Here is a 127,058-nt window from a genome sequence, read left to right on the forward strand (position 1 = left end):
CTTGCCCTGAGGGCTGCGGGTGGTGTCATTATGAAAGACCTAATTTCCAGAACTTCCTACTACTTTGAACAAAATGGCTATCTGCAAATTTTGATTGGATGTGTTTGGGGGAATGGTGGGCGTGAGAGGGGGGTTAGTTACCCTCCAATCACTTTTGACTATTAAAAAAGGCACTAACCCTCTCAATTTCCAATTGAATGAGCCCCTTTTGAAGTTTTACGACAGCTCAATCTGTAAAAACCTTATATGCCCTCAGGACATAACTTACAACCTTTGCCCTTGGGGCTCTGGGGGGTTTCTCATCCTTAAATACATAATTTCCAGAACTTTCATCTACGTTGATCAAAATGGCTATCTCTAAACTTTGATTGAATATGTTTGGGGAAATGGTGGGCGTGAGAGGGGGTTAACTATTCTCCACTCACTTTCGAATATTAAAAAGGGCGCCCCTTTTGGGCAATTTCCAATCAAATGCGCCCCTTTTGAAATTTCTACAATTTCTAAATTTCTACATATGAAATATGAAATGAAATTCAATAATATGAAATTCTAAATATGAAATTTCTAAAATAACTTTCTATATAAACTTTATATGCCCCCAGGGCTTAACTCACAATCCTTGAATTGAGGGTTCTGAGGGGGTTATCATCCTAAAAGATATAATTTCAAGAACTTTCAACTACGTTGAACAAAATGGATATCTCAAAATTTTGATTGGATGTGTTTGGGGAAATGGTGGGCGTGAGAGAAGCGTTAGTCGCTCTCCAATCACTTTCAACAATTAAAAAATGCACTAGCCCTTTCACTTTTCAATGGAATGAGCCCTTTTGAAGCCTTTGCGGCAATGCTTTCAATAAAAACCTTATATGCCCCAAGGGCATAACTTACAACCCTTGCCTTGAGGGCTGTGAGGGGGGGGGAGGGGTTGTCATCCTTAAAGACCTAATTTCCAAAACTTTCAACTACGTTGAACAAAACAGTTATCTAAAAATTTTGATTGGATGTGCTTAGGGAAAAGGTGGGTGTGAGAGGGGGGTCAGTTACACTCCACTCACTTTCGACTATTAAAAAGGGCAATTTCAATTTCCAAAATTTTTACAACAACTTTCTATATAAACCTTATGCCCCAGGGCATAACTTACAACCCTTGCACTGAGGGCTTTAGGGGGGTTATCATCCTAAAAGACCTAATTTCCAGAACTTTCGATTACGTTGAACAAAATGGGTATCTCAAAATTTTGCGTGGATGTGTTTGGGGAAATGGGAGGCGTGAGAGAGGGGTTAGTTGCCCTTCAATCATTTTCAAATATTGAAAGAACACTTGATCTTTAGATTTTCAATTGAATGAGCGCTTTTTGAAGTTTGTACAACATTGCTTTCTATAAAAACCTTACATGCTCCCGGGGCATAACTTACAACCCTTGCCCCAAGGGTTGTGGGAGGGATGGGTTGTCATCCTTAAAGACCTAATTTCCAAAACGTTCAACTACGTTGAATAAAACGGCTATCTAAAAATTTTGATTGGATGTGTTCGGGGAAAAGGTGGGCGTGAGAGGGGGGTCAGTTGCACGAAAATCACTTTTGGTTATTAAAAAGGACACTAGCCCTTTGAATTTCCAATCGAATGAGCCCTTTTTCAAGTTTTTACGACAAAGATTTCAATAAAAACCTTATATGCCCCTAGGGCATAACTAATAACCCTTGCCCTGAAGACTGTGGGGGGAGTGTCCTGCTCAAAGGTATAATTTCATAAACTTTAAACTGCGTTGAACAAAATGGCTATGTCAAAATTTTGATTGGATATATTTGGGGAAATGGGCGGCGTGGAAGGGGTGTTAGTTGCCCTCCAATCACTTTCGACTTTTAAAATGGGCACTGGCCATTTAAATTTACAATCGAATTAGCCCTTCTTGAAGTTTCTACGACAACGCGTTCTATAAAAACCTTATATGCCCCAGGGCATAACTTACAACCCTTGCCCTGAGGGCTGTGGGGGAGTGTCCTCCTCAAAAACATAATTTCTATCTGGAAATCAACAACGCTGAACAAAATGGCTATCTAAAAAATTTGATTAGATGTGTTTGGGGAGAAAGTGGGCGTGAGGAGGGGGTTAGTTGCCCTCAAATCACTTTCGACTATTAAAAAGGGCACTAGACCTTTGAATTTCCAATCGAATGAGCCCTTCTTCAAGTTTCTACGGCAAAGGTTTCAATAAAAACTTATATGCCCCCAGGGAGTAACTTATAACCCTTGCCCTGAAGACTGTGGGGGGAGTATCGTGCTCAAGTGTATAATTTTCTGAACTTTAAACTGCGTGTAACAAAATGGCTATATCAAATTTTCAATTAAATAGGTTTTGGGATATGGTTGGCATGGAAGGTATATTAGTAGCCCTCCAATCGCTTTCGACAAATCAAAAGAACACTATCCCTTTTAGCGTCTAATCGATTGATCCCTTTTTGAGTTTTCTTGACTACTTGTTTTATAAAAACGTAAGCGGCCCCAGAGAATAGCGTGCAGACCTTGCTCCGTGGGCTTAGGGAGGATGGTAACACCGTAAGGCCTAATTTACATAAATAAAAACTATTTTCAAAAAAATGGCTATGTTAAAACTTCGGTTGGATGTGTTTGGGGAAAAGGTGGGTGTGAGAGGGGGGTTAATTGCCCTCCAATCACTTTCAACTATTAAAAAGGGCACTAGCCCTTTGAATTTCCAATCGAATGAGCCTTTTTTGAAGTTTCTACGACAAAGCTTTCTTTAAAAACCTTATATGCCCCCAGGGTATGACTTACAACCCTTGCCGGAAAAACATAATTTCTATCTGGAAATCAACTACGCTGAACAAAATGACTAACTGAAAATTTGGATAGGATTTGTGTTTCTGGAAATGATGGGAGTGGACGGGGATTTAGCTGCCTTCAAATCACTTTCGACCATTAAAAATGGCATAAGCCACTCCAATTTCCAATTGAATGCCCTTTTCGAAGTTTCTACGACAACTTCTTCGATACGAAGTGCCATGCTCTGAAGGAAAAAATAATAAATAATACCGTGTGCCAACATCGTTCTTATATGCCCTCAGGGCATAGCTTAAAACCCTTTTCCAAGAGTTGTGGGGGAGTGTCCTCCTCAAAAACATATTTTCTATCTGGAAATCAACTACGCTGAACAAAATGGCTATCTCAAAATTTTGATTGGATGTGTTTGGGGGAATGATGGGCATTGGGAGGGGGGGGGGGGCTAGTTTCCGTCCAATCACTTTCGACTATTAAAAAGGGCATTAGCCTCTCCAATATCCAATCGAATGAGCCCCTTTCAAAGGTCTACGACAGCTCCTTCGATACGAAGTGCCCGGGTATGGAGAAAAAAAATACATTGTGCCAACATCGTTCTTTACTTAGGCGGCGCTATTGCGCTGCCTATGATAAGTTTCTGTCCGTGTTAAGTATGAATTTTAGTCTGCACTTTTATTTGAGAAATTGGTTTTGGTTGTTTAATCTTTATTAGTTACGATAGAAGGTTTCGGTAAAACGCTGTAATATAGTTTATAACAAACTGACTTTTATTTCTATTGTGCAGTTTTTTTTATTATATATGCACCGTCGTATGCGACTGGTCTTAAGAGACCTCTAATGGACAAAGTGTAGTAGCGAACTAACCTGCTCTGACCATATCATTCGTTTTTAGTTCCGTATTCTGCCGAATCGGGTAGGGGGTATTGGAGAGAAATGAAAAAGAAGAAATTAGAAGAGGAGGAACGCACAAAACACAACATTGATTGCTATGGCGAAGATCTTGCTCAAGTGATTTCTGGAATGGAGATGGCCATGCAGCTGAACTTTCAAAGAAAGTGCCACCAAACTAAACCTGCCTATTGGCCCATTGTACCATTGAATTTTGGGTAATCTTACTCCTTTTTTATTCTGTTTGTGTTATTTTATAGTTACTTGATTTTAAACTTTGTACATAATTATTATATGATTCTTATACTTCAAGGACAATTATTAAAAACGATGGCCAAGTTTCGTATTGTGATTTGTTTTTCTTTTTTTCTCTTTAGAATATTATAGTTGTAGCCACAGGGCTTTCCATGATGCATCTATCTAAAAAATTTAAGGGAATGATACAAGGATTTGATACGAAAATTGTTATTTCTTGGAGCTGAGCCAATTGACGCCACATTTCTTGCTTGTCTGAATCCTTTGGGTTTCAAGAAGGGCCTTGTCCAGGATTTTTTTTTCAGGGGGGGGGAACCAACAAACTTAAAAACATCAAAATTTTTTTAATTAATTTTTATTACGTTTTCACGAGTCGGACAAACATTTCACGGAGAGGGGGAAGGTTCAAACCCCCTACCCGTCTCCCCCCTGGATACGGCCTTGGTTTCAAGGGAAGAAAAAGTGGGCAAATATTTTCTACTTATTTCTGTGGTTGTATATTGTCTTTTAGTTACTTTTATCGTAGAAATTAAGACGTTACGTACGCGTAATGGCAGGTACCTCCAGTTTCTCCAGGTGGTAGTAATAGATATTGAGTGTATAAATGGAAACTTGGGAGGGAGCTCTTCGACGGGAACTGAAATTTGGAGAGCCTTTTTCAAGGGCAGAAAGTTATTGAAGGGAAAACAACCATCGGCTGGTTGTCGCCAGGTTCGTCTTTAACCCCTTATGGCATTGGATAAAAATTAAAAACTTGCGCTCAGAGTAATCGAAAGGATCAATGAATATCCATCGAGGATGGCGTGGCTCACGCAGCCCCAGGAGCAAGGGTCAGAATTATACAAGGTTTCCATTAGCCACGGATATGCTTACAGATAAACATACGGTAATGTTCGAAACAAATGTCGTCTTCAGTAAGGTGCAGATTACACTTGAGCATTTATGAGGTTTTAGGGGGGGGGTAAGGATAAAAAAAGGATAAAGACCGTCTAGAGCCATTTCTGATGCATTTCGAAATTCTGGTGCATTTCGATTCGACGTTTCAGCTGCTGGGTCTTTTTTACAGGGACAAGTAGTAAGCTTATCGCCCAACCTTGCTTCGGCGGGGATCGAACCTTGGGCCCCTTGTTGCCAAGCAGAGCGTCACTTAACTGTGAGGGGGGGTAGCCCTACTCTGAAGTGATTATTCATTTTTGTGTTCATAGTGATTTCTGCTCGTTTAAGGTTTGACTTATTATATGACTTTACTTCTAGTCGTTTTAGATTTTAATATTTGCTCAAAATACAAAAAATACGAACTACCATCGACGGATACTAGCGAACAACTCGCTAGTATCCGAGTTGTTCGCTAGTATCCGTCGATGGCAGTTCATATTTTCTGTATTTTGTTCAAATCGCGAATATTGGCGAATAACTTGCTTTTATGGTTGTTAGGTATTTGGTTTTAATTCTTCTAATTTTTGGCTTTTATTGAATTTTATTCATCTTTTTTAAGTTTTTGGTCTTTTATTTGGTTTTTTGGTTCTTTTCACATTGATTTTCCGCGTTTTTTTTTTCGGCACTTTCCTTGGATACATTATTTAGTTTCGCGCTGAAGAAGAGAGGCGTTTGTCCTCTCGAAATATTCGCTTTGTTTTTTCAGTATTTTCATTTGGCCTATAAAAACCCTATTTTTGCTCGTTTTCTTTCTTTATGAGAAAAGTGGTTTACGTGTGTAGATTTTTATTTCCGCGAAAAATGAAAATAAAATAAATACACCGATTCTATGCACAGTCTTAAAATTTTCGTAGAAAAATACAAAGCAAAGGCCAAATGCCCAGTGATAAACCATAGTGCTAATTCCTTCTTTTTTAAAGTGAGCCGTCGTTAGCTTATTGCTCACTGTCATCTTTCCAATGTGTCATTTCTCAGTGGTTAATTTTCTATCTTAATAAATTTGTTTTCAACTTATACTGTGCTTTAGAAGAAAGAAAAGAGAAAGCAGCTTATGTGTGCCGATTTTTATTTTCCGAAAGATCAAAATAAATAAATACACCGATTTTGTGCAACCAGAAAAACTCCTTTAAGAAAACAAAGCATTCACCGAGTAGAAAATAAATCATAGTGACAACTCCGTCTTTCTAAAATGAGCAGTCATAAGCTTATAGTTTGCAGTCATCTTTCCGTTCTTCGCTGGGCCTGCAATCTCCTGTAAAGTCTGTAAGCAGTCTTGAATGAAGAATTCTTGTAGCGCTGGTGGAATTCGCTGAGTGAAAGGATTCACAGCTCGCACTGCATCTGAAAAATATCGTTTAAATGCAATTGATATAAAACTAAAATCAAAGAAAATTAGAATGGGGACTTAAATTTACACGAATTGATTGATAAAAAGAAAAAAAGGCTTAGAAACTTAAAAATCGAGTTAAAGAAAAAGCAACATTAAAATTTTAGGCACCCATTATGCCCCCTACCCCAAATAAATATCTGCATACATACCCGCCTAAAAATTTTACATGAGTAATAAAAGGGGTTTCAGTTACTACTGGCCCATACCAGGCAGAAGGACAACAGTTCATGAAAGTGTAAGAGGTGTTTAATTAGGTGTAAAAAGGTGTAAGAGGTGTTTAATTAGGATATTAGGTGTTTAATGAAGATGCAAAAAAGGTATTTTTCAAAACCTGGGGGGGGGGTAATTTTGTGTTTTATTCGATTTTCCAATGAAAATATCACAAGAGTGATTTTTTTCAAATCTAATGAGGAATTGTTTCCCTTCTGTTAGCACCCCTACCAAGAAGTTTTCTAGTATTACTTGGTCATGTGAGAAACACTAGCTCCTTGTCTCGATTTGAATATTTTAGGCTTGTCATTCGACTGAGATTGCATCTCAGGTATGAACCCTCGGGTATTATTCACAGTATATCGTCCTCATTTGAACGCATTAAGAGGATTTGATACCATAACAATAATTTTGCTTGCCTCTACGTTGGCTGACCGTCTCAAAGACAAAGGGTCCACCAGCAAATTCTCCCAGGAGACTAGTTATAGTTGAGCCTATTGAGAATTTTAGCTTTGCTCAGGAAATTTGGTTGAAAAGAAAGCGAAATTGCGTTGGCAAGGTTTTCAATCAAAGCAGATTGCGTCACAGGAAACTCCCAAAACTGCTAAAGTGATCAAATGACATTCATTTTGAGCTGATTTTTGGCTTTTTCCTAGCAGGTATGCTAGAAATTATTTAGGAACCGACTTTTCCAGAACTTTAAATAGAACATTCTACTCCGTTTAATCGATAAAACAAAATTCAAACTTTCTAATGATGTAAGTTTGATCAAAACCGAATATCTCTATCTCTAGCACAAAACGATGAAAGCTAAATGGTTTTTCTAAGATTCTTGGAAAAGTGGGTGTGGGCATTTAATTTTCCGTCGTTTATCCGGATCTCCTATCCAGGCTCGTCAAAGTTATTAATTAAAAAAAGATTTTTTCTACAAAACGAGTTTTTCGAGGTAAAGTAAAGAGCTCCACTAAGCCAAAAATGGGCAGAAATAAAGTCAAATAACCTTACAAGCGTAAAACTACCTCAAATCGCCATAAATAAATAAATGAAAATAAAAATGAACAGAAATTACAATAAATAACCGAGTCAAAGTCAAAATGAGCAAAAAATAAGATGAGTAGGACTGACAACCATGTTCTTGGAAATGATTTCGGCTATTAAAATGAGCACTAGCCCTTTCAGTTTCCAATTGAATGGGCCCCTTTCGAAGTTTCTTCGACAACTCTTTCTATACGAAGTGCCACGGTCTAAAAAAAATAATACGTTGTGCCCACATCGCTCTACTTAGGCAGCGCAATAGCGCTGTCCCATGATGGCAAAACCGCCCTATCGATTCTTCATAGTTTGGGCACACTAACTAAACTACTACTACTAACAACTAACAACTCACCGCAGCACCAAGCCGCCTGAGGCCAACACAGCTACGCGCGCTCCTCCTCCACCCCAATTTATTCAAAGTCTCCCGGACGACCTGCTTTCCGTTTAGCCTTAGACGGTTGGTCGGTCGAAAAGAACAATCTTCGGCAATCTGTCATCCTTCATCCGCACGACGTGCCCGAGCTACCTCAACCTTTCTTTCATTATAGCCCTAGATAGCGGTATTGAACCACATTTTTCGTATTGCCTCTTATTTGAAATACGGTCAGTCAGCCCGGTACCCAGAACCATCCTTAAGCAATTTCTCTGGAAAACATCTAGCAAAACTTCATCCGCTTTTCTGAGCGCCCATGCTTCAGAGCCATATTTGACCACTGTCATCACTGTAATAATGGACGAGATAGGGTGACTCTTAAGGTCTTGAATCCCCTTAAAAAGAAACATTGACCTGTTCTGGTGTGCTTAATTTGATGATGGTTTTCTCTTTTTTCTGGAAAAATGTGGAAAATCATTTTTTTGGACTTTCTAAGGTCAAGTAACTTTTCTTTCGATAAAATCGTAGAAATGTTTCAAAAACTACAGATCTATCAGTTAACTCTAAGACTTTTGTTGTCAACGTCACTTTGTCTAGTAATTTTCCATCATTGGATAATTCTTTTTCCATAGCCATTTATTATGAAATAAAATTTTTAGAAACAACTGACACAAATATCATTGATTTGAGGTTTGTTTTTCTGAGTTGATTACTTTCTGGAAAATCTAGTGTAATTTACTGGAAAAGTTAATTTATTGGATTACTTTCTGGAAAAGTAGTGTAATTTACTTAATTAGCGCAAATTTGCGTTAATTAAACGTGCTCCTAACGAAAGTCTATCGTATCAACCTACTTTGCTCCTTAAACGTAAAAAAAATTCCTTGATCCGCCACTGGTCAGTCAACGCCATGACATTTATTGTTGTTGTGACTTCGTAAAATAACTTTTTCCTTTAGCAATTAAGTCTTTCTTTCCGTAGCTCTTTCTATAAAAAATAAATATATTTTTATTGTTATTAAAGTTAAAATTACTATCTGAAAAATCTACATTTCATTTCTTGTTGGTTGAATGTTTTCCTGATTGTTGAAAGAAATGAAAAAAAAAAAATGTTTAAAACGGATCATTCCCTTTTCTAATGAAATTTTTTTAAATGGTTCAGAAATATAGTACTCTGTCAATTAAAATATCAAAGATATTGAAAACGAAATCTGATTGATTGAATTGGTTTGGAAAGTTACACAGCCATTTATATTTTAAAAAATTAGGAATTCAATATTTTCTTTTATTTATTTTAAAAATTAGGAAAATAGGGAATTCAATTTTTTATGAAAAAGAATTATATGCAGGTACGCCGTTTTTGGGAAAAATTATGACATGGGAAATTATGACTTGAAAATTTATTTCTGGCAATTTATCGGTATGAAATTGTAGATATCTATAGATATTGCGGGTATTATAAATATTATTTGCGAGCTCGATTTGACTGAATTGATCCATCTGGATTTCCTGTAACTTGGTTAAATTATTGCATGGTTTTAAACCAATTATTAGGGGTAGGGAAGTCAAGGTTCTACATTTGAAATGGGAGGCAAAGACTTTGTGTGGAAATAGTTTTCTTAGACATACTTTTTACAAGTTTCTGTGAAATTTTTTTTTTATAGATAAATACAGGGCGTGGGTGTTTACCCTCTTTTTTGAAGGAATATATTTGGACAAGGGTTTAATATAGGCGTTGTGGGGGCTGGGAAGCGATAGCTATCCCCACATTACAATATATCAATTATAAAAGGGAAGATTGCAATCGTATACCCATACCTGAAGAGATTGGATCAAACAGTTCGTACTAAAGAATTGTAAGCAAGGAGTGACCCGGATAAATAGTAACCGAAACTCTCTTACTCTAGTAACCGAAAAATTCTTTTTATATCAAGATGCATCAAAAGAATTGGCTTTTCATGCTAATTCCAAATATATAAGACTCAGTAAGGTTAGTATTGCCCATCAAAAGCTGCGAGCCTGAGAAAATTTACCTGATTTTTCAAAGAACCCAAAAAAGCCAAGGAGTCTTAATGAAAATTGCCCCATCAGATTCAGCATATCAGAGAACTTTATTGTAGAGGTTTCAAGCTCCCATCAGCAAAAAAGTGGAATTTTGTATTTTTTGGCTAGAAGAAAGATCGCGGATGCATTTTTTTTCGGGGGTGATCGTATCACACCAAAGGCGCTAGGAGACCGAAATAGGGCGCATTCAAACAGAAATTAAAAGTTCCAGTGCCCTTTTTAGTGACCAAAAAGACTGGATGGCAACTAGCCACCCCTCCGTGCCCCTTTATCCCCAAAGTGGTGCTAAATACTCGGTTAGGACAGCTCTAAAATCTTTGCCCCCCCTACATTTTCTTGAATTAGCGTCCCTGTTAACAAGGGTAATTCTTCTGCAAGAGAGTAGGAAGCAATTGGCCCCTGAGGTCTGAAACTCGACCCAGAGTGCATGGGTCCACCCCGCCATAAAATTTAAATAAAAGGGTGATTCATGAAGAAACATTTTTATGTTTGGAGATAATAGCTGGTCACATTTAAAAAAGAAGCTTTTTCCAGCCACCATAATAAGTTAAAATATTGGATTTGGATAGACGTATTCGTACACTCACTGCGAACATGGTTGATGTTTTCAAACAAGAATGACTTCTCAATAGTTGAACAGCTTATGACATCAAATTTTGATTCCACTGCCATCTGGGCAAAGTAGTCGGCGGGGTTTTTTAAATAGTGGGTTCGCGGCACGAAGTTGGACACATCCTAAATGATGAAATATTTTTAGAAAAAGCTATAGTGATTTTCTATGGCGGGGAAAGAGGGTCGTCTGCAAAAACCGAGGCCGAAGCCCTCGACCGAGTCCGTTGCTTTTGAATTGAAAATCAAGTATTTGGCAGCAGAGTGCATCATGACATGGCTAATTGTAGAAAACAGCCAAGACAGATAGTCTGAGGAATTGAGAGGCAAAAATGTTTAAATGAGACGGGTAAATGGTCCCCTTTGAAAGTAAAAGTGAATTTTTGAAGTCTCCCCCCCTTTCCCTTTGATACATTTTCGGTCACCTTTGATTAAATACATGTCATATTTGATGCAAATGACCGCTTGTGCCTTTACTGTAATCACTACAAGTCCTGAAACGATGATTCATATCCAACTCGTTTTTTTTTAACTTAGTATAGCACAAAACGACAGCTTTTTTTGGTGGATAAACAATTTTGACTGGTTGTGATATTTTCACAATCTATTCTAACTTACAAAACTAAAATGTATTAAGGAAATAATCGTCAAAATCTTGTGATTGGGGGGGGGGGTTCATGGGTACAACTCAAGTCTGAAAATAATTTGAAAAATGTGCAAAATAATGTGAAATTATAATAATGTGAAATAATGAAAAATATTGAAATTATAATTTTGAATAATTATAATAGTGAAATTATAAGTGAATAATGAAAATATTGAAAAATAATGTGAAAAATTGAAAAATAATTTTCAATAATGTGAAAAAACATCAAACAAATTAAATAGAAACAGTGAGAATGTTAAAGGAACAGTCATACAGGTCTGAAAATCAGAGAGGGGATTGAAGGCCCTACGTCCTGTGTACACCCGTGCTTTATGATTATTTGGCAAGTACGACAATTATAAGTGCAAGAAAACTAAAAACTTGGTGCAAAAATTAAATGCAAAACTTCGGCAATAGCCTAAGGCAGGCGAGATCCTGGTATTTACTAACATTCCTAATAAATGGAAAGTCGATGTCCCATCGCCACTGCATTATGTAGTATCATGTAAATCCTTGTACGAATTGTAGATACAGTTCGTACATGAATCTACAATGTACATGTACATATGTATAAAGTAGGAAGTAGAAAGTGAATATGTATAAAGTAGAATCCAAGACATAGGCTTTTTTATCCCATATAAAAGACGGTATGGAAAAAGTCAGCTTCAGGACTAAGGTTAGAATATCGTTAGATCAGGTTGGAATATAGTTAGAATATGTTAGAATATCTAAAGTCGTAGTAATCGCAGTTGTTATAATGCTGGTGACGGTTGAACAGTAGTTGTCACAATCGGATGTTTTGATAGTTGTTGTGCATGACCCTGAAATATTGATGCTTCGGAAAGTTGAGGAAGACATGCTAGATGTTTTCTATGCCAAATTTTAGGGATTGATTGCCAATCCGCATTCTCGCCAATCTGTTGATCGGTTGCCAAAAATTGTGCTTTTTATAGCCGAGTTTAGGCCAAATAAACATTATAACTTAACCGAATGTGTTGGGAAGAGACCACATAAAACGATTTAAAGAAAGCGGGAACTTTATTTGAGGGAGAAAAGAGTGAAATTGTGAATAGAGAAGAGATGAGTAAGATCATGCGCGGCTGTTAAACTCAGATGGCTTAGTGCTAAAATGATTTTTGTCTTTTTTTAGAATATAACCTTTTTATTTAAACACAAGCATTAATATACGAGCTTGTCAGACAGCGCACATGCCTAGTGATATATTTCAGGGCTGCAAATAATACCCAAATGGAGACAAAAGCTGCTTTGAACCAACTCATTTGATAAAAAGAAGAAAAAGAAGCCGAACTACCTTCCTAAATTTTTAGCCCAGTATGACAAACTCTCAAACATGCTCTCGATGCCGGATGATTTTCACGTGTAAATTCTGATCTATGAGGCATCAGGTACTAATGATGATGATAATTAGCTGGGAAACCCCAGCAAAATTCAGCCATACAAATAATCATGGCAAATATTAGAAATATATAGTATTATAAAAAATTTATAATTTTTAAACTGTGCCTTTTTTACTTAGCTTCAAAGACAATGAGTACCTTCATGTATTCTTTCCAGTCAGGCTTATATGACATCAGCTCGTACATTGTGAATATGGGATTTTGTGCAAGAAACACCAGGAAAGTTTCGCCTCCGGGTTTGAGCAAATCGTGTATATTGTCAAGCACTTGTCTGGAAAAATTACAAACTTTTCAGGTATTTTTCTAGTTTGAATTAAAAAATCAAAATTACTGCTCAAACAACAGAAATATTTTTTCAGTTTACATAATAACTTGAGCGATCTGTTTTTCTATGGAAATATAGCACAACGTTATAGATAGATGCACTTTAGGAGTTAATCCAAATAAAGTTTCGTTCCAGGAGACAATTATAACTTTGAACTGAGAGATGAAATAAAATTATCTTTTTTAAAATTTTTGAGAATTATTGTAGTTTCAATTCACAAATCAATTTTTTGTTAAGGCCCTAAAAGAATCACTGAATTTTATAGTACTATATCTACGTGCTTTTTATAATCTTAAAAACACTGTTTATGTCTTCCTATGCAAGATGATGTTATTACCATTTGCTACTACAGTGTTGAACAAAAATGCAGTTTTTCGTAAAAAACCTATTTTATTTTCAAAATATCATTTTTTATTACAAAGGCTTTTTAACCACATCAATTCCCTTTAAAATGAGCCATTAAACAGCTCTCTACGATGTTCCAGTGCCCAGCTATCTGCGAAGCTGGGCAAAAAAAAAGATGCATTATATGCAGAATATTGTGGTTTCATCTACTTTTCTTGATTTTCAAGTCAATATATTTTCCGTGTTGTTCAAACCAAGAGACGGTAAGTTTCCTATATAGCGGGTTTCAGACAATGCGGTTCTAATAGTGTACTTTTGGTTTTAATCTGACTCTATATTTAGGAGTTATGGGTTATTGTAGTTTTTACTATGGGGTATGATCGTCTCTTACTAGGTTGCTAGCTACCGCTGCTGCCCGGATAAAACAAATTGAGCAAACAGTAAAATAATAATAATCAGTAAAAGAGAAACATTATCAAAATAATATTTAGAGTAGATAGTGGTGGTAAATAACATTGTATTTCAGTAATATTAAAAATTTCAAGTATCTGCAATGAAGGCTTTTGAACTGTGGAATAAGAGTAAGTAAAGAGAGAAAAAGAATAATCAGAAATATTAAAAAATAGTACAATAATAATCAGTACCGATATTGACAATAACAATAATGTGTTTCAATAAGCTAGGAAGAAGGCCTTGAATGAAATGTCTGGAATGAAGGCTTTTGAATAGTGGACTAGAATTAGGCAAAGCGATTAAGATAATAATAATAATCAGAAAATTAGAAATAATAGTGAAAATAATAAGAATAATAGTCCAACAATAATCAGAGTGGATATTGACGATAGAAGACTCTAGCTTTTAATAATTTCAAAGAAGACAAATGCTGCAATGAAGGCTTTCAAATAGGGAAATAAAACTAAACCTAGATGAGAAAATAAGAAAAATACTACTACGAAACTTGACATAGGTAACCAAGACATATAGAAAAAGAGACATATATAGAAGAATATAGAAGAAGACACATAGATCGTGGATGCTTCTTTAGTAAGTGGCAAAGTATCTTCAGGACAAACGAGAAAGAAAAGAAAAGAAAAAGCAGCAGGAATCCACAAATAATATTGACTTAAAAAAGGAATCAATAAGACCAAAACCGAAAACATCAAAGGAGTTAAAGAAAGTCCAAAATAAAATCTGAATAACGACGAAAAATTCCTGATAATTTGGATGTATGTTAACAACTTATTTATTGAATGTTTATGTTTTCTGCCTACCTCAAATCCGTGGTCCAATGCAGACAGTAAAAGCTGAAGATCTTATCAAATCCCTCCGGGAAAAGAATTCTAGGCTCGATTGTTCTTTCAATATCCATTTGTTTGAAAACCACATTTGGACCGTCCAAATTTGGGAATGTGCAGAATTTCCTTGCAAACTCTATCATTGTCCAACTAATATCCACTCCTACTATCTCAGAAGCGCTGAAAGTTTGCATAAAAATGTAAGATAAAAATATTAAAACAAGCCTTAAAGAAAGTGACTTATCTCCAAATGCATTAAGACTAAAAAAAAAGTTTTTCTTGAAATAAATAGTTTTGTAAGACTAAAAATGAAAGCTTAGGGTGGTATATGATATAGAAAATTGTCCTTGAATATTATCTCCAAATGTATTAAGACTAAAAAAAGTTTTTTTCTTTAAAAAAGAAAGTGACTTATCTCCAAATGCATTAAGACTAAAAGAAAATTTTTTCTTGAATAAGTAGTTTTGTAAGACTAAAAATGAAAGCTTAGGGTCGTATATGATGCAGAAAATTGTCCTTGAATATTATATCCAAATGGTTTATCTCCAAATGCATTAAGATTAAAAAAGTGTTTTTCTTAAAAAAAAGTTTTGTAAGACTAAAAATGAAAGCTTAGGGTCGTATATGAGTTAGAAAATTGTCTTTGAATATTATCTTCAACTGATTTATCTCCAAATGAATTAAGACTATAAAAAAGTGTTTTTCTTAAAAAAATAGTTTTGTAAGACTAACAATGAAAGCTTAGGGTGGTATATGATGTAGAAAATTGTCCTTGAATATTATCTCCAAATGATTTATCTCCAAATGGATTAAGATTTAAAAAAAGTGTTTTTCTTGAAAAAAATAGTTTTGTAATACTAAAACTGAAAGCTTAGGGTGGTATATGATGTTTAACATTGTCCTTGAATATTATCTCCAAATGTATCAAGACTAAAAAAGTGTTTTTCTTGAAAAAATAGTTTTGTAAGACTAATAATGAAAGCGTAGGGTGGTATATAATGTAGAAAAGTGTCCTTGAATATTTGTGTCATAACAACCTCGCACTTTCATTTTAAACAACAAAAGCACGATTAAAAACAGGGGATTTTTTTGCAAGACAGTGAAGATAATTTGAATGAATATTCCGGCCCTATGTCCAAGGGCCGTCCTCAGCAAGAGAAAAATATATAAAAGAAAAAAGACTCACAACAACATGCGACCAATAAAACCAAAAATTAAAATTTTTTCAAAGGAGTCCTAGCATCCTTACTTCAGCGAAGTTCAACCAGGACTGATAAGAAGTAAGGTAAAACAAGGCGATTCAATGAAATGACAGAAACATAATTTAAAAACACGTTCTTATTGCTAATCCAGCCTTTATGGCAGCTACCCTCAAAGATCTTTTTGTGACCAGTTCTGTGCTATATTGGTTTTTTAAATATTTTGTTAGAGCATTTTTAATTAAATTTGTGTATAGAAAATTTAGTGTATATTCCCCCAAGTCCCTATTTAAGGAAATATTATTATGAATCTGAAGTCTGATTTCAATTGATTCTCGGTCTACCTGTTTTATGCCTAGGTAATTGCTAATAAGGGCAGATTCATCAAAAAGTATATTGTGGCTAGGATTTTCAAAAATATGGCTGCCTAAAGCAGAATCAAATGAAACGGAAGAAATATTAGAATTTAGAGCTTTGATTATATCATCTTTATGCTGTTGTATGCGTTTTTCTAAATTCAGGTGTGTTCTACCTACATAGTATTTGCGACAATCGTATGGTATATTGTTCTTCCTGCTTTTGTCGTTTGTTATGGAAAGGCAGTGTGGTCTTCGTCGCTATTTTTTTTTTTTTACTTTAATTTTACCCTAAAAATTGTAATTTTTTCATTCGGGTATTACGAAAAAATCCTCTCAGTGTATTCGGAAATAAAAGCGTTTTAAAGAAATCTTGAATTTATTTTGCTCTTTAACCAATCTTTTAGGACAGAAAATTAAACACTTCTATATTCGATCCTAACGATTGTTGGATGTACGGCTGCACGGGTTTTTCCATAAAACTGCACCGTCCATAGCTCCGTTTCCAACTTTCCTTCCTAAGACGTCTACTGTTACGTTTTAAACTATTTTCTTAAATTATTCTTATACATCTACTACAATGTCGAATTCTAAAATCTAGAGTTCATAGCTAATTGTTCTTGAAAAGTTTATGGGGTACCAAGTAGATGGAAGAAGACAATTTTTTTTGTAGGTATTTTTATTGAGAAAAAAATCGGAAAACAACAAATTGCATCGCCCTAGTTAAAAAAAAATTTAAATTTTTTTTTTCTCGATATTTTTTTAAAACTCAAATTTTTCTCGATAAAAACTGAAAAGATCCTTCCCTCCTCCCTCTACATTTCTGTGAATTGATGCCCCTGGAAAATTCGTCTCAAATTCTCACCTTGGAGTCTTACCAACGTCACAACAACCTGGAAGGTAGTTATCCTTCCTAATTTTAGGAAGTTTAGGGGGTACCAAGTAGATTGGAGAAGACAATTTTTTTGTAGGTATTTTTATTGAGAAAAAAAAATCGGAAAAACAACAAAGTGCCCCGCCCTAGTTTTTCAAAAAAAACCTTACACTCAAATTTTCCTCCTTTAAACCTGAAAAGATCCTTCCCTCCCCCCTCTACATGTCTGTGAATTGATGCCCCTAGAAAATTCGTCTCAAATTCTCATCCTGGAGTCTTACCAACGTCAGAACAACCTGGAAGGTAGTTATCCTTCCTAATTTCCGCTTTAAATTATTTCTAGACATTAATAGATGTTTATGTTTACTTTCATCATCAGTAATTGCACTCCTATAGAATTATATAATCCCCATATCGTTCCTCCCCATATCGTTCCCCATATAGTTGGATGACAGACCAACTATAGAACCAGGAAAGTTTTATTTGCTATTAGAAGAATAAGAAGATAAATTTAGCAGCTATAAATTGAGCAACATTTCATTTTTATTTATAAGAAAAGACGATTCTACCACCCTTATTCAAAGCATTATTGAAGAATTCAACAGATAACAAATTTTTTAAAGTCAATGGACCGGAAACTTGCTATGACCCGAAAGTGATTATTTTATTTAGTATAAATATAGTTTGTTTTAATTTCAAATACTTTACTGATGGGGATGACTGTCTATGTCATCGAAATATCTAGACATTTTGTATATATTTTTGTTTCACTGTTTAATAAAAGGACCTATCCCCATTTGGAACTCTTATTTGTTTCTTCATAGAAAAGGCAGTGTGGTCTTGGAAAAAAGGTACTGTTGCGCTTAATGGTACACACGAAAGAAGTCAAGTTTGGTTAATGCTAATAACAAAATAGGATGCCTATACAATAGTTTAGAAAAAAAAATTTGGCTATATATTTGCACATTGGGGGGGGGGGGGTAAAGCATAGTATATATTAAATACGTAACATAACCTAGCTACCTCCCCCCTAAACCCCAAACAACAACAGTTTAAATATTGTAAATTCAATGAGAAACCACGCTCTTCGATATATTTAGATAGTAATTACCCGCTTTAAGGGTCTCCATCTCTAGATTCCTTCGACAAACTATAGCGCTGTGTACCATTAAGTGCAACTGTACCAAAAAAAAAAAATACCAACGTAAATAATACTTAACTATAATATATAAACATATATAATATATATAAACTCGTAAGTACCTGTTATTTATGATATATGATATAAGTAAGGATATTCGAATTTTAACTATAATGTAACATTGTGAAGTCCGAATTGGTTTTTAGTTTATCTAATATTTCTGGTATGTGGCCTGTATTTTGATTATCTATAGAGTTTCTGCATTGATTGTGTTTTGCTATTTGTCCTCAATCTTATCAATTTCTATCAAGACCTTAGGCACTAAGCCCGTATACCTGGAAAGCCACTCAGCCAAGAGTCCTCTTGTAATTTCTCCAGTTCCGCAGCCAATATCCAAGATTCTTTCACCAGACTTAATCTCCATTTCCCCAATGAAAGTTGCCATCGCGGCTGATGCATCTCTTTTCTGCATTGCACTAGAGATTGCATAGAGCTCAGCATCTTCCATGGTTTGGAGGGGAGTCGACTAGCCGCAATGCTAGCGTATCTCGCTAAAGAAAAATGTATCAAGTTGAGCTCTTGAAATACGGAGGAGTCAGTATTAAAGGAAATCTAGTAAAGGAAGGTCAAAATTCGTGCTTTCTAGCCACGGTAAAATCCCTGATTATCGATTATAAGCTGTTAAGGGCGCTTATTATGTCTTCAGAATAAAATTGAATTACAAGGATTTATTTTATGGAACTTCAACTAATTGTGGATTCAGAGTCTTTTTTTCAAACTTAACTGTCATGATGAAAAAAACGGTAATTGTTAATTAAACGAAACACACTCAAAAATTACGCTTTGGCTAGATCTCAGAAAACCAGTTTCATAGCCAAAAAGACAGGTGACGGGTGATAGAAGGCATTATACTTGTATAATGTGAGCTATATATTTGCACATTAGGGGGCGTACGGTATAGTTAGGTTAGGTTATGTTAGGGTAGGGGGCGCTGTCCAAATACTTCACCCCCACCCATATCCCCCCTAATGTGCAAATATATAGCCCAAATTATATCATTATATAAACTAAAGGTTTATATGAAGGTTATATTTCATTAGGATTAACCTAACTTCTTTTCTGGGGTGTGTTTCGTTTAATTAACAAGTACCAGAAAAACTAACAGGAGAGAGGGATAGATGTATCATAAAGGGTTAGACAGTTTTAGTAGCAGAAGAAAACCATGAAAAAGGATAGAACGACTTCTTTATTGACACGCAACCAGCACAAGGGTGTACCCTTAGACGGCAACCCGATGTTAAAAACAGACCAAGTCCCAATCTAAAAATGAGCCCTGTACATTTCCAAAGAAGCGAGTATTTGTCTAGGGATGTCATTAGGTAATAAGGTTACTTCTATCAAGATTTTCAGTCAGTTTTTACCCCTTGTCACAAACCACTTGTTAGCTTTGACAAACCAGTTGTCAAAGGCTGAAGTCTTTTAAAGGAACAGAAATTTATAAATTAGACAATCAATTTTAGACTGTCACTTCAACCTCTTTGATGCCTTGTTTTTTTCCTATCCCCCTCTCAAGTTTTTTTTTCTCGCATTTATAGACTTCCGATGCTATGAAGGCGACTGGACATCTGCAGCAATTTTAGGGAAGATTAAAGAAGTATTTATCGCGAGGGAAAAATAAAGAACCATAGTTACTATAGTACTACAACTACTACTACTAATAACTCAACGCAGCACCAAGCCGCCTGAGGCCAACACAGCTATGCACACTTCTCCTCCATCCCAATCTATTCAAAGCCTCCCTCTTAACACCCTCCCAGAAAGTTCCTGTTTCCTTTAAATATTTCTTTATGACATCCTCCCATCCCAGACGAGGACGACCTGATTTCCGTTTAGCCCAAGACGGTTGGTTGAAAAGGACAATCCGCAGAACTTGCCCTAGCCATCTCAACCTTTCTTTCATTATAGCCATAGAAAGCGGGATTGAACAACATTTTTCGTACAGCCTATTGTTTGAAATACGGTCAGTCAGCTGGATACCCAGAACAATCCGTAAGCAATTTCTCTGGAAAACATCTAGTAAATCTTCATCCACTTTTCGGAGCACCCATGCTTCAGAGCCATGTTTTACCACTGTCATCACTGTTGCTTCTAATATTCTAATCTTGGTCTGCAGACTTGTATGGTTTTTGTTTGTTTATAGTTATTTAAGTATATACATATATATATATATATATATATATATATATATATATATATATATATATATATATATATATATATATATATATATATATATATATATATATATATATGTGTGTGTGTGTGTGTGTGTGTATATATATTTGATGAGAGAGATTGATTTTTTGATAGTTATTTTACTTTTTTTTTGTATTTATATACATTTTCTTTAGTTATTTAATTGAACTTATTGACATTAATGGTTGTAGTCGTTCGTCCTCAGATCTTTGTTTCTTCTTGGACGGCAACTTGTTAAATGATTAAATTGTGTGTGTCTCTGTTTTTTTTTTTTTTTTAATAAATTATAATTCAATTCAGTATAATATACACTGCTGGCCATATAAAGTTTTATAGTATTTAAAAATACTTCTCATCCTGACTCAACAGCCCGATTCTTAAAGACTCTCGACAAAAATTCAAACTTTAGTGTAGAGCGGTGGTTTAGGCTGGGGTGGCCCCCCTCTAAATTCTGTTTTAAGTTGTAATGTCGTTCTTGCTTTTATTTGAAAACTTGTATTTTATTGTATTTAATTTTGTTTGTTTTTAATAGCTTACAGGGTTTCTAAAAAGGTAAAGAAGGCTAACCCCCTCTTCAAACCTGACTCTATATGTCGAAATTTAGCTTCTGCGCAGTAATGTTTGGAGAAAAAGAGCTCGTCTAATATGTTTATTTTTCGAACTACAGTACAATTATCCAAAATATACAATCTCCGCATATTGCATGCTTCATGCTATATTCGTATAATGGCTCTTATAATTTTTTAACATGATTGACACCTTTTTCTGGGAGAGTTCAATTGCTATTTCTAAAATCATTTAAGCTTCTTATGTCCCAATGGCAATGATGAGCAACTAAAATTAATAGATTTTGCTGATTTAGAATTAGTATGAATAATTCATTTGTTTTTGTATATATTGTGATCAAAACCTTATTTTTAGGTTTTCGATTAATATTGACAAGGACCGTTCCTCACCTAGAGTTCGGTACTACGAGCTGTTTGGTCCTAGGTTCTCTTAAATGTGAAAGAGGTTACTATTCCCTACTTAACCCCCCGATATTACATTCAAGTTTAATATTCTTATGAATGTCTCGAGATTGATAATCATCCCTTAAGGCGGCTTGTTGAATTACTTAAAATGATACTGTGTGCCTCCTGGTTGTCAAAAGGCATATCTGCGAAATCTCAGAAAGGGCTAAAGGTACCAATTTGAAACTTTTAGGGACTGATGGGGACTTATTGAACTAAATTAAAAGACACTATTTGCATTCAGTAGGGTGCATCTGCAATATATCAAGAACAGTTAAGGGTATTCAGTTTAAACTTTCAGATCATGTTGAGAGGGCCGTGAGACTAAATCAAAGGACATTATTCGCATTTAGGTCTTGAAAATATCATATCTACAATATCTCATAAACAGCTTAGGTCATTTATTTGAGGCTTCCAGGAGATTTTAAAACGGGCGTTGAGCTGTATCAGAAGACACTGTGTATCCGGGCTGTCAAAAAGGGTGCATCTGCAATATCTCTGAAGCAACTAAAGACATTAGGTTTAAATTTACAGGTAAAGTTGAGGAGGGTATTGAACTAAATCAAAAGACTCCAAGTGCATCCAGTCTGTGAAAACAGTTAAGGGTATTCAGTAATTAGGGCGTATTTGCGATATTTCAGGAACGACTAAGGGTATTAACTTGAAGCTTGTAGCGCATGTTGAGGGGGATATTGAAGACGTGCCATCGTGCAGACTGTTTGAAGGGCGCATTTGTAATATCTCTGGAATAGCTAAGGGTGTTGCGTTTGAACTTTCAGGGAATGTCAAGAGGGAAACTGAATTAAATCGTAAGACTCTATATGCATCTGGTTTGTCAAAAAGGTTGAAATCTCCGATTTCACAGGAACAACTAAGGGTATTAGAATGAAACTTTTAGTGCATATTAAGGGGGTAATTGAACTGAATCAAAAAACACTAACTACATCCAGGTTGTCAGAAGGGTGTATCTTTAATTTTTTAGAAATGGCTAAAGACATTAAGTTGAAATGTTCAGAAAATACTCATACATGTGGTCATGACGACTATCTGCAATATCTCAGAAACCGCTAAGTACATCAGTTTGAAACCGTCAGGGGATGTTTAGGAAATGTTGAACTAAATCAAAAGACCCTATGTGAATCTCGGTTGTCAAAAAGGTGAATCTGGAAAATCTCCGGAATGGATTAGGGCATTAAATTGAATCTTTCACCGAAGTTTGAGGTGAATTTTTAACTAAATCAAAATACACAATGTTTATTCATGTTGTCCAAAGATCTGAAATACCTCAGGAACGGCTAAGGGTATTAATTTCAGACTTTCAAGGGATGCTAAGGGGATGTTGAAGACACTGTATGTATCCAAGTAATCAAAAGAGTGCATTTACAACATATCAGAGACGGCTAAGGGTGTTTAGTTGAAAGTTACAGAGTATTTTAAGGAGCGTGTTGAACTAAATCAAAAGACGCTATGGATATTCATGCTTTAAAAAGGACGTATCTACAATATTTTCATGAACGCCTAAGGGCGTTGGAATTTCTAGTATATTTTGATGTAGATCGAAACAATACGTGCTTCCAGGTTGCTAAAAGGAGGTGTCTACAAAATCTCAGGAACGGGCAAGGATACTAAGTTAAAACTTTCGGAATCTTGAGGGGGATGCTGAACCAAATTATAAGATGCTACGTGCATCTAGTTTGTCAAAAGGAAATATATGCAATATAGATGGAGATTTTAGGGGGTTATGGAGGGTTATAATCAACTAAATCAAAGACACTAAGTTCATCAACGTGGTCAAAGTGGTATAATGACAATACCTGAAGAGCAGCTAAGGGTGTTAAGTTGCAATTTTCAGGTAAAGCCGACTGGAATGCCGAATTAAATCAAAATACACTGTGTGCGAATCTCGCGTGCCTTCGTTTCGGTACTAAGACACTGTCTGTTTCCCGATTACATTCCGTCATCCCCGAACCTACCTTCCCGCCCACAACAGACCGTTCCTTGTAAAGTCCCAAAAAGTACCCAAATTGACCACCGTTCCTGCTAAACATTAAAGATATTGCAAGAGTTTGTTCTGAGTTTTATAATAGCCATGAATTATAATAGCCATAATATTATAATAGCCATAAAATTATAGCCATATAATAGCCATTATAATAGCCATATAATAGCCATAAATTTATAATAGCCATAATAGCCAAGAATTTTATAATAGCCATGAAAACTAGTCGTTAATTTAATTTTTTTTTTTTTTTTTTTAACCAAGTTTTGAATGATTTTGTTTATGTATTTTGTACTGAAGTGAAGATCAGCGATGAAAAAATTTTTCGATATGATATATGTGTACTAGTGCTATTAGTGACGCAAAGTTCAAATTCGGCAGCCACGCCGAGAACGAAATTTTTAAATTAAATTTTATTATATGTGCATCTAGGTTGTCAAGATAATATAAATTGTATTTCATAAAAATATAAACGACACAGATAATTAAATAAAGCCAACAGGGAGCTAAACTCGAAAGGAAGGCTAACAATTAAAGTCAAAAAGGCGTATCTACTGTATGTCAGGAATAGCTGAAGTTCAAACTTTCAGGAAATGTCGAGGGGGATATTGAAGCAAATCAATGATGCACTAAATGTATCATTGTTGTCAAAATAGCATATATGCAATAACACAGGAGCAGCTAGGAGTATTAAATTGAAACTTCCAGGGAAAATTCAGGGGGACGTTGAACTAAATTAAAAGACACTCTTTGCATCCGGGTTGCCAAAAGGGTTTATCTGCGCGGATCTCAGGAGCGACAAAGTGCATTATGTTAAAACTTTCAGGGAATATTGAAAGCGGCGAGTAACTAAATTCAAAGGAAATATTTGCATCCCAAGTTTTCAAAATTGCGTATCTGTTATATCTCAGGAACAGTTAAGGGTATTTAGTTGGAACTTTCTAGAAATATTGAAGCGGAAATTCAACTGAATCAAAGACACTATATGCATTTCCTGATTCTTATTGTGAAATATTATTTTCATGTAAAGGGGAACATGCTTGATTCTGTCCAAAAAGGCTAAGGGTTTTAAGAAGAAAATCTTAGGGAATTTTGAGGGGGATGTTGAACTAAATCAAAAGAAATTGTGCATTCAGGTTGTCTAAGGGTATATCTGCAAGATCTCAGGAATTGCTAAATGTATTAAATCAAAATTTAAGGGAATTTTGAGGGAATTTGGAACTAAAATAAAAGGCACTGTGTGCATCTTGGTTGTCAAAAGGATGTATCTGCAAAATCTGAGGAACGGCTAAGGATATTAAGTTGAACTTTCAGGACATGCTGGCAGGGCTGTTGAACTAACTAAAAATATGTTACCTATCCATGTTACCAATAGGGTTTTAACTGTTTAACAGTTTACTGTTTATTTGATTAATTCAACATAACAAAAAACATATACCCCCAACAGATAGAAAAGCTCGTAAAATTGGGTATTAATAATAAAAAAAAAATTAAAAAAAAACAAAAAAAAAAAAAAAATTTTCTCATCATAACAAAAGAGAGAAAGAAAAAAAAAACTGGTTAAAGAAAAAAACAAAAAACATAACAAACATAAAGAAAACAAACGCTGGACAAGTGGGGCACGGAAGGCTATCCCAACATGGGTAACAAATATAAACAAAAAAATAATAATAATAATAATAAAAAAATTTCTATTCCACCATCACAGGTCAATACATAATTTTAATATTTTCTTCCTTAGAACTGATATTTGCCGAAATGACTCAATTTGAATTCTATCTTTCAGCCTATATTTATTTGAAATAAATGGTATTTGGTATCTAATTGAAAATCTAGATCTTTCACAATTAACAAAGGGAATTCGATATGTTCCAGAACACCTAAGAGCCGAAGGAGGGGGCAGAATCAACAGAGATTTTTCATAAAAATAACTACTAGGATCTTGTATTTTAAAATGCCATATTGATATATTAAGTTCTCTTATGTGTTTCAGATCTAATAAATTCAAGAAAAGAAATAATGTTTCATTTTCCGATGCATCTCTAAGTTTTGATGGACGATGTAAAAAATTTCCAAGTATTCTCACTGTTTTATTTTGAAGGATCTGTAGGGGTTTTATATGCGTCCAAAAAGTATTTAAATAAATAATTGTGCAATAATTTAAATAAGGAGCAATCAAAGAATGATAAATTATTTTTAAAATTGAAAATGGAAAAACATGTTGCAAACGATACATAGACCCAATATTTTGCGAAAGTTTCACCCTTAAATGATCAATATGAGTTTGAAATGACAAAAGGGGATCAATAAAAACTCCTAAATAACGATATGATTGAACTCTACGTATTTTATGCTCACCAACTTGAAGCTCCTGACATGACATTTTTTTAGTAGCACGTTTTGAATGACCAAAAACCATAAATTCAGTCTTCTTAAAATTCGGTACTAAATAATTAGAAACAAACCATCGATTAACTGAACTAACAGTTTTAAACAAATTTTGAATTAATGTAGATGAATCCTTCGCTTTAACAGAAACAGCTGTGTCATCTGCAAATAAAATTGCAAGACCATTATTTCCCTGCAAACATCGTGGAAGATCAATAATATACATCAAAAATAAAAGCGGACCTAATACCGATCCTTGTGGGACACCAATATCTTCAAGATCATTTAAACTAGACAAATGTCCATCAACATCTACCATGATTTTACGTCCATAAAGGTATGATCTTATTATATCTAGTCCTTTCCCTCTTATACCGGAATTTTCCATTTTATCAAAAAGAATTTCATGGTTTAAAGTGTCAAATGCTTTTTTAACATCATAAAAAACAGTAGATACATGATAATTACTATCTAAGCAGTCATTTATTTCTAATACAAGAGCTGCAACTGCTTGTTCCGTCGAATGGCCTGCCCTAAATCCAAACTGATATTTGGTAAAAAAATTTATTTTATCTAGATAATTAGTAATCCTTCCTTTTAGAATTTTTTCCAATACTTTAGACAATGGTGATAAAATTGCAATAGGACGATAATTATTTTTATCAGATTTATCTCCTTTTTTATGCAATGGTATTACACGTGCAATTTTCCATCTTTTAGGAAATGTACCTGAGAAAATACATAAATTTAAAATATGAAGCAATGGTTCAAAAATTACACCTGCAATATTTTTTAGCAAATTAGTTGAAAGTTCATCATATCCCAATGAATTACCATTTTTTAAATTCTTAATGACCTTTTGAAATTCTGCAAAAGTAACCGGGGCCATAAATATGCTCGTATCTTCAGTGGGCGGTAGATATTTTTTATGCGACCTTGGGGAAGAAAGGTCAACTTCTCCTGAAACAACAGATGATCCAATACTAGCAAAATATTCACTAAACTTCTTAGCAACAGCTTGTGGTCCTCTAAATTCTTTACCATTAATATCAAATAACACTTCAGGGTGTAACAACTTTTTATTTCTTCCAATTTTAGCTTTAATCAAACTCCAAGTTTTTCTAGGGGAATCTGAATTTCGAAAAGATTTTTCATAATAAAGTCTTTCACTTACTCTAAGGATCCTTACCAGCATATTCTTATAATTTTTAAAACGCGTGATATTTATTTCCGTGGGATATTTTATTCTAATTTTATATAAACGATTTTTCTCATTAATAGATCTCAAAAGTGATTCATTTATCCAAGGTTTTTTTGGGGTAAGTTTCTTTCCTCTCGGGCTCTTATATGGGCAAAAAAGATCAAGCTTTTAATTCATAATATAATAAAATTTATCTAATGATTGATTCGGATCCTTCTCATCAATTACAGGACTCCAATCAACATCACCAAGCCCTTCTTTTAACCTCAACACATTTTTTTGTGAAAAATCTCTACGCTTGGTTTGATTTTTTTATTATGCGGAAAATTTATAAGAAAATCAGACATAATTATACAGTGGTCAGATGAATCATCAGGAATAATAAATGTATTAACAGCACTATAAGGTGAAAAAATATTATCAATAAGTGAAAATGATGTATCAGCTATTCTAGAGGGCACAAAACATACGGGGTTTAGTCCATAAGATAGTGGGCCCTCCAAAAACTGCAAAATATTTCTATCTATTCTATTCTGATCTGCAGATAGGAGTTTCATTAAATCAATATTAAAATCACCCATAACTAAATAAGGAGTATTAAGACTAGCTAATTTATCCAACATAATTTCAAAATGATTTTTAAATTCTATCTGGCTGGATGACGGAGTACGGTAAATAACTGCAATTAAAAACTTCCGATTATTTGGAAAAGAGCATTCAACTACACAAGATTCAAAAATCATTTCAATATTCATTGGCAAAAAATCAATCCTTATACGTGCTGGTATGCAATTCTTAATCAAAACACCTAGACCCCCTTGTTTTTGTCTTTTCCGACCGATGTGAAAAAATTGGTAATCTTTTACATGTATATTTTCAATTGAAAAATCATCTAAAAAAGTTTCACATAGGCCTAATATATCTGTATCTGAATCCGACAAAAAAGTTTCAATCACATCCTGCGCAGTCCTCCAACCCCGGCAATTCCAAAACGACATCCTACTTGTATTTACATTTTTCCTTACCAGCTCATTCATAAATATATATTGATTTTTTGGGATATCAAAATTACTAGAAGTATCTTCATCATCACCAGCTACAATAGTTTGAAAAATTGACTGAAATGAAAGAGAATTCCTCTCAAATTCTTTTAACCTTGATGATGGAGTTTCACGATTATCTCTATCCATTATCAAATATTAATCCCACGTTAAGAGAAACCACACCATGCCCCAAAAGACCAGCAAACCATAATAAAAAATAACAATTAAAAAAAAAAAAAAAAAAATAATCTCCATTCCAAGTCGTTTTCCCTCAGTACGACAAATCTGCGCAACTTTTAATTTAACCTCTATGTGGATCTAAACAAAAAAAAGGAAAAAAAATAATAATAATAATACACCTTATATAAACTAAACATAAAAAAAACACTTTCAATTTAAATGTTTTCATTCATATTACTTGGACACATGAACTATTACTGCAACCCACGACATTACGACATTTGAACATCGACAGGGAATATAACAGGCACTTCCCTTCGGGCGATGGAAACATTTTTATGAAAATCGTCAATCTCCGGTATGGCATCATTGAATGTGTATTTGGTAAACGAGCCGTCTGGTCTTTTCACTAGCAGATTCGGCTGAATCCCCTTCGATATCCAGGCATCACATCCATGATCTTTTCGTAATTTGTCACGTTTCACTAGAAGCAGCTTTCGCACTTGACGGATTTCAGTTTGAACATCATCGCTGATGAACAGGTTGCTGTTGTTTCCAGTGAATGTCTTATCCTTAAGCTTGCTCGCATTCTTCAATATGGCAAACTTATCGTCTTTTTTGTTCAGTGTCACCTTCAAAAATTTACGGTTGCTATCATAATGAGTAACTGTGAAATTTACTTCGGGCATTTCCAGCCCGTGACGAACTACCTCTGTGAATAGAACTTGAGCGTGGTTATTATCCTTACAAGCTGCGTTCCATATGATGACATTATTTTCTAGCTTTGCAGCTTCCATTCTCACAACCCGAAACATATAATCTTCATTTTTCCTTCTTAATTCCATTATTTCATCCGTGCAAGTTTTTATTTGCATTTTGAGGCTAGAGGTTTCATTCTCAATCTTTCCAATTTTCGATTCAGTATTGTTTATCTTATTCGTTTGTAGCGATTGTTCTTTTTCCAATTTATCCACCCTTGCGGTAAGAGTTCCTAATTGATTGTTGATATTGTCCAACTTATTTCCATTTTCTTTCACAACATCAAGAATTTGCTTAAAATCCGCAGCTAGTATCGATATTTCCGGTTTTGAGCTAGAACTGAGTCCTGAGGTGTCAAATGAACTGTCCATGCCTTCTTGCTTAGCATTTTTCCTTTTACGTCCCATCTAATCACAAATATATCAATAATCCTTGATATAATATTGTCACATAAATTCACGCCACACAGAGGTCTTAACTACGTCTTATTCTGACGAGAGCATTAAATGATGAATAATAATCTTTATTATTGCCAAACTGGAATACCTCACTTGGATATCTTATGAAATTAACTCAATTTAACAAAGTCAAAAGTTCAATTAATGCATTGGTCAGAAGCTCCAGTCAATTCAATTTATCCAGTGACGTCACACATTCCACTAGGTTACAGTTACTGAATAAATGTTTAAATAATTTATGAGACGTAAAAGCGTTCTCACTATTTCGTAACTACTGAAAGAATCCAGTGTCTAATTAAATCAGAATAAAATCCTTTACTGACAACTAGTTCAAAACTGGGATTAATCCTTTTTAAAAGAATAGATAGATCTTAACTGTTCAAAGACTGAATCAATACTGAAGATATTGATATTGAGCTGGAGATGGTTTATCTCCATTATCTAAGAAACATCTAAAGATTTTAAGTTGAAACTTTTAGGGAATGTTGAGCTAAATCAAAGAACATACTTTGTCTAGGTTGTCAAAAGGGCATATCTGCAACATGTCAGGAACGGGTAATGGTATTAATTTGAAAGTTTTAGAGGATGTTGAAGGAGATATTTCACTAAACCGAAAGAGAGTTTGCGCATCCAGTCTGTCACAAGGGTGTATCTGCAAAATTTCAGGGGTGTCTAGCGATATTAAATTGAAAATCTTAGGGAATCTTGTGGGAGATATTGAGCTAAATCACAAGGCACTATGTGCACCCAGGCTGTAAAAATGGCGTATCTACAGTATCTCAGGTACGGCTAAGAGTATAAATTAATGGCTTCAGGGACCCTTGGGAAACTTTTAGGGAGTATTGACGTGGAGGTTTCACTAGAGTTTAAGGCTAATCCTGAGGCACCAAGAAATGCTTACTAAGCATAATAAATTTCTGAAGGTGAATTTGGTTCTATTGATTCTTAGTACAAAGTCTTCTTTTTTTGGTTGTTTCGAAATGTCATGCTGTGAAGATACCTTAAATAACGTTTTAGAACCAAGAGAGCCTCAACTGGAAACAAGTCTGGTTGCATGGATTCTTTACGTCCAGTTTCTATTTTTATTTTTTTTAAAAATCATAACTCTTTTCAATAAAAAACCTCAAAATGTGCTTATATAAATAAAAAAGCTATTAAAACATAACAAAAACAATAAGGTTGATCAGTATTTATCTATATTTAAGGTTGTAACAAGATAGAGGTCATGATGGCTTCGAATTTATATATGGCAAAAACTATACTGATCTTCAAATCCATTTATATGAATAATGTCCCCCTCCCATCCATTCTAAACTTCATAGTAAACATATGACTAAAATTTGCTGCAAAATTCTGCTCAAAATGTAAATGGCAAGCCAAAATCTAAGTTTCAAAAATCCTAATTGCTGATAAACCGAATAAGAGTTTGCAGATATTTTGAGACTTCCAGGAATGAATATAATCATGTATTAAACAGTAGGTCTACTTTCATCAATGGCTAACTGACATTCAAGCTGTTTAAAGGTTTTGAGAGGGTGAGAAGGGGCTATTTTGGACCTTGGTCACTCTTATGGTTGTTTGGCCACTCTTATTTTGGACCTTGATTAGCCTCGATATATAAATTTTTCTGTTGTGTTGCTTTATTATGTTTCGACAAATAAATATACACTGCTCGAAATAAAATTCATTAATAAATTTTTGTTGAATATCATTTATTCACTGCTGATGATTTATGTGCGATTTTAATTACAATTAATACCTGACTTTATTTCTGCTCGTCTTTGCTTTAATGTAACTCTTTACGTTTCTTTGAAAAAAAATTCTATTTTTGAGAAGTACTTTAAATTGATACATGTAAAAGTTTATGTGAGTTTCTGAAGGTAAGGTATTTGATCCTCTTAACCGACAAAGGTAAATAAGATCCTTTACAAAAACGTCATAGATGGCATTGATTTTAATGCATCGATCCTCTGCTGAAAAAAATCTAAATGTTTTAAACCCACCAAAAATCCTGTGCAGACGATAGACAAATAAAAAGAAAAAACGCTCTTTTGTTAAGATTAAAGGGACGATATTTTGCTCCATTTTCTCAAATTCAGAGTTTATAAGTCCTTTTACCCCACCTCCCTCTTCAAAAAAATAATTGTCTGCGAAACTTTATACTCGATCCTCCAGTCGCGAGACAAAACTGGGTGGTCCCTCTTTTGATGGTCGAAAACCAACTGGAGCTTAGCTACATAAGTACTCTGGAGAAATATTGGCTTCAACTACCTTTTGTAGTAGCACCGTGACGTCTAGGTATTACAGACAATTAACAATTTTGTAGAATACCATTTTAAATAGACTAATCAGGATATTTAATTTTCTGGCCATTGCCACAATGTTATACAGCTTATTTCTTCGAATATGGCTGTATGGCTTTGAGCTGTTGGCCATGCAGCCATAGCTGTTGAGTATGGCTTTGAGCTGTTCCATTTGTTTATTTTTCCCATAAATTTGCTGGAACAGTGTGTGCAAGCTCTCTCGATGTTACGGTGTTTGATTAAAATCGAACATATATTTATGACAATTACACTTGAATAATAAAAAGAACCGACGGAATACCCCAAGAAAACAAAAAAAAAATATGAAGGATTGATTTCTCTTATGAAGATGCGTAGTTTATCAATCCATTTATCAAAAATGAACTGTTTTTGGATGTAAATTCATACTAAAATAGATTATGCGCAAAAAAATGGTGAGTTGCTGTGTTAATAGGCTATTTAAGCCAAGTTGAATGAAAAAGGTCAATACCCATGTTACAACCCTGCTCAGTATGGTATATCGTAAAAAAGTATAATAAATGAGGTGTCATTTATTTCCAGTATCACATCAAATGATACCGTCACAGTCAATGATTGCCAAGAATGTACCTTTGTAGCCATTGATATTATCAGTAGTCTCTTTCGTATAGCAAAGGTTGGAGAGTTTTTTTTTTTTTTTTTTTTTTTTTTTTTTTTTTGCAGAAGCGTTACCCTGTTTCGAAAAATACTAAAATTTGTACCGGTTTGAATTTTTCGTCTTGCAGAGGTCATTTAGAGGGCCGAATCTAGAGGGGCAAGCGCTCCGGGTGGCACGCCTGGTGGTGGCAAAACAACCTTAAATTTTAATATTTTCGGAAAAAAGTGTAATATTTACATCATTGATGGTGCGGCAGGGGGTGGCAAAGTCTACATTTGTCCCCTTCCCTGAAAAGCCTAACTCCGGGTCTAGTTTTTCGTCAGCCCTTCCTCCCTGTGGGCACCAATAGTTGCAGTTAAGGGGGAAAATCGGGTGTTGGTTTCGTGACTTATACTAGTTTTTACAAGAAGTAATTTTAAATCTTTCAGTGACTGTATATGCATAAGTAAATGGAGGAAAAAATAGCTCTTGTTTACCATACCACGGGATAGTCCCGCTCTATTATAGTACTCTTGAAGTTTGTTAGAAAAACCTGATGAGCACATGGTAGAGGGGTTTATTTTTTTACGTTTCCAATAAATCTTAAGAACAACCCAAAAGAGTTTGGGTTTGCAACGATATAGTGAATGGAAGCTATCTCTTTTTCATATATTGAGATCAGGGCATTCACTGAAAGACCCAGAGTTACTTTAGAAATTAAGTACAAGACTTTAGAAATCAAGTTTAGAAATCAAAACAAGACTGTAAGCAATGATTCCAACCCTATTGCAGGATAAAGATATAGCAACGGGCTAAAGTCAAGGGAACTTATGATTTAGTTGTTTGACTTGAGATTCGTGTGAAAAGTTTAGAATCATGAAGTACTTTACTCAACGTGTGAAACAATCAAGTTTATCACGACGTTGATTGAAATTCAAGAACATTTCAAATTATGTTAAAATTACTGCTAAAGTTAGTCCACAACTTAAGGACTTTTAGAACATTTCGAATTATGTTAAAATTATTGCTAAAGTTAGTCCACAACTTAAGGACTTCAAGAATATTTTGAATTATGTTAAAACTATTGCTAAAGTCAGTCCACACTTTAAGGACTTCAAGAAGATTTTGATTTATATTAAAGTTATTGCTAAAGTTTGTCCGCAACTTAAGGACTTTTAGAACATTTCGAATTATGTTAAAATTATTGCTAAAGTTAGTCCACAACTTAAGGACTTCAAGAATATTTCTAATTGTGTTAAACTTATTGCTAAAGTTAGTCCACAATTTAAGGACTTCAAGAACATTTCGAATTATGTTAAAGTTATTAATAAAGTTAGTCCACAACTTAAAGTCTTCAAGAACATTTCGAATTATGTTAAATTTATTGCTAAAGTATGTTCACAACTTAAGTACTTCAAGAACATTTCGAATTATGTTAAAATTATTGCTGAAGTTAGTCCACAATTTACGGACCTCAAGAATATTTCGAATTATGATAAAATTATTGCTAAAGTTAGGCCACAATTTAAGGACTTCAAGAACATTTTGAATTATGTTGAAATTTTTGCTAAAGTTAGTCCACAACTTAAGGACTTTAGGAATATTTCCAATTATGTTGAAAGTATTGCTAAAGTTAGTCCACAATTTAAGAACTTCAAGAACATTTCGAATTATGTTAAAATTATTGCTAAAGTTAGTCCACAACTTAAGGACTTCAAGAACATTTCGAAATAAGTTGAAATTATTGCTAACGTTAATCCGCAACTTAAGGACTTTAAGGATCAATGGAGACATTTTAGGTCTCTATATAATTTGAATCAAAAAGTGGTACTTTTGTATTATACAGACCACACTGCTATTCTTGATCTGTTTTAAACCGGTTTTTCTGTATGCACTCTGAGATAATTAGCTTAGCCTGAGTGAGATAAACTACTATGCAGATATATTTTAGTTAAATATTTAATATATAGAGTTGGTCAGGTATTCAATATAATGCGTTCTTGGCGTTCTGTTGTATTTTCCATAATTTTGTTACTAAAGTATTATATTTTCATCATATTTTGGTATATTTGATTATGATTAACATAACTTCACTTCTTGAGTGTGGTTGTCATAATACACAAGTACCCAATAATTTAACAGTTTTTACCCAATGATTTCTCGGAATTGCACTATAATTTCACTATAAAACAATCACTAGACCCTGGTAGCTAAGGTTACGTCTATTTATATTTTGGTATTATTCAGTATACAGGGACGTACACAGGGCATGGGGCTTGTACCCCTTCCCCTCCGAAATCTTCAAGTTTCGTGAATTTCCGGACACTTCTTATTAATGTTATCAAATACAATTTGTTCTACTGTTGTTCACCCCTTCCCCTGGTTACTTCCCCTATGAAAAAACATTATGGGTACGTGCCTGGCACTATATATATATATATATATATATATATATATATATATATATATATATATATATATATATATGTGTTACCGTTAGAAGATTGAAATTGGAGAATGTCGACATTCACCGGTGAGTTTCCAAAATTCCTTTTTTTCTGCTTGGATTTAGTCAGCTTAGCCAGTAGGCTTTGTCAGTTTTATGCAAGGTTAGATGGTGACAGGTTTGGTTTCTAACCCAGTTCTGAGATTTGTAACCTAACCTACCTTTAACTTTTACCATCAAAACTTGCATAAGACTGAAAAATCTGACTGGCAAAGCTGATTGAATCAAAAAAGAGAAGAAGGAATTTCCTACATTCACCGGTGAATGTCAACATTTACCAGATTTCGGTCTTTCATCGTAACATATATATTTACGTGGTCTGGAAATCTTTTGAAATAATTATTGGAGACTAATAGTATGCCTAATAATAACTTGAGTTTGTTTATTTAGTTTATATAATTATATTTTGTCACTTGAAACTGTATATAACTTGAAATAATGTACATTTTTGCTGCTTTAATATTAAGCAGTTCATGATAACGAACTGTAAGCAAGGAGCGGCTCGGGTTAATCAGACAGTGCTCGGTAACGAACTGTAAGTATGGAGCGACTCGACCCAATAGTAACCGAAACTCTAAAAAACAGAATTTTGATAACAATAGACACATCAAAACAATTGGCTTTTTATGCTGATTACAAATATATAAAATTCTTTAAGTTTAATGTTACCCATTAGAAGCTACGGACCTAAGGCAATTTGCTAGATTTTCGAAAAAGGGGGGAAACATCTCGCAAAATGAAAATTGCATCGTCAGATTCGTCGTATTGGAGAATCCTACTGTGGAGTTTTCAAGCTCCCATCCTGAAAATGTGGGAGAAGAAAGATCACGGATTCGTGTTTTTTTTTTTTTTTTTTTCTTTGTTCTTACCATGGATGATCGTATCGAACCAATAGGGCTCGATGATTGGGAGAGGGTTCAACTTGAACGGAAATTAAAGCTTTGAATGCCGTTTTTAAGTGACAAAAAATTTGAGGGCAACTAGGACTCCTCCCATGCCACTTTTTTCCCCAAAGCCGTCTGATCAAAATTTTCAAATAGCTATTTTGCTCAATATCGTAAAAAGGTATAACAACTGTATCTTTGGGATGACATGAACCTCCCCCCCCCCCAAGAGCCCTGGAGAAAGGAACGCAAGTTATGAAATTTGCCCATTGTTTACACGTAGTATTCGTTATTGGGAAGTATACCGACATTTTTCAGGAGGGAGAATTTTCTGGGGTGGGATTTTGTACGGGGAGAATTTTCTATTGGATGGAAGTCTCCAGGGATGAACTTTCAATGGCAAATTTTTCACGGGGGGATTTTTCCAGAACTCAAATATGAAATTCGTTTTATTTATCTTACTTTCTCGTTGGCGACTCCATTTTACTTGTTGATATGCTCTGAGGGGAATTCTGCCTGGGGAAATTTTTCGCGGGAGAGATTTTCCATTGAGGGGGGGGAATCTTGGGGAAATATTATACACAGGGGGGATTCCGCCCTGACCTGAAAACGATCAGAAATTAAATAAAAAACGGGTTTTTCTTCAAATAAAAGTATGCTAAGGAGTATTTTTCTGGCGGAATCGTAAGCAAAAAAATTTCTGGGGAGAATTCGAAGCGAGGATGGAATTGTCCTGTGGTAATTTCCCAGGGGAAGAATTTTACGTGGGAGGAACTTTCTATGGAAGAATTTTTCGTGAGGGGATTCTACACGGAGGGGGGGAGATTTCCGGAGACTATTGAAAAACAAGGAGTAAGGCTCATGAAGAATAGGAAAGCCGCTAAATCCTCTTTAGTTTGGGAAGTCATTAATGCTAGAAACTTAATCGCTCATTTTATAACTAAAATATAGAGGGTCTCAGTCATAATAGTATATGCCCCTGTAGAACCGACTGACAGAGATACTAGTGACTCAGAAGAATTTTACCTACAGTGACAGGAGCAAATAGACAGGGTCCCCGTCAGAAATCTTGTGCCTTTATAAGGCGATTTTAGCGCCCAGGCTGGTAGAAATAGAGATAGATGGTGTCCGAGCCTAGGTAAATTTGGTGTAGAAAAAACAAACAGTACTGGCTACAGACATCTGTAATTTTGTAGGCATAGCAATCTAGTTAAATCAATACGGTGTTTGGTCATAAAATGACCCATAAGTTAACATGGTATTCACGTGATGGTAAGACAGCAAACCTTATTGATTATGATGTAGTAAACCGAAGACTGGCAGGATCAATAAAAGATATTAGGGAATATAAGAGTGCTGTTATTAAGGTTAAAAGTAATGATTACCATTTAGTGGTATCTAGGGTTAATTTAAAGCTGAAATCGCCGAAGGGTAATTGCCTTCCGGGAAGCCATGACGTTGGTAGGTTCCAGGATAAGGGTTTCAGAGAATTTTTTCAAGAACAGTTCAATACTTAACTGGAGGGTTTAAAATTTTACGTTGAAGAAGAGGAATGTAATAATTTTAGGAAAATATTTTGTGAAGTTTCTAATGGTGTCTTAGGGAAGAACGTTAGGAATGTTGCTAGGAATATTAGTGAAAATGCTTTATGTTTTATAGAGAGTAGGAGGGGCTGGTACAGGAATTATCTGAGTGGTAGTTCATGTGAAAATAAGAGGAATATAAAGTATATGGAGAAAGCATTAAAATATAAATTAAGGAGGTGTGAAGTGGTGGCCATGAATAAAATTGCCGAGTATCTGGAAGATCCAGCTAGATGGCATAATAGTAAAATAGCGTACTGTCATTTTAATAAATTGAGAGAGAGTAGTCAATCTGGACTTGTCCCAGTTAAAGATAGGAACGGGCCACAATTGGTGATAAGGAGAGAGTTAAAGAGAGATGGGCAGAACGTTTTGAAAATGAGCTAAACTATGATAGACTTACAGGAAAAGATTTAAAGGAAAATGAAAAAGTTTGTGACACGTTGGATGTGAAGGAAGATTTTTTCTGTGAGGAAGAATTAGTAACAGTACTAAAAGGATTAAAAAACATTAAGGCCCAATGTGCTGATAGTGTGGTAAACGAGTTTCTTAAATGTGGTGGCTCTGAGGTTAGAAATATGCTACTGAAGATTATAAATATGATCTTTGAAAAAGGGGAAGTACCTAGCGATTTTAGGAAAACCCTAATTAAACCCCTGTATAAGGAAGGTGATAAGAGTGAGTGTGGTAATTATAAAGGCATCAACCTGGTTTCTGTAGGCAGCAAATTTCTTAGTAAGATGATACTTTTTAGACTTAGAGATGCTGTAGACATAGTTTTAAGAAAAAAACAGTGTGGTTTTAGGAAGGGTAAAGGATATGTAGACCAAATTTTCTCTCTTAGGCTAAAAATTGAGAAGAATCTGAGTTATCAAACACCTTTAGTCCTCAGTTTTATTGATTATGAGAAAGTGCTCGATTCAGCGTTCGAAACACATTAGAGCGATTAGTGTTATGTACGAAAATAACACTATTGCAGTTAAAGTAGGAAATGAGGATAGCAGCTGGTTTCGTATTAAGTCTGAAGTTAAGGAGTGTTGTTTTCTATCCCCATTTATATGGATCATTTTGACGAACTTTGTATTAAGGAGCACAGGAAAGGCAATGAGTGAACACGGAGAGAACAATTTTTCTGGACTTATGCTGAAAACTTAAGCATCCTAGATGAAAGTGTCAGCAAAATGAATGAAGTCCAAGAGGGTTTGTGAGTTCAGGGTACTAGAATAGGTTTGAAAATTAATGTTAAGAAGATGAAGTCACTAAGGCTAGGAATAAATGAACATGAAAAGGTGACACTGGGTAACGATAAGATTGATCAGGTGGGTAGCTTCACTTATCTTGGTTATTAGTAAAGACGGTGGGTGCCCGGAAGATGTTAAAAGTAAAATAGCCAAGACTCAGGGAGTTTTTTACTGTTGAATTTTTTTGGGGGAAAAATAAGAAAATAAGTATGTGAACCAAGATTAGATTATTGGAAGCTACAGTGATGACAATGTTCAAATATGGTTCTGAAGCATAGACACTCCGAAAAACGGAAGAAGATTTACTAGATGTTTTCCAGAGAAATTGCCTATGGATCGTTTTGGGTACCCGGCGGACAGACCGTATTTCAAACAGTAGGTTCTACGAAAAGTTTGGTTCAATCCGGCTTTCTAGAGCTAGAATGATAAAAAGGTTGAGATGGCTAGGGCTCGTTCTGCGGATGAAGGATGACAGATTTCCAAGGATTGCCCTTTTTGGCTAGCCGTCTACGACTAAACGGAAAGCAGGTCGTCCATGGTTGGGGTGGGAGGATGTCGTAGAGAAAGACTTAAGGGAACTGGGAACTTCCTGTGGGGTGTAAAGACGGAGGTTTTAAACAGTTTGGGATGAAGGAGGAGCGTGCGTAGCTGTGTTGGTCTCAGGTAGCTTGGTGCTGCGGTGAGTTACTAGTAGTAGTAGTAGTAGTAGTAGCATTTGAAAAACAATTAGAAATTAAATTTAAAAAAAAAGTTTTTTCTACTAAAAGTAACGAGCAACATTAAAACTTAAAACGAACAGACATTATTCTGTATATGAGGGGGGCTGCCTCCTTAATACCCGCTCTTTACGCTAAAGTTCGCCTTTTCTCTCAATTCTTTAAAAACGATTCCTTAAACGCAAGGACTGTGTAATTAGAATCAGAACCCTTTTTAAAAGTATTTCAAAAACTTGAGCATTAAGGGACTGGAATTTACTAGAGGGCAAACCTCTTCATATACGTTATAATTTCTGTTCGTTTAAAGTTTTTTGATGCTTCTACCCGTGAAAAGATCTGATGCCGCTTATGTTTCTATCTGCAAAAACGTTCTCTGGAGCACTCGCACCTTGGTCCGGGTTTTTATAATGGGTGAGATAGGGAAAGATCATACTGGATAATTATATAAACTGTGGTATGGAGTCAGTAAGAAAGCTGACATTAGGTAAGTGCATGGAAGTAGGAACCACAGGTCTAACGCTTTAAAAAAGAGTAGGTTAAAAGCTCGATTAATTCCATCCTTTGGGTATATAGAGTATTACTGCTTTAAGAAAGCGTGGAGTCAGCAAGGAAGCTGTGAATAGAAAAGGGCAGGGAAGTAGGACCTAATGTTTTAGAAGGACAGCGGGACGATAGTTTAAATAATGCTATCCTATCGGCAGGGGCGTCCCGAGGGGGCTGGGAGGGGCCCCCCGAATTTTTTGGTATTCGGTAATATTTTCGCCGAAGGTGAAAATTTCACCAGAAATTTTGCAAAATCAGCCGAAATTCAGCAAAATTCATGATTTCTGCAGAAAATTCGGCATAAATCAGATAACGATTCGGTAAAAATTTACGAAGATCGCCCCCCGAATAAAACAAGCGTCGGGAGGCCCCTGCCTATCGGTGTGTAGGCTGCTTCAAGACTGAGGAAGTGTGGAGTCAGCAATGGAGTTAGGAATAGGAAGGGTCACGGAATTAGAAGCCAAATATCTAATATTTTGAAAGGAAAATAAACCTTCATAAGGGGCAATTGTTTAAACGGTGCAATTGTGAGGGTACATAGATCAATACAGTTTTGAGGAAGTATGGAGTCAGCAAGAAAGCTGGGAATCGAAAAGAGCCCGGAGTAAGAACCTATGATCTAATGTGTTAAAAGGAAAGTAGGCTTTTATGAATGGAATATTTTAAGTAGAGTTATTCTGTGGTTGTATAGGCCACTAATAAACATTATCCAAGAAACATACTAATTCAAGCCTAGAATTTGAAAAGGATAAAATTGTACTTACCAAATACCAGCAGAAGAGTAGTACGTGAGTTGCTGTATCCATTACCTTAAATAAGTTTTGCCACCAAATGTTGTATCTAAATATAAAAGAGAAGAAAAAAGAGTCAAAGAATACCAATGTAATCACGATAAACCTATGACCAGTATTGTTAAACAAATTTAAATTCAGTTATAAAATAACTGAGCCTCGACCTATTGGTCTTATTTGCTAATGGTAGTTTTAGTTCGTTGTCCCTTAGCCAGAGGTCCAAAATGCTGTATTACGCAAGATTGGACCAAATAGCAGATTAACACAAACCTGCCTATTGAAACCTACAAATTTGAAAATAAATTAATTGGTAAAGGTGATTAGCCTTTTAATTATTGGATTTAATTACAAGCCCTTATGTGTGAGTTGTTTTATAAACCTTTGAGCTGGATTTAAGATCTCAGATTGAAAAATTGGGGCTATTTTATCTTTTCATCGCAAGAGTTTCGGTTACTATGTTAACTTCTACCGTGTGGATGGAACGCTTTTCAAACAGTTCGTGGTAACGAACTGTAAGTAAGGAGCGACCCAGCTCAATAGTAACCGAAACTCTAAAAAACGAAACTTTGAAATCAATAGATACATCAAAAGAATTAGATTTTAATGCTGATCTCAAATATATAAGTTTCATCAAGTTTAATCGTACCAATCGAAAGTTACGCGCCTGAGAAAATTTGTCTGATTTTCGGAAAAGGGGGGAAACACCCCCTAAAAGTTATAGAACCTTAATGAAAATCACACCATGAGATTCAACGTATCAGAGAACCCTACTGTAGAGGTTTCAATCTCCTATCTGCAAAAATGTGAAATTTTGTATTTTTTGCCAGAAGAAAGATCACGGATGCGTGTTTATTTTTATTTTTTTTTCTCAGGGGTGATCGTATCGGGCCAGTGGTCCTAGAATATCGTGGGAGGGCTCATTCGAACGGAAATTAGAAGTCCTAGTGCCCTTTTTAAGTGAAAAAATGGAGGGCAACTGGGCCCCCTCCCACGCTCATATTTTCCCAAAGTCACCCGACCAAAATTTTGAGATAGCAATTTCGTTCAGCATGGTCGAAAATATAATAACTATGTCTTTTAGGATAACTTAATCCCCCAAAGTCCCCGGGGGAGGGCTGAAAGTTATGAACTTAACCCAATATTTACGTATAGTATTGGTTATTGGGAAGTATAGATACGTTTTCAGGGGGGATTTTTCTGGTAGTGGGGGCGAGGGGGTCGGGGGTTATGTGGGAGGATCTTTCCATGGGGGAAGGGACATTGCTATGAAGAAGGCACCGTATTTCCCAGCATTATTTAAAAAACGATCAGAAATTAAATAATTAAAAAAGTTTTTCAACTGTAAGTAAGGAGCAACATCAAAACTTAAGACGAACAGAAATTATTACGTATATGATAGGGTTCGCCCCCATGTCAATACCTCACTCTTTAAGCCAAATTTTTTTTAGTACTTTCATAAGAGCTATTTATTCTAATTAACGGCCTTTGTGATTAAGGGGTCATTTTTAAAGAATTTGAACAAAATTCGAACTTTTGCACAAAGAGCGAGGTATTGACTAGGGAGCGAACCCCCTAATATACGTTTCTAAAAACATATGAATATAGAAGTTCGTTGCGTATGTTAATTCGTAAGTTACGTATATTCATTACTAATAAAAACGTTCGTAAATAAAATTAGACAACTTTCGAGAAAGCCATTTAACCAAATAAAAGTGAAATTAATATGCAAATTTTTTTTTAATTATTGATCTACGGTGAGCCAAAATTAAAACCTGCATTAATTCAAAAACTTTCAAGAATTAAATAAAAAAAAGTTTTTTTAACTGAAAGTAAGGAGCGACATTAAAACTTAAAACAAACAGAAATTATTCCGTATATGAAAGGGGCTGTCCCCTCCTCAACGCCTCGCTTTTTACGCTAAGGTTTGGCTCTTTCTCACAACTCTATTTTTTTTAACAATAAAAAACTTACCCGTAAAGAGCGAGACGTTGAGGAGGGGACAGCCCCTTTCATATACAGAATAATTTCTGTTCGTTTTAAGTTTTAATGTTGCTCCTTACTTTCAGTCAAAAAACTTGTTTTTTTATTTAATGATTCAAAGAAATCATGGACAGCGCAATACCGCTGCCTATGATTTCTAAGCGATGTTGATGTAAGGGGCGATGTGAGCACAATGTTTGTTTTTTTTCTTTTTTTTTTTTTTTTTTTTTTTTTTTTTTTTTTTTTAGACCAGGGTGCTTCGTGTAGAAAGAGTTGTCGTAGAAACTTCGAAAGGGGCTTATTCGATTGAAATTGTACTGTGGGCAATTCTTGGCAAATTGATGTGAACACGATGCGTTTTTTATTTTTCTAGACCAGGGCACTACGTATAGAAGGAGTTGTCGTAGAAACTTCAAAAAGGGCACATTCGATTCGAAATTGAAAGGGCCATTGCTCTTTTCAACAGTATAAAGTGATGGGAAGGCAACCACCCCCCCCCCACACACACAAACATCATTTTTCCAGACACATCTAATCAAAATTTTGAGATAGCTCTTTCGTTCAGCGTAGTTGAAAGGTCCGGAAATTATGTCTTTGAGGATGACCCCCCCCACAGCCCTCAGGGCAAGGGTTTTAAGAAATATAAGGTTTTTATAGAAAGGACGGTCGTATAAACTTCGGAGGGCTCATTGGATTGGTAACAAGAAGTTCTAGTGCCCTTTTTAAGAGTCAAAGTGATCAGAAGGCAGCTACCCCCCCCACTTCGTATTTTCCCGGAATACATCTGATAGAAATTTTGAGATAGCCATTTGTTCGAAAAATACTTCAAAGATCACATAAGAAGGCCTTTTGGGTTGATACAACCCCCTGAGTCTGGGGGCAAAGGTTGTTAGTTATACCCCGGGGACAGATAAAGTTTCTATGGAAAGAATTGTCGGCTGAACTTTAGAGGAGGATCATTTGATTGGATATATATATAGTTCTAGTTCCTTTTTAAGAGTCAAAAGTAGTGGAGGTCAACTAGCCCCCCTCCCTGACATCCTCTTTTTCCAAAACGCATCGGATCGAAATTGTGAAGTAGCCATTTCGTTCACAATAGTCCAAAGAGCATATAACAGTGTCTTCAGGTTGGACACAACCCCCCAGGGGCAAGGGCTGTAAGTCATAGCCCGGGTCATGTAAAGTTTTTATAAAACGGATGGTCGTATAAACTTCGGATCGGATGGGGCTTATTTGATTGGAAGTCGGAAGTTCTAGAGCCCTTTTTTAGTGTCAAAAATAAATGGAGGGCAACCGTTCCCCTCCCCCCAAGCCTATCATTCCCCAAAACTCATCAGATCAAAATTTTAAGAGAGCTATTTTGTTCAGCATTGTTGAGAGATCTAATAACTATGTCTTTGGGGATGTCAACCTCCCCACAGTCCTCAGGACAATTCGTTTTCATTCTTTACATATAGTATGTGTTATTGAGAAAGCTAAGTATTTCGAACTTTACTTTCCAAGAAAACGAAGGGCATTTAGGTGAGCCTTTTAGAGAATGTTAAGTAGAATGTTAAATTAAATCAAAAGACCTTATGTTCATACGGATTGTCAAAAGGGTGTACCTCAGGAATAACTGAGTATGTTAATTTGGAACTTTCAGGAAATGATAAGGGAGATGATAAAAAGGCAATATTTGCATGCTACCATTACTACTATAAACTACCACCACTGCTACGTCTACTCCTACTTCTACCACACTACCCATTTATAATATTGAGGGGAAATTTGAACTACATCAAAAGGCGCTATGTGCATGTACATTGTCCAAAGAGCGTATCCTAAGAATTGACCTGGGTATTAAGTTGGAAGTTTCAGAGAATGCTTAAAGGGGAAGATCATCTGACCAAAAGGCAATATGTACACGCTACTACTAATGCTACTATCACTGTTACATTTACTACTACTACTACTACTTCAACTATTACTTCTATTGCAACTACTTGTAAGGCTATGAGCATTGAGATGAAAAATTCAAGAAGTATATGAACAAAGGGGTTATCAAAAGGAGATATCAGTAACGTCATAGAATATAATATAATTTATTTGCGCTAAAAAATCCATAGGCCATGGCAAAAATGTAAACAAAGAGCAATTACGAAGAAATTGCACAAATCCTAACATAATCCTACAGAAATCTACTTCTAGGATTCATCACGAGACGAAGGAATCATGCCAAGCTTCTGATACCCATAAAACACTCATCCGCACTCACTCTCACCAACCACTCAAAATCACAATATCCCCTACCAAATACTTCAAGTCTCCAATCACTCAGCTCCTCACATTCACACATCAAGTGATAGATAGATAGATAGATAGATCGTGTATTTCAAAAGGCCCAAGAGCCATATACACACAAAAAATATGAAAATAGAAAAATTACAACAGAGCAAATTACAAACACACATTAACATGAATACATAGCGAAAAACACCTTCTGGTAAAATACCAAAAAAAAAATAACTTTAACTCCAGATAATTAATAATAATTAATTGTAAAAACATTTCTTTCTTTTTAATCCCTTCTCTATGGACGCACCAAAACGAAATATTGTGGTTGGATTACTACTTTGTAAGATATTTGGAAGCAGCAAAACAATCCCATGTAAGTAATTTTCCCTTAAATCATCAAGTGATATACGCTCTCATCTAAACCTCCACACATAGGACAATAATACGGACCAGCCTTTGACCTTTCCCTCTCGATAAACTTTCTTCTTTGGCCCTGTGGTAAACTATCAGCCCTCATTTCAATTAATAACTTTGTTTCGTTTTTATTCAAACCCACCTTAAAAAATAAAACTTCACCCCGAATCTCCTTCGACCGACAATATAGACCCAGTGAAATCGAAAACGATCGCTGGGTCTGCCATGCCTGTATTTGTTGGTCTTGTAAAATCGTTTCAACTAATCCACCTACTTGGTCCCCCATATATTCGAACCCTATACCATCCCCTCACATACAGCTTAGTCCACACTGATCTAATACACTCTTAATTTGGAACGGTCACCCCCTACCTGAGCTGGCCTTCAACATTTCTAAATAAGCCGCCTTCATCACCCGTACCCTAAGTATCACTAAATTTTTTTCTCAGTGCCTAACCATGTTAATTAGCCTACGACTTCTTAAAGAAAACAAACCTAAATCACCTCTAAGTACTAAACTATTTGTATGCTTACTTATCCCTAGCCACCTCATATAATAATATCTCCCTTCGCATAACCCCAAACCTCAGATCAATAGTGCATCACACCTAAAAATATTAGCCCTGAAAACCCTTTAACTTCTTGGATCTTTTTAATATCCCTATGTTGACTTCTGAATTCAGCATTGCAACATGCCTTACCTTTTTCGATCCTATTTTATATATGGCAACTAAACAAGTATTCCTTTACCTTTAACTTAACACTTAAATATGAACATTCCTCCACTAATCTAACCCTTTTACCCTTAAAACTAAAAATAACATCCTCCTCAAGTCTATCACATCTATGGAACACTAACACTACGGTATTATCCACATTAAGTTCTAACTTTTTCCTATCTAAATAATCACCTAAAATATCAAGTAATTTTTGAAGGTTCCTTTGTGAATCGGTAACCAAAACAATATCGTTTTGAGCTTATCATGCAAATGGGTACAGTATCTAAACTCACTAACGGCGCCTCCTTCTTTTCTATAAACGCCACTGCAGAATTTATAAACAGGACGAATAAGGAGACAATATGCAACCCTGTTTAACACCTTTATATCTTCTAACTACCCTTGAAACTTGCCTACCAACTCTCATAACTAATTTAGTAAACCTATACATTTTAACTAAAACTAACACAAATGGGATCGGGAGACCTATATCTAACAAACTTTCCATTAATAGAAACCTACAAACATTATCCAAGGTTCTTTTAATTTCTATAAATGCCGTGTATAACCTTCCTTTTTTAACGCTAGTATATTTATTAATTAAATCCTGCAGACTGGATATATGATCAGTCGTCTTCTCTAAAACCCGCCTGAACGTTATCCAAAAAATCCCTATTTTCTATCCACCTTGTTAGTCTAAAATCTATCACCTTATAAAATAACTTCGGTAAACTATTTTCTAAACTGAATTCCTCGATAATTATTATAAGATTTATCCTCCTTCTTAAATCATGGTATCATGACTGACAAACCCCACTCTTCAGGCCACTTACAAATTTGGAAACAAGTGGGGAAATTTACAAATTTCCCCACTTCCAAATTTTCATCAGGATCTTATCTGTCCCAAATGCAGATCCCCGCTTCATAGACTTTAGGACTTTACCAATCTCCTCATGCGTAGTTGGTGAGATAAATTTGCAATCCTCCTCTCAGAGTGGGTAGCACCCCTTTTGGCTTAAACTCTGTGATAAATCCTTTAGACCATCATCCTTTGTGTTATCCAGTGATTCAAGGTATTCGGGCCAGGTATCAGCTCCCAGTAATTGCTCTCTACTACAAAGGTTAATAGATCCTTGTACTAGTTGCCAGAATTTTCTTGTTCCTTTGTTACAAATTTTTCTCAATTTCTGAGTTCCGGACTTTATCTTGTTCCCTCTTTTTTCTTCGAAGCGTCTGTTTGTATTCCCTCCGCTTCTGTCGATACACCGGAAGAGTAGATATCTCGTTATCCTTTTTCAGCTTTCTTAGTGCTTCCATTACTTCCATTTTTTCTGCATAATCATCATAAAAAATCCCAGTAGAGAGCTATCATGAGCTCCGGGACGTATATAATTTATTCAAGGAGTATTGATCAAGTCTAACGGGACTCAATGACACCCTTTTCAAGGTCGAGATATTTGTTGTTTCTAAGTGTAATGACTCCGGGACAAAGTTTGCACCTGTGCATTGATTTCTAATGGGAACAATATATTGGTCCACTTGATGGGAACTATACTTCTAATAAAATGATTGAATAAGCGGCAGGGAATCGTTGATCCGCTAAAAGGAAAAAGATCACGTGACTCCGTCTAAGCCAATTAGGGAGACGGCAATATAAGGTGGACATGATTACAGAGCATGTAAATAACGGATTTTTGCATCAGTTTTTATTAGCGTTGAAATATAATTCAAGGAATCAGAACAGTTTAACTTTGCATACTAATGTATATTTGTAATAATAATGTGTAAGGTTGTTACGACATAATACATTGATGATGGGGTTGTTGGCAGAGGCGCAAGACCCTTAAGCATTGTAATGGGAATCACCAGAGGGTAACAAGTTTATCTGGAATGGAATGAAGCATGTGCAATATATGTGATGTCTTTTAGCAAAATTCAGATGGAAGAAAAATTAAGTGTCGCTGCAAAAACTGAAAAAACGAATGTGAAAGGCGTTTTATGTGTTTTAAAGGTATTAGTAAAGCATACTGAAGATAATAAGCTATATCGGCACATGCGTACATGTTATACTGTTGTTTTTAACAACTCCTGACATAGATTCAAAATTGAAAATGGTACAACTTTTTTATTAGGTTTCTAGTCGAAAGAATCATGTTTAGTCTAAAGCCTGCAGTCAGAATGGTAGGATAGAAAAATGAATATATTCAAGAAAGAGAGAATTGGATTGAATATGGGGTTAATAGAAAAACATATGGTTTTGGATGAAGATATTTTTGAATTTTCCCTTCATTAGAAGTTATCACAGGAAACACTTAATAATATAATAAAAAGTGATTTACCGCCTTTAGACAATTGTATGAAAGTGTATCGATGTTACGCAACAGCTTATACTCAATCTATTGATATATTAAGTGGAACAAAATGGAATTATGTCATGGATATGCTTTTGAAAGAATTATCGTTAATTCGTTGTAAATTGCTCCCCCATTCATAAGAATGGATGTCACAGATTTACTTCTCTCTGACTCTTCTCTCTGACTTTACAAGATGAGGATGATCATTTTTGTTCTAACTGGGAAAGAGTTGATAGTAAAAGCCAAAAAATGTTCTTTATATCCCTGCGGGGCATATACATTCTTGGCAGTTGGCCACTCCGTGAGAATTGTACGGTTATTAATGGCTATTACGAAAGTGAAAATTATATGATCCCCTTAAATGAGATGAAGGCTATGGTGTAAAAATTAAAGGATATAATTTATGTTTTGAAGATATTTGTAACTCTCGCCAAAAAGGACATCTATGCTCGAAATGTCTCTTAATCTAGTGTGATCGGTGGGAGAACACCTACCCCGGTGTGATTGGAAAGAGTCGCAAACGTGATTTTAGTTTACTTTTACGAGATCGATATAGTGATAGATTTAAATTATTTTAGCAAAATGAATAAAGTCTACCATTCTACTGTTTGGGTAACATGATAGTTTGGCTTCTATGCCCTCACTGTAACAACACTGTCTATTATAATTGTAACTATACACCAAGGAATTTTTATTATGCTGTTATTAAATGTAATTAAAACTGGGAAAATACCGTAAGCGAAAACACTTAGAATAAGCAGATTTAAACTCGTGAATTTCACAATGGGAATGCAAATAGTATCCTTGAATTCTCAAAGACATATAACAAGAGTGAAGTTACATTATACAGCTGAAATTGTAACCATGACTTTGCAGGCAATCATGATAAGTACGCAGTGAATTCAAATGAATTACCAGCATGAGTGGTTCCTGACAGTTGCCTTTACACTGAAGAAGAAGAAATCTAAAGGGAAGAATTAAAGACCTGGATGTATATACATTTTTTTTTTATTAATAAACAAATTCACCTAAATTTCTTAAGAACTTTACTCGCAGGGGATCAAAATTTTAATTATACAGGTCAGGGAGGATATTTATCCCCATAAAGTCGTTCAGGTGAGAGTTGTCTACATAAATGTTAAGAAACTGCTTTTAATTATAGACGCGATATTGGAAAACGAAATATGATAGTAGGCGAGAACCACAGCTTTTAGTCTTCACAACCTACACTCTTTTCCGAATTTGAAAAAAAGTTTTCTCTCTGTTTTCAATATAGTTGTAGATATAGGGTGATTATCCGGTAGAGGATTGGCCACGCGGATCAAAAAATTCTGTCTTCTTTTCTGTTTGAGGGAAGCATAAGCAATAGCCTATGCACAACGTTAATAAACGGCTAATTGAAATGATAAAGGTATATTTGGCAGCTTGAATTTTTCCAAAAACATCCGATGTTAGTCAATAAATCTCGCGCATGGGAGCGCAGGGGCAAAAGGTCAAAACACTATACATTTCACTGGTGTTCGTGACGTCAGATTTAGTAGGACACAGCCTTTGGTGGTAACTTCTCTACAGATTTGATGCGTGTTTAGCAAGAGTCATAAAATGCTCTCAACTAATGGATTGGTAAATGAAAACTGAAAACATAAACTCCCCGTCTATACTCGACTAATATCCAGGGTATCCCACCAATTTAGCGAAATGGTGTCACGTGTTTTAGCAAACATTTTATCAGCTATACAATTTCCGAATAGTTGCGAATCATGGTCTTGGGTTAGCGTGGTCAAATCAAACAATTTCCTAAGGTATCTATCAAAAGAAAGATTATGGAGTGAGGTACCATCGACTTTGAAAAGAAGGGATGAAAGCCTAAACATTACAGATTTATATGGAAATCCAATCCACGATCCTATTACATTAGCACGTTTCACAAATGCCAAGGCGTGTTTTGAAGAAGTTTTGACATCTACAAGAGATAAGTCAGTAATGATATTTGAGCCCATGGTAATATAACTCTGATCGTTGATTATATGACACAGCGGTAGTTTAATATTATTTCCACTAACTCTCAGTTTTACTACTTCCAAAGTAGCAACGCTTATGACTTGCTTTTTGCATACAAATAGTATTACCAAGGTGAGAGAGAGAGTTACATCAGAATTGGCAAAAAGTTCTTTTCGTCAATATGAAATTGGATGGAGCAAGCGTCAATGTTATATCCACTTTAATATTGGGTGGTAGCCATTGGGGTCTATTAAATATTTCATGATATATTTTTCCAACTAGATGTAATTCACTAGTTGTCGCATTTTTAAGTGCATCTGCACTATCAGTATTAGTAATATATTCATGTCAATTGGAGGTGCCTCTCAATTCCTTGTATGACTTGGGTGTCATCAGCGTTAATTGTCTGAAGCTTGTATAATTTGAGAGATTGTAGCTTATACTCACCAACGTGATATTGATGTTGACATTGATTTGCCGAAATGAATTATGCAATATAGAATTTTCATAGGATATTCTATAAGCAAGAAGAGGCAATGTTTCATCAATTTAATGCAATCCCATATGTAAATTTATAAATTTTGAAGACTGTCCATAGGGTAGTCTTCATTGGAATAAATTTGAAAGTGGATATTATCGGAGAGGGGTTGTTGTGGATAAAATTGTTCATATTATCCACGTTTTACACTCACGTCAACATTTTCTGCATTGAATAGATTCAATGAGGAGGTTATTGAAGGTCAGGAATCCTTATGCGATAGGTAGGAAATCTTAGGAAAAGAAATCTAGTTTTGATCTAACATTTCTCTTCGTGGGGCTTCCTCTTCTACTGTTTACAGTACGTGTCGGCTTTTTCCTCCTTCTCTTTGACAGGGGTGATGTCTTTTGTTTCTGACCTGAGTAGAAGCTGATGAGTGATGCACTGTTTCTCGACCTTTTTCAACCTTTTACATTTTGCTTCGCTCATTCGTAAAGGGCTCATATTCTGGACCAAGTATTTTCCGACGTACTATTTCTTAAATCCCCGCAAGAGTCTCAATCGCATAGCGCTGAGGAAGCAAAATCTGTTGTAGCCGGTACGGGATTTTTTTTAGTCATAGGTTGTGTGGGGTACCCCTGTCTAGCAGACAGGATACCAACACAGTTGCGGTAAATCGAAGAATAGCTTATGTTCTAATCCATTCCATTGCCCAGTTGTCTTGGACCAAGAGTATTAACATAGCAGTCAATATCAGGACAAATGAATACCACTTTTCTATTAGACCACATCCTGAATAAAACACAGCAGGTGCAGCCGTTTGGCAAGAGTTCTTTCAGACGTCGACTTTGCCGACGACGTGGCGCTAATATACGAAAACATTAGTGACCTCAAAACTACACTGGAAACACTGGCCTCTGCCGCTGAGAAGCTCGGTCTGAAAATAAATTGGTCAAAGACCAAGATAACGCCCGTAGAGAAAACGCCGTCCAACCCCCTGTCATCTGTAGAAACTTGTGGCCAAACTGTAGAGGTAGTCAAGCAGTTTACCTACCTTGGTTCAATTGTCTGCTCAAACGGAAGCCTATATGCCGAAATATCAGCAAGAGCGGCAAAAGCAAACTCTGTCTTCGGTCGCCTTCTAAAAACAGTCTTCCATAAACCCCAGATCAGCCGTCTCACCAAAGCACGAATATATTCTGCTTCGGTTGCCAGTGTTATGCTCTTTTCTGCCGAGACTTGGTTGCTGACTCAGACACAGACGCTGAAGGTAGATGCCATCCAGATGAAACACCTCGTCTAGTGTTTTCTTCCAAAAATCACTTGTTCTATTCAAGTCATTGTAGAGAGGATCGGAAACATTGGACATGAAAGACACATAGAAAACATAGGGCATTGTCAATATCTTCAACACTGACCCAAGAATCAAAATCCGAGTTGTATCCTAGCCAGCGAACAAGAAACTGTCTCTTGTCCTTATAAGTACTACTCTTTGATATCTTTTCAATCTGATAGATTTCACTAGTGTTTCTAACTTTTTGCAGTTCATATTCATAAAAACCACCGAGAATATCATCATCTTTAATGTCTCGCAGTCGATACGTCGTGGGTGAAGTATCCTGGATTTTAAACCCCTTTAAATAGCACAGTGCTCCATAAATAATTCCCCTTTTCGAAGCTATTGGTGGTTCGAATACTTTAAACACTATCACCAACATGGAATTTCTTCTTTTTCTTCTCATTGCCATTGGAATATTGTTTTAGAAAAGCATCAAATGTATTTTCACTGCAATGAACGTCCCGAGGGCTTGAGTTGGACAGTGATCGATGTGGTCGATGATTGTATACTTGCATGATTTTATCTAAATCAAGAATAAAAGCAGCAGTATTTTTCAGTGTAAAGTATCTTGAAATTAATGGACGAATCGTTCTTATCAATCGTTCAGCCAATGCAGCCTTTATCGGGCTGTGACTATGATAGAGCGTTGTATTATATTTCAGAATCAGAATCATTTATTAACATAAAAGCTTTCGTAGTCAGGGTTTAAATCCCGACTAAATCGCGCTATTATTTACAAAGTGAACAAAGACACAAAAAAATTAATACACATGTCACTTATTGTAGACAAAAACATAAAAAGGCACAAATTAATTGCTGAAGCGATTAGTGCGACACTTGGGCTGGGCTAGCTTTGTTGCTTTTGATCTTGTAGTTACTTTTTTTGTCAGCATTGGGGGTAATATATTTCTGTGTTTATCACTTGTCAGAAGAAACTGGCCAAATTTAAAGATAAGTTGAAAATGGCAATCGTGGAGTGACGGCAAATTTAGTTGAGACAGTGCTGATTCGTAATCGGTGTACTGATCAGACAGTATGGCCTTCACCGCTCTTTTCTGGACTGATTCGAGTACTTCGCTCATATAGGCAGTGTTCTGAACCTGTGGACCCCTTACAGGGCACGCATACTCTAATATCGGGCGAATATATGTAAGGTAGGCTGTTATCAATTGCGGCACTGAAAAACCAAATCTTCGCATCAGTAAAAGGGTACGCATGATACAGTTCGCCTTTTTCACTACCTCTTGGACGTGGATGCTAAACGAACAGTCAACGCTGAACGTAACACCAAGAATAACTGCCGACAATACGCTTTGGTATGGTGAAGGGGGCACTGAAAATCCCTTTTTTAGATGGTTAAATTGAAGAATTTTGGTTTTCGTTTCGTTGATTTGGAGGCTGTTTTCAGAACACTGGTCTCTAAAGTTGTCGATAAATGATTCATTGAACTGGGGAACGGTTTGAGACTTCTCAATGAGGTATTTTAAGAGGGTGGAAAGGTCATCTACGAATTTGAACCGTTTGTCAAAATCGGCAAGGACGAAGTTGATCACTGCCAAGAACAACAAGGCAGCGAGTTTAGTGCCTTGTGGGGCACCACACGTAAGCTCAGACCATTCCGAATCAGTATCACCCGGGTAGAGACCATCTACACTCTGTAGTCGGTCGCGTAAGAAATCTATTATTAATAAAAGAATATGACTGCTATCTCCCATAACCTTCAGATTGTTCACTGCATTATAATGGCGTATCAAGTCGAAGGCTTTTCTATAGTCGGCTAGGAGGAGATCTACAATTGTGCCTCCTTGGTCAAGCCATTCGACAATAAGGTGATACAGGCGCACAAGATAAACAGTTGTACTACTACCTTTCAAGCACCCGTATTGGTATGGATCAAGAGAGCCCTGGACTTGTGACATAAGTTCACGATATATAAATGATTCCGCTACCTTAGAGAGATTCGGAACTATCGAAATTGGGCGGAGTTGGTCGCAAGATTTGGGGTTTTTCACTTTTGGAATGACGCGCACATAAGCTCTCTTCCAAACACTGGGGAACACTTGTTCGCGAAAACACTGGTTAATAATAGAGCTGAGTGGCTTTGCGAGAAAGATGGAGAACTCGCGTAACAACTTGACAGGGAGTTTACCAGGGTAAGACGCACAGTTTATTTTCAGTTTCTGAAGTTCCTTAAAGACGGCATATTCCGATACTTCACATATCTCATCAGTCCCGGTGTCAGCAATGATACTCTCAATTTCTGAGTTTGTGATTGATGGGTATGTGGTGCATATGCCGGAGAAAAAATTGTTTACTTCAGTAGCTGATGTCAGTGTGCCGTCATCTTTGAGTAGTCTCAGGTCCTTTGGCGTTGATTTCCCTGCAAGGGTTTTGACCGAGGGGTGCCATTTGTGAGGGTCAGTGTGCAGTAATGGCGTTATTTTCTCTTTTACATACTGTCTTTGGGCTAGTCTGTTGAACTTCACAATTCTGTTACGCAAACTGGCTGCAGCCGCTTGATCTCCAGCTTTGTGGAGACTACAGCGAGTTTTTATCATCTGCTTGAGTTCGCGAGTGATCCATGGTTTGTCAGTGTCACAAACTGTAATAACTTTTATTGGAAAAAAAATCGTGGAACTTTTCCAACAGAAGGATGTTCAGCTTGCTGACTTTGACATTAATGTCGGCCTCTGCACAAATGTCCTCAAAATCGTAAGTACCAATCCAGCGACCGAATTGAGCTATTGAAGACATTGTGATGGGCCGAATTGTGGTTTTTGTAGAACCATTTGTGTTTCAATAGAACCATTTGCACATGAGGATTAACAAATTCTCTACCGCGATCTGATTGAATTTTTTTATAGCAATCCTGTTCAAGAATACTTTCTAAAGCATGAGCAACTTCAACACCTCTCTTTGCTTGCAATGGAATAGCCTAGGCATAGCGAATAAAGACATTGATTACCACTAGAATATATTTGTAGGGTGCATTGTGACGTCGTTGAATCGCGTCTAAAGTTAAAAGATCAGTTTGCATTATATGCAGAGGGAAAAAGGCTTTAGCTTTTCGATATTGTTTGCCACGAAGCCTGTGATTCCGATGCAGTGTGTAACTCGGTTCATTTTCTAGATACTCTTTTACTTTTTTTTAATGTGCTGCCATCTATGTCAGAGGTAACTTTAGAAAGCGTTGTGGGGGAACTTAGACTTCCAGCTTCACCAATATTTTCATAGACATGCTTTAGAACTTCAACCATTTTGAACGCAAACGCGTAGTGTAATGTCCACTCCCCTTTTGCACACTGGAGGGTGATTCAATCCGTCTTCGCTTTTGACTAGCAGCCACAGGTGTTATAAAATAATTGCCGCTGCTGCTGCTGCTGCTGCTGCTACTATTTTCCAATATTGAATCTTCTTCTTTTTTAAGTGGTGGTGGTGTTAGTGTTGTTGGAGGAATATATTCTCTTAGTTTCTTTAGAATTTGCTTATTACCAATAAGACTTTTGGGGAAGTTTGATGCATTTAGAAAGGTGTATAGATTACGGTCAAAAGATAAAAGTCCTTTACGATTCGTAACCATATCACAAATTAAATCAACTAGATTATAACTTTTTCGCTGAATTATAATTCCTTTCCCTATGTTATCGACTTGAACTTGATGATCATCACCACCACTACTTTCCAACATGAGATATGATAATACTCTTTTACTCTGTTCCCGATAGGTCAGTGGCAGTAGGTTTCCAATTGTTGTCACTATTGAATTCAATTCCTTCTCCTTTGATTGCACTGCTGAATCTTGAGATGTTTCCTGTTTAGAGGGATCTGTGACGGTGACGGCGGGTCTCTCACGATAAGGTCTATGTTTGTCCACACGTCGTAATGCATCTTGAAGTAAAACTAGCTTTTTGTCATCGGCAATATTCTCATCATTAATGAATTTGCTTAGATTGTCTTCAAAATTCTCCACGGGCGAGAGGACAAGTTCAAATGGCGTCAATTTATAGAGTTTAGCCATTCTCTAAAGAAAGCTGTTTACAAGTCCTGCAATTATTGACAGTGAAACTGTACAGATCCAGACGCCCGATTGCAAAGCAAATTTTCTTTAAAAATGTTTCCTTTGTTTTTGCCAGCCAATGCACGTACTACGGAATAATGTTGCTTTGTCTATTATATAACCCCATCTGACAAGGATATATAGCCCTCAGTAAAATTTAAACAAAGTTCATGTATTAGATCATTGAAATCATTGTCAACACCATGTTTGAGTATGGTCACCTGAGTGAGGGTTTTGAAGTGCCGAAAACGGAAAATAAATGCCGTTGTTCGTGTAGTTTCTTCAATGTCACAATAGCAACTAATAGCCTTTTCTACTGTTCACCGGAAGATATACAGTAATTTCTTTGTCGAAAATATCTGTGACTACACGTAGATCCTCGGGTGTGCTCTGATTAAGATCTAGCAAAATATACACATTGGGCTTATTTGTCGCCTGAGTGTACGCTGACAGCGAAAATTTAGTAGTGGCTCGGTATGTTTTCTTATTGAGGGGTATTGGCGAGCTGGAATCACGAACAACTCGTTAGATCATATAGATGATGCAGTTTAAGGCAGGCACTCTTAAGAACATGCTCTGATGGAGTAGATTGTGTATTACTAGGGTAATGGAGATAAGTTCATAATGAGAGTTAACGGTAAACAGCTGTAGCATTTTTTGTGAGAACTGTTCAATTGATTCGGCCAAATCATCAATAATCAGCCATGAGTTTGGTTCAAAACTATTGAAAACATCAAGTCCCCTTATGAACTGTATTGGGATAGTTGTGGTAATAGCTTTTATTTGATCGTAGGATTCCTGCCAAAGACTATAGCAATAATAAATTTTCTTTGTCTTTTCCAAAAACTTTTTATTGCAATTTTTAATTATTTTAGCTAAAAGTGTCGTTTTCCCAGACATTGATGGATCACACAGAAATGACCTGAATAGTGTTTTAAATTCATACATACTGCTGCTGCTGTAGACAACAGTCAGACTACAACTAACTGTAAACCATACTTGTCCAATGAACAAATAGTAATAATAATTTTCCCATACATCTATCTAGTACGTTAACAAGAACAACAAAAACAATATTTCATTCATTTATTAACATGAAAACCCTTTTTTGTTCGACAACAACATTTATTGAACAAAAACACTTGTTCAGCAAGAAGAAAAACTCTGTTTGTTCAACATGAACAACAACAATATTTACTAACAACAACATTTTTTTTTTGTTCAACAAGAACAAAAACATTTTTTTCACTTTTTTTTGTTCAAGAAGAACACAATTTATTATCACAAAAGCATCTTTTTGTTCAACAAGAACAACGACACTATATGTAAAATAACATTTATTGTCATAAAAAACACTTTTTATCCAGCAAGAACACCAACACTATGTGTACACACACACACAAACACATTTTTGTACAATAGCACTATTTGTACAACACTTAAAAAAAACAACTAAAAATAGCACAGTTGAACACTATGAATTTATACCCCCCACCCTCCGGACCGAAGTCAGGCCGCGAGCGGGACCCCCCACCCCCCGGGAACCGCGGGCCGAAAGCCGGCCGCGGGCGGACCCGCCCACCCCCGGGGTCGCTATGGATCGAAACAGTATACAATAGTCGCCGTCACTGCAGGTTAGGCTAGATCATTTAAGTTAATTTATCAGGTTAGGTTTGAGTTAGGTTAATTTATCCAGGCCAAGTTGGTTGCGATAGTCTACACATTCAACCTGGTCTGAAATTCTATAGTGGCCGTGGGGGAGTACATTTACACTCTTCTCGAGCACAAAGACTTTGTCGGATATACACGACATTGCATTCTTTTCCACTCTAACAGTATAATTTTTATACTGTAGAGAGCGAATTGCTAGCACTTGTGCTCTCGGTACTAGGCTACTCTCTACATTGTCTCTGTAGACACTCATGTTGAAATTGTTCTTTACAAAATGTGTAGGCACCCCTTCACCCCCAGGGCAGAATTTACAACGCCTGTCCCGAGGTTCTGGGGGGGGGGGGTTGACCCCGGAATTTTAATATCTGATGTTTGAACTATTTTTATAAAAATGGTCACCTCAAAATTTTTATCGGATGAGTTTGGGGAAGACAAAAGGCGTGGAGGGGAGAGGTGGTATGTGCCCTCCGATCGCTTTTGAATCTGAGAAAGTGAACTAGAACTTTTAATTTTCAGTCAAATAAGCCTTCTGAAGTTTATACGAGCATCCCTTTCATAAAAACCATATACGACCCCAGGACATAACTTACAAGCCTGCCTCCCGGGCCCCAGGGGGTTTTGTCGACACCGGAGTTTTGTTATCTGACCTTTATTATTTTAAAAAATGGCTATCTCCAAATTTGTATCGGATGTGTTTGGAGAAAAAAGGACGTGGTGGGGCTAGTTGCCCTCCGATCTCTTTTTACTCTTAAAATGCAACTAGAAAATTCAATTTCCATTCAAATGAGCCCTCTCTGAAATTTAGCGGAGGACTCCTTTCATAAGAACCATATATACCCCCAGGGCATAACTTGCAACGTCTGCCCACGGGCCCTAGGGGGTTGTGTCGACACCGGAGTTTTTGTTATCTGACCTTTGAACTATTTTTAACAAAATGTCTATCTCAAAATTTTTATCATATGCATTTGGGGGAAAACGGGCGAGTGGGGAGGCTAATTGCCCTCTGATCTCTTTTGACTCTTAAAAACTGATCTAGAACGTTCAATTTCCAATCAAATGAGCCCTTTCTGAAGATTATACGAGCGTCCTTTCCATAACAGCTATATATGCCCCCCGGGCATAACTTACAACGCCTACCCGGGCCCTGAAGGATTGTGTCGATTCCTGAGTTTTCGTATATGATCTTTGAACCATTGTGAAAACGTCGATCTCTAAAAGTTTTGATCGGATGGGTTTGAGGAAAATAGGGTGTAGAGGGGGGGCTAGTTGCCTTCCGATCTCTTTTGACTCTTAAAAAGTGAACTAGAACGTTCAATTTCCAATCAAATGAGCCCTCTCTGAAGTTTATACGAGCATCCCTTTCGTAACAACCATATGCGCCTCCAGGACAACACTTAAAACGCCTACCCTCCGGGCCCTGGGGGGTTGTGTCGGCACTGGAGTTTTTGTTATCTAATTTTTGAACTATTAAAAAAAATGGCTATTTCAAAATTTGTAGCGGATGGGGGAAAAAGGGCGTGAAGGGGCTAGTTGCCCTCCGATCTATTAACTCTTAAAAAGTGAACTAGAACTTTCAATTTCCGATCAAATGAGCCCTCTAGGAAGTTTATACGAACATCCCTGTCATAAGAATCATACTTGCCCTCAGGGCATTACTTAGAACGCCTGCCCTCGGGCCCTGGGGGTTGCATTGACACCGGAAGTTTTCTTATCCTACCTTTGAACTATTTTTAACAAAATGTCTATCTCAAAATTTTCATCGGATGGGTTTGGAAAAAAAGGCGTGGATGGGGGGGATAGTTGCCCTTGAATCTCTTTTCATTCTTAAAAAGTGAACTCTAACTTTCAATTTCCAATCAAATGAGCTCTCTCTGAAGTTTATACGAGCACCCCTTCCACAAGAACCATATATGCCCCAGGGCATAACTTACAACACCTGCCCTCAGGCCCTGGGGGTTGTGTTGACTCTTGAGTTTTTGTTATCTGACTTTTGAACTATATTTAACAAAATGGCTATCCCAAATTTTTATCGGATGTATTTGGGGAAAAAGGGGCGTGGAGGGCTAGTTGCCCTCCAATCTCTTTTGACTCAAACTGAACTAGAACTTTCCATTTCCGGTGAAATGAGCTCTATCTGAATTTTTAAGAGCATCCCTTCCATTAGAACCATATATTCCCCCAGGGCATAACCTACAATGCCTACCCTGGGGCCCTGGGGGTTGTGTCTACCCTGGAGTTTTCGTTATATGATCTTTGAACTATTTTTTGAAAAAATGGCTATCTCAAAGTTCTTAACGGATGGTTTTGAGGAAAAAAGGGCGGCGGGGGGGGGGGCTTGTTGCCCTCTGATCGCTGTTGACTCTTAAAAAGTGAACTATAACTTTCAGTTTTCAATCACATGACCCCTCTTTGGAGTTTATGCGAACATCCCTTCTATAAGAACCATATATGCCCCCAGGGCATAACTTACAACACCTGACCCCGGGGCCTGGGGGGTTCTGTCGGCACCGGAGTTTTTGTTATATGATCTTTTTTGTATTTTTAACAAAATGGCTATCTCAAAATTTTCATCGGATGCATTTTAGAAACAAAGTGCTGGGGGGGGGGGGGCTGGTTACCCACCGATCTATTTTGACTCTTAAAAATTGAACAAGAATTTTCAAGTACCAAATCAAACGAGCCCTCTCTGAAGTTTATGTGAGCATTCCTTCCATAAGAACCATATATTCCCCCAGGGCATAACTTACAACGCCTGCCTGCGGGCCCTGGGGGGTTGTGTCGACACCAAAGTTTTTGTTATATGATCTTTGAAGTATTTTTAACAAAATTGCTATCTCAAACTTTTTATCGGATGCATTTGGGAAAATTAGGGCGTGGGGGGGGGGGGCTAGTTTCCCTCCGATCTCTTTTGACTCTAAAAAAGTGAACTAGAACTTTCAATTTCCAATCAAAAGAGCCCTCTTTGAAGTTTATACGAGCATCTTTTCCGTAAGAGCCATATATACCCCCAGGGCATAACTTACAACGCCTGCCTGCGGGCCCTGCGGGGATTTGTCGACACCGGAGTTTTTGTTGTATAATCTTTCAACTATTTTTAACAAAATAGCTATCTCAAAATCTTTATCTGATGCATTTGGGAAAAAAGGGCTTGGGGGGGGGGGGGGCTGGTTGCCTTCCGATCACTTTCGATTCTCAAAAAGGGCACTAGAACTCTCAATTTCCAATCGAACGAGCCCCTTCCAAAGCTTATGTGACGACCCCTTCCATATGAATTGCCTCTGGAAAAAAAATTAATAAAACATTGAAGCCATATGGCCTTTACTATAGGCAACGCTATATATTTTGAATTGAAGTTATCAAGTATTTTGCAGTAGGTTGCATCAACACATGGCTAATTGTAGACAGAGAAAAGCCAAGACAGATAGTTCAAGTAATTGAGAGGCAAATGTTTAAATGTTAAATGGCACGGGAGTATGCGTGAATCTTTTATTGGACACATACTTGTCAGGTAACGTCAGGCAACGCTGTATATTTTGAATTTAAGTTATCAAGTATTTTGCAGTAGGTTTCATTGGTTGCATCAAGACATGGCTAATTGTAGATAGAGAAAAGCCAAGACAGATAGTTCAAGTACTTGAGAGTGTTTAAACAAATGTTTAAATGGCTGGGGCAAGGGTAAATGGCGGGAGTATGCATGACTCTTTTATTGGACGCTACACCGTTGCCTCTGTTTCTTTGGGTTTCCTCCAAATTCCTCTCAGCTACACTCTCCCCTAGCCATTTAACCACCTTGTCCTCCCCAATTGTATCTACCTCAATTTCATTCTTAGTGATTAAATACGTCTTTGGGAATGTCAAACCCCCACAGCCGTCAGGGCAAGGGCTGTAAGTTAGGTGATTCGTCTATTCTTTACGTATAGTAACTATGTCAAAATGCCTTATGTGTAAGCGGATTGTCCAAAGGGTGTAGCTCAGGAATGACTGAGTATATTAATTTGTAACTTTCAGAAAATGTCCAAAAAGATAATATTTGCATGCTACTACTACTACTATAACAACTACCACTACTACTGCTGCTACCACTATTTCTAATGCTTCAATTACCACTACTACCACACAAGTACAACTTCTGTACTACCAATGCTAAGGATATTGAAAATAATATTTGGAGAAATGTTGAGGTGAAACTTGAACTAAACCAAAACACACTTTGTGCAAACAGATTTTCAAAACGGCGTATCAGCATTGTTTTTGGAACGACTTACCTTATCAAGATGAAACTTCCAGGGCATCATGAGGAGATGTTCAACTGACCAAAAGGTAGCATGTGCTTGCAACTACTGCTCATTAACACTGCTGCAACTACTGTTAATGCTCCTAATACAACACCATTACTGCTACTACTGCTCTTACTACTATCACTACTACAATGATACCAGTACCATTAAGACTAACCATATGAAAGTGAAAAATTGACAGGATATTAAAGGTAAATTTGAAGATAATCCAAACCAACTATGTGCGTCCAGATTGTCAAAAGGGAATGTTTCAGAGATGAATTTCGGTATTAAGTTAGAACTTTCAGAGAGTGTTTAAAGAGGAAGATGAATTGATTAAAAGGCGAAAGGTTATATGTATATGTTACTACTAATACTAATGACACGGCTACTTTCACTGCTAATACTACTACTTCTACCACCACTACTACTACTGCTGCTACTATTGGTACTACTACTACTGTTAACACTACTACTACTGCTTCTACTACTACCACTACTAGTACTACTACCACTACTAGTACTACTACCACTACTATTACTGCTACTATACTACTGCTACTACTATTATCACTACTAATTCTACTAGTACTACTACCAAATTACTCTAACTACTACTTGAATTGCAACTACTAATTCTAAGGCTAAGAGTATTAAGATGAAAAGGGCATCAAACGGGGGTCAAAAGAGCTTATCATCAATATTTTTGGAACGGCTAACCGTATCAATATTCCAGGGTATCATAAGGGGGATGTTCAACTAACCAAAAGGCAACATGTTCATGCTACTATTACTATTAATACCGCTGCTACTACTGTTACTACAACTACTAATACGACACTCATATGGCTACTACTTCTCCTACTACTACCATTATTACTATGGTAGGCTACTACTACTATTAAGGCTAATTGTATGAAGGTGAAAATATGAGAAAATATTTAGAGGAAATTTAAAATGAATCAAAACGCACTATGTACATGCAGATTGTCAATAGGGTGTATCTCAAGAATATAGACTGTCAAAAGGACGCATCAACAGTGCTTCAAGAATGGTTTATGGTATTATATTGAAACTTTCAGCGTGTGTTGAGAGGGAGGATGAAAAAAAGCAAAGATGCTTGATGCATACTGCTACTAGTGCAACTACAGCTATTGCTACTACCCAAGATAAGACTGTTAAGGTGAAGCTTTTAACGAATATTTAGGTTGATGTCAAACTAAATGAAAATTTACTATGAGCATGTAGAATTGTAGATTGTAAACAGAGTGCATACAATCAAACTGTTTGTGGTAACAAACTGTAAGTAAGGAGCGTCACGGCTCAATAGTAACCGAAACTCTAAAAAATGGAATTTTCATACCAAAAGATACATTAGAAGAATCAAATTTTAATGCTGATTTCAAATATATAAGTTTCATCAAATTTAGTCATACCCATCAAAAGTTACGCGCCTGAGAAAATTTCCTGATTTTCGAAAAAAGGGGGAAACATCCCCTAAAAGCTACAGAACCCTAATGAAAATCACACCATCAGATTCAGCGTATCAGAGAACCCTATTGTAGAGGTTTCAAGCTCCTATCTGCAAAAATGCGTGTTGATTTGTTGTTGTTTTTTCCATGGGTGATCGTATCGACCCAGTGGTCCTAGAATATCGTGAGAGCGCTCATTAGAACGGAAATTAAAAGTTCTAGTGCCCTTTTTAAGTGAAAAAATGGAGGGCAACTAGGCCCCCTCCCATATTCATTTTTTCTCAATGTCACCCGATCAAAATTTTTAGATAGTCATTTTGTTCAGCATGGTCGAAAATATAATAGCTAGTTCTTTTAGGATGACTTATTCGCCCAAAGTCCCCGGGGGAAGAGCTGAAAGTTATTAACTTTACCCAATGTTTACATATTGTATTGGTTATTGGGAAGTATACAGACGTTTTCAGGGGGAATTTTTTCTCTTTTTTTTGGGGGGGGGGGTTGGGGTTATGTGGGAGGATCTTTCCATGGGTGAAGTTTTCATGGGGGGAGGGACATTGTTATGAATGGGGTGGCGGATTTCCCAGCATTAGTTAAAAAACGATCAGAAATTAAATACAAAAAAAAGTTTTTCAACTGAAAGTAAGGAGCAACATCAAAACTTAAAACGAACAGAAATTATTACGTATATGATTGGGTCCGCTCAACTTTCGAGAAAGCCATTTAACCAAACAAAATTAAAATGAATATGCAAATTTTGCTTTAATAATCATGCACGGTGAGCCAAAATAAAAACCTGCATTAATTCAAAAACGTTCAAAAATTAAAAAAAAAACAAGTTTTTTTTAACTGAAAGTAAGGAGCGACATTAAAACTTAAAACGAACAGAAATCATTCCGTATATGAAAGGGGCTGTCCCCTCCTCAACGCCTCGCTCTTTACGCTAAAGTTAGACATTTTCTCACGACTTTTTTTTAAATAATAAAAAACTTTAGCGTAAAGAGCGAGGCGTTGAAGAGGGGACAGCCCGAGACACTTTCTCACAACTTTTTTTAAATAATAAAAAACTTTAGCGTAAAGAGCGAAGCGTTGAGGAGGGGACAGCCCCTTCATCCACAGAGCGTCCTTTTTTGGTCAAGCATCTAGAGCCAATAAAAAAATAGTTTGTCCAAAAATGGGACGGGAAAAGATCGTCAGAAAGGATCTGGAGGAAATTTGGACTTCTTGGGAGGGTGTAAAGTGGGGAGCTTTGAATAGGTGGAGAAGAACCATACCCAGTGCTGTTGGCCTCAAGTGGGCTGGTGCTGTTGTAAGTTGCTAGTAGCGAAAGTAGTAGTAATGCAAAAATAAGAGCAATTTAGATTGCAAAATAGTATCTTATATGGTAATTTGGATTGCTAGATTTACTTAGCCATGATAGTCCCACAAATCAGATTGTTCTGTGGATTGTTGACTATATCTTTTTGGTCCATAACAAGGGGTTAAATTTAAACTTCTTTAACAGATAATTTTGACGATAAATTTTTGTTATGTTTGAGAATAATTTTTACGTCCGTTTTTTATTTTTCTGTTTAGATTGAGATAGTTGACCGTTAAAAAAACCCACTTCCATTATCTTGTCAACAAATACATTAAATAAATCTAATATCCTTATTTTTATCAAATAACTCACCATAAAATCCGTTCTTCATTCTTTGCTTCCCACCTGCTTTCCTATTTTAGGCAATTGCTTTCACCGTTCTTTTCTTATATTAGCAATTGTTTTCTACAAAAATTTATATTAGAAATTGTAAATAAAATTCTGTAGAAATTTGGAAAAGATCTGGAAAAAATCTATGCTGTGTTTTGAGTGTAAATTTTGAAAGAATAAGAAAAAAGTACTCGAATTTATTGAATAAAGTAAATTCATACGGATGACTTTTGTGGTCTTTAGTTTTTAAGAATCAATACCAATACTTAAAAGCTCTGTGGCTTACAAAGTTTTAAATCTTCCCTGCCTACAAATTGAATTTTTCAGGATATTTTTCAATCCCGATAAGTGTTCATACATGGGGCTAAATCCTAACCTAAGTCTCAATCTATTTAAATCATGACTTTGATCGGTTGGAAATGAAACACTAGTGACCTTTCAGGCTCGACCCAAAAGAACAGAAGCCATCGTTTGGAAGCCACTTTAATGAACATAACGGATAAGGTCCCATTTGATGTTATACAGAATTAACGATAAGATTCTCAACCAATGCAAAATGTTAGAAAGCTGATTTTTCAGCACAGCTTAGAAAAATTGGGTTTTCACTAGGCCAAATAAGAGATTACTATCCTACTACAAAATTAACGAGTCATTTAGAAGGGAGAAGGTGGAACTTTAGCTTCTATTTGGTGTAATTGGAGTATTTCAGTGGAAGAACTTAAAACGCTTCTTCTTTAGATTGTAAAGGATGACCCAATCTAATTAGTAATTTGGCTAATTAGCTGAGTGTTTTGTGCATAAAAGTTAAAATAAAACGCGGTTTTTCTTCAGTTAATATCTGTAGTTTGCAAACACTGTCTGTAATATTAAAAATTTAATTCTTAAAGCTGGAGGTGTGTAAGATAAAAGTGTTCAAATCCACCCTTTTGTCAGACCAACTTTTTGTGAATTCAAGTTTTTTTTTGCCAGACAACTAAAACTTGTGAAGGGTAAAATTCTGCTTTAGCTACTTTTGGCTATCTTGGAAAGGGGTAAGGTTAGGAAAATGAAACTTTCAGGGATGGGTCTATAGGCTAAAGTAGGCCTATGTCATGGGAAGGTATTTTGAATTACCGGTAGATTTTTAACAAATCATTTTTGTGACTTATGAATAAAGGTAAATATATACCAAATCATATTATTGACTTATGCATAGCCTAAAGTGAATATACCACTTGATGCCTTTTTTTATGCTGATTACAAATAGACCTATAATAATCATTTCTATTGGAAATGAATTTCAGCCCCCCTGTATATGCCAATTCAGGGTAGGCTATATATTTCTACATTAGGGGGAATGGGGGCAAATTTTGTTTCTGATGTAAATGGCAGGTAAGTTTAAACTTTACCCCCCCCCGTAAAGTTCTACCAAATCATATTATTGAGTTAGAAATAAAGTGAATACACCATTCAATGCCTTTTTTTATGCTGATTACAAATATAATAATCATTTCTATCAGAAATGAATTTCAGCCCCCCCCTATATATACCTAACCTAGCCCTGAATTGGCATATATAGGGGGGGGCTGAAATTCATTTCTGATAGAAATGATTATTATATTTGTAATCAGCATAAAAAAAGCATCAAATGGTGTATTCACTTTTGTCCTAACTCAATAATATGATTTGGTAGAACTTTACCCCCCCCCCCCCCTAATGTAGAAATATATACCCTGAATTGGCATATATAGGGGGGGGCTGAAATTCATTTCCGATAGAAATGATTATTATATTTGTAATCAGCATAAAAAAGGCATTGAGTGGTATATTCACTTTATGCATAAGTCAATAATATGATTTGGTAGATATTTACCCAAATAAAGTAGGATGTCACCAAATGGCTAATTTGACAGTGTATATGTGCAAATATACGCTGTCACCCCCTAATGGGGTTTCCCACCCCCTAATGTGCAAATATATACCCTGAATTGGTATAGGCCTATAGGATTGGGGGTAAAATTCATTTCTGACAAAAATGATTATTATATTTGGAAAGAGCATAAAAAAAGCATCAAGTGGTATATTCGCTTTATTTGTAACTCAATAATATGATTTGGTAAAAATTTACCTAGTGCTGTTCTTTTGCACTAAGATCTTACATCTAAGATCTTACATCTTTCTGCAAAGATTTCTGTTCTTTTAACTCATCTTTCTTCTAATATCTTACAGCTCACTGATCCTAACAAAAACTTTGAAGGATGTCATCTTTCTGCCATATAGCACAGTGATGAGAGAACTTTGATAATATACTCATCATTGTTCTTAGACTACTGATCAGAGCGGAATGATGAAATATGTTTGCAAAAGAATGCTATAGGATGTAAGATCTTAGTGCTAAGATTTCATTTTTGAGTGTTCTTTGTCAAATTTGATCTTTCATTTAAGCAGAAGATCTATTTTGCAAGGTTTGCTTTTATAACACACATATTTTGAAAGGTCAGACCCCTCTAGAAAGAGAGGGGTTGATGTAGGTACTTCAAAATACCTTCTTGGGACATACCTTAGCCTGGCTACTATGTATAGGTCTTGGAAGATAGTGTATATGACAGGTTTATACCTATTCAACTTCTGACTAAATCATTTTAACTTAATCTTAGGTTACATCAGCCTAATTCATCTCTTTTTGATTGACATTAGGTGTTGAAAATACAATTCTTCTTGCTTTAGGCTATTGGAATTTAGGCCATGTCAAGGTTTCTTTTCTAAATTGACAAAATAGATAAACAGATATTTAAAACATTACAAAATCTGGATATAAGCCTCAAATTAGGGCTGCTGAGAAGGAAACATATTAAGAAAACAATTCTTACCTCACAATAGCCTATGCAGAATAATTGTAGTTAGCACATTTTAACTGCAATGCCACTATAGGCTACTTTAACCCCCCTCCCCCCAATGTGCAAATAAATAGCCTTCAGAATAACAAGAGAATTAATTAAGTCAAGTAAAAACAGCCCTCATCATGACTTTTTGAAAAGAATAATTAGATCATTTTAATCTAGTAAAGATTAATCTATGACAATAGCCTAGCCATTTATTTTTTAAGTAGGAGAGGGCTCTGTAGTGTCAAACAGCCCAAGCCCACACCACAAAGATGCATTGGTTCCACATCCCAAAAAATAATTGATTGTGGGAGGGGACTAATATTTAGTCTCCCTATCCTTACCATATATGTTTTTTAGCTGTTTGACATTACCTGCTGTAACTTTTCCATCCAGCTTAACATCCATTTTATAAAATACCTCAAAATAGTCTGTAATGTAGGCCAGACATTTGTGTATTAGATGCCTTCTTGCTTCTGTAACCATTTCATATTCTTGGCAAGCTGGCAAATCAGCTCTTCCTATTTGGGTGAGATGATTCTTATATTTTCCAATACCTATAATGGTCTCAGTAGCCATCTGTATACCAGACCTATTATATTTCAAAAGATATTTAATCAGTGCAGCATTAAGGTCCAGAATACTGCTTTTGTTTCTTTACATCCCACTGTTTTATGCCAATCCTCCCCCCCCATAGCTCCTTATTGCTGTTTTCCAGCAGTTTTGAGGGGTGGTAATGAAAGGTTCCAGTAAATCATTGATGCTTTAGCTGCTTCACCTGTTATTCTTTACTGTACCTGTGATCCCAGAGTGTCCTAGAGCAAACATCATTGTAGTTCATTCCCTGTTGGATGCTAGTCAATTACATGTATACTTACTGTAATATGTATTGTAACATCTAAGTCTGTTACATGTAGCATTCTAACTCACGTTTTTGCCTGCTCTTAATTTTCTCAAGAGCCTTGAGGCAGTCCTTGGTTTTCAGTTAAGTATGTTTGTCTACACCCTCTTCTTTACATTTGTGCCAGTCTCTTAGCTGTCTGTTCTGAATCAATCATTTCAGCCTAGAAGACAAGGACAAATTTCTCTAGGTGATAACTTGTTCTGTTCTTTTTCAAACTGTGGTAAAAATCATGCTTCTTAGAGCATGTCCTACCCTGTATCTAAGGAACTGATGTTGTGCTCCCACTTTTTGCAATGACTTTGGAGTTTTCAATAATATTGTTTAATATTCATGGTACAGAGGATAAGGACTTTGTTATTGATGAGCTCTACAATGATTTTGATTTGATCTATTTACAGGAGGATCTTCTTACAGACTTTAGCATTAATGTTTTGTAGCGGAGCCTTCATCTTGATGAGTTTTTTACTACTACCAGAGCCACAAGAGGCTGCCCATCTAGTGGGCTAGCTTGTGTTTTTAAGGACAATCCTAATTTGGTTTTGCTGGTGATTTTTTACTTGGATGAGTTTTTTTTGGCTGTTCATATGGGCACTATAGTTTTCATTAATTCTTATCTGCCTTATGATGACTGTTCTTCCAGATTGATGGCTGGATATGCTAAAGCTTGTAACACGTGGAAGTTTTTAGTGGAAATTTTTTTTTCTATTTCTCTAGATTATATGATCATTGGTGACTACAATACAGATATCAATTACTCATCAGTGAGAAGTGATTTGTTGTTAGATTGCCTTCCATCTTATCATATTATACCCAAAACTCATCTGTATTCTTATATTCACCAGTCAAGCAGTAAGAGCAATATTGATCACATTATTTGCTCACCTAGTATTACTACATCAATAGTGTTTGTACATGCTGAAGAACAAGACTTAGACCATCTTCCTATCTCACTTACTCTTATGCTGAATTTAAACCCTGCAAGTATTTGTAAAGTACCCTGGACTTCAAAATGGTTTGAAAAAAGTAATTGGAAGAGAGCTGATGTTCCTCTCTGTGCGTTTACACTAACAAGTCTGCTCAAAACTCTATACAAGTGAATTGCAAAAAGGACCTGAATTGCTATTATAATCAAATAATTAAATGTCTAAAAGATGCCGAGGCAGTTGCAGTGCTGCTGCAATGTGGTATGCAAAAACCTATTTGGTCTTTAGATCCTAATTTAAAAACTTTGAAAAATAAAGCTAAGTTTTGGTTAAAAGTCTGGAATGAATGTGATAGACCACCTTGTGGAATTGTATCTGACCTTTAGCAGTAAGATGTGTAGTGAATATAAAAATATCTTAAGTCAATGCATTATTGTGGTATGGATTTTCCAGTGTCAAAGAGAGAATGGAGAAAAGTTAATAATTCTGAGTTGATTAGAAGTGATGTGCCAAGTAGTGATTGTCTTCCTGCATCTGCTTGGCATGGCCATTACTCATCTATTTTTTCTAATGTTAATTACCATGTGCATTCTTTGTATACTCATTCTCATTCTGCTATTTTTAGTACCCCTCTATCTCAGCGTCTTTGTGTTCCCATTTCTCTTCCATCTGCAGTTGAAGAAATTAAGAAACTTAAATGAGATAATGTTGATAATGATGGTATATCTAGATTTCACCTTTTGTTTGATTGCTCCCCCCTTATTGACCATATACACCTACTTCTCCAGATGTGTATTTGTACTTTTAGTGTACCAGAGAGTTTTTTGTGTGGTACTGTTTCTTCAATTTTAAAGAGGGGAAATTCTCCTTTAATTTGCTCTTCTTACCAACCTATTACTGTCTCTTGCACTTTTAGTAAAGTTCTTGAGCATGTATTACTACCTTTTGTGACTAATAATATGCTTGAGAGAGATAACCAATTTGGATTTAAGCCCAGAGTAGGTTGTCAACATGCACATTGTGTATTATCTTCTTTGCTCCTTGAAAATTCTTCTAAGGGAAAGAGCATATATCTTTGTACTTAAGATCTATCAAAAGCTTTTGATAGTGTATGTCATAGTCAGCTTTTTTCTGCTCTTCATGGTTTTGGTGTCAATCTATCAGTTATTTTGGCCATCTTCTATTATTAAATTGAAAAGAGGTTTAAGGCAAGGTGGAGTTTTATCTCTGACCCTATTTAATTTATGTATTACAGGAGTTCTGGCAAAGATATTGGCTATTCTCTCTGGTTTTCCTGATGTTTTATACCTGGCCTATGCTGATGATCTGCTTCTTATAAGCTGTACTAAAACTGGTTTATCTAACATGGCTTCTTATGTTGCCACTTCTTTTTCAGACATAGGCCTTTCTCTTAATGTTGATAAATGTAAATTTCTTTCTTTTAATAACATTTCTAGTACTTCCCTTTGCTTTAGTGGCTTTACTATCCCTTTCATAGATTATCTTTGATGGCTCGGTATTTCTATTACTAATAGTCTTCCAAGCTTGCGCCAGTGCAGATATTAATATGAAAATTAAATTAGGATATGCTAAGATTGTTGCCAATAGAGGTAAATTTATAAACTTGCGTTGACTAAGCTCTACTCAACTTTTTTTGACCATTTGATTCTTTTTGCTTCTAGAATTTTTCTCCTTCTTAAGAAAAATGAGTTAAAAAGAATCTGGATTAATTATTTTAGATTTTGTAAATTTTTGTTGTTTCTTCCACCTTGGGCCAAAAACCGGGTAATTATTAATAAATTTCTTGTTCCTAATATTACTGAAAAAATGGAAACACTACTCAGAAAACTTTCAAATACTGCTTGTATCCATTTTTCTCCGCACCATCACCTTATCAGGTTTTTTCAGTTGTGTTTTTTTTCTTTTATTTGTTCAGTTGTTTTTCTCTGTTTGGTCACTCCACATTTTTTAGTATTTTGAACTTACTTTGACTTGCTGACTTACTATTGTGAACAGTGAGTAAAAGTCAAATAATGATAATAATAATGACAGCTTGTGTCCATATTTCTGTATATTACTGCTTATTAGATTTTTCAAGTTGTGAGTTTTTTTCTCTCTTCTTCTTTTTGTGGTAAAGCTTGGTAAAGCTTTGGTAAAGCTTGGTAAAGCTTTGGCTGTGGTAAAGAATACCCAATAATTTTCGTGGAAAATCAAGTTAGAAACATTGAAAATGCTATAACATACTTAAAACTATCAAATCTAAGTAATAATAAAATAAAACTGAACCAGGTAGAACTTGGATCAGTGGAAAAGATTTCAAATTCAGAAATAAAATCTCTAAACAGTCCAGAATTAAGTGCAAACTTCATTTGCCACGAACATTTATCCTCATTAAAACCGCAACCACAAGAAGAGTATGGAATGGCGAAAACGGATTTTTTGCAACAATTTGATTTAAAATATTTACCGGAAAACGTAAAAACTAGGCTGGAAAATATTCTTTGGGATTTTAAATGGACTTTTGCAAGACACAAAGCGGATTACGGATTAACTCACTTAATCAAGCACAAGATATCAACAGAGGGCCCCCCAATCAAAAAGTCACCGTATAAAACACCTTATCATTTAAAGCGATGGCTAGAAAGCCAAATAAAAGATAACACCAGTCAGAAAAGTCAGAAAAAAAAGATAACACCTGGAGACTATGTATAGACTTTAGATCACTAAATGCCGTCACGGTTAAAGACGTAATGAAGTTACCAAGAATTGATTCGATTTTAGATTCGTTAGGGGGTTCAAAATATTACACTAGTTTTGATTTAATAGCAGGATATTGGCAAATCGCTTTAGATTCAGAAACTAAGCATAAGGCTACAGTAATCTTAGACGATGGGAGAACGTTCACATTTGAACGTATGCTGTTTGGCTTATCATTTAGTCCAAATTGTTTTAGTTGCCTAATGAATTTGGTGTTAAAAGATAACGAACCAGGAATTAAAAAAGATACCTTGGCTTATTTAGATGATGTAATTCTGTTTAATGAAAACTTGGAAGACCACTTGGTCGGACTTAGAAAAATACTGGAAAAGTTCGAAAAAGCAGGCTTAAAATTAAAACCAGAAAAGTTAAAAATAGTAGTACCAAAAGTAGTATTTCTTTGACGCCTGATAAACCGAGGTACCAGTTCACCAAATGCAGAAAAAGTTACCGTCATAGAAAATCTACAGCCTCTTAAAGATCAAAACAGCTTCAGATCAGTTTGCGGTTATTTAAGCAATTTCAGATGATATATTAAAAATTATGCCACAATAGCACAACCTTTGACGAACCTTTTAAAGAAATCAGGTAAATTCGAATGTCCAGCGGAAGCAAAACAAGCACTAAATGAAATAAAAAGGCAATTATTACTGGCACCAATACTAAAACTACCAGATTTGTCACAAGACTTCTGTTTGCAAACAGATGCTTCGGGGTACAGTATCGGGGCCATATTATTAAACATAAATTCTGAAGGAGTAGAATCAATAGTTCAATACGCCAGTAGGTCACTGACGGAAGCAGAAAAAAAATACTGGACAGTTGAAAGGGAGTGTTTAGCAGTTGTAGTATTTACAGAATATTTTCGGCAATTTTTACTTGGAAAAAAAATTTATTTTACGAGTAGACCAAAAATCATTAGTTTGGCTACATACAATGCAAAATACTTCAGCCCGGCTGACATGGTGGACACTACGTCTGCAAGCATATTCATATACCCCAATATATATAAAGGGCCGTACAAATATTTTACCAGACTATTTGTCACAAAATCCAGATAAGGAAGAAAATGTGATAGCAACCATCCAGAACGAACTGGAAGGGGTAGAAATACTGTCTAATGAAAATATTTCGAAGCATCAAAATAAAGATGATTTTTGTTTAGCAATGAAATCCTTTTTATCAAAAGGTACGGAACTGCCAGAGCACTTTAAACATTTTTTAAAGGACTTAGATAATTTTGATCTGGACGAAAGTAAAAATTTTTGTCTTATCATTGTAAGTGTCTAAGCATCTTATTATATATTATTGTTGTTTTTGAGACTTGTGGTCTACTTGGGACAGCCAGTCCCAGTAGACAGAATATATCCGATGATATTATATGTTAAATGAATAAAAGTATTGTATTTTAGACAACCTCTCTGCGATCTACCTTTAGCCTTTCGAACATACCCAGTTGGCACGCCTCATTAGTTCGGTTACAGCATAATGCACGCTACCAAAGTTTAATTACCTTAGGGCCAGAGTTTATCTCCCCTATAAAGGGAGAATAAAGGCATCTACTACTACAACCCCCAATTACCATAAAATAACCATCACAACATTTTCCCCCTCCTTTCATGTTATTTCTCTTTTGTTTTAGTTTCTTTTAAATTTCTTATGTATTGCTCTGTAACTGGTAATCTTTGATTTCTATATTGATTTGTGTTGCATTTTATGTGTTTCCCCTCGTGATACTCCATGTATTGTACCTCTGTAGGGTTAGAAATAAATAATAATAATAAGCAAAAATAATCTAGTCCTTGTGGCATTTCATGTCTGAAGATTGTGATAAAACATTAAATCGCTTAAGAAAGGAAGAAAATGAGGACAGTTAACAGCCAGTGAAAAAATTGGTTAAGACCTCCACTTGACCATCCTCAGTGCAGAATAAAATTGATAAAAATATAAAAAACCAAACCTTAAAATAAAAAGATTATGATGAATTTTTTTCTGCAGGTCTTTTTTGACATTTTGACCACATTATTATCAAGTGTCTCCCATTGTTGATCTAATCTTGATGATGAAGTTTTCCTAGGTGTAGCCAAGCCAATTATCTCCCACTGTTAATCTTTAACTTTTAAAAACAAAATTCATCTCACTAGATGTGTGTCAACCTTTGGCTGATGTTATTCAAGTAGCTGTTGTGAAAGTTTTTTGGCTATAAACTAGAGGGAAGCTGTTTTTTTTCTATACTAGAGAGAATGACTGGCAGACTCAATAAGTTTTCCAGCACTCTTTCAAATTTGTGCAAAAAACAGAAAACACAGTATAAAATCAGTAATATGGTAAATGATTTAGATGAATAAAGGAGCCAAATGCAAGATGGGCTGTTTATTCTTCATATGGGAAGGCCAGCTCCTTGACTACAATTGCCAAGATTTTCCAGAACTCTATGAAGTATTATAAACGAAACTCAGAGAAGAGAGAAAGTAACAAAATGAAAAATAAAATCAAAAAGGGTGAAAAAACGAGGATTTTGTTAGATATGCAAATAGGTTCTTTTAAGTTTTTTCGGGTGAAAATATTGATTGAGTCCTTCAAGATTAAACTGTCGTAAATTGGGCTTAATGAAATATCTCCAGTATCTCTATTTATTGCTAAATTTTGGTTCATATATTGGTCATTTAGATTCTCGTTTTTTTTTGTTTTTTTTTCTTCTCTTTTTTGTTTTTGTTTAGCACTGAGGACGACTTGGCGGAGGTCCTTGTCGAAATATTTGCTTATATTTTGTCTTCTTCATGGTTCGCTGGCTGACAAAATCCTCGTTTTTTCACCCTTTTTGATTTTATTTTTCATTTTGTTACTTTCTCTCTTCTCTGAGTTTCGTTTGTCATGTATAGGCAATAAATAGAGATACTGGAGATATTTCATTAAGCCCAATTTACGACAGTTTAATCTTGAAGGACTCAATCAATATTTTCACCCGAAAAAACTTAAAAGAACCTATTTGCATATCTAATGAAAACCGAAATTGTAGACCAGCCAAAATTAATGCAAGACGAAAGATCCTTACACAATCATCTTGGTAAATTTCATTTTCATTGATTCCTGAAAGGTTTTTTATTCAGTGTCTATTCTGTCTTTGTACAGGAAACTTCGAAAGGTTAGATTCTCGTTTTTTTGTTTTTTTTTCTTCTCTTTTTTGTTTTTGTTTAGCACTGAGGACGACTTGGCGGAGGTCCTTGTCGAAATATTTGCTTATATTTTGTCTTCTTCATGGTTCGCTGGCTGACAAAATCCTCGTTTTTTCACCCTTTTTGATTTTATTTTTCATTTTGTTACTTTCTCTCTTCTCTGAGTTTCGTTTGTCATGTATAGGCAATAAATAGAGATACTGGAGATATTTCCTTAAGCCCAATTTACGACAGTTTAATCTTGAAGGACTCAATCAATATTTTCACCCGAAAAAACTTAAAAGAACCTATTTGCATATCTAATGAAAACCGAAATTGTAGACCAGCCAAAATTAATGCAAGACGAAAGATCCTTACGCAATCATCTTGGTAAATTTAATTTTCATTGATTCCTGCCTGGTTTTTTATTCTGTGTCTATTCCGTCTGTTTACATGAAACTTCAAAAGGTTAGAGTCTCGTTTTTTTTTTTTTTTTCTTCTCTTTTTTTTTTTTTTTTTTCAATTTTGACGAATTTGCGGTGGTCCTTTTAGAAATATTTGCTTATATTTTGTCTTCTTCATGGTTCGCTGGCTGACAAAATCCTCGTTTTTTCACCCTTTTTGATTTTATTTTTCATTTTGTTACTTTCTCTCGTCTCTGAGTTTCGTTTGTCATGTATAGCCAGTGTGGTCTAAGAATGTATTTATGAAGTATTATGTAGAAAGGATCATTGGTAAGACTCTGCTGGTCTTCCTTTCTTTGACAAATCTTCTAGGAGGCTGGTCTGATGATGATTGTTTCTATGCTAACCATCTAAGCATGAGTAGAAATCTGAAACTGATTTGGCATTTCTGTGTGTTTCATCCTCTACCTGTTTAGTCATAGGGATAGATGTCACAACTTGACCAGTGATCATAGACTCTGTCATAACTCTCACTCTGGCATTCACTATACAACTCATCTTTACAATATATTGTTTCATAGCTCACAGAATCCTTAGTCAAAATGAGTAATTACACTAAGAAGTCCTTCAGGCTTTCATCTGAGTTTGTTATCAAGATGAAATATTTATATCTTCTTTACTGTTTGAGAAACTTCCTCATTTTCTTCTCTTCTCTTGTTTTATCTTGTAAATATTTCTTCCAAACCCTTCTTTGAAAATTTTATTTCATCACTGGGCTACTGAAATATCAGACAAATGTTAAAATTTTGCCTTTTTTGATTCAAGTTAGCTTTCTCAAAAAACAATCACAAAGAAAATTATAACTAAGAAAAAAACTTTGTTGGCCTATATAATCAAGACAACAATAGATAAAAAGATCTTTAAAACATTACAAAATCAGGATATAAGCCTAGAATCAGGGCTGCTGAGAAGGAAACATGTTAAGAAAACAATTCTTACCTCATAATAGCCTATGCTGAATAATTCTAGTTAGCACATTTTAACTGCAATGCCACTATAGGCTATTTTAAGCCCCTCCCCCTAATGTGCAAATAAATAGCCTACAGGATAAAAAGAGAATTAATCAAGTCAAGCAAAATCAGCCCTTATCATGACTTTTGGAAAAACTAATTAGATCATTTGAATCTAGTAAAGAGTAACCTATGACAATAGCCTAGCCATATATTTTTAAGTAGAAAAGGGCTCTGTAGTGTCAAACAGTCAAGGCCCATACCACAAAGATGCATTGGTTCCACATCCAAAAAATTAATTGATTGTGGGGGGGGGAGAGCTAATATTTAGTTTCCCCATCTTTACCATATATTTTCCCAGCTGTTTGACATTACTTACTGTGACTTTTTCCTCCAGCTTGGCATCCATTTAATAAAATATCTCAAGATGGTCTGTAATCTAGGCCAGACATTTGTGTATTAAATGCCTTCTTGCTTCTGTAACCATCTCGTATTTTTGGCAAGCTGGCAAATCAGCTCTTCCTATTTGAGTGAGATGATTGTGATATTTTCCGATACCTATAATGGCCTCAATAGCCATCTGTATACCAGACCTATTATGTTTTAAAATTTATTGAGTCAGTGTAGCATTAAGCTCCAGAATACTGCTTTTGTTTTTTTACATTCCACTGTTCTATGTCAATACCCCCCCCCCATAGCTCCTTATTGCTGTTTTCCAGCAGTTTTGAGGGGTGGGAATGAAAGGCTCCAGTCCTTAGTACATCATTGATGCCATAGCTGCTTCATCTGTTATTCTTTACTGTACCTGTGATCCCAGAGTGTCCTAGAGCCAACGTAATTGTAATACATTCCCTGTCGGATGCTAGTCCACTACATGTAGACTTACTGTAATATGTACTGTAACATCTAAGTCTGTTACATGTAGAATTCTAAATCACCTTCTGGCCTGCTCTTAATATTCTCAAGAGCCTTGAGGCATCCTTGGTTTCCAGTTAAATATGTTTGTTTACACCCTCTTCTTTACATTTGTGCCAGTCTCTTAGCTGTCTGTTCTGAATCAATCATTTCAGCCTAGAAGACAAGGACAAATTTCTCTAGGTGATAACTTATGTTCTTGTTGGAACCAGGAGTATTCTGGTGTATAATTATAAAGAAAAGCCAGAAAATGAAAATATGATTGAATAAATGTGAAACTAAGGTAAATAAAATAACCTAAACTTAATAAGCTAAAATAATCTAGTCCTTGTGGCATTTCATATTCAAAGATTGTGATGAAGTTTTTTCTGCAGGTCTTTTTTGATATTTTGAGCACATTATTACCAAGTCAAGTGTCTCCCATTGTTGATCTAATCTTGATGATGAAGTTTTCCTAGGTGTAGCCAAGCCAATTATCTCCCACTGTTAATCTTTAACTTTTAAAAACAAAATTCATCTTACTAGATGTGTGTCGACTTTTGGCTGATGTTATTCAAATAGCTATTGTGAAAGTTTTTTGTCTATAAACTAGAGGGAAGTTGTTTTTTTTCCTTCACTAGAGAAAATAAATGGCAGACTTGATAACTTTTCCAGCAGTCTTTCAAATTTGTGCAGAAAACATAGTGTAGAATGAATAATGGGATAAAGAATTTAGATGTACAAGAGAGCCAAATGCAAGATGGGTCAGTTCTGTTTATGCTTCATATGGAAAGGCCAGCTCACTGACTACATTGCCAAGATTTACCAGAACTGTATGAAGTATTATGTAGAAAGGATCATTGGTAACACTCTGCAGGTCTTCCTTTCTTTTACAAATCTTCTAGTTGGCTGGTATGATGATGATTGTTTCTATGCTCACCATCTAAGCCTGAGTAGAAATCTGAAACTGATTTTACATTTCTGTCTATTTCATTCTCTACCTGTTTAGTCATAGGGATAGATGCCACAACTTGACCAGTGATCATAGACTCTGTCATAACTCTAACTCTGGGATTCATTATACAACTCATCTTTACAATATATTGCTCCATAGCTCACAGAATCCACAGTCAAAATGAGTAATTACACTAAGAAGTCCTCCAGGCTTTCATCTGAGTTTGTCATTAAGATGAAATATTTATATCTTCTTTACTGACTGAAAAACTTTCCCATTTTCTTCTCTTCTCTTGTTTTATCTTGTAAATATTTCTTCCAAACCCTTTTTTGAACATTTTATTTCATCACTGGGCTACTGAAATATGAGACAAATATTAAAATTTTAACTTATTTGATTCAAGTTAGCTTTCTCAAAAACAATCACAAAGAAAATTATAACCAGGAAAAAAAAACTTTGTTGGGCTATGTAATCAACTTTGATTATAAAGCAACATTTTTTCCTCTTGTGGTGTCTACTGACCCTACCAGGGCTTCTATAATATTGGGATTGGTTTTAACCAGTTCTAGTTTTATATTTGTGACTCTGGGTGAATTTGAGGAGCTGAAGGGGTGTGAAGGCTATACTTTTTTTTTGAGATTTTCAAAGGAGGCTGAAATCCTATGTTTCTTCCTTGGTTTTGACCCAGCAGTCAATTTTGCAGCTCAAATCCTGGCACCTAGAAAGGCTTAATCATATATTTTATGGTTGAAAACTTGTTAATGTTTTTTTTTTATTAGCAGTTTTGCTGCTTTTCTAGAACAATAGATTAAATTATTTTGTTTTGTTTAGGAATTCTTGAACTGCATTCCTGTGCATATATAGCGCAATGATTAAAAAGCTAATTAAAGTGAAGCAGTTAGAAACTGGTATAATGAGTGGCATAGCTGCTGAGAATTTAGTGGAAGTGAAAGAAAAGATTTTGAAACTTGTTTATAAAAATAACCAAAAACTTAACCTATACCTTGAAGACTTCACTGAACTTGTTGATGAGGACTATTTTCAACAGCTTGATAACAATTTGATAGTCCTAGCCTGTGAGGAGGACAAAGACCCCAGGATATTAGTATCAGATCATGTGGTGAACCAGTTGAGTAGGGCTATTGAAAACAATATGAATAATATTAATGCTATTCTCAGTAAGCCTGAAATTGTTCAAAAAATTAAGAATTTATCAGAAAAATTGGCAAAATCACCTAAGTGTGGTCTTAGTGGTAAAGACGAGCATCCTGAGTGGTTTGATGGTTGTCCAACTGTGGCAAAGACAAAGGAGGAGTTTATGTTCAAAAGATGTCAGGATCGGATTCGAGGCTATTTACGTTCATTTGTGATGCAGCTGAAAGAACACAGTGAAATTGCATGTATGGACTATTTTGTAGTTCTGTTTAAAGAAAGATTGAAATGTAACATGTACCATGGACACTTTTTTGATAGGTCAGCAGTTGACTGTGAGCGATATTGTGATGAATCTGGAGATTTTCCATGTCAAGGGGAAGAATATGTTCCAAATTTGAACAAAAAGTCATGTTGCTATACACATATAATAAATCCATATGATTCTAAGGAGTCAAGAGTGCTTTTTTCTACTTGGAATTTGGATCATATTGTTGAGAGGTCTAGGACAGTAGTTCCATCTTTAATTGAAGCATGGAAACAAAGAAATGGGAGGTCTGTGAACTGGTCATATTTCTATGATTTAATGTTTACAACAAAGAATTTGAGACTTGTACATCCTGTATGTCATAATAAAAAGGCACATAAGGAGCATTTGTGTGATGAAAAATATATTTATGTCTAAATTTACTGTTCTTAATAAGGTTGACATCAAAGATTTTTTTCTTTATTAAATAAGGAAAACAGATAAAAAGCAAATGAGAGTTCACTTTTTCTAAGAGCGTTTTGATCTTTCACTGTTTTATGTTGAAGAAAATGCCAAATATGCAGAGATTTTTTTTGCCTTACCATTTACTGTAAACTGAGTAGACTTGGTACCGTACCACTTTTTGGGGATTTTAGCTCACAAATTTTCTAATTTTGGACAGAAACAGCTAAAAATTTCAGGAAAGGTGCAACTAGGTCTCTGGAAAACATGAAGTAATGAAAAAAAATAAAAAATTTTTCCTATTTTATTTTTTCAATTGTTTATGGTCCAATCTCACCCTACCGGTCAGGGTGACATTGCATCAGCGTATTTTGCTAATGAGAAACCAAAGACATGTGTAAACAGGGTTTACTCTGGTCCACAAACTTTATTTTTTTTTAAATTTGCATAAATTTGGCATTGAGTCAGGAACTTTGAGATTAAAGTAACTTCTCATCTTCACATATAAAAACGCAAACTAAGCTAAATAAAATTTGACTGAAGAACGGAAAAAATCTCAGAAGTCCACAAATATAAATCTGGTCAGCCTAGTTGAAGACACACCATGAGCTGGCTCTGGCTCTTTGAGTATTTTCAGAATGTTGGTCACTGGGCAGTCTTCAATATCATCACAATCAGGCCATTTCCAAATATTGGGTCTGACTATTTGCATTGACTTGATTTTGAAAGTTCTGTTCTTTTCTTTGATGATCATTCCAGGGAATTTTACCCCTTCATACACAAACTGAACATGATTTCCCACTTTCAGTTGCAGATTCTGGTTCAGACCTTTGGTTTTATCACTGGTGCTCTTCCGCTTTTTTTGCACAACTTTCCTTTCATGTTTTTCTAATATTCTCAGAAGCTCTTCTTCATCAGAGCTATCACCAGACTGTTTATTGGTCATCCCGCCTGTACCGGTAATATCTTCAACCGATTAGCTTCTTTCAGCAGCGACGTTTACCTTTTTTCGTTTTGTAGTCTTTGCTGACTCATTTCCGTTGAACAATATCTATCACGATATTGTTCAACACTCGAGTCGTGTTGGTTGTATCTGCATTAAAGCATGAAGGAAGGCGCTGAAGAACTTCGTTTCTATTCAGAGGATAAATTCCACACTTTTTAAAACCACTTTTCATATTTTCTGTTCCATTTCCTTCTTAGATACACTGTAGCACTTCTTTCAGCAATGTCGGAAAATCAGCCTTCGGTATGCCAACTGACGATCCATTCTTTTTGGTCTTGTACCTCAGAAGTATTTGTCGCCATTTTATTTTCATTGGTTGAAAATATGCGACATCCAAGGGTTGTGTCAAATGCGTTGAATTAGGTGGGAGTGAGATGAATGCAATGTTGTTCTCTTTGCAAGCCTTGAGAACATCGACGCTGATGTGGGATGAAAGGTTGTCAGAGATGACAACTTTTCTGCCTGGCTTTTTCTTTAAGACTGGCATTAGCAGCCAAAGAAAGTAGTCTTCAAAGCAAGTCAGGTCGATCCAACCAGACTTGGTGCGATTATATCGAGAACCAGCTGGTCCTCCTTCAACCCAGGACGTCCACATCCCCTCACTTTTGTAAATCACATAAGGTGGCAGCAGTTCACCAGCAGCTGTCCCTGTTATCATGATCGTCGTTGAGGTTTTTGACGAATTTAGCACCCGCTCTGTGTACTTTGAACCTCTTTTTGTCAGAATTTTTTTCAAGCCTGGGTCGTCGGTTAAATTTGTTTCGTCAAAATTGATTATATTACCTGGCGGCATGCCATCTAATTCCTTTTCAAGGTGGTCAAAGTAATTGTTGAGCACTCTGAAGTGCACTCTGAAAGCAATTGTCTTTAAATCACCTCACTTTCTTCCCAGTCCTGTCCAAATATGCCTTCACTAGATAGCAGAGGTCACTGTGGTCAAGAGGAAAGCCTGCCTCTGACAATGTGATCACAGTATGGACAAAATAACTTTCTTCTTGGGCAGACAGCTTGGTTGGGCTGCCAATTTTATCAGTATGCTGCTCATGAAGTTTGTTCATCAGGGTGCTTTGGGGTATTTTATACTTTTTAGCTGCATCACGTGTCGTCATACAGTTGTGCTGTATATCGCCTAATGCTTATTCAAGTGTCTCTGCACTATAGTCACCATACCTCTGACTTCCTGGCTGTCTTTTGTGCTTACGTGGCATCTTCAGCTCTTAACCTACAAAGAAAAGGCAAATATTTGCTAAAGTTTGTTTTGGTTCAAAGTTACCCCATTTTGACTTCTCGAAATGACTCTTTCCAGATTTCCTTCTCTCACTGGTCCTCATTCATTGATAGGATTGATTTCTTTGAGTTTTTTGCTGACAGGATGTCCAGGGACACGCTGACCTGAAAAAAATAACACCAGTCAGTTGATAAGTCCAGAGCTGATGCAATTTGTAAAAGGAAGTAAAATTTGCCAAAACTTTACTTGTAACAAATTTTTTTTTTTAAGCCAATCAACTGGAGCAAATTCAAAGATAATTGGTTTAAGACTTTACCTTATGAACCTTCTTGCTTGAGAAAAAAAAAACTAGAACTGCAACTTCTAAGATCTTTTTTTTCAGCTTTGGTCCAAAGTTACCTCCTTGGTCCAAAGTGTGCTCAGTCTACGGTACTGTACAATATTCAATGTAAATGTTAACCTCATTATCATTACAGTATTTGTCTCAAATTTTGACTTTTATTGTATGAGGCGTGTTTTTTAATTAAGGTCCATTTGATTATAAGTACACAACAAATGATTATTTAACAAAAGTAAATTTCTTTTCAAAAAGTACATACTTTACTCTATTTAACAGCATAGTTGGCAAGTTTATTGTAACACTTATCATACCTCTCAACTAATTTTTAAGTAGCCTCTGTAGAAAAACGCTGCTTGTTGTGCTAACCAGGAATTCACTTCCGTTTTTGCATCATAATCATCATTGTAACATTTGCCACTCAGGTGTTACTTCACATGGAGAAATAGATGGTAATCCCTTGGTGCAAGATCAGGACTGTATTATGGGTGATCTAAAACATCCCAGCCAAAACTGTCCAACAAATTATGGGTCTGACCAGTAGTGTGAGGTTTTGCATTGTCATGAAGAAGGACAGTTTCCTTTGTCAGCATGCCATTGGGTAGTATGCTTCTGCATCGATAGTGGTTCCTAAATTGCATGAAGTCGACCAAAAAAAAACAAAAAAAAAACACCAATGCCATCATTTTGCACTGGGAGAGAGGATGTTCAGCCTTCAAATTTTTAGGGGAGTGCTTGTATTTCCATTGCATGTTATGTTGCCTTGATTAGGCCGTGATATGCAAATCTGTGTTTCATCTCTAGTTCAACTGGTTGCCACCTCAGTGGCAACTGTTAAAAAGATGACGACAATGTAATAACAGCAGTGAACCCTCGGTTATTGGAGTCAGGGGAAAGTTCTTATAAAGACTTTACATTAAAATTAGTTGAAACTTTAAAACTTTCTGAAAATAAATGTACTTTTTTGAAATAATCTTTCATTGTGTACCTATGTTCAAACGAACCTTAATTAAAAAAAAACACGCCTCGTATATGTACTTGTGGTAATAAGTGTAGCCTATGCATACCAGAAATATTTATAAATAGGGGAAATTCAGTTAGGTTGTTTGAAAGAAAGAGGGTCTGATGCCAGGAGTGTTTTCGAAGCAAACTTTTTGTTGGTCAAAAATAACATGTGCTATCATGCCTTCACAAAGGATTGGGAAGTCATCTCCTCTCCTGAGACTGGTCCAAAGGACCACACTTGTGGATTGAAATATTGGATGGCTAAAACTGCCCTTTTTTTCTTGTTTTAATCTCTCGTTTCAGGATTATGACTGTAATCAAATTATTTAGACTAGTGTCATACTAATGGTATTCTGATGACTTAATGGTAACTCCTGCATGTCAAGTTGCTTGTCTTCATATTTTTTATAATAAATGTTGGACTTCTTATTTCTGTAGTTTTGATGAAGTTTGTATGTGGTAACTGATATTAAAAACATATGTTACTTTTGATTAGTGCTTCTCAGCCTTTTAATACCTGCCAACCACCAAAACTAGGAAATGTGGTGGTGTTTGTTGTCTGCACACCACCTGAGAGCTAAAACAGATAAAGAGATTTCTTTTATTTAATTTGATTTTGTTAATTACAAAATCTGGTGCTGCTTCGTTCTAAGAATATTCTATATATATATGGTATGGGGCTGTGTGAAATGGAATGCAATGCTAATATTCATTTAGTTCCATTGCTTTGTTTTTATTATATGAGTTTCGGAATAGATCTTTTCATGGAAATAGTAAGTTGAAAAATGCCCAAGAACTTCATAGCTTGAAGCTCGGAAACGGGTATTTTTTTCCTGGTCTTGCTCAAAATTGCCACAATGATTAAGTTTCATGTCTGGTCACTTGAACGATGTTTGAAAATGTAATCTTTTTCAGGTCAGGTATTAAGTTGGGCAATTTAATATAAAACCCAGGTCACAACCTGTAGACAAAAACACATATAAGAAAAGAGAAACACTTAATACTAGAGAATGTGACATCCTCTTTCTTTCAAACAGTTCGTTACCACGAACTGTAAGTAAGGAGCGACCCGGCTCAATAGTAACCGAAACTCTAAAAACCGGAATTTTGATGCCCATAGATACATCAATAGAATTAAATTTTAATGCTGATTTCAAATATATAAGTTTAATTAAGTTTAGTTTTACCCATCAAAAGTTACGCGCCTGAGAAAATTTGCCTGATTTTCGAAAAAAAGGGGGAAACACCCCCAAAAAAGTCATAGAACTTTAATGAAAGTCACACTATTGGATTGAGCGTATTAGAAAACCCTACTGCGGAAGTTTCAAGCTCCTATCTGCAAAAATGTGGAATTTTGTATTTTTTGTCAGAAGAAAGATCATGGATGCGTGTTTATTTGTTTGTTTTTTGTTTTTGTTTTGTTTGTTTGTTTTTTCTTTGGTTTTCCCAGGGGTGATCGTATCGATACAGTAGTCCTAGAATATCGTAAGAGGGCTAATTTGAACGGAAATTAAAAGTTCTAGTGCCCTTTTTAACTGACATAAAAAATTGGAGGTCAACTTGGCCCCCTCCCACGCTCATTTTTTTCCCAGAGTAACCCAATCAAAATTTTGCGATAGCCATTTTGTTCAGCCTAGTCGAAAATCTAATAAAAATGTCTTTGAGGATGACTTAATCCCCACAGTTCCAAAGGGAAGGGCTGGTAGTTATGAACTTTGCCCATTGTTTACATATAGTATTGGTTAATGGGAAGTGTAAAGACGTTTCAGGGGTTTTTTTTCTGATGGGGGGGTGCCGGAGGCGGGGGTCACGGGGGCGGATCCTTCCATGGAGTATGTTTCCTTTGGGGAAGGGACATTTCTGTGAAGGTGGCGCCGGATTTCCCAACATTATTTAAAAAACGATCAGAAATTAAATCAAAAAACTTGTTTTTTCAACTGAAAGTAAGGAGCAACATTAAAACTTAAAACAAACAGAAATTATTACGTATATGAGGGGGTCCGCCTCCTAGTCAATACCACGCCCTTTTCGCTAAAGTTTTTTTTTAGTAGTTTCAAAAGAGCTATCTATTCTAAAATAAAACATACGAATATAGAAGTTCGTTACGTAAGTTAATTCGTAAGTTACGTCAGAACAAAATTTCGAGAAAGCCATTTAATGGAAAGTATACAGACGTTTCAGGAAGAATCTTTTTTGGTGGGGGAAAGGGTCGGAGGAGGGGGTTACGGGGTATGATCTTTCCATGGAGAATGTTCCCTTGGGGGGAGGGACATTTCTGTGAAGGGAGCGCCGGATTTCCCTGCATTATTTAAAAAAACGATCAGAAATTAAATAAAAAACAAGTTTTTTCAACTAAAAGTAAGGAGCAACAATAAAACTTGAAACTAACAGAAATTATCATGCATATGAGGGGGTTTTCCCCCAAGTCAATACCTCGCCCTGTACACTAATTTTTTTTTTTTAGTACTTTCAAAAGAGCTATCTATTCTAATTAACCGGCCTTTGTGATTCAGGGGTTTGTGATTCGAACAAAATTTGAACTTTAGCGTAAAGAGTGAGGCATTGACTAGAGGTAAACTCCCTAGTATACGTAATAAAAACATATAAATATAGAAGTTCGTTACGTAAGTTACGCCAGAACAAAATTTCGAGAAAGCCATTTAGCCAAAACAAGTAAAATTAATATGCAAGTTTTATTCTAATTATTCATTTACAGTGAGCCAAAATCAAAGCTGCATTAATTCAAAAACGTTCAGAAATTAAATAGAAAAAACAAGTTTTTTTAAGTGAAAGTAAGGAGCGATATTAAAATTAAAACGAACAGAAATTATTCAGTATAAGAAAGGGGCTGTCCCCTACTCAACACCTCGCTTTTTACGCCAAAGTTTGACTCTGTCACATAACTTTATTTTTAAAACAATAAAAACTTTAGCGTAAAGAGCAAGGCGTTGAGGAGGGGACAGCCCCTTTCATATACGGAATAATTTCTGTTCGTTTTAAGTTTTAATGTCGCTCCTTACTTTCACTTACAAAAACTTGTTTTTTTTATTTAATAGAGTAAAATATGGGAATAGGGATATGATTATAAATAGATTACATTCAGCATGTGTTTTTGCGAGTTCCTTGTGTTTTTTCTTCCAAGTTACCAGTTAAGGATTCTTACATTTGGAATGCGTGGTCAGAGGGTTGAGCTGTTTGAAACAGGCAAAACCAGTCAATTAGGTCTGCTTAACTATATCATCTATCGATTACTATCATTTTCATTAGATAGCTGGGGATCGTTGACCTACTTACGTGATGCGACACTTTTTACTTACCAGAAACACAGATATGACACCAAGGACGTATTCGGAAACTTATTTTGTGGAGACGGTGGGCATGAATTCATCAAAATCCCCAAAAAAGACGGAACAAGCAGAGAAGATGGCGAAACTCTGAGAATCTGCACATTCCGTGAAGGTCATCCATCATTTCATAGAAGATAAGAAATAATTATCCTACAGCGAGGGGGGCATCCCCTTTCAGAAATCACGTGCAGCAAGTGACTATTGCCAAGCGTGGTGGAAGTGGTTCCAATGCAACTGATCCACCGTGTAACTGAACCCCGTATAACTGAACCCTTATGCAACTGAACCCCATTTAAATGAACCCTCGTGTAACTCAACCCCCATGCAAGTAAATTCTATTTAACCGAAACCCCCTGTAACTGAACACCCATGCAACTGAACCTCCTGTGCAACTGTATCCTCCTGCTACTGAACCACTGTACTCAGTTTTAAATATGAGGCAACACCATTGGTAAAACAAAAGTTAGAATCTTTACATATTCAACCTTGTTGGAATTATTTATTCTTTAGTCATGATATTAGTCCCTGTCTCGGAAAATACCCCCCCCCCCCACCCCCCGTGGCTGGTTGGTTTCCAATACCTTATGACTTATAAAAAAAGGACTAGAACTCTCAATTTCCGATCGAATGAGCGTCCTGCACAGTTTCTACGGCCATGAGGCGGAGGCAAGGATGAGGAAAGGCAGCCCCCCTTCTATACGGAATAAATTCTGCTCCTTTTAAAGTTTAATGTTACTCTTTACTTTCATAATAACAACGTAGTAAAGAAATATTCCCAGAAATCAAGAGGGATTAAATATCAATTTCGCATTATGATATGTTTTTACGCTTTGCTGTACTACAGGAAAAATATACTTTTGATTGTTGTACTTCTTTGGCTACCTACCGGCCAAGGATCTGTTATTTTTTAGATTTACTTATTTGGTTTAGACAATATGCAATTAGCGCCAGCTAATATTAAAATTACTCTATATAGACTACAAATATGATTTGTAGTGTTTTTTTTTATATGATCTTAGTCTAATTTTCTGTGTTTTTCATATTCTTTCCAACATAAGCGACATTTTTACATTGAATCTAACGGCCTCTGCAAATGGCTGCCTCGACCCTTTCGGGGTACCTGCAAGACTGGGGACCTTGCGGTCAACTCTATTCCCACTTGAGGAGTGCATCTCCTCGAGGAAATTATAGCCTAGTAAACGACACAGCATTCGCATGGGATTCTGATTAGTGGACAAATCTTCTGGGCTTGGTCTATTTTGACGGGAGCTTTTGGGCTGAAAAACCTCTTCCTAGCTAATTCATCCACTATGGGCTGCCTCCCCGCAGTAGCATAATATTTGTAAGCATGAATATATAATGAGTCGGGGGTAGTAGGCTTGAGACTGTCTGTGCAGGATTTCGACTCTTAGACTTGAGAAGATATGTGATCCCCGTCCTGCACTGGTATCCGGGATCATTGCTTTTCCTGAGGCCAAAATAATTTCAATGATTTAAAGAACACGAAAATTGGAACTTGGAATGTTCCGACGTTAAAAATTGACTATCGTATTGACATTTTGACTGACGAATTGAGACGATTCGAGCTGGACTTATTAGGAGTTTCAGAAACTCATATCCCAGGGGTAGGAAACATGAAATTAGGTTATATAGAATTTCTTTACTCAGGCAGGAAGGGTTGGGTACAAAGACAGGAAGTAGGACTCATGTTGAATAAGTAAGCTGCTAAGTCTTGTTTAGGCTGGGAAGGTATTAATAATAGGATACTAATTGCTCATTTTATGACTTAAAAGTTCAGGGTATCAGTTATAGTAGTATATGTCTCTGTCGAACCGACTGACAGAGATACTAGTGACTCAGATGAATTTCACTCACAGGAGCAAATAGACAGGGTAGAAATATGATGATTTTACTAGGAGAGTTTAACGCCCAGGTTGGTAGAAATAGGGATAGATGGTATCCTTGTCTTGGTAAATTTTGTGTTGGAAAAGAAAACGGTAATGGCCACAGACTTCTTTAATTGTGTAGGTATAATAATGTAGTTATAACCAACACGGTGTTTGGTCATAAAATGGCCCCTAAGTTAACATGGTATTCACGTGATGGTAAGACAGAAAACCTTATTGATTATGTTATAGTAAACCGAAGACTGGTAGGATCAGTAAAAAATATTAGGATATATAGGACTGCTGTGATTGATACTAAAAGTAAATATAAACTTCTAGTAGGGTCAAGGGTTAATTAACAGTTGAAATTTCGGAAGGGCAACAACCTCCCGGGAAGTTTTGACGTTGGTAGACTCTCGGATGAGAATTTGCGAGAAACTTTCCAGGAGCAGTGGAATACTAAACATGGGAGTTTAAAATTTGACAATGCGGTAGATGGATGGTATAATTTTAGTAAAACAAACTGTGAGGCTATTGATGATGTATTAAGGAATAAAATTAGGACTGCAGCTGGGAATGTATGTGAAAAAGCTTTGCGTTTAATAGAGAGCAGAAGGGGTTTGTACAAGAATTATCTGAATAATTGATCATATGAAAACAAAAGGAATGTAAAGAAAGTGGAGAAATCATTAAAATATGAACTAAGGAGGTGTAAAGTGGAGGCCATGGATAAAAAGGCCGAGGATCTGGAAGGTGCAGCTAGATAGCATAATAGTAAAATATTGTAGCCTACTGGCGTGTTAATAATTTGAGAGGGGTAGTCAATCTGAACTTGTCCCAGTTAAAGACAGGAACGGGGCCAAAATTATTGAAAAGGAAAGAGTTAAAGAGAGATGGGAAGAACATTTTGAGAATGTGCTAAACCGAGATAGAGTTGCAGGAAACGATATAAAGAAAAATGAAAAAAATTTGTGATACCTTGGATGTAAAGGAAGACTACTAAAACGTTTCAAAAATAATGCTCCAGGTGCTGATAGTGTGGTAAATGAGTTTTTTCTTCAGCATCGATAAATAAATGAAACTCAAAACCAACAGAAATTACAATAAATAACCGATTCAAACTTAAAACGAGCAGAAATTTACATGAGTAGGGTTCAAAACCCCTATGCCTTCCCAAGGCCGGAACATAATTTGCACTTTACTGAAAAAAAAAATACAAATGAATGCGCATTGTCAGTTTAATATACATATACTGGTATTTAATAATCAAAACGTTAATATTATTTGATTTATTAAACTTATAAAAGTAAAAACAGTTATATTTTTTAGTAAAGTGCAAATTATGTTCTGGCCTTGGGAAGGCATAGGGGTTTTGAGCCCTACTCATGTTCATTTCTGCTCGTTTTAAATTTGACTCGGTTATTTATTGTAATTTCTGTTCGTTTCAAGTTTCATTTATTTATCGATGCTGATTTGTGGTAGTTTCACGTTTGGTAGATTATTTGATTTTATTTTTGCTCATTTTTGGTTTAATGGAGTTCTCTACTTCTATTTGAAATACTTATTTTGTGGAAGAAGTTTTTTTTATTAATCACCAAAAAAGAAGCATAAAATAATATACACTATATACGCATAATAAACACATTATATAAAACAATAATGTACACAATATACAGTTGGAGAATTTGACAAAACGACTTTTGTTTAACGTTTTTGCATACATAGTTTAGTCCCCAAAGTCAACACGACACCGCAAATATACATCACGTGCTTTTTGAGCAGTATTGCTTATCGTTGGGCTGGTCTCGTCCTGTTTTCGATCAAAATAGTCCATGAACGTAAAATTTGGCAGTTCCAAGCCTCTGAAATCGGCATTGGAGGAGCTAGGGATTTATGCCCGGGGGGGGGGGACAGGCCGGGGCAGCTGGCCAGATGATGGAAAAGTCACAACATGGTCTCAATTTCTAGTAATCTAATTTATGATTTATCAGTCTTTTAGTTGAGTTGACAAACTTGGAAATGATTAAGCACCCAAGTTGGATTTTTCGGTTGTCATATGGCTGTCATGGCTGTCATATGGCCCTTAATTATGGCGCTGTCAATTTGAATTTATCAAACACAATTAGGTGTTACAATTAGCTTTTAAGTCGGCAGTTTAACAGGTTTCTATGATGCTCCAGCGCCCCACTAGCGACAGAGAAAAAAACAGAAGAAAGAGGAAAAAGAGGACACCATAAAAAAAAAATATTTTCTTTGTTGTTCAAGGCGTGGGAGCTGTAAGTTTCTTGTACAGGGTTTTCGGGACTAACGATTACAATGGTGTACTTTTGTTTCGAACCAACGCCATTTTTGAGGGGTTTCAGGCTTTTTCAAAATTCCTGCATTTTGTTAAAATAACATTTTACTATTAAGATATTCTACTATTATTTTAATATTAGAAACAGTATTTACCATTCCTGAATCAGTTAAAAATAATATTGTTTTTTTCAATTGTTAGTTTTTTTTTTAAAAACACATTTTTAAATTTTTGGTTGCTATGGGCCGAGGTTTGTTATTTACTAGGCTGCAGCTATCGCTGCAACCATGTTCTATACTGCCTACTAGATTCTTCTCAGAAGCCAATTGTTTGTTCTCCCTGCAAAAAACATTTTATGGACATGCTCCTTTATTGCTATGTAGACGTTACTTTAGAACTATTTCAAATATAGAAGCTCTAAGTACCTCTTTTTTTAGGTATGAGACGATCCCTCGCCCCGTCGCAGCTATCCTTTAAGGAAGAAGGAGTGATTAAGCGTAGTTCAAGTAGTATTTTAGCACTTATCTCAAAATCAAACGACGATGATAGGCCACCACCTGTGAAACGTATGTTTCAAGCTCCAGTTAAAAATGTGCCAGTTGTCGATTCTTTTACCATTGATGTAAAAAGAAAAAAATTGCTGAATGATTCTACTGATTCTGTTATTGAGCTTACAGATGTTAGCAACGATAATGTTAGTGATTTTACCCAGAGCTCAGAAACTTTATATTTTTCTGCTGTTTGGGGCAAGCAGTCCAACCGTAAGCATAAGAAGTGGGAAGGAGATGGAATATTAGTAGTTTCTAAAAAAAATATTACTCTAATTGATTCTGATGGCAAAGAACTTGGTAAATTGAGCAATGCTAAAGTAAAAAGCTTTGAATCAGGTGAAAGATTCTATTTAGGTTCAAGGGAAGTTGAGATTTTGGATCCTATTTCTCAAGCAGATTTTTTGAAAGGTCGTTGCTTTGAAAGATATGAACCCAGTATTCTTGCGCTGAAGCCTGCTCGACCTGCTCAATTTCAGCTTCCGGTAATCTCTAGTAATGCACAACCTATAAAAAGTAATATTTTGAAGCCGCGACACAATCCTGAAGACAAAGGTGCTATTGTACTACCACGTCCTGATTCTAAAGTCCAGTTCAGCAGCAGTACGAGGATCGTTGATGTTGTCATCGATCCTGTTCTTGGTCGTCATCTGCGCAAACATCAAATTGACGGTGTTGTATTTATGTATGAATGTGTTATGGGATTCAGAGATGGTGGAAGCACAGGATGTATTCTTGCTGATTCAATGGGTCTTGGCAAGACGCTTCAGTCTATTGCTCTTATTTGGACGATGCTGCATCAAGGGCCGTTTGAAGGTAAACCGATTGCTAAAAGGGTGATGATCATAGCTCCATCGAGCTTAGTGCGTAACTGGGAAAAAGAGTTTCAGCGCTGGTTAGGGCGAGAAAGACTCCTACCTTTTGTCATCGATAATAAAAACAAGCCTATTGATTATGCAAAACAGTTCAATAGGCCGGTTATGATAATATCTTATGAATTGTTTGTGCGCAATGCTGAAATAATTGAAAAAATTCCCTTCGACCTGGTTGTATGTGATGAAGCTCATCGAATGAAAAACCTGAAAGTGAAGAAATCGGAAAGTTTAGCTAGACTCGATTGTGGACGAAGGATTTTCCTTACTGGAACTCCAATTCAAAATGATTTATCAGAATTTTTTGCGTTGGCAGACATTGTAAATCCAGGGATATTGGGAAAACCCTCTGCATTTAAGCGCATTTTTGAAGACCCAATCAACGCCTCACGACTTCCAGACGCTTCTGAAGACGTGAGAGAGATAGGAGAAATGCGTGCTCAAGAAATGAATGAAATAATATCGAAGTTTGTTTTACGTCGCACCCAAGATATGATAAAGGAATATTTACCACCGAAAGTTGAGAATGTTGTCCTGTGTAAAATAAGCCAAGATCAAGCTGTCATCTATGAGGAGATTACTGGATGTAAAGGGGTTCGCTCCATTTTTACAGGTGGCTACAATGGGTGTGCTCATCTTTATTATATTTCTCTTTTGCGCAACCTGTGCAACCATCCTTCACTATGCAATGTTACTGGTAACAAAGAAGATGTTGAAAGAGATGTTGACTTTAAAAAACTGAGGTAATTCTTTTTTGTTCTTTTGACTTATTGGTACTGAAATCTAAAATGCTGTAATATTTTTATTTATGACTATCAATTTTATTTCTATTTATTTTCTAGTTGATAGCTAAAATACTCTTGTTATAAAATAATAGTAGCTTCAATTTTTCTGCCATAGAATTGAGAATTGATTTCGCCCAACTTTTGGCTACTTTGTCCCAAAAAAATACTGTTTTTGTCTATATCGTATAATTGTTAATCTACGAAAAATACCATTCGCACTTAAAAGTCATACTGTGTCTATGAATTTTACATTTATAGGCTACATGAAGTTTTAATTCTTCTAAGAGTTCATTTTTACTCAAAACTGTAAATCCTGTCACTGGTTGTAGCGAAGATGTAGAAGAGAGATTGGTTATTAATATTGATTTTAAGAAACTGAAATGCACAATTTTACTTCTTTTAAGTTACCAAAGTCATCATATCTAAAATCTTGTTATTATCGATGTGATTTTATTACTATTAGATAGGATAAAGGATTTTCCTGAGCCATTGTTACCGCATAGGGCGTCGATCAACCCTGCTGCTGCAGGGATCGATCCTTGGACCCCATATTGCCAAGCAGAGCATCAATCCACTGTGCTACCACATGGCTGATGACTATGAAGGGTACTGCTATATCTTTTACTGGTTGAAATCTGAAAATTTTTATTGTTACTATTATAATAGTATCACAATATTAACTGCACTTCTACCGTCTTAGAACTGAGACTTTTACCGTGTTCAGTATAGCTTATTACAATCGATTGCAGTGGAATACTGCCACTGGTAGCATATGCGTCATTCCAGGGGGCAGTTATCCCACAATAATTTGGACAATATTATAATTTATTAAGTAAACTTAAAAATGATAATTGATGGGAAACTTGTTTATTTGTCGGCCAGTTTCATTTTTCATCAAAACATAATATTGGACTAGGTTAAGACGTACATTTCAAATTAACTTCATATTAAAATAGCTTCGATGCGGCAAAATTACGATAATACCCATTTTATTTGAAGTTTCATAGGGTAACTTGAATCGAGATACGAGCTCTGCAGTTCTTCCTGGTGCTAGCAGTTGGCAGACGGTCGTATTCCATTGGGTGCAGTCAAGGGTCAAAGGGATGACAATTTCAAGCCAGGAGGGGTCCAATCTCCAGCCGCGTCGTCTATACCCACCAGTTGGTGCGAGGTCGGACTTGATGGTGTTCTCCCTTGATTTCGACTTACCCCCACGCCTTTTTTCCAGAACTGAAAATGGTTTGCACCAAAGTGCCACCGAAATAAAGGTGTTATCATGCCTGAAACAGGCATGGCCAAACCAGGAGAGACAACAGCGGCGAATGATGGTTTCCAGGTCAAACTTCTGTTTGAAACGTTGTTTTATTGTTTCATTCGGGACTTGGTCGTGTACTTTCAGCTCGAGTATGTGCTTTATGCACCAATGTTCAAACGAATTTTGAGCCTGGGTTTTGGACACTTTTATCGCTTGATGGGTCGCACCTGTGTAGGAGGACGGAGCGAACAAGCGATTCAAACACTCAGGTTTTAGTTTAATACTTTATCTCCCTCCTGTTCCAGAGCAGTCACGCAGTTGTGAAAAGACAGGATGCTATTAATATGCTGGCATTGATTTCATGACTGCATCCACTTTTAAGTTTATTATTGAGCCAAGGAATTTAAATTTGTTGACTAGCTCAACCTGGCAGTGATCAAACAGTTCGTGGTCCCGAACTGTAAGTAAGGAGCACTGTATATAAATAATATAACAGTAAGGTCAAGGCTTAATGATTTTTGGCACTACATCCTCGGCGTGTACAAACAGCTCCTCCCATTTACCCCCACTTAGGGGTCAGTGTAAATGTGTCAGTCACTGAATAATGGTGCGAATTTGCATTATTCGTAATTGTGAAAGCGTAATTGTGACGTGGTGAGCCGGTGAAGTGGTTTGCTACTGTCCCATCTCACAGGTATGGCTTAACTGATTGGCTTATGTAGGATTTCTAAAAAGGGGTGCGGGGGGTTGATTAAATTTGTGAAAATAAGGAAATTTCTAGTGCTAACTTCTTTTCAATACTGCAACAGGGAAATAACCGGAATTTCATAGTGGAGAGGGATCCACGAAGTGGTGGGACTATTTAAAATTTGCCGCAATTTTTTTTTTACAATTTTACCTTTTTTGAACAAAGGGGCAAAATTTTTATAAACTTGTGTTTGATTATCTCCTTAATGAGCCCCTCAGTAGGCTACTACAGACAATAAAAATGAAACCAATATCAATAAACCTATGTGAAAAAAGGAAGTGACTATATTTAATTTAGCTGCAAGTCTGCATTCATGCCCTCCACGTAATTTCCCTTTGAGAAAAAATCGAAAAAAAACTGGAACTGAAATATCAATGTGAAGCGCCAAATTTCATAATCAAATGTCATCATGTTATGGCATTGTTCAAATAAAACTTATTTTTAACCTGATTATCGTTGTAAATTCATTCTTTGTTTTTCTTTCCATTCTTAAACCAATATTACATTTACATTTGGCATTATTACAGCACACAGTATATACATTTATATAAATTTATATGCAGTGTTACAGCCATACAAATTATTCTCCTTTCCTTTTTTATTCTTTAATAATAATTTCTATCGTTTTGAGTTTGATTAATTGTAGGCTTCTATTTCTACTGATCTCAAGTTTAATATGACCTTTATTTTTCTTTAAAAAAACTTTATTTTTCGTAATGTTTTCGTAGTATATATATATATATATATATATATATATATATATATATATATATATATATATATATATATATATATATATATATATATATATATATATATAGGTGCGTACAAACAGCTCGTCTCTATTGAACTGCCATCAGCGGTCCAATTAGCCTGGAATACGTATTTTCGCAGAAACTTTCTCAAAATGCCTTTGAAACCAAATCGAGACTTCTAAACCTGCTTGTAATTCCTAAAAACATCTAATAATAATGCTGCACTACTCATTACCGATTTTTATATATGTATTGGAGCAAAATAATTTAAAATTAGATTCTTTAAAATTTAGTGTCACAATGTTGAAGCCAAGTTTCGCGTTCAAGAGAAATCCGACTTGTCTACCCGTCAAAAAATCGAATGTCGCTTATGTTTATAGTTGTTTAAATGTTCTCCGGAACACTAGCATCTCGGTCCGGGTTTGTATAATGGTTGAGATAGGGAATGATCATACTGTCTATTATTTATCTCAAGTGGTAAGGAGCGACCCGGCTCAATAGTAACCGAAACTCTAAAAAGCGGAATTTTGATACCAATAGATATATCAAAAGATTCGGCATATTATGCTGATTTCAAATCTATAAGTTTCATTCAGTTTAGTTTTATCTATGAAAGGCTACGAGCCTGAGAATATTTGCCTGATTTTCGAAAAAAGGAGAAAACAGCCCTTAGAAGTAATAGAATCCAAATGAAAATCACACCATCAGATTCAGCATATCAGAGAACCCTAGTTTAGAAGTTTCAAGCTCCTTTCTGCAAAAATGGGGAATTTGATATTTTTGCCAAAAAAAAAGATGTTTTTTCATTTTTTTATTACTTTTTTTTCCAGGGGTCATCGTATCGATCTTGGCCCTAGAACATCGTGAGAGGGTTCGTTTTAAGTTCTAGTGCCCTTTTTAATTGACTAAAAAGATTGTGGGCAACTAGGCCCCCTCCCCGGCCCATTTTGAGATAGCCAGATAGTCATTTTGTTTATCATAGTTGAAAGACCCAATAACTATGCCTTTGGATATAACAAGACCCTCCACAGCCCCAGGGGAAAGATCTCTAAGTTATAAAACCAGCCCATTGTTTTCGCATAGCATTTGTTATTTGGGAGCTTGCATACATTTTTGGGTGGTGGGTGGGGACGAATTTTCAGCTGGGAGTTTCCACGGGGGGAGTTTCCAGGGGGTGAACTTGTCAGGGGAAATTATACACAGGGGGAATTTGCCAGAATGCTTATAGAAAATTCTTTTTATATGTCTTGCTTTCTCTTTTCCGTCTCAATTTTACGCGTGGTGATGTTAAGGTTAATTGTCCGGGATGAATTACCACCGGGATTGAATTGTCTAGAGAATATTTCCGTGGGGAGGGGGATTTTTCCATGGAGGTGGGGTGAGATTTCGATTCTTGAACAGAACACTAAGAAGCTTTTTTAAAAGTACTAAAAAACTTTTGTTTTGTTTAATTTAGTATTAGAGGTTAGTAATGTTCATCGTTGGTCACCGCTTTGGTCTTCTCAATACTGATCTTCAATCCCTATTGGAGCAGCTGCTACAGATACTCTCTGGAGTATGTTCTGCGTTTTTAGGCAAGAACAACACAGCAGTAAATAATCTTCCGTGTATTCCAAATTGGTGACTTTAAAATCCAAGCTTACGTTAATTTCAACGCAGCCTTGCATGGTTTTCCTCAAAATTCAGTCCTTTACAAAGCTAAAAAGCTCGTTGGAGAGGATACAGGCTTGTTTTACACCGAATTCAATTCTTAACCAAGACGGGAGCTCCCATGTTGACTTGGATGAAGGCCCATGTGTGTTTGTAGTGTGCCTGGGTTAGTTGAACGTTCTTGGACGGAACTTTATCTTCCAGAATTGCTATTCAAATCCTACAACGAACAGCACAGTTGAAAGTGAGTATCTGTCTCAGCATGAAGAGCTGATGGATGCATCCCCATACCTGCTCTGGATCCTGATCGGTTGGGTTGTGTTGTCCAGCTTCTTGCTAATCTGAGCACTCAGGAGACAATAGCAAAGATCTTCGCAGCTATGCTAATGAGGGATATTCGGTGGTAGTTTTTGCATTTAGTTCTTTCACCCTCTTTGAATACAGGGACGATAACAGAGTCTTGCAAATCCTGGGGGAATTATTGTTGCGTGTTTAGTGAGACATCCATCTTTTTGTGGGTAGTGAGACATCCATCTTTTTGTGGTATCGTCGTTACATGTGTGAAGAGTACAATTATCGCTTCTTATCGAATTTGTATGATTCTTATTTTTACCAGAGGCCGTGTTATTTTAGCTCTTCTCGAAAAACGAATGAGTAAAATTAATAATGAGATTGTCGATAATGTCGCAGGAGATTACAATTCCTATAAAAGTTATGATTCTGTAATGGATAAACAGGAAGGAGTAATTGAAGTCATTGAACAAATTCTGAAGTCTTGGAGCTAGGCTTGGGGCTGCTTTGAATATTTTCGTTTTGTGAATCTTGAGTTTCTTGATGACTGTCTGGACGTCTTGCAAAGTTGGTGGCTCAACGTTGACATCGTCATAGTTCCATGCTGACTAGTTTAATTTTCCCTAGCGAGCAGATCAGGAGGGCTGCTGCTGTTGGTGAAAATATTGTTGGTATTGGTGGTTTGGGGTAGGAGGTTTGCTGTGGAACTCGTAGGATTAAGTAAATTTAGGTAGTGAGACATCCATCTTTTTGTGGTATCGTCGTTACAGGTGTGAAGAGTACAATTATCGCTTCTTATCGAATTTGTATAATTCTTATTTTTACCAGAGGCCTCTTGGAGAAATTGGTAGAGTTTCCTCAAATCGGAGTGTCGTGCGGACTTCTCCATGTCTGTTGCCATTAGATCCCAATATCACTGGTGATCTCCTTGGGCTGATTTGTGGCATTGCTTCCTGAGAGTCTCGAAGTCTTTGGTTGAACTCCATTCGTCCTTGATAATGCTCGCTGACCCATCGGAATCTTTTAGAGCCAAGATGCTCAACCGCTTAAAGATCTCTTAGCAGATCTGCTTCGGGGTGTGTATGTGGATCGAGGCATCCTACATCGTACTTCCGGTGGAAGGGGGTGAATAACTCTTTTTCCCGCTGCTAGTTTGAGAGCTGGGATAGACTTTCCAAGTGCGTGGTCGGACCCGTTTTTGGAGCCAGCATCATGGCCTGTAAAGGCTCTACAATTCATTATTGAATTTTTTAACACCCTCATAATAGAATGTAGTTGAATTGAGATTGTGTCCTTCCATCTCTGGATCTCCAGTTAATTCTCAGCAATGGTTTGTGCTGGAACACGGTGTTGGCTATGACTAGGTTATGCAGTTGAGTAAACTCCACGAGTCTCCTCCCTCATTCACATCTATCGTCGAATTCAGATTTGTCTCTAGATGGTTCATAGTCGGTTCACGGCTACCGTCGTAGGCGTGGAAATCGTCTACAACGATCAGAAGGTCACGCCTTGGCATGGATCCAACTAATTCTGTAAGTTTATCAAAGGACTCGTCTGATACGAATTATTAAGAGATTCTCGTTAGAGTATAAGTGACAATTACAGTGATGTTGAACAAATGTCCCTTAAAACAGGCTATATCCAATCATGAGCAGATAGCTAAGAGTAAGCGAGAATTGCAACGAATCGCAAATGAAAATAATGCACTCCAAAATCTGTGGTTAGAAGACATGCGACAACGAGCATCACCAATCGAACCGGAAACATTCGCAAAGTCATCAAAATTATAATGGAATGAAGGAACGTGTTATTTTAGCTCTTCTAAAAAAAGAAATGAGTAAAATTATTGATGAGATTGTCGATCATGTCGCAGGAGATTACAATTCCTATAAAAGTTATGATTCTGTAATGGATAAACAGGAAGGAGGAATTGAAGTCATTCCAAGAAAAAAAGCTGGTAAATAAGTTTTTTCTGGGTATCTATGACGTCTTGCGGAATTATATAATATGAAAATGGTTCCTAACAGCTAAAGCGAAAGCCATGGAGCAAATTTAAGAGGTAATGATAAACGGAAATGAAGCACAACGAAATTTGCGATTAGAAGACATGCGACAACGAGCATCATAAAGAGTCGCAAATGAAAAGCATACACAGCGAACTCTGCGGTTAAAAGACAAGTGACAACGAGAATCACAATGATTCACAAGTGAAAATGATGCAAAGCAAAATCTTTGATTTGAAGACATGTAACAACGAGCATCATCAATTGAACAGGAAGCATTCGTAAAGTCATCAAAATTACGATGGAATAAAGGAACGTGTTATTTCATCGCTGCTAAAAAAAAAGGTGTAAGTAAAATTTATACTGAAATTGTTGATCACCTCGCAGGAGAATACAAATCCTATAAAAGTTGTAATTCTGTGAAGGATGAACAGGGAGAAGCAATTGAATTCACGCCAGAATTTCTTAATCCTTTTGAGAATGCTGTTGCGTAATTTACATATTTCAGAGGGTATGTCCAAAGGAACACGCCTGGTTACCACTGAATTATATAAAAACGTAATTAAAGCAAAATTATTACTGAGGAAAAGGGTGGAAAATAAGTTTTTTGGTATCTATGGCGTCATGCAAAATTATATGAAAATACAGCACAACAAAAATTTGCGCTTAGAAGACATACGACAGCAAGCATCACATCGAATCGCTAACGAAAACGATGCACAGCGAAATCTACGGTTATATACAAGCGGCAGCGAGAATCGCAAGCTAAACTGATATACAACAAAACATGTGTTTAGAAGACATGTTATAACGAGCATCATCAATTGTACAGGAGGCATTCGCAAAAAGTTATAAAATTACAATGGAATGAAGAAACGCATTATTTTATCACTGCTCAAAAAAAAAAAAAAAAGTGAAACTAATGCTGAAATTGTCGATCGCCTCCTAAGAGAATAAAAATCCTTTAGAAGTTATGATTATGCGAAGGGTAAATAAGAAGGAAAAATTGAATTCACGCTAGAATTTCTTAATTCGGTTGAAATTGCTGATTTCCCCCCCACCCCATAACTTAAAACTAAAGAATAACGCAACAATTATGCTTATTTTTAATTTAGATATTTCAGAGGGTATGTGCAATTGAACACGCTGGTTGCTACTGAATTATGCAACGACGTAATTAAAGTAAAAAGTATTACTGGGGAAAAATCTGCCCCCAACTGGAGGCGCTTGATAAATGTAGGTTATGTGAAGCACTCTACTAACGTTTCATCTACGTTTCACATGCCCAAGAACATATAAATATACACAAACGATGTTTTGAAATCTGTTGCTTCAGTATGGAAAATACAGATCGATCCGTAATATAAGATCTGTCTTATGTTGTTGATAATTCCAGGTGAGATGCGGCTTTTTTTTCAAAAAATAAGCCTGATTGACTCCTTAGCTACACTGAATTTACTATGTACATCATGATTCCAGCCGCTGAAGGTAAGTTCCGGTTGAAGACAGAAATTTTGGCAAGAGAAACCAGCCAAGTGATGCTGGTCGCTTTTTGACTTTTCTCAAGTAACACATCTTCGCCTTGTATGTCTATACATATGTAGAAAAGAATACTAATAGTACAGGAAAATGAGCTCCAAAAAGAGGTCGACCCGAAACAAATTGCAACAGAAATGATTTTTACACCATCTTGTAGAAAAAAAAGAACAACATATCCATTTTTGCATATTCTGAGTCGACGCAAAATAACCGTTTTTTTTGCTTTTAATGCTATTTTTTCTGTTATTCGAATAAAAATCGCAATTTTTGTGGGCACCAGCTTTTCTTCAACTTAAATATGATTCCAACCCAAAATACCTTGACAAGATCGAAAACGAAGTCAGACTTAGCCTAAAAAGCACCATACAAAAAGTAAACGCATCTTTTCGACTTTTTTCGCCTAAAAAATAGAATTTTTGTTGTAGCCCGATTTTCTTGAATAAAAGTGTGGTTCTGACGTAGAATCACGAGCTGAGACCGAAAATAGAATCAAATAGGTTTTTCACTGAACCAGAAAAAAATCGTAATCATTAATGAATGATCTACATTTTTTTAGAAAATAATTAGGAAAGGGAATTACAAACCGAACTGGTTTTCAGTAGTCAGTATCGTAAATCACACTTAAAACACTCTTCGTATACTATTTATGGGTCAACCCATAGTGTCTAATCTTCACAGTCTATTAGATAGAATCAATCTTGTAAAAAAATACAAAATAGAGAATCAGATTCCGACTGGTTTCACAACTTCTTCATTTGGAATGGATTAACGATTAGGGTTCTAGGTTCTCTTCATCATTGTTGCTGTCGATTTTTGGGGAGTTGGAACACATTGTTCCCTTGCAGGTTTTGCATGCTGAAGTACAAACTAAGCCGTTTTTAAAGCAGCTACACCTCGCTGAACTACACTGTACACGACAGGAGAACTTCACGATCTTTAGGAGCATACGCGGGGCTGGTGGGAGGTCAGTTGTTAATGGGTACAAGAAGTCATCTTTATTCTTCCATCCCCATTCCTCGGCTTTCAGTTCCGGATCAGGCTCCCCGGTCCATACCTGAACTTGATAAAAAAACTCTATAGCTATGAAACTTGGCTGCATCAGAAGTTGGTGGCAGATGTTCTGGGTGAACAAAAGAGTTTGCCGTTGTCACTTTCTTTTCAAAAACTTCTCTGCGGAGTTTGTTCAAGTTCCCTCCTTTCGACGAACCGTATATGATCAGCAAGGCGTCTTCACCAGCGGTCTTGATTTCTTCCTTCGAAGCGGACTTCTGGATGAGCACTGCAGCTGATGTTCGGAAATCATTGTCTTCTATCAGCCTCTTCAGTGCAAGACCTTTTCCCACACTGTGGATTCGCGAAGTAGAGTCACAGCCTAACAGGGCGTGAGCAAAAAGGATCAGATGACAAGTATCTTATCCCAGCTTCTCTTTCAGGGTGTGTATGTCCCATATTCAGGGAGCTTTATTCGACTTTGGCTCAGGTGCGAAAAATTGTTTCTTGCTTGACAAGTCACAGTGGTAGCATAAGAGAACCAATAGATCGGTATCGTCCCCAACTACGGCAGTGTCGTGATACCGTGAAGAGGCAACAGCAGCTTCCACAATCGGGACATCTGCGTCACCTGATGCCTGGGAGACAGAGACACCCTTTGCACGGAGATGATCAGCCAAAGCGCAGATAAACCTGGCTTTGTTTTTCTTGCAAGATAAGAACTCTTCTTTCTTCACCTTGAGCTGTATATATGCTGTGAAGAAGATCTCACGGCCAACTGTACGACTCCTCTGCGAGTGAGCCATATCTTTTATGGAAGCCCCAACATCGTAGCTGTCGAAAACGATAGTGGCAAAAGGGTACTTTCCTGTCACGTAAGTTGCATAATGGTCTAGAATCTCCAGGTATCTTTCATTTTTTGTTCATGGTATCCTGTGTAGCAGAGCTCCTCCGTCTAGGATATATCGAGTGCCTTAGGGGAGGAGAAATGAATGCTTCTCAAGGTTGCACGCCTGGGCTATGGCCTTCGCAAGTTCTGGTTTGTTCGCAGTCCGGAGCATGCAGGAGCTGTCAAAAAGTGACGCTGGGTAGGAACACAGTTCGTGTTGAAAGTACTCAGTTTCCGTTAGATTGATCCTTTTCGCGATCATGTTAAACTTCTGAAAAAGAAGAGTCGGCAGTCTCCGCTTGGACTTTTCTTGGTGGTCATCTGGATTGCCTTTTGTTTTCGTCGAAACACAAAGTCAGAGACCAGCTGTCCAGACATGGCGTCAATGACTTATAGCCCAACATCTTTGGCAGAATCAACGTTGGCAGACTGATAGGCATATAGACCATTTTCTATGCTTCTTAACCGAACATCTCCTTCAAATGGGGAACCCCTTTCCAGAAACTCGATAATCGTCTGCGTATCTTTGCAGTCTCTCAGTTATATCGGCTCTGACATCTCCTTGTGCTGATCGCTTGTAACGTACAGAATTTGTGAGATACGTTCCATCAGAAGGTTTACTGTAGAGCAGACTGGTCGCGACAAAACCCATAAGGACCTCTGAGCCTCTGTCATGCCGCTGCCGTTGATAGGGCCACCAGAGGTTTTAAGAGAGCGCATAAGCTCCTGTTCAATGACAAGATCTGTGGAGAGTCCATCCCAGAATCTGATGAAGTTTCTCGGGGTAGATGGCGAATTTAACTAAAGGTTATGACTGTCACTTACCGGAACTAGTTTTCTACTCAACTTTCTGGCATTACTTGAGGTCTTCGTCTAATTGATTTCTCAGTCAAATCTTGGGAATAAACTTTGAAATCTTGAAAACACTGAGTGATGAATGTAACGATTTTCATTTTTATTGCATTATGTAGCCTTCGAAGTGTCTTATACTAGTGCCTAGTTCAGGTGTTTTTACGAACAACCGATCATTTGTTGAATAACAAGTGCCGATTGATTGTCTTTACAAAAATTACCGCAACGCATATTGATGATAGTGAAGCTTTTTTTGTTTTGCACCAGACACCTAATCTGACTTCATCTTCTGTCTCAGCTTGTCATTCCGCATCAGAATCATACTTCATTTCAAGAAAAACGGTCGGATACTAAAATTATATTTTTTTTCGGAAAACGTAAAAAAAATCGCATGAAAAGCCAAAAAACGGTTATTTTGCGTCGACTCAGAATATGCGAAAATGGATATGTTGTTCAGTTTTTTTTCTCTACAATATGGTGTAAGAATCATTTCTGTTGCAATTTGTTTCGGGTCAAACCTCCATTTGCCTGTACTATAATGCTACGCCTTTACCACTCTCTTTTATTTAGATTAGACGGGTCGTATTTATATTAAACACAATTTTTCCAGCTGGAGAAGCGAATTCTCAGATCTAAAACAGATGTGAGTCAAATACTCGCCCACATGAATTTTTTTTTTTTGGGTGATGAGGAATCCGGCTACCGAAGTTGACTCCTTGGCTACACATGTAGAAAAAAGAATACTAATAGCGCTTGTTTACCCGTGGCGTTTATCCACATTAGGTAGATTTTATTAAAGGTAAACACAATTTTTCCGGCTGGAGAAGCGAATTATTCAACTTAAATACGAAACAGAAGCTAGCCAAATACTTGCACATGTGATTTTTTTTTTTCTATCAGGTGACGTTGGATCTGACTACCGAAGTTGATTTTTTGATTACGTATTTACCAGTAGTTTTACATATATTAAGAGAATTTTCGTACGATAAACACAATTTTCCCGACCCGAGAATGAATTTTCGCAATAATTTACTTACTATTAGTAAATAATTATTAGTAACTTACTATTAGTTTTTATTTTAACCAGAAGGCTTTTATTTACAGTAAACAGAATTTTGTCGGTTGGGCAAGTCAATTTTAAGCTTAGATCAAACAGTTTTTGGTAACAAACTGTAAGTAAGGAGCGACCCGGCTCAATAGTAGCCAAAACTGTAAAAAAAGAAATTGGGATACCAATACATCTATCAAAAGAATCGGGATTTTTATTCTGATTTCAAATATATAAATTTCATTAAGTTTAGTCTTACCACAGCAAAGGTAACGAGGCTGTAATTTTTTTCCTGATTACCGAAAAAAGGAGGAAGCAGCCCCCAAAAGTTAAATGATCTCAATGAAAATCACACCATCAGATTCAGCGTGTCAGAGAACTCTTTTCAGAGAGCCCATTGTTTGCACATAGTATTTGTTATTGGGATGTAGGCATATATTTTCGGGTTGGGGACAAATTTTCTGCTGGGAGCTTTTCCACGGGGGAATTTTCCATGGGAAGGGAAGTTTCTAGGGAGTGAACTTATCAAGAGAAATTATACACTAGGGGAATTTGCCAGAATTTCTATACAATTTTTATTTATGTGTCTTGTTTTCTCTTTTCCGTTTCAATCTTACGTGCGGAGTGGTTAAGAGTGATTATTTGGGGTAAATGTTCACCGGGACTGAATTTTCAAAAGGATATTCCATGGGTAGGGGGTTTCTCCGTGGATGCGGGGCTAGATTTCCTGGCATTATTAGAAGCAACGCTATAGCGTTGCCTATAGTAAATGCCATACGGCTATAATTTTTTATTATTTATTTGTTTGTCTATTTTTTCAGAGGCACTTCATATGGAAGGGGTCTTCGCATAAACTTCGGAGGGGGCTCGTTTGATTGGAAATTGAGAGTTCTAGTGTCCCTTTGAAGAGTCAAAAGTTATCGGAGGGCAACTAGCCCTCCCACGCCCTGTTTTCAAAAATGCATCCGATAAGAAATTTTAGTTAGCCATTGTGTTAAAAATAGTTCAATGATCACATAACAAAACTCCGGTATTGACACAACCCCAAGAGGGCTCATTTGATTGGAAATTGAAAGTTCTAGTTCACTTTTTAAGAGTCAAAAGAGATCGAAGGGCACCTAGCCCCCCCCTCCACCCCTTTTTTCCTTAAACCCATCCTACAAGAACTTTGAGCAATTTTTTTTTAAATAGTTCAAAGACCATATAATGAAAACTCCGCCCCCCCCCCCCCAGGGCCTGAGGGCAGGCGTTGTAAGTTATGCCCTGGGGTAATATATGGTTCTTATGGAAGAGATGCTTCTAAAAACTTTCAGAGAGGGCTCATTTCATTGGTTCTAGTTCACTTTTTAACGTCAAAAGATATCGGAGAGTAACCAGCCCCTCCCCCACGCCCTTTTCCCCCAAATACATTCGATAAACATTTTTAGGTAGCCATTTTGTTAAAAATAGTTCAAAATTCAGAACAAAAACTCAGGTGTCGACACAACCCCCAAGGGCCCGGGGGCCGGCGTTGTAAATTATGCCCTGGGGCATATATGGTTCTAATGAAAGGGATGGTCGTATAAACTTCAGAGAGGTCTTATTAGATTGGAAATTGAAAGTTCGAGTTCACTTTTTTTAAGAGTCAAAAGAGATCGGTGGGCAACTAGCCCCCCCCCCCACCCCACGCCCTTTTTTCTGCAAACCCATCCGATACAAAATTTGAGATAGCCATTTTTTTTTTAAATAGCTAAAAGGTCAGGTAAGAAAAACTCCGGTGTCAATACAACCCCCCAGGGCCCAGGGAAGGCGTTTTAAGTTATGCCCTGAAGGCATGTATGGTTCTTATGAAAGGGATACTCGTATAAACTTCATAGAGGGCTTATTTGATTGGAAATTGCTTTTTAAGAGTCAAGAGATTGAAGGGCAACTAGCCCCCCACGCCCTTTTTCCCCAAACCCATCCGCTACAAATTTTGAGATAGCCATTTAAAAAAAAAGTTCAAAATTTACATAACAAAAACTCCGGTGTCGACACAACCCCCTAGGGCCCGGGAGGTAGGCGTTGTGTTTTCCTGGGGGCGTATATGGTTCTTATCAAAGGGATGCTCATATAAACTTCAGAGAGAACTCATTTGATTGGAAATTAAAATTTCTAGTTCACTTTTTAAGAGTCAAAAGATATCCGTGGACAACTAGCCCCCCCCCCCACACACACCCTTTTTTCCCCAAATCCTTCCGATAAAAATTTTGAGATAGACATCTCGTTAAAAGTAGTTCAATGTTCAGATAAGAAAAACTCCTGTGTCGACGCATCCCCCCAAGGCCCCGGGCAGGCGTTGCAAGCAATGCTCTGGGGTCAAATATGGTTCTTATGGAAGGGAGGCTCGTATAAACTACAGAGAGGGCTCATTTGATTGGAAATTGAAAGTTCTCGGTCACTTTTTAAGAGTCAAAAGAGATCGGTGGGCAACTAGCCCCACCCCACGCCCTTTTTTCGCAAACCCATCCGATACAAATTTTGAGATAGCCATTTTTTTAAAATAGCTAAAAGGTCAGATAAAAAAAACTGGTGTCGACACAACTCCCTAAGGCCCGGGGGACAGGCGTTGTAAGTTATGTCCTGGTGCCCTATATGGTTCTTATGAAAGGGAAGCTCGTATAAACTTCAGAGAGGGCCCATTTGATTGGAAATTAAAATTTCTAGTTCACTTTCTCAGGGTCAAAAGAGATCGGAGGGTAACTAGCCCCTCCCCATTCCACACCTTTTTCTTCGCCAAACCCATCCGATAAAATTTTCACTCATCAGATCATAAAAGCTCCGAGGTTGACACAAACCCTTTTATTTACTTTGATATTGTTACTTTGATGAACATTTGATTTGAAAAAAAAGGTTTGATTTTAAAATAAAGAATTTATAAAAACTTGAAACTCTTTTCAATTAAAAACGAACAAAAATTAATTAAAAAAAAATTCTAAAAAAGAAGTTTAAAAAAAAAGTAAAGGTGATTTTAAACTTAAGACCAGCAGATACAAATACCTGCTAAAATTCAAACTTAAATGACCAGAAATTACTATTAAAGAATAAATGAAATCCAAAACGAACAGAAATTAAATAAATAATCATAGCAAAGAAACATACAACAAATAATAATATAAATGAATAAGTAAATCTTAAAGCGAGTAATGCTTAAATTGAATATAAAAATAAAGCTTAAAACGAAAAAATATTTTGCTATTGAAGTATAAATGAAACTTAAAACGAACAGAAATTAATAAACAATCAATGCAAAAAAACATACAATAGATATCAATGTAAATGAATAAATAAATCTTAAAACGAGTGAAACTTAAATTGAATATGCAAATCAAGCTTGAAACGAACAAAAATCACTACAAACAAGAGTTTAGGTATCGCCTCCTTCTCTCACTGTAAAAGTCTAAAACCTACTGCGTCATGGCGCTTTACTGAAAACTATATGTGTCTTGAACAGTCTTGGAAAGCATAAATAAAATCAAACTGAATATTTGATATACAATGATATTAATTGTTGAAAGATCCATCAGTTCAGCATTAATTTCACTGTAATTTTATTTTCATTTTCATTGCTGTAGGAAAAGAAAATAATTTTAACATAATTCGTTTTCAGTTAAGCTCCAAATACGCAGTAAAACAGTAGGCTTTAAGTTTTTACATTTAAGAAAGGGGACAATTTTAGGAGTCTTTAAGAGTTTTAGAAAGAACTAATAAATTAAAATGAATATTCGATGTATAATGATATTAGTTGCTGAAAGCTCATCAGTTCAAAATTTTACTGTAATTTTAATGATTATTTTCAGTATTAAGTACAAAAGAAAATATTTGTTATACAATTCGTTTTCAGTAAAGCGCCAATGACGCAGTAGGTTTTACACTTTTACAGTGAGATAAGGAGGCGATAACCAACTCTTGTTTGAAGTGAGTTCTTTTCAAGCTTGAATTGCATATTCAATTTAAGTTTCACTCGTTTTAAGATTTTTTTATTCATTTATGTTAGTATCTATTGTATATTTGTTGCATTGATTGTTTATTTAATTTCTGTTCGTTTTGGTTTTCATTTATACTGCAATATCAAAATATTTTTTTTCGGTTTAAGTTTTCTTTGCATATTCAATTTAAGCATTACTCGCTTTAAGATTTATTTATTCATCTGTATTATTACTTTTTATATGATTTTTTGCTATAATTGTTTATTTAATTTCTCTTCGTTTTGGGTCTCATTAATTCTTTAATAGTAATTTCTGGTCGTTTTGAGTTGAATTTTAACAGGTATTTGTATCTGCTGATCTTAAGTTTAAAATGGCCTTTACTTTTCTTTGAAAAACTTCTTTTTCGGAAAGTTTTTTTTAATTAATTTAAAAAACCGTCAGAAATTAAATAAAATACAAGTTTTTTCGACTGAAAATAAGGAGCAACATTAAAACTTAAAATGAACAGAATTTATTACGTATATAAAGGCGGCTGCCCCCTCCTCAACACTTCGCTCTTTACGCTAAAGTTTGAATTTTGTCCAATTTTTTTTAATAATGACTCCTAAAACACAAGGGTCATTGAATTAGAACAATAAGATGCTTTTTTAAAAGAACTAAACAAACTTTAGCGTAAAGAGCGCGGTGCTGAGGAGGGGGCAACCCCCTTTATATACGTAGTAATTTCTGTTCGTTTTATGTTTAATGTTGCTCCTTACTTTCAGTAGAATTTTTTTTATTTAATTTCTTAAACATATACAGCGGAAATGCTGGCCTGCATCATTTTTTTTTCATTGGGTAACGTGGAATCTCGCGGCCTAAGTGAATTTTGACTCTTGACTGAGGTTAGCGTAGCACACTCACTCTCAATGTTGCAAATACTAATTTTTGTATTTTTTTTTTTTTTAAGTGACAGAATGACAGGAGTTTCGACAAAGTTGGAAGTATTGAAGAAAATGTTAATTACACTGCTGGAAGAAGGAAAGGAGAAAATGGTTATCGTATCCTACTTCACCAAAACATTAGACTTGATTTCTGAGCATTTGAAAGCACTGCGTTATACCTATTTGAGGCTGGATGGGCAAACGAAAGTATCAGACAGACAGGTGGGTAATTTTGGGCACAATCTTAACTATACTTAAATTTTATCTACCTCTTCCCAACTTCCACAAATGTACTGTTTGCCCAAGCAAACAAAGGTAATTGTTTGGTAATTGGTTAAAGGTAATTTGTTTAATAAAGGTAATTGTTTGGTTGTTTGCAGTGGTGATAGTACTTTCCATTTTTCTTATGAAAAAAGTTTTTAATTTATTTTAATTCAAGTTTGGTTGAAGCATTCACGACAAGGATTGACTAAGGCTTGGAAATAAGCCTTTTATTTTTTGCTTGATTCAAGCGAAATCAACAAGGGCTGAAACTAGCTCAAGGTAAATTCAAGATTAGCTTACATCAAACCTTTGTTCCCTACATTACGGAAAATGTAGACTAAAACATCCAGCTAGTTTCCCTCTTTTTATTATTTGGATGGACTAAGGCTTGGAAATAAGCCTTTTATTTTTTGCTTGATTCAAGCGAAATCAACAAGGGCTGAAACTAGCTCAAGGTAAATTCAAGATTAGCTTACATCAAACCTTTGTTCCCTACATTACGGAAAATGTAGACTAAAACATCCAGCTAGTTTCCCTCTTTTTATTATTTGGTACAGGCGTTGCCCATGGTTTTGCTTGTTCACTTCTGAACAAACATGATGTTATTGTTGCCTTCCTCTTTTAATGTCCTTTTTAAATTTTTTTCATATTTATATTTTTTTCTTTAGTTCTACCTGTTTTTATCTTTTTAACATGTTGTGACCAATCAGGCTAAATAATGTCCACTGAACAGATTTTCAGTCTGATTGCTTTAATTTTGGCAGTCTTTTAGTCTTTGTTGCTTTTATAATTTTAATATTATAAAATTATGATGCTTTTATAAATTATGCTTTTATAAATTATGATGTTATAATTTGTCCTGCTTCTATTTATTGACTCCTAAACTTGAACTGGGCCTTTCGGGTCTTATCTCATGTGTCATTACTGGGAGTTTAGCCTTCCTTCTTAACTGAACGCTATAGTAACCAAATTCTTATTTCATTACATTCATAAAACTTTTCTATTGGAGTCAAATTGTATTCCCTTCCTGATCTCTGTTCTATAAACAACATTGAACAAGATAAGTACAAAAAATAATTCTCCCATGTCAATATCATGGAATTAGAATGAGGAGAGGGGGGGGGGATGAGATGCAGTTAAACTGGAATCAAATCCGATTTTTCCTTTTTTTTACTTATAAGTGATTATAAGTTATTATAGTTATTATATTTTTTTAGATTTACACTAGGTTGCATTATGAACCAACGGTTTAAAAGATAATGCGAACTAGCATAAAAGATGAGTTGTGTATGTAGTTGTGTATAAAAGAAAATGTGTGAATACAGAATTTCTCACAGTAGCAACCATTAAGTTTGGAAACAGCATTGAATAGAAAATCAAATAGTACGACTCTTTTGTTATTATAAATAAAAAAAAACTTCCCATAAAAGAAGCTTTTCAAAGAGAAGTAAGGGTCATATTAAACTCAAAGCCATCGGAAACAAATTTCTGTAATAATTCAAACTCAAAACGACCAAAAAATACTAGTAAAGAATAAAGGAAACCCAAAACGAACATAAATTAAAATTAACGATCGTAGAAAATATAGATATAACAGGTACTATATTGATAAATAAGTAAATCTTGAAACGAATAAAAATAAAATGTTCAAGTCAAACTTATAATTAACAAAAATTTACTACAAGCAAGAGTTTGGCTACTGCCCTTTTCCCCCTTTCATAACTGTAAAAGTCTAAAGCATGTTTAGTCATTCACGTTTATTGAAAACAATATGCATCTTGAACACTATTATTTCAAAACATTGACTACAGATAAATATAAAATCACTGTAGTAATCCAGATGACTGGAACGAACTAATGAAAATAAACCAATTATTCAATATATAATGACATTAATTCCTGAAAACTCAGCTATTCAAAATTGTATTTTATTGTTTTATTTTTCAATGTTCTAATTATAAAAGTGTTTATACGTTTGATATATATTTCGTTTTACTATATTTCGTTTTCAGTAAAGTGTAAATGAGGCAACAAGCATAGTTTTTTGGCTGTTCAACTATTTTGAACAAGATGGCTTATTCCGAAATTTTGATCAAATGTCTTTGGGGAGATTCAAATTAAAAATCGCATGGGAGGGGACTGGTTACTCTCCGACTATTTTTCAACATGCCCTGAAAGTTTAAACTTAATTCCCTCAGCTGTTCTTAAGTTTTTGCAGATGCACCATTTTGAAAAACTGCATGCATATAGTATTTTTCGATTAAGTCAAACATGCCCCTCAACATTAACGGAAGTTTCACCTTAATACACATAATCTTGTCGAACACACTCAGAAGCAAACATTCCCCATTTTCCTAATTATAAACCCTAAAATTAAAAACGGGTAAATTGTTTAATTTACAATCCTTGCCCTGAGGGCTTTGGGGGGTATTGCATCCCCTGGAGGCATGTTTACTCGACCTTTTGCCTATTTTGGACGAAATTGCCTTTTCAAATTTTTAATTAGTGTTAAGGGGAGGAGGCATTTAAAAAGGCAAGGGGCAATAAATGGGATGCGTAGCCCTCCAATCAATTTTCATTATCCCTTTCACTATACCCCATAAGTTCCAACTTAATACCCTCAGCCGTCCCTTAGATATTGCGGATATGCCTTTTTGACAACTAGCATGAACATAGTGTGTTTTGAATATGTTTGGCATTCCTTTTTAAAGCTGTGGAGGGTTATGTCATCCCTATGGGTATAGTGTTTTGACCTTTAAACTATTTGAACAATGTGGCTATTTTAAAATTTTGATCGAATGTTTCGGAGGGAGAGCTAAAGAGGGCATGAAAATGGGACTGGCAGCCTTCCAACCACTTTACAACATCCCTCTGAACATATCCTGAAAGTTTAACTTAATACCCTCACCCGCTCTTAAGATATTGCGGATCTACCTTTTTGATAGACTGCTTGCATATAGTTCCTCTTGATTTAGTTTAAGATGCCCCTCAAAATTCTCCAAAGTTTTATCTTACTACCCTTGGCCTTTTCGGATACACTCAGCATTAAGAATTTCCCCTTTTCCTAGTGATAAATTCTGCGGGTAAACAATGGATAAATTGTATAATTTACAATCCCCGTCCCTGGGCAGTGGGGGGCATGGTATCCCTGGGGGCATAGCTACTAGACCTGTTGACTAGTTTGAACAAAATGACAACTACAAATTTCGACCATTGCTGGGGAGAGGGGCATATGAAAAGGGCAGGGGTGGAGGGGGCTGATTGCCCTCCAATACCTCTTCAATATTCCCTCAACATACCTTGAAAGTTTCAACCTAATACCACAGTCGTTCCTTAGATATTGATGATATCCCTTTTCCACAACCAGCAAGGTCAAATTGTATTTTGATTGTGTTAGGCATCCCTCTCAACATTTTCTTAAAGTTTTACCTTAGTACTCTAAGCTATTTTGGAGATTAAATAAAAACGTTTCCACAAAAAAAAATTTTCAAAGAAAAGTAAAGAGCTAATTTAAACCGAAAATGAGCAGAAATAAACTCAAATAATTTTCCGTTTAGCGTAAAACTACCAAAAATAACTATCAATGAATAAATGGAACCAAAAACGAACAGAAATTACAATACATAACCGAGTCAAACTCAGAACGACCAGAAATTAAAATTAGTGGGGCTGACACTCTCCCCCCCCTCCTATGCCTTTTGAAGACCAGAACATAACTTGCACTTCACTGAAAACAATCCTTATTTTGAGGTAAATGTTCCTATTCCTCACAATATAAAAGAAAAATCGTATATGCCATTTTGAAAACCTACATGCGTATTATTTTTTCGTTTAATTGAGCCCTCCCATAAGAGTTCACATAAGAGTTCCATAAGAGTTTCACTTTAATACCCTTAGCCTCATTATTAACAGCAGTCTTACTGATAGTATACATATAGTACATTTTGTTTGTTTCAAAATCAGCCACAGCATACCCTGGAAGTTCCAACTTAATAATATAAACCGTTTCTGAGATATTACAGTTCCATCTTTTTGATAGTCTGCATTCTCCTAATTTGTTTTGATATAGTTCAACATTCAACAAAACACTCCTTGAAAGCTTCACCTTAATACTCTTAGCTTCAGTAGTAGCAATAGTTTTAGTAGTAGTATTAGCGTTATCAGTATAGTATCAGTAGTAGTATAGTATCAGTATATCAGTATAGCAGTATAAAAAAGCTTATATAAGGCTTATATAAAACCTATATAAAAGCTTATATTATATAAAAGCTTATTATATAAAATATAATATAAAAGCCCAAATTATTATGCTATGCTGATATATGCTTTTGTATGCTATGCTGATATATACTATGCTTATATATTATATAAAAACTTATATATTATATAAAAACTTATATAAAATCTATACAAGTTTTTTTTTTCAACATGCCCCTCAAGACACGCTTAAATTTTCTACTTAATACCATAAACCGTTCCTGAGACATTGCTGATGCGTCCTCTTGACAACCTGTATGCAAATAGTGTGTTTTAATTTAGTTTAATATTGTTCCAACATTTCCTTAAAATTTTTGCCTTAATACCCTTAGCTTTAGTAGCAGTAGTAGTAGTACTAGTAGTAGCAGTAGCAGTAGAATTAAGAGTAGAAGCCTTAGCTTTAGTAGCAGTAGCGTCAGTAATGGTAGTAATAGTAGAAGTAGTAGTAGTACTAGTAGGATGTAAATATTGCTCATAAAGTAGTCACAGTAGTAGTAGTAGTAGGAGTGCTAATAATACTAGTTGTAGGACTGTTAGTGGTATCAAAAGTAATAGCACTAGCGCTACTAGCAGCAGTAGTATTGACATGTTGCCTTTTGGTCAGTTGAATATCCCCATTCTCAAGCTATGGAAATTTCAACTTCATACAATTACCATTGCTGTGGTATTGTCGATGGTTCTAGGCGTTTAACCCCCAGGAGATTACCTCCCGGAACCCCCTCCCCCCGCCCCGTGGGGAAATATCCCCCCGGGGAAATACCCCCCGCGGTAAATGCAATTTCCGTTTGGGGAAGGAATTTTGGTACTTGCGCATTATGCGCCACTCACTCAAGTTTACGCTGTGTAAAATTCGAGAACACACCGGCTTTTTCGTTAGTTTCTTCGTTACTTTAAAAATAAATTTGGGCTATAGATTTGCACATTAGGGGGGGGGGGTAAAGTATAGCGGGTCTGCATGCAAAATATGTTTGGTACAATTATTCTGCATATTAGATAGATAGACAGAGAAGTGTATTTTAAAGCAAAATATACAGCCATGAACACAGTAAAATAACATAAATAAAAGGACAAATAAAATAAACTTTGATCAGCGATCATCATAAAACACTTAAATGAAACACTACATTAACCTAATAATATTACTTAATCATAAGCAGCGCAATCTCGCTGCTTAAGTAAAGAACGATGTTGACACAATGTATTAATTTTTTTTTTGTTCTAGACCAGGGCACTTCGTATCGAAGAAGTTGTCGTAGAAACTTCGAAAAGGGCTCATTCGATTGGAAATTGGAGTGGCTAGTGCCCTTTTTAACAGTCGAAAGTGATTGGAAGGCAACTAACGCCTCTTCTACGCCCACCATTTCACCAAACACATCCAATCAAAATTTTGAGATAGCTATTTTGTTCAGCGTAGTTGATTTCAAAATAAAAATTATGTTTTTGAGGAGGACACTCTCCCATAGTCCTCAGAGCAAGGGTTGTAACTTATGCCCTGGGGGCATTTAAGGTTTTTATAAAAAGCGTTGTCGTAGAAACTTCTAAAAAGGCTCATTCTATTGTAAATTCTATTGGATAGTGCCCTTTTTAATAGTCGAAATTGATTGGAGAGCAACTAGCCCCCCTCTCTCGCCCAGCATTTCCCCAATCACATCCAATCTAAATTTTGAGATAGCCATTTTGTTCAACGTAGTTGAAAGTTCTGAAAATTAGGTTTTTGAGGATGACAACCCCCCCCCCTTCTCCCCACAACTCTCAGGGCAAGGGCTATAAGTTACGCCCTGGAGGCATATAAGGTTTTCATAGAAAGCGTTGTCGTAGAAACTTCAAAATGGGCCCATTCGATTGGAAATTGAAAACGCTAGTGGCCTTTTTAATAGTCGAAAGTGATTGGAAGGCAACTAATACCCCTTTCACGCCCAACATTTATAGAAACACATCCAATCGTAATTTTGAGATAGCTATTTTGTTCAACGTAAATGAAAGTTCTTGAAATTAGGTCTTTGAGGATGATAATCCCCTCAGAGCCCTCAGGGCAAGGGTTATAGGTTATGCTCTGGGGGCATATAAGGTTTTTATTGAAAGCTTTATCGTAGAAACTTGAAACAGGTCACATTCCAATGAAAATTCAAAGGGCTAGTGCCCTTCTAAACAGTTAAAAAGGATTGGACGGCAATTAACCCCCCTCTCATACCCATGATTTCCTCAAACACATTCTCTGAGAATTTTAGGTCGCCATTACTTTCGACGCCTTTGAACATTTTGGAAATTAGGTCTGTAAAAATAATACCCCCCCCCCACAGCCGTCAAGGCAGGGGTTATAAGTTATGCCCTGGGAGCATTTACGGTTTTTATAGAAAGCTTTGTTGTAGAAACTTCAAAAAGGGCTTATTCCATTGGAAATTGAAATGGCTAGTGGCCTTTTTAATAGTCGAAAATAATTGGAAGGCAACTAACCCCCTCTCACGCCCACCATTTTCCTAAACACATACAATCAATATTTCGAGATAGCCATTTTTTTCAATGTAGTTGAAAGTTCTTGAAATAATTTCTATGGGGCTGACAACCCCCCATAGCCCTCGGGGGCATATGAGGTTTTTATAGAAAGCGTTTACGTAAAACTTCAAAAAGGGCTCATTCGATTGAAAGGGCTAGTGCTCTTTTGAATAGTTGAAAGTAATTGGAGGGCAACTAGCCCCCCTCTCACGCGCACCATGTCCCCAAACACATCCAATCAAAGTTTTAAGATCTTCATTTTATTCAACGTAGTTAAAAGTTCTGGAAATTAGGTCTATTAGGATGACAACCCCCTCGGAGCCCTCAGGGCAAGGGTTGTAAGTTAAACCCTGGGGATATAAGGTTTTTATAGAAAGTGTCGTCGTAGAAACTTCAAAAAGGGCTAATTCGACTTGAAATTGAAATGCCTACTGTCCTTTTTAATAGTCAAAAGTGCCTGGAGAGCAACTAATCCCCCCTCTCACGCCCACCATTTCCCCAAACACATTCAATTAAAATTTTGAGATAGCTATTTTGTTCAACGTAGTTGAAAGTTCTGGAAATTATGATTTTGAGGATGCCAAACCTCCAAAACCCCTCAGGGCAAGATTTGTAAGTTATGCCCTAGGGGCATAACTTGCAACCTGGGCATCTTACAACTGGGGGCATAGAAAGCGTTGTGGAGAAGGTTATTAAGGCTGGCAATGCATCACTTCAGACCCTAGTCCTGATGCGCAGGTTTGGCTGCGACACTCAAAGCCTAAAAAACGCCTATATTACGTATGTGAGACCTCTACTCAAATACGCCGTCGCTGTCTGGGGACCTTTTGTCCAGAGCACCCACTACCTTTGCGATGACCTTGAATCTTTGCAGAAACGAGCTGTTAACATAATCGTTGGTAAAAGAAGTGACGACTACAACAAACTCTTGCAAGAACTGAACCTTGAATCTCTCAGCGATAGACGATTATCACTGATCATGTCCCTCGGCAAGTCACTGCTATCTTCGCCCCATCACAGACTGATCCTCCCACCCGATGCTCCTGTTAACCAAAGAACCAGATCCCAGTCGAAGCTACAACCACCGGTCTGCAGGACCAACTGCTACAAAAACACGTTTGTCCCCTTTTTCGTAGAAACATACAACAAGACTTAGTGTTATTTGTATTCATGTGTTAGTGTTCTTATAGTGTTATTATAGTGTTATTTGTATTTTTTTTCTTTTTTTCCATATTGTTGTAAAGACGACATAAATTAGCCATGGCTACGCTGTTCGATCTTAATAAACCTATGTCTATGTCTATGTCAATCATATAACAAGGCTTTTGGGGTTGAAACAAACCCCAGAGATTAGGGACAAGGGTTGTAAGTTATGCCCAGGTGGTATTAAAGGTTTTTATGGAAGGGATGGTTGTTTAAATTCAGAAGAGGCTCAGTCTTTCTCCCTGAAAAAGACTATGTCATTATAAAACGAATAGAAAACAATAAAAAAAACATTTTTCACAAATTAAGTTTTTCAAAAAAAAGTGAAAAACTCCTAAACCGTATGCTTTCTAAAAGCCATAATATAATCTTTACTTTGATGAAAAAAATTATTTTCAATTTTTTCACTATAATTTTTAAGATATCGAACATTGATTAAGATTTAAGCTATAAATATCATCATTTTTATCTAAAACTGAGACTGCGCATTTTTTCAGTAAACTTTTTCGAATTTTTTTCCTGTAAAGTACAAATTATATTATGGCTTTTAAAAAGCATTGGGTTTAGAACCCTACTCAAATTAATTTCTGCTCTTTTTTAGTTTGACTTATTTTATTTTCTGTTTGTTTTGGGTTTCATTTATTTATTGATTTTTATTTGTGGTAGTTGTAAGCTTGGTAGATTATTTGATTCTATTTTTGATCATTTTTGGTTTAATGGAGTTCTTTACTTTTTTTGAAAAGTAAAATCTACTTTTAAAATCTAATACTAATCTACTAGTCTAACAGAAACTATTTAATGCAGAGAAAATAATGTTTTCTCAATATCATCTAGTGAGTAGCCAGGGAGTAGCCTATAAGTTGTTGATAGGTGCTCTTCAATGTTTTTAGGGAGAAAGTTCCACCTCTGCGAGCTTGGTTGTCGAACAGACGTCTATTCGTTTTATGTTTAATTTTTCGGCACTTTTTTTGCAGAAATCTTAATCTGCAAATAATGTTCGGGCCATTAGACCTGGTTGTATTTACAGCTTCTTAATTCAGTGAAAGTTATGTTCCTTTTATTGTCATCAAGGGACGGCCTGTAAATATTTGATGCTGACTTTTGAATATTTCTCAGGGAGAAGCTGTCACCGGGGTCGTCGAACGAAGTTCTGTTCATTTTAGGTTTTATTTTTTTTACTTTTTACTGAATAACTTCTCTAATCGCAAATCTTCATGCCTATAGAAACTACTGAATGTAGCTAGAATTATGCTGTTGTATTGTCTTTAAATTTATATTTTCTTGGTCTTTAATTTTGTATGGTGGCTCTTTAATATTTCATACAGAGAAACTGCCACCTCTGCCAAGAAGGTTGTCACCATAATAATAGTAGCTTATAGAAATAGTAGTTAGTAGTTGATTGCTGATGAAATTTTTTCCCTTGTAGGTAATTGTTGACAGATTCAATCGCCCTGACACAGAGCGGTTGTTCCTACTAAGTTCAAAGGCTGGTGGTGTTGGTTTGAATCTAATCGGTGCGTCCCGAATCGTCCTCTATGACATTGACTGGAATCCAGCGAACGATGAACAGGCTATGGCTCGTGTATGGAGGGATGGACAGAAGCATGCGGTTCATATTTATAGGCTTCTGAATGCTGGTACTATAGAAGAAAAAATTTTCCAAAGACAAATTGTGAAACAAGGACTAAGTAATTCAGTTGTAGATGCACAGGAACTGGACAGTCAGAAATTTGGTGTTGACGAGTTGAGGGATATCTTTTCCTTCAAGCGAGATGTTTATAGTGATACTCACGATCTTTTGAATTGTAACTGTGAAGGTGATGGTACTGTGGAGGTTCAGGAGCGTGCTGTAACTCCCATTAGAGCTTGTCAACTTGGAGCCGTTGAATCTGATACTGTGAAGAACAAGAATATAAGTCAATTACTTGAATGGCAACATTTTCAAAGGCCATTCTGTGTGGGTCTAGATGATACTTTGCTCCATGCTTGTAGGGATTTACTAACATTTGTTTTTAGAAAGGACTATTCTCTTTGTGAGTGATTTCTTCCTTTTTTAGTGTTTTTTTCTACACTGATTTGACATCTGATTTAACTAGTTTTTTTCAAAAAATAAAGTCTTTCTAAGAAATGTATTCTATTTCATTTTTGGAATCCAATCTATCTGAATATTTTGATTTATCTAAATCATTTTTAGAAGCTATAAATCTAAGTACTAGAGGGATTTGACAGTTCAGGAACTTTTTTAAATTAATTTAAATTAATTATTTTAATTAATTTAAATTAATTTAAGCGTTAAAATTCGGGTAGCACGTGTATTCTCTCCCACAGCTAAAACTATCCTGTTCTTCTCTTCAAACTTTATCTGCAGCATCTTTTAGTCTAATATTATTATTTTTTATTTAGTCTATTATTTAGCCTTTTATCCATTTTTTAGTCTATTATTTATTAGGTGTGATCATGGTAAGGAATTACTAAGTAGATCAAAAGAACTATAGATAAGAGAGAACAATCGAAGCGAAGATAAAAAGAATTATCGAAGAAAAGATAAGAGAACTAAAGTCTCTTTTATCAGAAGTCAGATTTACAGTTTTCATTAACTGTAAGTTCAGTTTTCAGTAACTGTTTAGTTTTCAGTAACTGTTTACTTTCTAACTTCAAACCAAACCACCATATTTCAAAATTTCGGTTACCATGATTACCAGAGTGCTTCGGCTGTTTGTCTGTTAAGTTTGGTTGTTTTAAATTTAGTGACTGTTGACTAACATAAAACCTATATTTTATATTTAATTTTACTGGTTGTTTTTATAACTTAAAAAAAGAAGAAAATTTCATTTTTTCCTCATATTCTGTCAGAGTTTGAATTTCCTTTTGAATCCATCGTAAGACTTACATAATTACTATCATTTAAAACCCTGTCGATCCTCCTTCAAAGTAATTGTAAGCAGAAATTGGGCTGCGAAACAATTTAAAATATAAAATATGTTTAAAATATAATTAAAACATATTTAAAATATAAAAACACATGAGTGGAAATGGGATTGGGAAGAGAAATTAAATAGATTAATAGACAGGATTAGATTGAATTTTTTATTTAAACATAAATATATATACAATCTCAAAAAAATAGTGCAAATACCTAATGGCATACTTGAGAGCTGCCAGTTATACAAAACTAAAACTACAGCCGTATTAAACTAACTTGTCAAACAAAAACAAAGGAAAAAAAGGAATTGGAACTATTATGCTGCAGATTTAATTTTCATATACAATCTTAAAAAACAATATACAATCTTAAAAAAACAGTTAAAAAAATCTTAAATTTTATATAGAATCTTAAGAAACAGTGCACATACCTAGTGGCATACTTCAGCTCTGCCAATTACACAAAACTACAGCCGCATTAAACTAACTTATCAAACTAAAGAAAAAAAGGAATTAGAACTATTATGCTGCAGATTTAACTTTCAGATTCATTCTTAAAAAGCAATATACAATCTTAAAAAAAAAATAGTTAAAAAATCTTAAATTCTATATACAATTTTAAAAAACAGTGCACATACCTAGTGGCATACTTCAGCTCTGCCAATTACCCAAAACTACAGCCCCATTAAATTAACGTATCAAAAAACAGGAAAAAAGGGATTGTAACTATTACCCTGCACATTTAACGTTTAAATTGTTTTTCAGCAACCTTTGAAACAAAAGTTTATTAGAATTCTCTCTGATTCCAGCTGGAATTGAGTTCCTGATTTCATGACAAAAGCTGAAACACAGTCTTGAAGTTGGACGATTTCAAACAAAAAACGTGATCTATGAGTTGGCGGGTAATGATGGTAATGGGAATTAGTTGGGAATACCTTAGAAAAATTCAATACATACCGTAAAATAATCATGGCAAACATTAGAAATAGAAATTAAACGAAGCTGGTCCAAAGAAAAAATCCCACAAGTTCCGCAAAGATGTTTAACTGATAAACTATAGTCAATATTAAAAAATATCCTCATTGACTTATTTTGAAGTATTAGAATAGATTTGTAAAGGCGTGATAGAATACCAGTGTTTCGGGAAAAGTTAAAAGATGTCTCGGATGCTTATGAAACGACAAATTTTCATCCAGAATAATGCTAAAGTATTTAAACTGATCAAACCGTTGTACTTCAAGACCATTTAAAGTGAGAGAACCCATGTGAAACAGCTGATCCAGTTCTCAAAAATAAAAATATTGGAATTTTTTCCCATTAAGAACAAATAAATTATCGTGTACCAATCAAATACAGTTAATAACGTTCTTTCAAGATTACGGAAAAGAATGATAGTTCTTAGTGAGGAGCAAAAATTACTACATCATCCACAAACATTGTAATGTTACAAAGAGGCAAAGTTTCAGGTAGGTCTATATTGATCGGGCGATCGGAGCGAGATAAAACGGACAGCGGCAGAATTTAAAGCTTCTGAGATTAACATTAAAGGGCCTAGAAATAGCAAGGTAAGTGCGGATATGATATTATGGTATAAACCTAGAATTGAGTCTGTTGAGAAGGAAACATGTTAAAAAAAAAGGAAAAATTTTACTTCACAATATGTAGAAAAATTGCAGTTGACACATCTTGACCGCAGTTCTAATATACTTTACCCAAATACCCCCTAATTTGCAAATATATAGCCTAAATAATATATTTCCCGTGAATTTTGCCATGCGTCGCTCTTGTTTAACTCATATGCCCGCAAGTTGAATCAACGTTAACAAAATCAAGAAACGGAAAACACATGGGAAATACATAATTTGGACTATATGTTTGCACATTAAGGGGAGTTGAGGGTAAAGTGTAGTGAAAGTGCAGTCGAAATATGTTAACTCCAATTATTCTGCATATTGTGAAGTAAGAATTGTGTTTTTTTTAACTTGTTCCCTTCTCAACAACCCTAATTCCAGGTTTATACCGATATAATTATCGACAATTAGTGCGACCAGAGTAGAGGGGGAGGTGCTACTCCCATGTGGCACCCCTGCTGCCACCTATAACTTTTTTGCACCCCAAATAAGGGCATAGCCTCCCTAGGGAGAATGATTACGTAATGGAGTCAATGACCTCTTTTTTCCAAGGTCGATTTATTTGATGTTTCTATGTGTAATAACTCCGGAACGAAGGTTGCACATGCGCAGTGAATTCTAACGGGGACAATGTTATTGATCTGGGACTCGAGGGGGAAGTGAATTTCCGAAAACTTTATTGCGTAATCGATCGCGAATGTCATGGTGTCCAGAAATAGTATTTGTTGTTGTTGCTCTAGAGTCAAATGTTATGACTTTCCCGGAAACAGTTAGATCACGAGTTTCCTTCTCAGCCAATCAGCGAGTCGGATACATCCTCCTTCTCAGCCAATCAGAGGGCTGCTTACATATGATTTTCCCCGGTACATAACAATTCACCCTTGAGATTTCGCATATAACGGACATGCAATGTGATTCAATTATCAGAAAGTATTTTGACGCTGTGTAAACAACAATGGATAAATTTGATAAACTTGAAGCCTTGGCAACTTCAATTTACCATGTAAGTACATTTTTTATTTTCAAACGAATTTTCCTTGGACATCCTCCAGTATATTCCGCTAAAACGTAAATATATTCCTTTACCCAAAACCCCCCCCCCCCCAAACCATACAAAAATAATTATAATCAATGGAAAACATAAAATATATTCTTTTACCCTCAAAACCTAACCCCCCACCCCACCATTTTTTTACAATCCCACATTATCGCAAAAATAAATAAATATACTTTAGTTAAAGTTTTACTTTTCTAAATTGTAATATTTTCTCTAACTGAGACATCCATCGCTATGTTGTTATTAGCTAGCTCTGATTTGACACAAGACTTCGGCACGAGGCATAAAATTAGCTGACACCCCTTTAAAGGACATCTGGCTTTGATAAATATACAAGAATTTGGATAGTTGCTTAACCAAAGGGTTTCTCTGAGAAAGTTAGTTTCGCGTGAAAAGAGACATTATTTTTAATTAACCTTGTGTGATTACAGGCTTTGCGTAATTCTATGTGGTATGGGAGCATGGAAATGAGTTATTTCCAAAATTAATGCCTAACAATATTTTTAGGACATTGGTGAAAGGGGGGTTTGACAATACCTCAAGTCTAACACCTCCATTGTAAGGTGAAAGCAAACTGTTTCTTCGCGTGAAAAGTAAGGGGGGTGAGTTTAAGAAAAAGATACATTGCTTTATTATGCGTAAAGTGAATAGCATTTTGACCATATCTTTCGGGGGAGGGAGGGGGTATTGTTCCAGGGCTGGGCTCCGGGATATGGTCCGTGAGGATGTTTGTCACTGTTCTGTTTTTCTGGGGGTGTGATAAATATATAAACTCGGTCGGCCATTAAACGATTCTGTGAGTCTTCATTCTCAGATTAATAAGGACTCGATATCTTTCGGGGGGGGGAAGGGATATTTTTCCATGTCTTTTCTCCGGGATATTGTCCGTGGGGGTTATGGGTGGTGGGCTGTTTTTTTCTGGGGGTGTTATAAATATACAACCTCGGTCGGCTTTTGAACGGTTCAGTGAGTCGTATTTCTCAGAATCAAAAGGATGCGATATCTTTCGGTGTGGGGGGAGGGGATATTTTTCCATGACTTTTCTCAGGGATATTTTCCATGAGGGTTATTTTCCGTGGGCTGTTTTTCTGGGGGTGTGATAAATATATAAACGCGGCCGGCTTTTGACGGTGTCTGGGATGCTTAATTCTCATATGCACAAGGACTCCATCTCTGGCGGTGGGGGGCGGGTATATATTGCCATGCCTGGGCTCCGTTATATTTTCCATGGGGGTTATTGTCCGTGGGCTGTTTTTCTGGGGGTGTGATACCTATACAAGCTATGCCGGATTGTGAACGACTCAGTGAGCCGTAATTCTTCATTCTCAGATTAAAAAAAGCAGACACTTAGTATATTTCACGAAATTTTTTACGTTGTGCTTTCTTAGTGATAAATGCTTTGTCTAAACAAAATTACATGGATGATTATACTAACTTTCTTTATTTAAAAAAAAAAGGGCAAATTATTTCAATACTAACTTTTTCCATTCCTGTTAAGGTCAATTGTGAAGAATGCCTGCCCCCTCCACTCAAGAAAGCAAGAGTGGACGAGTCAAGACCAACCATTATTAAGTACGTCAGCTCGAACCCAAAACATATGCAACAATCTTAGCAGACAAAACTACAGTCACGACAAAAACTAAAGAGTAAATGGACAGCTGCTTTCTATGGACTACCTGTCCCGACTAAACAAAGCCCGCCACCGATGGTGCAACAAGTTTCGCCTGGACCTTCGGATGCCCAAGTGCAGTCGGGATATGCAAATGTAAGCGTTTTTTTCCTACCTATTATATAGAAATATCTATCAATTTCATCCAACTATTATAGTCCTTTTCCACATGCAACATTTTCGAACACTGCGTAAAAGTATATCTCAGTGGGAATATTGAAAGATTTTTTCTCCCTAAATGAAATATATTGTTCTCCTTTTTAAAACTTACAATTTCTCTATTGCA

At 36.0% G+C, this 127,058-nt stretch overlaps 4 protein-coding genes across 6 annotated transcripts in view; 3 read left to right on the forward strand and 1 right to left on the reverse strand.

The window, feature by feature from the left end:
- The window catches only part of LOC148944907 (uncharacterized), a 43,233-nt gene extending 39,206 nt beyond the window's left edge, over positions 1-4,027 (forward strand). Inside the window, exon 3 of the mRNA XM_089098556.1 lies at positions 3,689-4,027. Within this exon, the coding sequence (XP_088954682.1) occupies positions 3,689-3,906 (218 nt within the window). The 3' untranslated portion in view covers positions 3,907-4,027. The remainder of the gene's footprint in view (positions 1-3,688) is intronic.
- A 1,911-nt stretch (positions 4,028-5,938) lies between these two features.
- jhamt (juvenile hormone acid methyltransferase) lies at positions 5,939-18,680 on the reverse strand. Of its 2 annotated transcripts, none has more exons than XM_089098554.1 (5): positions 18,488-18,680; positions 14,559-14,762; positions 12,756-12,888; positions 10,532-10,679; positions 5,939-6,216 (listed from the first exon to the last, which is right to left on the reverse strand). In XM_089098554.1, exons 1-5 carry the CDS (start codon positions 18,658-18,660, stop codon positions 6,038-6,040), a joined length of 837 nt encoding a protein of 278 aa, XP_088954680.1. In that variant the 5' UTR covers positions 18,661-18,680; the 3' UTR covers positions 5,939-6,037. The 2 variants fall into 2 exon arrangements, with proteins under 2 accessions (XP_088954680.1, XP_088954679.1); XM_089098553.1 differs by having other exon boundaries at positions 10,526-10,679.
- Positions 18,681-66,230: 47,550 nt separating this feature from the next.
- Positions 66,231-121,612, forward strand: LOC148944909 (DNA repair and recombination protein RAD54B-like). Its single transcript, XM_089099209.1, has 4 exons — positions 66,231-66,245; positions 92,619-94,344; positions 111,303-111,498; positions 120,920-121,612. Exons 2-4 carry the CDS (start codon positions 92,621-92,623, stop codon positions 121,532-121,534), a joined length of 2,535 nt encoding a protein of 844 aa, XP_088955335.1. The 5' UTR covers positions 66,231-66,245; positions 92,619-92,620; the 3' UTR covers positions 121,535-121,612.
- LOC148944910 (DNA fragmentation factor subunit beta-like) lies at positions 66,233-81,276 on the forward strand. Of its 2 annotated transcripts, none has more exons than XM_089099210.1 (2): positions 66,233-66,341; positions 80,047-81,276. In XM_089099210.1, the coding sequence occupies exon 2, from the start codon at positions 80,084-80,086 to the stop codon at positions 81,050-81,052; it is 969 nt and encodes a 322-aa protein (XP_088955336.1). In that variant the 5' UTR covers positions 66,233-66,341; positions 80,047-80,083; the 3' UTR covers positions 81,053-81,276. The 2 variants fall into 2 exon arrangements, with proteins under 2 accessions (XP_088955336.1, XP_088955337.1); XM_089099211.1 differs by having other exon boundaries at positions 66,269-66,388.
- Positions 121,613-127,058: the final 5,446 nt, after the last annotated feature.

This window comes from Artemia sp. Qi Xiang Cuo, chromosome 13 (genome assembly GCF_049724085.1).
Source record: "Artemia sp. Qi Xiang Cuo chromosome 13, ASM4972408v1, whole genome shotgun sequence".
NCBI classification, from domain to species: Eukaryota; Metazoa; Arthropoda; class Branchiopoda; order Anostraca; family Artemiidae; genus Artemia; species Artemia sp. Qi Xiang Cuo.

Excerpts from the sequence above, each read along its gene's own strand:
- jhamt (XM_089098553.1), bottom strand. The coding sequence starts at position 18,660 with ATGGAAGATGCTGAGCTCTATGCAATCTCTAGTGCAATGCAGAAAAGA. Across the intron at positions 12,889-14,558 it reads CATTGGACCACGGATTTGAG|ACAAGTGCTTGACAATATAC; the intron begins GTAGGCAGAAAA and ends TAATTTTTCCAG. Across the intron at positions 10,680-12,755 it reads ACTGGAAAGAATACATGAAG|GATGTGTCCAACTTCGTGCC; the intron begins GTACTCATTGTC and ends TTCATCATTTAG.
- LOC148944910 (XM_089099210.1), top strand. The coding sequence starts at position 80,084 with ATGATTAAAAAGCTAATTAAAGTGAAGCAGTTAGAAACTGGTATAATG.
- LOC148944909 (XM_089099209.1), top strand. The coding sequence starts at position 92,621 with ATGAGACGATCCCTCGCCCCGTCGCAGCTATCCTTTAAGGAAGAAGGA. Across the intron at positions 94,345-111,302 it reads GTTGACTTTAAAAAACTGAG|TGACAGAATGACAGGAGTTT; the intron begins GTAATTCTTTTT and ends TTTTTTTTTAAG. Across the intron at positions 111,499-120,919 it reads CGAAAGTATCAGACAGACAG|GTAATTGTTGACAGATTCAA; the intron begins GTGGGTAATTTT and ends TTTCCCTTGTAG.